The sequence below is a fragment of the Manacus vitellinus genome, unplaced genomic scaffold (assembly GCF_001715985.3).
Source record: "Manacus vitellinus isolate BGI_N305 unplaced genomic scaffold, ASM171598v3 scaffold_8_pilon, whole genome shotgun sequence".
Lineage (NCBI taxonomy): Eukaryota > Metazoa > Chordata > Aves > Passeriformes > Pipridae > Manacus > Manacus vitellinus.
This window is the reverse complement of record NW_021940864.1, coordinates 12,841,014-12,985,192: the sequence shown is the minus strand read 5'-3', so window position 1 is coordinate 12,985,192 and position 144,179 is coordinate 12,841,014. Positions and strand designations below refer to the sequence as shown.

General features: G+C 39.2%; 1 long non-coding RNA gene across 2 annotated transcripts; it reads left to right on the top strand.

Moving 5' to 3' along the window:
* Positions 1-48,608: 48,608 nt before the first annotated feature.
* LOC108641815 lies at positions 48,609-139,795 on the top strand. Of its 2 annotated transcripts, none has more exons than XR_001922295.2 (6): positions 48,609-48,819; positions 80,621-80,704; positions 88,863-88,943; positions 89,049-89,156; positions 89,391-89,450; positions 139,770-139,795. It is a non-coding gene; the product is annotated as an uncharacterized LOC108641815 (long non-coding RNA). The 2 variants fall into 2 exon arrangements; XR_001922296.2 differs by having other exon boundaries at positions 48,799-48,819; positions 80,591-80,704.
* The last annotated feature ends 4,384 nt before the right edge of the window (positions 139,796-144,179 follow it).

Genomic DNA, 144,179 nt, shown 5'->3' with positions numbered 1-144,179 from the left:
AGGTGCAGGGACTACTTTTTCAAGATTACTGGCATACTGCTTAGTGCAGTAGGGGCCCTGGCTTGGGACCGAAGATGTTATGATATCAAAATAGTAAATTCAGTGGTAGTTCTTGGTTGCACTGACCTTTGCAGCATCTGGGTCACTTCAGTTTTGGGACTCTGGGGACCCAGAGCTGATGTTGGGTTTCATTCAGAGAGTGGAAGCCAAGTCTCCAGCCATGTTCATTGTGAAGTTTTCAAAATGGAAAACAATTGTTGATTCAAGTCCAAGACATTTTATGGCTCCGGTAATCTTGTGTTCAGCATGATCACAATTAAATACATTCAGTCTTGGGTTTAGGGGCTTAGTGGGATGTATTGTGTTAGAAGCAAGAGAAAACAATGCATTTGTTACTGGTTTTTGTTTTATTTTAGACATTTACTTACTTGAGGTTCTCTGGTTTTGTGGATAACCCTGAGGATCTTCTTGCAAAGCTAACACTGATTGCTTTACTTTTCAGTAAAAATAAAAATGAGAAAGAAGGCTACACATAGCTTTTTCCTCCTTAAGATATTCCAGAAAGTACTTGCCCTACTAAGCTTCGCCTGGCAAATTAACAAAAATCTCTGTCCCCAGATGATCAGTGATAAGACACTCTGCTGGGAAGTGATGTGATGATGCAATTGCTAAGAAGTGCTTGTTCCAGCACTGACTCTTGGTGACCTACACTGGACTGGATTCAGACAGGGCTGCTACAGTCAACAGCAGCTGCAAAGTCATAGCAGCATACATTTTCCAGAGCATATAAAAGCCTGCCGGAAGAATTAATCCAAAACGAAAGGGAACATGCTTGGAAACATTGCCTCTGGGTTGGGTTGTGTCCTTCTGCATATTGCAGGGAGAGGAAACAAGAACTATTCTGCCTGAAAGCAAGATCTAAAGAAGCAAGGGTCCATATGGAAAGGATTGACTTTTTTCTGTTCTCAGGGTGCTGTTTTAAAGAGGTGTTTATATATTTCAGTGACATCAGTTAAAATAAACCAATTAAACCTTCTGGGTTTTCAAATTCCTGTTGCATGAGACAAGGTAGGGAGCACATTGACAAAGTTGAATGTATCTATCAAAATACTGGACCAACCAGCCAGGCAAAAGCTGACAATATTGTTGCTGACAGGACTTTTTCCTACAGGTTCAATTACTTGCAATCTTTAAAAATCTCTATAGATATCTTACAGCATTAGGTGTTAGACAAAGATCCAAGCTGTACTGAGTTCCCACCACTTTATAAAATCCTTCCTAGAGGAAAGTTTAAGAAAAAATATTCCAATTTAGTCTTGTTTGGCTGCATTCTGTCAAAGAATAAGCATTTGGCGTGATCCATCCTGGTTCTCTGTACTTGGTTTGCAGATAGGTGTTTGCTCCAATAGCAGTTCAGAAGAACCACCATCCAGTGATTAATGAGCGATGCTTTTTCATAAGAAGGCAAAGCTGAGTACGCTTGGTTTTTCACGTACAGGGCAAGTTGCTATAGTTTATAGGTGAAGAGGTAGAAGAATCAATAGTACCAAGCACAAAAATAGATAATATATTGCATAATGAGGAGCATGAAAGTTCCTGAGGCCTGTGGCAAATCAGTCCATCAAACAGGACAAGACTCTCTTTTGGTCCTTCATATAGCTCTGCTTATTTCTTGATCCCATCAGAAAGTGGAAGGACTATAAGGAAGTTGGAGTCATTGAGAGCAAATGCTAAGTACAGTCTTACAAGGGATAAGGCAGAATGTAGCCAGTTTATACACCAAGGGAGAGGACTGGCCATTTGAAAGCCTCTTAAAGGTGTAATTGCAACTCATTACTGAGTTATGCAGTAACCTGTATTATTGAATACTAATGAGTATGGAGGAGAGGTGGAGGCTTAAAAATTGCTGTAGTTTCTTCATTCAAGGGGTGCCTGTCAGAAGTAAGATTGTCTGAAAGCGATGTGACTATTTCTGGCAATAGTTTTGAAATACTTGACATTTTCAGTAGTTTTCGGTTGACTCAAGCAGAGAAGTTTTAATTATGAAAGTCTGTAACGGCAGTAGGGAAAACTTCACACAGAAGTGAAAAACACTCCAGTTTACACTGAATATAAAGTGGGACATTTATAACAGAAGGATAGAAAAACAACACTGGGAAGAGCCCATAACTGCTGAAGTGTTACTTTTGTTATCCTGGGGAGCAGGTGAGTGTGGTCAAAGGCAAGATTGTGACTTGAGAAAGAATGAGAACAAAAGTGTATGAAGTGGAAGATTAATTCTCGCTGGTCAGATTCTGAGGACCTGATGGAGATGTTGAGCAGGGGCTGAATGCTGAGTCTTGCAAGCTCTAGGGTGTCCAGTATCCATAATTTTGCTGCTATTTGTTGGCAGCCCTTCTCAGGGCCAGCATGTCCAAACTAAGGTTATCACAGTTTTATCTGCTCTAGAGAGAGCAGGAGGCATATGAAGAACGGTGGAAAGACAAGCTTTACTTGGGAATATTTGCATAATGGGCAAAGTAATAATAACAATAACAATAATAATGATAATAATAATAATGTAAGAACAGCTCCTGTTGTCCTGCCTTTGACAGTAGTCAGTAGTGAACTAAAAGAGAAGAACAGACTTGATGATGCTTGTATACTGTACTCTCAGTTTTTAGTAGTGTTACGTTCTGGAGCCACAGTTGGTATCCCTGAAGTTAGTAGCCCTTGATAGATCTCTCTTACATGGCTTGTGCTATTGCTTTTGAACTCCTTTCAATGCTGACAATGTGGCAATGTGCTCTAGAGCTGAATAATAACTAGTGCAAGAAACTGGCTTTTTTCTCTTTGTTTCAGAGTATCCTTCTGATGGTTTCATTTAGTGTGTCCTCATTTTTGTGTTATTTCTCTCTTCAGTAAAAAATTGTTTGTTTTCAGATGTATAAATACCCTGATACGTCTTTGCCGTGTGGCCTCACAAACAGATTCTGGTATTTTAAAGTGTCAAACAACATTTCCTGAAGGTCAGTGATGTCCGTCTGTTGAGTTGGTTGTGTGATGGGATGTAGCAAGGATGATGGACCTGCTGCTGATGCTTGCAGGTCCTCATGAGAGAGAAGTTAGTTACTAGGCTCCTCAGAACTATCTTGAAAGTGATTAGGCTGACCGCTTAGGTATCATTATGTGTAGCTAGAAGAGGGAGATGTGGACTTCTGCGAGGCTGTGGTATGACTCAGTTGTTGTTCTGTGCAGTTAGGATCATAAACTAAGTAAAACCACCATCTCTTAGATACCTTGTGTCTGAGTACCTGGTGACAAATGCGGTTTATCTAAAATCTGTATCTGTGTCTCATTCAAGTATTTGTAAGAGGAAACAAGTCAACCTGACTAAGCTTTCAAGATTGAACCCATAGTACTGGTGCTACTAGTATATGATTTAATCTGCGTATGAGACTTTAATTTCTAGAAAACTACACTGGAGTAACTGCTTCAGTGATCTCTGCCTGCCTAATACTGTTGCTTTTTATGACAGACAATGTAGGTCTTCCTGTTTACTTTCCCAACCAACAAGTCAGTCAAGTAACCTTTTAGGAAATACTGCAGGCCACTTCTGAAGCATGCCTCACTGCATGGAAACCTTTACTGCTGGGATGAATGATATTCTTAGATATTCATGGGAAATAAACAGCAATAATCCTGACAGGAGGTGTTGGCAGAATGAAGTGTGAACAGGAAGCGATTAAAGATAAAAGGCAATCTCAGGAGTTACCTGTAGCTCGTTGTGTGATTATAGGTGTGGCTGTAACAGGTCACAACACAACGTAGCACCTGCCAACAACAAGCAAGTCGAGATCCCAAGTTCATTCCTCTCCCAGGCTGGACCCTTGTTATATAACCAGGCTGATGACATCAAATAAAATACTTATTGCTTAAGACATGCTTTTTAGCTTTGACTGAGTTTCTGTGTAGACAGAGACATATGCTATGTGTCTTGTAAGTGAAGCTTAAGTGACTCCTAGATCAAGTTTCCAAGACATTTAGTGTTAAAACCTTTACCTTCCTTTTCATTATAATTATGCAGTGAATGAGACAGGAGTCTAGGCAAAAGCAGTGTGTGATCACGTAATAAGAACTGCCCCATAATGACTAAGGAAGCAAATGATGGTTGCACCATCACCTTTGTTAGTGTATTTCTCAACCACTGTGACTTTTGTGGGTTGCTTTATTTTTTTTTTCTTTTAGTCCAACTGGACACCGTTCTTACAGATTTAGTGTAAATTTTAAATGACACTATACATACTCTACATACAGAAGGTCATGTATGTTATCTATGTGATTGTCAAAGGATCATTTGGTCCTGACTTAAGGATAACAGGATATGTATGACAGATGTAGACCATGTATTTTGTGCATATTATCTTCTTGCATTTTTATGCATACAAAGCCTGACTCCTTGGGCTTTGGCAAAAGAGTAATAAAAAAATGAAATAATTAGTAATACCGAGAGTTTTAATGGAGCTCTCTGAATTTACTCTTCCAGTTTACAGCCTGGAATTGATACCCCTTCACACTAAGCTTGTCCTTCTCAGCCTCCACCACCCTGACCTGTCTTCAGAGAAACCTTCTAAGTCAATGCAGAAGAGAGATGTTTTCCTGTGGGGAGCAGGATGTACAGGTCTTGCATGAGACATGCTCTTCTCTCAAATAGGTAGACTTTATCTGAGACCTGTCATTTACATTTTAAATGATGTGGTCAAGAGATGAGTGGACTACCCAGTATAATTAGAACATGCATATGTAGCAGGTGAGTTCACAGGTCCAGATCTGAGCATCCCTAAAACAATGGTGGTGGTGGTGAGAGGAGGAGATAGACAGAGGAGAATTTGGTGCTTTGTACCAAAACCCCTCCATGCTCAGGTCTGTGTCTGGTCCCCGTTCTCTCAGATGGAGAGAGATTATCACTCTTCCTTATTTATTCCTACCTTTTTCTTTCCTCTTTGTGCTCCTTTGTGCTTGTGTTTGCCTTTGTTGCCAGGTCTCAGCTTGCTCAGGCTTTTCAATAGTTTGCCTAGCTTTAATCTTCTTTGAAAGGTTGGTCACAGGGTAAGTACTGTGTCACCAGTGCAGTTTTGGTCATTCTGCAGCTCTGCAGTTTGGGAATTTCACAGTGTGGTACTCCTCATTAGCTAGAGCAACCAAATTTAACAGGAGCAGAATGCATCACTTATGCAAGTCTTATATAAGATACTCAGCAGAACAATTTAGATAATAATCACTGAGGTAAGAGGGTGGTTCCAGGATGTATCCACTGTTCTTAAAATGTTAGCTCATCAAATCAGCAGGAGGTAAGTATAAGGAGCAGATGAGTTAGTTAAGCAGGTTTTTTTGTTGATGAGTCTCTCCGAGGCACTGCCCTGACTGTGATAAAAAAAGACCAATCTCCCGTCTTCCAAAGTGCTGCAGAGAAATTTGCTTAGACACCACAAACGTTGCTGCGTTCTCTCACCTGGAGAGGGAGTAATTGTTTGGGACACACATGATTTGCAGTTCAAATTCCAGCTCCTCCCTGGGTAGGTCTGTTTACTCTAAACTGTTGGCTGAGTTTGGGTTTAAGGGCACTCACACACAAAGGGCAAACAGGTTTGACTTGACTGAGGACTTCACAGCAGGGAGGTTGGAGGCAAATTGCAAAGCCCCAGCAAATGAAAGACGTGAAAAATGAAGCAGCCTAGTTATGTTTAAAAAGTCTTAAGTATATCCAACCTTTTATTTCCTTTACTCACAGCTTTGAGGGGAAACTGGCTTAAGAGGAAAAGAACAGACTTCTCCCAGCAGATGTGTATCTTTGCCGAGGCTGTCTTGTGCAGTGTTTCCCTGTGTTGTTTCACTCCTGCACTAAACAAGGCTAAGTGACTTTACCTTCGGAGCTGTCAACTCTGGAAAGGATTGGGACCATCAAAACAATGACTGAACTATTTTTCAAATTTTCTAGGATTAAATGCTAGTTCTCAGTCATGCCTCCCTATCATTTCATGATAGATATGCACATACATTTTTCGAAAACAGAGACCAGTAATCACATGAGTTTTTAATTGCTCATAAAGTTAAAATTTTCTTTACTAGCACCTTTCAAAGCAATTTTTCTGTGTTGTTTTTAATGTTTGGGTGGAACAGTCCATACAGATATAACACAAAATGTGAACATATATTGCTTTAGAAGATATCTTTCACGAGCAGGCAGATGGAAATATTTCTGACGTGAAGGGAGGGGAAAGAGTCTGCAGAAAGAGGTGAGCTCTGACTCACGTCTTCGGAGCTCATAAAGGCTGTGTTTGCACTAGCTTTGCCAAGTGTGCGCTGTCGAAGACTTTGCACTGCTTTGGGGGTTCAGTGGAAGCTGTGCCTGAGAAAGGCTCCCATGTAGGCATGAGGTTATGGAAGCTGGTCAAAACACAGCTGTGAATCCTAACAGCATTCAACGAAACAGTGAACTGTTGACTCTGAGCGTCATCTTGCACCTGCTCTAAGAGAGCTCTGCACTGCCGCAGAACCTCCCGGTGCTGCTCCTGACAGCACCTACACCTGCGCCCCACAAATTAGGGCTAGGGCCCACAGTTTTGCTAAGGAAATGATGGTTTGGAAAATTTTCTGTTCTCAGCTGTGATAGAAAACAGAGGCAACTTTGGTTAAAAGTATGCAGTGTGTGAAATAAAATTAAGTATAAGTGAGATAGCAAGGAAGGTGACACTCATGTTATTTGATATTACTTATAAAAAGTAATAAAAAAATTGAAGTACATCACAAATTCAGATAGCTGAAGCTAGTTGACTAGATGATATGTGGGGAAGTGTAAAATTTCAAATTAATTTCCTTCAGGCGTGTTCAGGCTCTGTACCAGAGTTTCAAACTCCGAGTTTGAAATGGGCTATGTAGAAACTCATAACACGTGAATCCCTATAAAAGTTTTGGAAGTGAAGCATAATTTTTCTTTTTACAAGAATTAATATTCAGTGAAAAGAACCGTACTGGGTCCAGCACCGTTGTCATAGTTTGTATGTTGGTATTTGGAAAATAAAAATGGGAGAACATGTGTGGACAGCAGGACAGGAAAGCCAACAGTCAAAGTGCTTTCTGGAGACACTGCTTTGACAAAAGAGTGACACAAAAAGAAAGACACATCCTGGGACATGGTGTTGTAGGGTAACTTGAGCCAAAACAGAATAGTAATGCTACAAAAAGGGAAGGATTATGTACTTTTTACTCACTCTTGTGTATTTGCTGCCTTGGGTTGTCCTCATGTTCATTTGTGAGACATCTACTGAAATTTGGTGACATCACTAGGGCTTTTATTTTAACCCCAGGAAACCTGGGGTGATGTTTTCAGATTTAGAAACTAGTGGCAGAATGAATGTCTGAGACGTCTGTCATTTTCTCTGGGGGAAAAAAGAAGGGAATTATCACCTCTGTGAGTCATAGCTGATATTCAAATCTATGTACTGTAAATATTTCTATTAAAAAAAGAATTGTATCTTTTCCCCAGGAACATTGCAGGCAATCCTGTAAAACCAGTATTTTCCCTGAGGAGACAGAGACCCTTCTCCCCAAGAAGTCTTTCTTTTTCCTCCCTCAGTATGTATAAAAGACATACAAAGCCAGCTGCTCAGATGGATTAGAAAGCACTGGACCACGTCAATGGGCACCCTTGTTTGTGTTGTTGAGAAGAGATTCTTAGTTAAGAAAGAAAGAAAGAAATGCCTTCCCTGTAATCGCCACTAACGAGGAGACCCTAGTGAAGTTTTTGTTTTTTAAAAGGCTTTGGCAAAAGACATTTTGGGCTCTCAGATTAGTTTACGTTCCCTCCCACTCCCCACTTGATCCTTGAGGATTTGCCTGAGTCATGGATTTTTACTGGCCTTGTTAACTCTGTTGTTATTTTTTTTCGGTCAAGGGGATAAAGAAATCTTTTGGCGAGAGCCACTCTCGGGGGATTAGCTGTGAGTGGACCGACCAAGGCGGTGACTCCTCAGAGGGGGTGACCCCTGACTCCCGGGTCAGGCAGTGACTCATCTTTGTCTCCTAGCCAAGGCAAGCTGAAGATTCCCAAGTGTTTTCTCCGTCCTTACTGATCTCCCTCCGTGCAGTGACCGGCAGTGCAGAAGATGGGCTCTGTTATGACAGCTGCTATTCTACAAAACTGGGGTAAATGATAAAGTAGATAGAATATCAAAGGATATAGGAACTGTTATTGGAAGGAAACCATAACCTCTTTTATGACCAAAAAGGACCTGTCTGTTTTCCTCCTCTATAATTTTCAGAGCTGCAGGGGTTTTCCCTGCGCAGCCGTGGTGCTTCGATTCATTGCAGAGCTCAAAGGTAGCAGAAGTGGCTTTTGGAGAAGTTTCTGTTATAGATGTTAGCTCTACTCAATACTGATGGCATCATGGATGATATGGTGGTCACAGAAGAAGGTTTCAAGGAAGCTGCTTGCACTGGCTTTCAGAATTGAACGCACTTATTCTTGCCAGAAAGTTACAAGCAATGCATTTGGGATGCAAAACACAGTAGGAAATAAAGTTAAAATCAAACTGAAAGTTTACATGTAAGGTCACACTGTGTGTGTAAGGCAAATATGTAGATGAGTATCACTGAGAAAATGAGTTATGCAGATTAATTCTGCTTTTGAGAAAATGGGTTAAATACTTAAAATATCCACTCTTTTACAGTCTTTGAAATTCTGACTGTTTTACAAGGCAGTCAACTGTATCCTTTTATCAGGTTACCAAAGGCTGAGATCAATTCATGATGAATAAATGTCCAGCCCACTCTATTGAAAGGTCTGTCAGTCATTGCAGTGTACTACAGGTTTTCAAGAAACAGCTGTGGAGAAGGAGCCTTTCCCTCCCAGACTTTAAGGGAAAGTAACAAAATGTTTTCATTATTGGAAGGGAGTGTCAGCTCACACAGAGTCAGGTTTAGTGATGTGTGTTATTTTTTTTGTGAATAAACTGGATGGAATCACATGAACCTTCAGTGTATTAAAGCGTTGTACCTTAAAAGGTGCATCCAAAAAGTCACAGGAATTAAGCTCCAGTGGAATTTAGATAGCTGTCCTGACATGTAATAAAGAGGGGGGAGACAGGAAAGAGTAATATTAAATGTACTATACATACTTAAGTGTATATGGGTTTGATACATATTCATGTGCAAATACATGCATGTAAGTGTAAGCTTTTTGCTTTCTGACTATTAATTAGTCAGAAATTAGTTGATTTCTTGTAAACATATACAGTAGAGCAATGGTCTTAGAGGCCTTATAAAACGAACAGGCTGTAGGAGCTGTATAAAGGTATTTAGGTAGGATCTCTGTGCATGAGGAGGCAGGCAAATAGGAAGAAGTTGTGTAAAAAGCTGGCGAGGAGCAGGAGTAATCAAGAAGGGACAGGTAATCTGCAATGAGCAGCGAAAGAGGAAGGTCTTTAGGATTAGGAATATGACAAACTTTGTAGTTTTCCAGTATCTCCTTTATCCCTTAATCCCTTATCCCTGTGCAGACTTGTTTTTTTTTCCCCCAGGCTGGTTGCAGGTGCTGAAATGCCTGGACAATACAAGCAGTCTTGAAACTGTTAGCCATTGGCAAGCACAGAAAGCTGTAGAATGCATTTCTCCACCACCGGCAGCTTTAATGAATGCATCAAATGTACTTTTTGCCTTAGCTTTCCATAGGGTATTAGATTAGGTTCAAAGTGTCCCTATTGGTTGTCAGGGTCCTTTCTTACTGGTCTGGGTTGATGGTTCATGGCATACTGCTTGAGAGCTCAAGGAGGCAGTTTCACTCATGGGCTGCAAAGAAACCTCCTTCCATCAGGGTCAGATTGCTGAAGGTTAAGTGACACGTTACAGCTGATCATCTCTCTTTTTGTGCTGGGGACATCCTGTGCCCCATCCTCTTCTTACTCCTCTCCCCTGCTCCTGGCTGGGTACTGCCCCTGGCCGGCAGCATGTCTAACGCTTGTCAGGCCCCGCGTGAAACAGATTCAACCCGCTGGCCTGGAAGAAAACTAACATGACAAAAAATTGAATTGTTTGCTCCTGGGTTAATGAACTGAATCAGCTCGGTGAAGGCTCTAATGAACATTAGTTTGATGCAAGAGAAAGGGTGTGTTAGCACGGATGGAGAGAAGAAAGGGCAGGGCTGAAGCACAGGATATACTACTTTCGGCAACGATGAATTGTGAGAGTGATTCAACTCTGACATGTAACTTCCCCAGGAGGGTCTTAATATGGGACCATGCAACATGAACTCCTTTTAGCAGAAGCTGTGCCATCACCTGTCACTATCATAAACAACCAGTGGCATGTGTGCTAGAGTAAGAGATCACAGTGCACACACAGCACTCCCAAGTTAATTGAGAGGGAGAGAAAAACACACATGATAGATGTTGGCCACACTGGTGAATGTGCTACTGCAAGTCACTCTGCCAATGTAAAAGTGTAGGTTGTATCAGAAATTACTAGTGGGAGATCGTGTGCGTATGTGAAATAAGTAATCAAGATGAAGGGAGATTTATTCCTGGTCTCCCAATAATCATCATGAAACCACTGTCCTTCCAAAGAAGAAACAGTGTGCCTGTAGAATTTGATGAAAAAGTGTTAATCATATATTAATTTTCTTAGACTGGGCTTTCAGAGTACTCCAGGGCTCTCATTTATTATATGGTTTTATTCTCATGAAAACCATTTATCACTGCTTTATTAAGGCTCATGTGACAGGCATTTTGGAAGCTCTGTTTCATATCAGCAAGCCAAGTTCCTTTCAGTTATGTTGTTCTGATTGTCAGAGCTGAGACCTTTGCCTCACAAGGTGACTCAAGAACTTAGGCAGAGTATTATGTTCTAATTTATTGAAAGCATGAAGGAGAAAGTTTGCATTTCCTACTGTGTTCGCAGCTTCAGTGTGTCTGAACAGTCAGGTCTCTAATGAGTATCAGTAGTAAGTAGTATGAGTAATGTTTTTCTTTTAGTAAAGGAAGAGGCTTAGAGATTTTATCCTTAAGATTTTTGCTCTTATGGCTTCTTCTGTTGTCATTTCATCCTCAACATGTATGCTTTTTTTCTTATTGCCCTCTTTAGTTCAAAATGTGCAGCTAAAGCTAGCAGAGAATGAACATATTGCTTTACCTGGAAGGTTTTCTTTTCTCACAATGTAAGGTCAAACCATTTTTTAATTCTGTAGAGAGTAAATTGTGAAAATTCAGATGTGTTTGTGGCTGTGGGACACCCCTTCCCAGCTTCCACTTGGTGTTACTGACATGGTTTCCAACACCTCTGTGCTTCATTTGCAACTCTATGTGGTCTTTGACAGAACAGGTGAAATGCTTCAGCCCTGGGTTAGCTGCACAGATAGGTGCAGGACTCTCTATCTTTCCTTGGAAAGGCTCTGATACAGTGCAGCATTACTATGATGGGCCAGTCTGTGGGCTGGGTTTAGAAGTAGCTGGACAAACCAGACTTATTGACCTGCCATGTAAGGCTGTGAAATGGTACTTGAGGACATCACACGTTGCAGTGTCACCTGTCAATCACCTGTCAACCCATCTGTAATGTGCTTTCAACTTAGTTGTAACTTTTATTGGGATAACTGAAGTGTTTAGGATAGAGACATCAGAAAGAGTCAGATACCTTAGAGCTGTCCTTGATACTGCTGTGGCTTTAGGAAACCTTGGGCTTTGCCACAGTTTAGTCATATTTGAAAAATTTGTCAAGTTTTAGCAAGAGTTCTGCCCTGACCTGAGCTGGCTGTTAGCTTTCACACATACTTGGTGTTAGCATTGCAATTTCTTCTTATCTCAATAGAAGCAACAGCCTTTATTCACAAGAGGACAACTCTGCAGAAATGAAGACTCTTATTTTGTGTTTTTCTTCTTTTACTCATAAATGCCCTTTGAAATAAATCTGTCAATGCAACATATAATTCAGATCAGCTGGAGCAATACATTCAGTGGATCATGCACAGAAAGTTGTAGGTGTTCCTCATATGTCATGCAGGTTTGGAGGTTTTTTTAAATGTTCTTGGCTAAAACATAGTGTTTTTGTGTGGACAGCAGTATTGATTTTCTGTTGACCCACCCAACCCACTGCTAACCACCTGGAATTAAGTTATTTTTATAATTGGCAGATTTTCTATAAGAAAAATGGTTCTGATTTAGCAGCTGGATGGAAATGCCTGGCATGCTTTCATCATTGATTGCTGACATTGCATGGTAAGGCAAATGTGCCACAAACATGTGGTACATTTGCGTCTTTGCAAAAGGATTGATGACTGGTCTAGCTGAGTTATGCAGGCATAGGCCACCTAATCTCCACATTTAAGATATCATAAAAGATTGGTGTGTCTTGAAGCTGGAAATTGAGTAAATATGTGTTGAACTGGAAGTATCCACAAAATCTGAACGCAGAGCCCAATGAGACTCTTGAATCTGGCATATTGGTTTAATCAAACTTTGCTATAAAATGCATGATGTGTGCTGATATTCTTTTCCAAGTATCCTGAAGCTTTTCTTCAACATTGTTAGAGAGAACTTCAGAATGACAGTCTCTATGGGGACCCTTCAGCATTTCCTTACACCTCTTTGCAGATGCCAAAATGATCTGTTCTCCTTTGCTGCTCTTTTGTCTGACCTCAGGCAAATTAAATAAAAAGCACTTTAGAATTACCTTCCTCTGGGCCTGTGTGCTTTCACTGACACTGTCTAGGCTGTGACCCTTGGATTTCTACAGGAGAAAAGCAAATCACGAATGTGTACAAGAAAAAGGAGAAAAACAGATTCCTCACCCATCCAGTCCACACAGATTAAGAGAACTTTCTTCACCTTTCCTGATTCAAGAAATAAATTCTTGAAATGAGCAGGACCATGGTGGGACAATGGTTCAATATGGTCTTTGATTCTGTTGTCTCCAGAGAAGTTGATTGTGAACATTGGGAACTCCCACAGATCCCATTAGGGTGTGAGTCCCCGTGCCTGTGAGCGGATGACAGATTACTCCAACCTGGTGGACTGTAATTCCCAGTGCTTAGCATCACATGATGTTTGACTTTGTACACGAGTTTGACTTTGCTGCAAGGCCATTGGTCTCTGAAATTTCCACACAGTTTTGGCAGTAGAACAGTGTTCAAATTATGTTAAAAGAGAGTGTGAAGCTGACAACTGAGTGTCAACAGGGTCTCAGTTGTTGTCAGCCTTTCCCTGAGTCCCACTGTTTTGGGGAAAGTGCAGGCCAGCTTGTAGACCTGAGTGTCTTAATCCCCTCATATTTTTCTGGATATTATTTGCCCATGGTTTGGGCCAGTGACCAGGAACGTGGGGGCCATAGACTGAAATAATTTCTCTGTTTCTCTGTATACAGCCAAAAATTGTGTTCATGATCCTCTTTTCGTACAAAGCTCCAGTGAGCTTTTGAATATGGGTACTGTTAATGTGACAGGGATGGGTTTTTACCCCAGAGGTTTTTACATCTGCATGTTTAATCTGCTCCAAGCAGCTTCAGACAAAACTGTGAATAAAAATGCCTGAGCAGGTCTCCACAAGCTCTGTCCCTGAGCTGTTTCATAGCACTGTAATGATGTTACACACAGCAGGTAGTGGGGAAAAAAAGGGTGACTTTCAGAGTGAGTATTGGGAAGATAGTCCTCAGGGACATAGAAGCTGGAACCCTCTTCAAATCATTTAAGTAGTAAAACAGGGCGTTACTTACTGGCCCAAACAATGGCCGCTTGCCTGGGGCTCCCAGGACTTGCTCTGAGGCATTGCAATCCTTGTAGAAAGTTTTCCCTCCAGCTCTCAGCATTCACTTGTTCTTTACACTCCTTTCATCTGTGCCCTTCTGGTTGCCTCCAGTCTTAGTGGTCTCTGTTCTGCTTCAATGTGATTCCTGAGAGTGCTGCACTCATTCACCCCCCTGTTAGGTTGGGAAATGCCTTACCCACAGTAGGAATGACATTGGTTTTCAAAAAAAACACATCAGGGAGATCCAGACCTGTTCATTCCTTGCGTTTTAGTTCTGGAGTTCTGCTTTGATCTAGTCTCACAAATGTTAGGTCTGAACTTGTGCCAGTGTCTGATCTGACAGTGTTTTGGTTTGAAGAAACACACCTTATATTTTTATTCTTTCTTTATTATTTTTTTTGAGAAAAATTAAACTTGAGTGGTTTGAGGGGGAATATTTTAACTATTTGGAACAGTTTCTGTGATGTGAAACTGTGTGATCCATAGCTGTTGAAATACGAGTGATGGCCAAACTCTGTGTTTTGTCTGCCTGCACTCAGTAGAGGACCTGAGCCCAAAAGACCTGGGGAATCCTCCCAGGGTTTACAGTCCCCTTTGGGTAGGTTCATTAGCAACTAAAAGAATTGTAAATCAGTTCAAATAGAAACTAGGTTAAAGTTATATGGAGGGATAGTTCAAGAGGTGCCATTGCCACCCTTTACTGTTGACATCAGTTATTTCCCATCTCCAGACCGCACCTGCTGGACTTTGTACTTTCTGCTACACGTTAAGGGAGACTGCTTGGACAGACTACCTGTAGTAAGAAGATGAGCCTTTTGTCCCAAGAGACTTATTAATTCCCTCTTGTTTTGATCATAGACTGCTTTTGCAACATTTTAGGCAAATTTTTCTCACCTCTTGAGGTGTTACTTGGGTACAGCTCTATTTTGAAGGAAGAATTCCTTGTGCTGGAGCCTGTCCTTAAGTAGCTCCAACTATTTTGGTGAATGTAAATCATAGCCTGGTGTTACTTACAGCTTTTCTTTGCTGTCTACTTGACAGCTATTTCTTCTAAGGGGTACATTTTGAGAACCAAATTATTTATGTATTTGTAAAAAATGAAAAGTTTCTCTCAGCAGAGAAGCCTATTGGTAAAATCATATCCAATTTTCTTTTTGATGACTGATGTGCTAAGGCCATGGGAAGGCTTTGCAGGCTAGAGAGTTGTATTTGGAGCCTGGAATACACTTGGCAGTAATATGAATTGCCAAAGATGTCTGGGAGAAATAATTTTCCCTTGGTGTCTTGGTAATCAGTATGGTACACAACATGAACCTTGGAACAGCGCAGCAAGTACTTCCAGCTGGCTTCTGCCCCCAGGCCCCACAGGCATAGTCCCTCATGTGAAGAAGCAGCATTTGAGATGATGGGGTTGTCAGAGAACACTTGACTGCATCTAATTTTTAGGGGCCAAATTTAGTCTCCCCTCTTTGATGTTTGGAAGGACTCCTGTGCATGGCAGTTAATTTCTTGTGGTTGCTGTTGTCTTTGTAAATGCCCGGGGTTGCCATAGTCTGCCAAGTATGTGCCCAGTGGGGCATTCTTGTCTGCCCATTTGTCCACATCTTTATGAAGATTTCGCTGAATCTTTGCGGAAAAGTTCAGAATGGCAGCTGCTGAGGTAAATTGTGCAATTCTGTGGCTTAGAAAACCCCTTAGGTTCATGATGGCCATGGCATTTTCCTTTAGCCAAGATTCAGGATATGGTCCAGGTCAGGTTATGTGTCAGTCTCATCCTTTCCTTACCTCCTATCTGCCATCATACATGATTACCACTTCTTTTGCACCAATGCTCAAGTGATTCTACTGCACTGTTTCAGGAGCTGATCCAGCCAAAAAGTAACTTGAAAAAGAAGGGATAAGCTGTGGGAACTTGCTCCCCAGGAGGTCACATATGTGTTAGTGCTGGTCCATGGAAGGGAGTGGGAACACGTATCCCAGAGAGTGGGAAGAGCTCTAGCTATGTGTTGGAGGAGTTTACACTGCACACAACCTCAGTGATTTTGATAGGGAATTTATAAATGTGAGCTTTATCTAAGTCACTAATTGTTAATATTACCATGTTTGTCCTGCAGCAATATCAGGTGGTTGCAATCGTGACTGTAGCACTGCCATGCCTGGCTCTGTGTACACACCAGAGGACAACTGCACAGTGTTTGCAGTCTCCCTAGATGTGACAAACACAACCAATGACAATATAAACATGCTTCATTTGGAAGAGCCACTCTGTTCCTCATGAAAAGTCTCTCTTACCTCTCTTGCCCTGTGTTCTGTCCAACAGAGGCAGTAGCTTTGAAAAGGATGCAGAAAATATGGCATTTATAACGCTGCTCTATGCAATACACCCTTGCAGCTGCAGGGAAGCTAGACTGCTGCACTGTAGGTTGTCTCCAGTTCATAATAGTTACCAAGGGACTTATGCTACAGAATTTTGCCTGACCTGATAGTCTTGTCTTAAATGCCTCTATAACAAGCCATTGCAGTGAACTGCTGTCTTATCAAATGTAGTTTTAATTGTGTTCTCCTAAAAATTCACTGGATGTTCCTTATTTCTTGTATCCAAGATAATGTGAATAGTTTCTTCTCATTTATCTTCTCTGTGGCATTCATAATATTGTCAGCCAGTGTAAGCTGAGCTATATTACTGTTCTTTTAAGAGAGATGTGACCCAGCCTTTTATGATCTGGACTGTTGCCAAAAAGCTGTAGCTATAGAGATGAGAACTGCATGGTGCCTTATAAAAGGCATGTGGTACTATGATCTGCTCTAAGTACTTCTGGGAGTTGAGGTGTGTTCTTAGTTATACACTGCAAACTGAAGGAAGTATTTCTGTGGGTTTAGCTCTGTGTCTTGATTCAGAGATATGGTGAATTTATTTTTTTTTTGTTGGATTTATCTGTCATTGGGTATTTCTCTCTTGTTGAAACATTGCTCTGCGGTAGAAGTTTCTGTAATGAGTGCATATATCAGCTTTTCCGCCACCACTGCCTAGTGCCTTGTATTTTAACCTAGCCACTGTTTATGTTGTTATTACCCTGGGTTGTGAACTGCATTTGAAGAGCAGAGATATGCAGACCCCACAACTGGGCAGCAGCCCTGGGTAGAGTGGAGGAGACCAGTAGGGACTGGTATCCTTTCCAACCATTTTTGTCAGTCCTATATTGCTGAACCATTTAAAAGCAAAATGAGTGAACTACAAGCTTTAAAGGGGTTTACTGCTGCCCTCTTTTTGTGAGGAGCATGGTCACATCTCAGTGTGTCATCTGGTGAGGGGCACACCGCATCAGCTACTGCTGGTGTCTTGGTGTCCTTTACTGCTGGATGAATGCAGTGTCATTTGGGGAAAAAAATAGGAAGAATTTCAGGAATTGGCAAGTTTGAGGAGATTTCATCAGTTATGATCGGTTGGCTCCCAGCAATCATTTAAGGAACAATTCCTTTAGTTCAATTCAGAACAGAACTCAAAAATGAATGCAGTATGTCCAAGTCTTGGTTTTTGTGTAAGTACAAGCAATATAAAATAATTTACATCAGATCTTGTCTTCAAAACTAGGGATTGTTTCCTTTCCCTATTTAGTAAATCTAAGGATGTAATTAGATGTTACATAAATTGGATTTGACACAAGACAAACTAAGAAATTCCTGCTTCCTACCCCTGCTGCTCATTCCTGTTCCTCCTGCCAGTTTTTCGCTGCTCTGCTTGTGCTCATGCAGCTGTTTGTGGGGCTGTTCTGAAATGACCCAGGTTAAACTTCTCCACGCACAAAAATATCCAGCAGCAACCCCTTTTTTTTTCTTTTCAACTCAGATCTGTAGATCAAATCCGTTTTACTTATACACATCCCTCCACAAAGTCACACTGATGTAAGCAATGTGGCACTGTACTGTGATGTGGCTTTGCACCCAGGGAAAATGGGTAGCAAAACAGGAGACTTTGAACAGAAGTATGTAAACCAGTGATACTGGTAATTCCTGATGTACCCTGTGGTGTGAACCAGCTTCTGCTTTCAGCTTGTATGTACACACAGAGGCTTCAGATGGAAGTGGCCTCAGCTAGTGGACTACCTATCGGTATGGTAATACTCACCAAACATAGTGTTTAAAGGGGTCTGCCTCATTCTGAGATGTTTTTATACCTGTTTTATATTTAGCAAGAAAGCACCTGTAGTCTCTTACTGTTTGAATAGTAGCAACTGTATTATATACAAAAAACAAACTCAACAAACAACTCTTTACAGTGATTGGAAGGAAAATGTGATGTTGAGAAACCAACCTACTGACTCCAGCTCTATCTTGAGTGTTTAGTTCTCCATTTATGGCGTAGTAGAAGATAGATAGAGATAGCTTCTTCTGTAGATCACTTAGCATTTTTCACCTCCTTTGCTTATTGGTGTAAGAAAGATGAAATAACTTTTTAAGGCATAATGCTTTTTCTGTCAAGCTATGCAGTTCCTGCCTCTAGTACAGTAAGGTTTGGGCCAAAGATGCTGCACAGCTGTCCCAACCTCTGTTTGTTTGAGTTCTGTACTGTCCTTTGGTTACCAGAATATCAAGATGGCTTTACTCTTTAAAATACAAGGTTATTAAAACATGTTAAGTGTCTGTGCATTGTTGGATTACATCTTGGTACCTTTGAGCCTGCTTAGGAGAGACTTTTACTTTTCCTCTAACCTCCACAGGAAGAGGTAAATCAGGATAACTCCTGATTTTGCCTTCTCTGAGCATGCCAGATAGAATTAGTATGTAAAGCCTTACCAATTAAGAGAGATAATTACAAACTGGGATGCAGGGAACTCCCATTCACTTGCAGCATTCATCAGTTTAAAGTTTCTTCAGAGGAGATGCAGGGATAACACTCTGGGGTGGGAACACTTCCTTTTTAAATTACTAAGCAACATTATTGTCTTAAATGTAAATTAGACAATTAGTGAGGTCAAGAGACCACACAAAAGATTTTATTGGTTTGAATAAAATGCAGCCTGACATCATCTAGTATAGTAGCAACCAGATTTTCTGAGTAAGTGTGAATCACCATATTAGATGTAATTTCACCTTGTGTCTCACTCACACATCTACTGTGTTCCCAATTTATTATAGGACGGTAATTATTTAAATCCAGCTTTGCTTGCTATAGATACTGTATTTTACCTACTCTATTTCTACATAAGGGCTTGGCTTTAATTTCTATTCAGTCTTTGTTTTATGCTTGACATTTCTTTGACTTTTCTCTATTCAGTACTTTGTTTCTTTGCTTCTGGGAGTATGCTTAAAAGTTATGCAGACTATTTTTTAAAAATCAGAAAGGCATGAGTATAAAAGATTGTAAATTATAAATCTTGAGTTGTCTTTTTTGCTAACACCCATGTGTTTTGGCTTTTACTACTTATTTGGCATGCATTACTTTTTCATCCAGATGTAAGTAGTGCTACCAAAGTGAAAAAGCTCTGGCTGTATTATAGTAATGTTTTTCACAAAGTTCTTCTTGTGTTAAGGGCTATGGATCATCAAAGCAAATGAAATCTGTTATTCTCCAGATTATATTTTGAATAGATAAGACAGACAAATGGTGAGAAAAAAGATGCCATATCGTCTGGATCATGTGCAAAATGAACTGGTGTTCTGGGAAGATGTGGTGAGAACATGTGTGAAGTTTATAGTCAGTTGGAAGCTGAATCCAAGTCATGTTGTTTTAGTGTACTGCAAGTAAGAACTACCACCCTCTCCTCAAGATCCTCCCACCCGAAATTTTAGATTTGAATAGTTATTACAAATTTTAATAATAGCATGTAAAGTTTTACCAGAAGAGAACATGGAAAATTTGTATTATATCCTTATTTTTCTGGGCAATGTGGTTAAAAAACCCATTGTCTTGCCTTTACACATGAGAGACAGGGTTCCTGCCAGCCAGCCAGCCAGCTTCTCCCAAGTGACATGCAGTGCTGGAAGGGAAGGAGGACTGGCCCTGCCAGCTGGGGGGAGACACGGCTAAATAAATTGAGCACTTTATGCAGTGGCAGGAGCTGAATCATGTGTCAGACAAAGCAGACAGCAGGCATAAAGTCCATTTAGCATCCACCAGTTACTAAGAAATATCTGACCACAGACATAAGGGTGACAGGATTGGATTATATGTAATTAATTCTTCAGAGGTCTGTGAGGTTGCAATCCCATGCTTTTACTACTAGAAGTGCAGCATGAGGCTGATAAGAAGCCTAGTATTTGTTTTTGTGCTTCTTTGAAGCAGTACAGCACATGGCCTTAGCAGGTATGCTAGGTGTCCCTCTTACAGTGTGTATTCAATGTACTTGGTGAGACAGGTCAACGTTATTACCTTTCATTGTACAGACAGTTATTGCAGCACAAAGGAAACGAGGCCCAAACCTTCAGAACTTCTTTGCCTGACTCTGTGTGATTTCAAGGGCATTCAGGCCATGCATATTTCCGGGGCTTGAGGCCAATGTGATTTTCTGTGGTGCCACCAGCAGCACAGGCTCTGTCACAGGCAATGCTTGCAGAGCTGTGATTTCTAGGTCCCAGGCTAGTGGCTTAACTGCTGGACCACACTGCCTTTCCTAATCTTTTGTTCAGATCTGTGCCTTAAACCTGTCTGTTCTGCATGATGAAAACCACTGTGGTTTTTATGCTGAAGTTGTGCCTCTGAGCTTGAAAAGACTATGTGCTTCTTGGATATGGGAAGTCTGTTTTGTTGAACTTGTGCACTGTGGGAATAAAAAGCCCAGGTTACAGTGCTGGGTGAGCAGTACCCAGCACCTACTCAGCCAAGACCTCTTCACTGATTAAGTCCGACACTGTGAGATCATAGCAAAATAATAGCACGAATCACCAGAAAATCTGGAGTGTTTAGCTTGGTTTTGGTGGGAAAATCTTCAGGAAAAAGTCCACACAGCAAAGAAACAGTAGAGAAAAGAATGTTTCTACATACTCTTTGATCATGAATACATGTTATACATCTGTGTGTGCATAAAAACAGAGTTTAATAAAAACACAGATGAATTCCAGGTAAATAACTGGAATAGAATTTTACTGTGGTTAGAGAGTTCTGCTGAAGTGGGCTTTAAAAAAAAAAAAAATTCTGCTTGATGCCATGCAATGGCATTAAAAAGCAGGGAAAGATACCCTTCACTTTCTTTGAGTCTGCCCATGAGTTAGAGAAGGCAACTAGTAGATAATTTTGATCAGGATTTAGGGAAAGGGGCGGGGGGGGGGACCAAACAAAAAAGAAAAAGCCAACTGGGCACAGAGTATCTCTGTTCCCTCCCACTGCAAGGTTTATTGATGCTGTCTGCAGATTTGTGTTTGCTTTACTGCTGGTAGTTAGAACTGGTGATCAAAGGCTAGTATAGCTGTACTCATGAAGGGACATAATTGGTTGGACTCTTTGAGTCCTCTGTAACAATACTCGGTTTTGTTGTGTTAGGCAGCGCTCCACAAAGTATAAAACATCGTATGATTGCTGGGGCAGTCGGTCAAATGTTTTCTTCTCGTCTCAATTCCTTTTATACAGGAAACCAATATAGCTCAGAGCCCAGGGATGAAAGCTTTAAACCTGGAGGGTGCCTGGTGTTTCCTGAGAATCTCACGGGGGAAGCATTCAGTCCTGGAACAGCTTTGCTGACAGATATATTTTTATAGCTTATTATTTTGTCTCCTCATTCTTTGTTTCATTTGAATATAATAGGCTCTTTATTTTTAAATACTCTTCTGTTCCTGCTGTTTAAATCCTCACCCAAAAATCATAATTTTCTGGGTTATTTTCTTTTTTGACATCACATTTGGTTGCTGTTGAACATATGTGCTACAATGCCTGTATAGAAGGGACATTGTTTATTTTTCAGTAATAAATTTTCCATTTTCCTTTCTGTCTTTTGAAAATAATCCCATATTCCAATTTGAAGCAAAAGGTTATAGACCTATTTATAGTTTTTGAATTTTGGCAGTGGTGTAAACATGTTGTGTGGTTTTGTGACTTCATGAGAGAAAAAGCTGAAGTTGCAGATGAATGTGTACAAGTGTTATTTTCTTGTTATTTTTCTTTACTACATGAAGTGGAAAAAAGCCTTCTGATACAACTCCACCTGGGTATACCTGGGTATATTCTAAGGACCACTCCAGGGTCCAAGCAGATAAACTGCGTCTTTAAGTTACCAAGGGAAGTTTCCCAGTAGACTCAAACATGATAAAATTCAATGGAATAAGATGTACAGAATGGCTTCCTTGCTGGCAATGTTTAAATGTGGAATATAAGCCCCATGCTACTAGTAGAGTTATTTTTCTTTTCCATACTTTTCAAAATTATCTGTTTTGTTTAGTCATTTAAAAGAATACATGGTGTGATAGTTTCTAATGCAGACAAATAAGCAATATGGGGTAAAAACACAAGTTTTTAGGAAACATAACACTGTATGCATCCCATCAGTTAGAGAACTGGAGGCATTACAGAAGGGTGGGCCTCTGAAAAGCAGCAGGCCCGGGAGCTTAAAGGCTGTGGCATGCAGAAGACTATCAAAAAACTGACGCAGCTACCTAGGCCACATTAGTAAGGACATTCCACTAGGCAAAATTGTTCCAAAGAGGCTTAAAATCTGTGTAAGAGGCAGGCAGCATGCCTTCATCATATAAGATCTGTTTTAGGGTGCTGTCTGTGAGAACCAACCTCCTTCTGCTCCTGCCCCCATGCACTCTCCAGCCCTGGGGGACAGAGCAGCAATGTTTGCCCAACTGCCCCTTGTGTGCCAGTGGCTCTGCACAATGCCAGGTTAGCATGACATAAACACATCACTTCTGGCACGTTGCAGCAGGTTTCATTGTGATTTCCTGCACCTTGAAAGCAAAGCAAGCTGGAGAGCCAGAGGTAGGGTTTGCTCTGTGCTTCCACTGGCTCTGATTGACTTTTGGACAAGGTTTTAAATCTGATTCTTAGTTACCCATCTTTAACTGGCAACTGCAGTGTTTGCCTCTGAGAATATTTGAGAATAGAACTGGTGGGAAAAAAAGACTTTTCTGTCCCAGAAAAACTCTAGAGTTTAAAATGTTATATATATATGTGTTTTTCTGTACAGAATATTTCCTTTTCTCCAGATTTGTTAAGGTTCACTCTTACTTATTGAGTCAGTTGAATCTCTTTCTGTTACATAACTTGATGTAGCACCTGGAAATTATTTTAAGCTCCTTGTAAAAGAATAGCCAGAGATTTATTACATTATAATTAATAATCATAATGTAATTAATAATTACTACTATGATTACTTAACCCTTTTAAGTACTCATGTTCCTTTTATGTGCTTTCCTTCTTGCAGATTGATCATCTTAATTATTTCTGTTTGCATGCGCTTAGCACCTATTAAAATGAAACAAAATACATTCTCAAGCAGTTTAGAAACTGCTTTGTATGTTTGGAGGCCATCTACACGGGAATGGACTAGCTTTTTCATTTCCTTGTGCTGATGAGCATGGACTTTGTGTTATGTCTTTTTCCCAGACCTCTGACAGAAAATTACCTCTCTCTGTTTTCAGTATTTTGAGCCTTATTGGTAACAGCCTAATGATTAACTCTGAGTGAGGGGGAACCAATGCAGTCATCCCAACATAGTGAATTTTGCCAGCTCTTAAAAGAAGGAAACTTGTGGAAGTTTATAGATTTGACACATTTTATAAGTGGATAATGAATTGGCTTTTCATGTTTCAGTCAGTGTTAAAGGTTATAGATTCTTTGTCGCTGTTCACGAGCCCCTTGTCAATGAGGATATTTTGAAATCCGCAGTGGATGGCGTTCAGTATGCAAGTCTGCACAGGAGCTGCCTGCAAGACTTAGACAAGTTTCAGATACAATTTTAAAGAGATCTAGAAAACCATTTTTTTTCACCTTCAAAATAAATAATGACATGAAAGGATAAAAACATCTGCATTAAGTGGTCTCTCAAATCTGGTGAGATTAGGCTCAAATTTGAACCTCACTATGCTGCGGCACTGCACTCTTTGCGAAGTCTTGTATACACAAGAAATATGAGTTGAGCTTTGTGTTGTTTGTTTCTTTTCCTGGCTGGGATGTGTTCATCTGATACAGTTACTACCCACAGAAGTGATACAGTACTGTCCTGTCTCTCACTACATCAGCATTTTGAGATGAGGTGGTGTGCTCACACCTGCAGAGCTGCTGAACTGTCCTGAATGTGCTGGGAGACTCAAGGGTCCATAGAGCTCTGCAGCTCTCTCCCCCTCAGATAAGCCCTTGCTAGCTGTATTTATACTGGTATGTCCTGGACAGCTTTCCTGTTCTGTTTTAGCTGCTTCCCTCAACACAGCTTATTATGGGTAGGTCTCAAAACTTTTCCTTTTGCTCTAAGATCCAGATCTCTACAACGCTGGTGAAGAACCACTGAGGCATTGGGATTCAGGAGATCTGAATGTTGGGGTTTTTTTCTAGCCTTACTTCTGAGATGGTCTTTCATCCTCCCTGAAATAAAGAGCAACAATAACATTTGCCTGCCTTACTGTTTCATCCAATGGTGTCTGTAAAAGTTTTTGAGATGCTTGCAGGAGAAAGTATTGGTGGTGGTAATGTCATACTATAATCATGTCTGAATCTTCCATAATTTAAACACAAGTCTTTAAGTTTCCTGTACCTCAGCTCAGAAGCAGTTATATCATCATCACTGGAATCCAGGGCACTCTGTACATCAGTAACATACCAGTTATGTGTGCTTTTCATAGACTAAAGGACAAGGAAAGAAAAGCAATGGATGAAGACTTCTGTCATTGATTGGAGCTGATGTTGACCAGGAGTTGCTCTCCTCCCTTCAGTTCAATAAGTTTTTTCAGTTCCTCAGCCTGATTGCTTTTATGCTGTCGTATTTATTGTTATATGGTGGTTGTCTTTTTTACTGCAGATAATAGCTTATTGCGACTCAAGGAACTTTATTTGTTTAACCTTGGATCTCTGGAAAAGAAGCTGGTTACTTTGAACCTTTCAGCCTTCTTCTCTTAAACGTGTTGAAAGACATAACTCAAATTTAGTGCTTTTATTGCAATTTTAAACACACAAATACATGCCTTCATCCTTACAATCAACATCAAAAGGCCAGAAAGTCTGGAGTGTATCAATCATAACGTTGGTCGTTCACCATTAATCAACATGCACACGCCTGTATCTTTATCAGGATCTCTTTTCCTTCCAGTATGTTCTGTCTACCCTGCTGCTGGAGAAATACAAAGTCAAGAGGAAAACCAATAGGCCCCAGTTGCCATGTGCTGTAAGTAAGGACAATTTGACTTCCTGACATACTTTGATATGAATGTAGTGTTTGTTACACGAATGAGTCTATGCTTGTTTATATGCAATGCCATGACATTTCAGCCATGGAGTTTGGATTTTCTGTTTGCAGTTCTCATGAAGATTGTTTAAAATAACAGATCCTTAACTGTTACAGACTGATTAGTTAATTTTATAACTGATAAAAACAATAAAGTAATAAACATCAAAGTGCTTAAGTCCAAAGTCCAAAAATGTAAAGTAAGAACAAATATATGAATGTTTGACAGTTAATTCTGAGTCCCTGTGTACATGTGTATTTGTGTATTATGACCTGTCCCATTTATGTGTTGTACAGTCTGTGCGTCATCACTGCTTAACTCCACTCTCTGTGTTGTGCAATTTGTTTGGGCTTGCATGTTACAAGTCAATATATTGGTTTTCGGTAGTGGTCTGGTTTCATAAACGGAATTATCTCTTTGGATGGAAAATAGAGCAAAAGAACACATATGTTGCTTTAGAAAGACAGTGTCTTGTTTGCTTGCATAGGTATTACTTAACAAAGGTTGTGTATAATAGACTGTGTGCCTTTTTTTGTTAGCTAAAATAAGATTTAATTGCGTGTGTAATACACTGAGTAAAATTTTAAAAACATGTTTCTACCAAAAGCAATGGAGTTAAAACATACTTGCTTATTTTTCCCATTCTGATGTTTTCTCTCAACCCTGTTATTACTACTTTTATGCACCAAAGATAAACTCACTTGCTCTAGAAATCTAAGAACAGAAAAACTCTGCCCTGAAAAGTTTATTTTAACATATAGTTAATATACAGTTCATAGTGTTGCTAGATAAGCAAATTATGCAGAAAAAAGGAAAAGTTATTAGATCACATGTGATGTGCAGCCCTGTAGGAAGTATGGAAGAAATACAGAAATTAGCCCCAATGTCCCAAATTCCAGATGGTATGTCAATGAAAGAGCATCTGTCCTCTGTTGAATCCCTTTCTCCTGGTTTTCGACACCTCAGGTACATGCTTTGACATGATAGCCCCAATAAGCACAACAGAAATATACAGAATATCTAGTGGGGAAATATAAACTATTTCTTCTTTTTTTTTTTTTATTTTGGTTTGGTTTTGGGTTTTTTTGTTGGTTGCTTGGGGTTTTTTTGTTCTGCCAGCAGTCTGTATTGTGGCACAGAAGGCAGGAACTGCTGGGTGCTGTGGCTCAGGATTGTAGCTGAGCAGATCTACTGACTTACCTTGGAAAAAAGGGACCCATCCCTCCCTTTCCCTGCTGCTAGCTCTGGTGGATGTAGGACAGCATGCTACACTCATTCAGTTCACTGATGTGGCACAAGATGGATCCTGGGTAGTTTTTGGTGGGTTACTGAGCCAAAGTGTTGAGTGAGGGGGTCTACAAGTGCCAAGACCAGTTCAGAAAATGCCTAGAGAATTTATCTTCTGCAAACATTTCCAATTTTCTGATTCACTACCTAAATATCTCTCTGCAAACCACTAGGAACTCTTTGAGACAAATTATTCCATAGTGATAAATGTGACACAACTATTCCATAATTTTGCTTTTATTCATTAGATACAGATCAGTGTTTTTCTTTTCTCTTAAAATCTCCTTTATGTTGTGGGATTTTTTAGTGACAAGCTCTTCAAAGGACAGAAACAATATTCTTACGCACATGGAAGCCTTCTTTGTTTCCCCTGCTGCTCCTTTGGCTTACAAGGAGTAATTGTGGGAAGTCAGTGCTCCTCTTCCTAAACATAAACTAGGTTGAACTGCACTCTTCCTGTCTGCTATTGTTAGCAAGAACATTAGAAAATTGCAGTGTACCAAGTCAGTCATGGAGAAGAAAAAGCAGGACAATCAGCATCTTCTTCACAGAACTGAATGCAATGCCCACCTTTTTACTTGCCCTACATAGGATTGTTTGCACTGGGAACTATGTCAAACAATCTTAATGAGAGGGATGATTTAATTCTCTTTAATGAAATTATATGGGGAAATAAAGCAAGCAGATGTAGATTCTGGTTTTTTTTTCTCAGCAATGACATTGGCTTTCAGACAAGTATTAGCCCACGAAGGGAGCAGTTGTATATTTGTTCAGCAAGCATGGCAAGAGCTTTTTCAAACTTTTACACTCTCTTTAGCTGAGATCATTATGAAATAATTTGTCCTTAACTTTCTCTGTGTTGCCACAAGAGAAGCCAGAGAAATACAGTTGAACTTAGAACCAGACAAGCAACTAGCTTCTATATGTCTTAGCACTCTCCTACTTCAGACTGAGATTGTTTGGTGGGAAAATACCTACAAAAAGCACCCAACCCAAAGGTCGTATTTCTGGATTTATTTATTTGCAGCAAGAAAATGGTATAAAATAAGTGTCAGACGCACCATTGCATACCACAAAGGAAGATCTTGCTATAAATTTATACTTTTAAAACCTGGAGAATTGTAATGAAACTCTTTCTGCTGCTAAAATTTTCTCTATTGACATGTCCTAGGGATTTTATTATTCACAGTCTTATTTCAAGGAATTCTTACTGAGGTAAAAAAAAAAAGTTGGTTTAGGGCAAGTGAAATATATGAAAATTCCTAGTATGGAGGAAAAAAATCTAATTCTGTGTTCAGAATTATGTTCAAGCTTTTGTTTCTGTTGTTTAAAAGATATTGCAATTTTCTGAGCAACACATCAAGTTGCCAGCTGTTTTGAAGACTGTGTTTTTTAAACTATTTATCTTGTGACATAATGGTATATTTCCAAGTATATTGAATGTGGCTGATTTGGGCCCAAGAGATTAGTCAACTTAATCTAATTTAACATTTTTATTCATTTTGTTCCTGCTTTGTATAAGTGAGGATATTTATAAGGCATCCTTACAAGGTGGAGGCATGTATCATTTAATAACATGATTCAGAAAAGCATTTAATCCTCTTGGTTAGGGCAAGGAAATTTTCTAAATCACAAAGACAGTGAATGATGATAAGAATGCTGGAAGGTTTTCTAAGTTAATGAGGCATGAATAAGTGTTGTCTTTCCACCAAGAAATGAATAAAGTGATTGTATTTACCATGGCTGAACAATGTATTTAAGAATATCTAGACTGCTATTCAAAATACTCTTTTAATAATCTTTTTGTGCAGATAACTGTAGGCCCATGTGTTTGTCACAGTCAAAAGTAAGGAGTCCTTTCTGCATAGACTTGCCTATTTTTAGAGCTGAGTTTGAAACTGCAAGTCTTCTCCAACAGAAATGGAAAGATAATGGTTCTTTTGCCAGGAAGAGTGAAAATTGTAGGCCTTGAAACGTGAAATGAGATCTAGCGGCTTGTGGTACAAAAATTTTACTGACCTACATGGCCAGTTGAAAAGACTAAATGGATTTTGGGATAGATGCCTATCTTAAAAATGTACATTTTAATAGTTGTGTTCCAGATTCTAAGTCCTTATTCTGGGCTAAAAAATGTTTTAAAAAGTTGAAACCTGTTACAATTTTCTATCAAAGCTAAACGTTGGCAGGTTTCAGTCTAGGGAAATCGAAGCCTGTTGAAACTGAAACATTTGAGTTTAGTAAAAGTTGTTGAAGCAGAGTCTATCTTAAACCTCATACATGGCCTCATATATGATGGCCAGAAATGGTGGTATAATTGTGCTCCAGAGTCTGCTTTTCAAGAAATTATTTGAAGTATTCTCATAGCAAAACAATGCTGTCTTCCTGATTGGTTGTGCTCTGGGGCATCATTTGTTCTTTTTATCTTAGGGACTAAAATGAATATTCAGCAGTTCTGTAGGGATAAGGAGTAAAACCCAGATGAGGAGTAAAACCCTGACCCAGCTGAAGTCAGTGGTTTCAAGCTGAGGTCATATATACAGTCTAGAATTTTTTGGTTGATTTTTTGTTTGTTTGGTTTGGGTTTTTTGGTGTCATAAAGACTTATTATTGTCCTTCCCAGGTGGTTATGTTGTGCTGAGCTGGAAGAGAATTTCTTGGCATAGGATGAATGTTTTTGAAGATGTTTCTCCAATCTAAACTTCCTGGCCAAACTGTAAGGACCTGGCAGGGCAGGGAGAGGGTTGAGGAATGCCACGAGCCACTGTAAGCTGTTGGAGGCCAACACTGTGCTTCCTGTGGTGCTCAAGTACTGTGAGTTTTGTAGCTATGGGACATACGGAATGACTTGTGAAATCTTCCTGACATTGGAAGAGTTCAACATTATGTAGGTCAGATTTGCATGAGACCATGGTTTATGCATAGGGCCTGTTGTTTTAAAGAGGGGTGTAATGACTTACCCATTGCCTGCCTGAGCACTCCTTTTTAATGTTAAACACCCATGGAACTACTGTGGAAGCAGCCTCAGTCGGCCACATTTCTGAGAAAAGTGCATCACAATAGCACATTAGTCATCCCTGCTTGATAAAAACAAGAAGGATGAATGAAAAGGGTAGCACAATGTAGAGCTCTCAAGAGCAGCTTGTATAGAAAGAACTAGGGGTTTTTGTTGTTTTTGAAGTGTATGTGAAGACACTGCTGCTCCTTGAAAGCCTCTCAGTTTTTGGTTTGAAAAACTACAGAATCCTTGGGATTGCAGGACCTGTACCAATGGTTGATTCAGCCCTTTTACCCTTTGGAAGAAGAGAAAGAAAATTCTGGCTTCTGCCGTGGCATGAGGCCATCTGACGTGTCCTTGGAAACAACCAAGTAGAAACGGTCTGCCTGCTCTGTGTAAACATTCACAGCGTTTTCTGGGTGAGCTGGGGTTTTGTCCTGAGTCACTACATTCTTTCTCCACAACTGTGCAGTTAGCTGCTGCCTTCCAGCATGTTGCACAGCGCAGTTGCATTGCATGTGAACACTGTTTAGGACACATGAAAGACTCTTTAAATAAGTAATAGTGACCAATTGCACGACACTGAATAAACACTGATAGCCTTTCCCCATTCCAGCGTGCAGTAGAGGGCAGTTTTCCAGGACTGATTAAATGTTGCAGTGCCAGATGTGAGGATCTGTTGAGCTGTATGTAGATCTCAGGGGGAAAAAAAGCAGTTTTGATGACTTATGGAAAGACTTTTGCTTGTAGAAGAGAAACATAAAAATGGTCTCTTAGTTGCTGGCAGAAAATGGTAGAAGGAACTCTAGATGCAAAAGAAAAATTTGAGCATGGGGTATGTTAGCATTCTCTCAGGATGAGAATTATTTCTATATCTCCTTGTAAAATAACATATCAGTCAGATATTAGTCATCATTGCTGGAGAGTGGCAAAAATGCAGCAAAGAGATCCCAATATACCTACCAGGTGATGCCGATACTGCTGAAGGCACCAAGCACATATCTGTAAGTTCAAAGACTTAACACTTGATCCTTTCTTCCCACATTTGTTCATCCAGCTGCTTTGGTTCTGTAAGCAAAATTTCATCGCCACTTAAAACTGGCCTATGAATTCACTGGCATATGAGGAATACTTTAAAAATATGAAGCATTTCGACATGTAAAGTGATTTATAAGTTTGGTTTTTTCTGTATGACTGATTTCATTGTAATTTCAAGCTGTGATGTTACACAACGGAGAGAATCACCCTCTGCTGTTATAGTCCCTTTTATTCTTTGCCTCTTATTTGGTTTGCCATTGAAACACTGGGACAAATGCCTCAAGAAATGGTGCAACAGTCTCTCTAAGGCTTTGAAGGCCTGGACAAAGCAATGGAAGGAACATGCAACATGCAAGTTATGCACTAGGGAATCATGAAGACATTCAGTTATTGTTTTTTGTTTTCTGAGTAAAATTACATTTGTAATTTAATTAAAATACAGAACACTTGCAAGGTGCTCAGCGCCCTCTGCTCCTTCTGATGACAATGGATCTGAAGAGTGACAGATTTTATTTTTTTTCTCTCCCTTCCTGTGGCTCTATACCCACAGTGGCATTTGTTCCAATCCTGAGATTAATCATTAGATTAAACATTTGGAATCTAAGTCTTTGACTTTGCTTAAAAAACTAACTCCAAGGCAGATAATAAGACTATGAGGATAAGCTGCTACTTCAGATGACTGGAAATATTGTTTTAAATATGTTTAAATGTGTGTGTGTTATAAGAATTGAGGACTAGATTTGAGGATATTTTAAACTTCCTTTTAATAATGTTGGGTTATTATTGGACATAGTCTGTGTTTGTGTTAAACTAAAATATAATTGACTATAAACCAGTCTTGATATGTTGTGCTTTTTAGAAGGTCACTACTCATTGAATCAAGATTTTCTTTAAAAAATTACAAGTGATGTGTCCTAAAATATAAATTTCCAAATATGGATTAGACCTTTCAATATAAAATAACTTTGTTTATGCCCAAGCAAATAATAAGCTCACTTGTCTGGTATTAGGCCTTTAAGTAGGATTAACTGAAGGTTTCTTAAAAAATAAGAAAAAAAGCAAGTAAGAGTCCTTGAATACAATTTCAGAAGGGCAAATCTTTCTACTTCTTGTCCATGTCCCATAGATATGACTTTGGACAAAATAACGGCGCAAAATTGGATTTTGAGAATGTAAAGAGGAAAACACCAAAATTCCATTAATTTAAGATTGAGGAGATATGAATCTTAGCTGCAGGTCTTCAGTATGTCAAAGTTAAAATGCAGTTGCCTCTGGAATGAAGTTGACAACAAAGAAAGCCATTAGGTAGTGTAAGTGACCGATTATTTATGCATCTCACCTTAAAAGTCTACAAGTTCCAAGACTGTCTTCACCAAGAGTCTGGGCTGAGCCACCGCTTACAAGGAATGCCATCAATGCAATTTCTCTTTCAGAGGAGTGGAAGGTGACATGTTGGTAACCAGACAGGTTCCATAGGTGTGTAAATCATAGATTGCTTTCAGTGTCACTGGTCAAATCTTATTGCTGCTTTTTATGACTCTATCATTGAAAGCAAAAAAGGAGAGAGTGGATCAGGGAGAAAATAAAGGTTTGTCTTCACTGTTTGCACTGCTCTTTTAATTCTGATGCCCAGGGAGTTTCAGAATAACAATATTTCTCAAAACTATAACAACTATTTCTTCTCCTAAAAAATAGTAGAATGGAGTTAATTGTGGATGTAGGCAAAACTACAGAAATACTTAATGGAATGCATCTGAGTTTCCACATCCTATGCCAAAATGAGAAACTAAGAAAAAAAAGTAGATGTCGAGTTATAGTGATCTGAAGTCTGGAAATTCATTTCAGAGAATAACTGGCATTTTTGGGAAGAGAAGATTTTATCCTTTTTTTTCTTTAAATCTGAATTAAAATATGAGTACACTCACAAAGTGAACTTAAATGTAAGGAAACAAAATGTGGGACCAAAATGTGATAGTCAGCAATGAAAATAAAAATAACTTCTGACACAAACACTTTCCATTAAAAAAAACCTCAGGGTAGTAGATGGATCTTCTCATGTTTGAAAATGTAAGGTCTTGTATGTCTCTGCAAAATGCACAAACTTTGGCTTCTAGAATTTCAGTACTTTGACAAAGCCTTAAAAAGAGCTGAAAATGAGGGAGTCCTCACTCTAAACGTCAGCAACTTGGCAAGGCTATTGACAGTTGGCATTAACATCAATGCTAGTATTCAGCTGACATCCTTGTTCAATGTATCTTTCTTACTGCAACTGGCAGGGGACAAGAGCTATTGTGACTGCAACTTTGAAAGCAATATTTAATTAAGTAAATTGATGCGCTCATTGGGAAACTGCAAATCATTTTTATGTGGCCTCTTTCCCTTTATTAAAGGCTTTTGAAGGGATGCTCTTTGCATTCAATAAAGCTTTATCTTTACAATAAGTACTTAGCGGTTTGCATTCTTCAGCTCGCTTCTCAGTGAGTATCAGAGGTGGAGTTTTTCCTTTAAATATCTGCATTTAGGAAAAAATACAACATTTGTTGGTGTTTGACTTGTGCTGAAAGTAAAAATCATCCTTTTTTTTTAAAGTATGAAATGTTGTTCAGTTCTGCTAAAGGACCTGGATAAAGAAAAAACTAATATTTCAGTGAGCTACTTCCCCCTGCTTCCAAAAATAATTTTACATGCACTGTGCTCATGGAAGTGAAAAGGAGAAATATGCTAATGTTTTGGAGGGGAAAGCAGGCTGTGCAGGAGATGTAATCATTATCCTCTGCTTGGGCCTCCCGAAGAAGAGGGAGAAACCAAAATGTGAACACTAAAGGGTTAACCACAACATTCAGAGCTATTTGTCTATTGTTTCTCTATTAATGTCTTTCACCAACTTACCACTCATCACCTTTTCCAAGTAGTCTCCCTATAGCAACAAATGGCGCCATAGACAAACCAGATGCAATCTTGTCTCTGTTTTCTTTTCATAAGCATTTGTAAATTTGTTAAAAGGAAAAGTAAGGGAAGTGGGAGAAAAATGTTTATTTTGTAGAAGTTGGACCAAGAAGTGTTGAGAACAGGGGACTCTTTTTGCTGTAACACCCTGTGCTACCTGATGGGCCTCCACAGTTCTGTGGTGTGATTTGATTTCCTTAAAGGAGTAGTTATGTGTCATTGAAATGAAACTAGGTTCCCTTCACAGCAGTCTTGATGATCCCGAGCTTGTATTTTGAATATTTAGAACTTGTTGTCAGAACCCTCGGTCCAAAATTAGATTCTGTTATGCCCCACCTTTTGTTTGCTGCTAATTTTCATCTCTCTGCTTAACTCCATGACGCAGTTTTCCTCAATGACATATCTGCACGTAATTGCTACATGCACGTTTTTTTTGTCTGCAGCATGATGGCCTGAATGCACAGACTGAGGCTTTTTTCCAGCAATGTTGCTCAAAGTCCTTAAATTTAAAACTTTCCTTTACTAGGTAAGTCCATCGCTTTTCCTTAAAAAGAAATCTCTCGCTTTTCTTCTTTTTTTCTTTGTCTCTTAGCTTCTTTCAGTTGCAGCTGACTTTAATAGAGGGAAAACATTTATCTTTCTTTGTATGGAAAACAACCATATGCCTTATTAGAGTATAGGTTATTTCAGTTTAAAAAAACCCCCAAACACCAAGCAAAAAAACCCATCCCAAAGCCCAAACTCATGAAAACAAAAAGTCTCTGCAAAAGTAGATAGTTTGTATCTCTTTTCTTGCAGTTGAATGTAAGATAAACATAAAATTCCAACTGTCATTATAATAGCAGATTTCTATGTTTTTACAAGTATAAACAGTTGTTATATGAGTTACTTTCCTTTAATGCATGTCTTTTATAATTTTTCAATGAGATGCACAGAGTTGGCTCTCATATTGTGGTTGAGCGCTTGTCAGCAGCCCAGGTAGAACTTTTGGAGACTGGTTACATGAAGAGGTCATCTTCCACCATTCAGCCTCTGAACAGTAGCAAGGCCAGCCAAAATGGATTTATAACAACTGTTATTTTGCAGCAGAAATTACTGCAGTTGTTACAAGGAAGTTAGATGAGCCCAAATGGGAGGAAGATCAGCTCAAAAATTGTAAATCCTTGCTGCCACTCATTTCTGAGTATGATGCCTTGAATGAATGGAATAAACTTCTACTTCTTTAGAAAATAAAATTGATGTAAAGTTTTACATTTGCCACCATGATGTAGAAGATCTTGCTAGTAACAAGAAAATCAACATTAATTCCTTCCTGTCAATTGCACAGTTATATTCCAAGTTTTTCCCGTTTCATTTGATAATTTGCATATATGTACAGGCTGGTTGGCCTATTTAAATAGTAATGGCAAGACCTGGAAAGTTTATTGCCTCATAAGTAAGATTTTTTGAGAAATTCTGTCACCTCTTTGGTCAGCAGTGAGCTTTGCCATGTGATGTTAGTGGTCCAAGACTTTGCCCAGTGTTGCTAGCCCCTGACACTGGAAATTTGCCAAAAAAAGCCAGCCTGAATTTCTGGCTGAAGTTACAGGGTATCTGTGGCTCTTGGTGTTGAACAGGAGAAAAAAACTTGCACTCAGATAGATTTTCCTGCCTTTTGAAAAGCATCTTGTCTCCTTATCTTTTGCAGCCTGTGCTGTAAACACTTCTTTAACTACTTCCAGAGCTCATTTCCACAAGCACAACATTTGGCTATGCCATTCGATTACCACCAGAACAGAGGGAAGCAGTCTTATAGGGTCACTTTGTTGCCTGTGTTATACTCTATCATCGTCCAGCCAGTGTTTACAGAATGCCACAGTTAACGTTGCCCAGATGCTCTATCTGTGGGAAACCTAGAAACCAGGCAGCACGGACCGCCAGTGTTTTCCAAATTCGACCGTCTTATCCGAGGTCTGGGCTGTTTGTGTGAGGGGGGTCAGCCCGTGGCCTGGGTGTGCTGTCAGTTAGCCCTGACAGGAGATAGCACCGCTGAAGATGTTGAAGTTTTTGTTGTTTAGGCCACTTATGGCTTTTCAGCAGACATTTTAGAACAAAGTGATGTGGTTTCTCTGGCAGCCTGTGGACCTAAGAACATTTTTTAACATAAGACTATAGAAGAAATACTGCCTCTGACTACAAGAACATTTTGTGTAGTTGCTAGCAAAGCACATGGACATCGCAGGAGTTGCATGGTTTCCAGAAGCTGGACTATAAATGCTGTTTAGCCTGTATTTTGCTTTGGTCATCACTTTTTATGTTTGAGTGTACATTTTTTTCATTCTTTCACTTCCCACACGTGCTGATGATTACTTAAGTCAGTTATTTCAGCCTTTAGAAAATCAGCTTTCTTAGAGTAGGCTTGGTCTTAATGGAACACATAAGATTTTTTTTGGTGGCAGATTTTTGAGTGTGTGTATTACACGTATATACCAACTAATGCTAAGAACTGAAGAAGTAAAACTATTTTCAGCCATGCTGAGGGGATATTTGAAGTAAAATATACAGTCTAACCCCATAGTGTCATTATAGAATCATGCCAATAATATTTTACTGAAAAGAGTTAATATTTTTTGTAAAATAAACACTTCAGAATTGGTCACATTCCACCATGTGCATACCTGGAATGTAAAAAAAATACTAATAGTTTGTAGCAACTCTGTTTTCTACAAACCATGTAAAAGGCAGAGAATTGTCTGGCCTACACAACCTCTTAAAATTGTGTACCTCTTTTTATAGGGTTTAAAAACGTATTTAAATTTCATAATCTCTTTCTTGAAACTTTTCCTTTAAATGGGAAGTGGGTTCTTTGATGTGTAATTCTATTTAAGAATATTTTTTGTTAGCTGTTTGTTTCTTGAGAAATTAATATTTTTTTCCTGTATATTTTGACCTTCTTATACAAAATTTTTCTTGTACAACACACAAATAACCCTGTTATTAACCCGACGTTCTATGCTTTTAAATTTTTTTAAGTTTCTTCCTTTAAGGGCTGGAGGTAGGGTTCTTTTAACTGCTTCATATCCACATTCCAAAACCTATTTAAAAACCTGAGTCTAAAGTCCAGCTGACAATGAACTCTATTTTCAGCTAAAACTCCCTCCTCCCCCACTTAGCCACACACTGTTTCTGCTACTGGTCCACTTGTGATAAAGACCAAAACTGTTGTTTGGCTGACATGCAGAAGGAGTTGTTTATCAAAAGGAGGCTATTCTAGGAGGATACGCTCTTTAAACAGAACAATGGGGATTTTGAAGATAACCAAATCAGTACTACATAGGTGTTAGATCTGTTTTAAATTGTTTCTGTGTTGGAAAGTAGGAGGGGGCCCTGGTATTTGGCTTTGAATCCCTGACTTGCAAGTGTGAAATGGCTAAATCCAAATTAGCTGCAACTGTGTTTTGTACTGCAGTTTATGCTTATCTGTCGAGACTGAGCACAGCACCTGAGGACCACAGGCTGGAGGTGCGGGGAACGGGGCCCCAGAAAATCCAGTTTCATTTTGTGACTCAGATGTACTTTGCACTTTACCCAGGATATCATTTTTTTTTGTTTGTTTTTAAATTCATCCTTGGTGCTGCCTGATCGAAGCAGTAGTACCTAAAAGCAAATGTACAGGCAGAGTCGTCTTTGGTTAGTTAGGTCAGGTTATAGACACGTCCCCATTCTGCTGATATAAATTAACTGGTTTCCGGACATGCAGAGAAGTATAAACGAGATAAATGAGAGGAGAAACCAAGGAACCTCATGGGAAACTTAGAAGATCAGCAGATGCATGTGAGGTGTTTTTGTTTGTTAATGCCTTCTACAGAGAGAGAATCTCATAAGAATAAAGGTGACCTTCAAAGGCAAGGGAGTTCTGTCAAGCTCTTAGACGACTGTTTCTGTTCTTTCTGAGCTATGACAATAGCTAATTTTCTTTAATGAAAGCTTTTCATCAAATATTTTCTCAGATATTTGTGTTACTTTGCAATATACCTATACACCTGTCACCACGTTCAGCTGAAAATTCCTCTTTCTCCGTTGCTTGCAGTGGTCTTTTGTGGTGCATTTAAAAATCTCTTTTCAAAACTAAGAAAGTGAAGATTCCCTATAAATAAAGCAGCATCAACTCACCTCCCCCCCACACACTTCCCCCTGCAAGGCTAACAGCCAATAATGCCTCTATACATGAAAAGGAGCAGAAAACTTTCTTCTTCTCTAGTGCTGATCATATGCAAGTGATTTATTTAAGGCCACATGGTGAATTGTTTGCAAGAGTGGGATGATTATTTCTTCTGGCCATTTGATTAAAGCTTAGCCTAAAAATGTTTGGAAAATTGCAAGTGGTTCAGAAGAACATCTGGAGGTGCTCACTTTTTCTGAAATGTCTGTTTTGATTGATTATGGAAGGGGAGAAGTGTTTTTTATTGACCTGGTAGACATCTCCTGGCCCCAAAATTCAGGAATAAACTCTTTTTTTCATTTGTAAGCTTCCTGTCTTCTCCCTCCTTCAATACAAATGCAAGCTTAAATTCTTCTAAGTGTGGAAAGGGTACTTCAGTGATCCCTGCCTAACATCACTGACAGTGTTCTGCATCCTCACCTGAAGCCTGGATTTATTTTCTTAAAGATTCCCACTAGGCAAACCCCATGGAAAAACTAACCCTTGACAGCTCTTGCTGTTTTAACCATCACCTTTTAGAGACAAGTGTGATGATGTGGAGATGACGAAGGGCAGTTTGTTTATGCAAAGGACGGCCTTGCTGTTTGTTTTTTATTCTGTCCTGAAGTGATGCATTTTCAGAAGCTGTATCACAGGAAGAAAAAGTGACTCTGTGGTTGTTCAGGCAGATGTAGGGACGCGCTTTATGCAGCAAGGTAAGTGGTAGCCTCATTATTGCCATAAGTTTTGCCAGAGAGAGAGCTGTCAAGAGTGGCAAATAATGGAGTTTCTTCTGTACTAAGTGTTCAGAGTAACTGCATGTAAAGGGGACACAAGGATATCTCGGCCATCAGTGACAACTCAGTAGTTTCCTCTGTTGGACAGCCCTTGTGGAATTATGTGCTGTAATATACTGTTAAGTTTGCAGACTGCTTTATAGGAATGTTACCTGGGATTTAACCAAAACAGAGCTTATTAAACTAAAATGGTCCTCTTTAACTGAAATAGATTCCTAAAGAGGCTTGGGGTTTTAATTAGTGTGTCCCACTACAGATTTAGGGGCTTATCATTTACCTTTATGTTTGAAAATGCTGCCCTTGACTTTTTTTTTTATTTTAATCTTATCTAAGTCAAGGAACCATACTTCCATTTGGCTATGTGTTTTTTTGGCTTTGTTCTAATAACTAAACCTACCCATGTAGATTTGACTGACTGGGAATAAGGGTTGTCCCTAGTTATTTCAATAGCTCATATATGTTAACAGAGCTGTCAGAAATCAGGTTTTATGACAATGTAAAGGCTAGAAACCCTACTTAAGAGGAAATACATTCCCATACTTCAATTACCAAACAATTTAGTGGGGGAAACGATTATAACTTGCAGTGCTTCTGGAGTCCAGTGAACAATTCTCTGTTTTGCATGTACTCACATCTGAAAGTTTGTGTTGAGCTCGGCAGGCACATTGATTGCTGCTGCTTGAACTCTGGACTTGCTGTTCTTTCCTCTCACGGCTGTGCTGGATGGAGCCTTTGGGAACTGTCACAATGTAAATAAATACAGTCTGTTTGTTTCTGTATGTTTAAGTAAGTTGTATGTGTCAAAGAAGGGATACAAGCTGTGAAGAATTCATTTGCATGCCTTTGAGATGCAGGAAGTACAGGAAGCAATGGTTTTGGGGGAGGGCTAGCAAAGTCATTCCACAGGGGTATAACAATAGGGAAACATGGAGAGTGGTTAGATGCTGTTAGATTAGATTAGTGCAGATTTATTTGGCAAGTGATGTTTATTTTGCTATTAATCATATAGAGATACTTAAAGCTTGAAGAAAAAGTCTTATTCCATGAATCATCATGAAGAATGGTTAGTTTCATGGATGGGTGGTGTGTTTTTATTTTTGTTGCTGTTGGGCTTTTTTTAATGCTTCATAGAAAGAAGTTAAAAATTAATATTCTTTTTTTTCTATAGAAATGCTGGACTAGAACTAGAAAATGAAAGATGACAGTAAGATAGTTCAGGTATACTGAATTTCTCTGCTGCCATGATTGCCCCTAGGCTGGATTTTTGTTCCTCTTTTGCATTAGTGATATTATTTTCATGCCTTTGCCCTTGTTGTTTTAATTTTAAATGTGGGGAAATATGCTGACTTGTACCAAGTTTTATGTTCCAGTAAAGCAGAGACTGCAAATAGAAAGAATAAATGAATTCACAGTTGGCTAGAGCTAATTTTGTGTAGTTACCAGCTTACATCATGGATTTCTCTGCCAGTTAGCCGTTTGAAAGTAAAATAGGAGGCATAGCATTGCCTGAAACTGAGGGAAAGGTTGGAGATTCAAAGGAACAGCCTCTTCACACCATTGCCAAATCACCTCTCATTTACTTTGCATTTGCAGGTATAAAATAGGACACAGGTCTGATGGCTGCTGACAACCTTCCTCAATATTTGTGGTTTCCCTTCAAAGGTTTTATTTGCTGTGAACATTTTCTCCTTGAAATCTGCCGTGAGGGAGAAAGTTGGTGTAAGACGTGGCTGTGGAGCATCTCGGAGTTGGACGAAAGGGCCTGTGATGAGGCTCCCCACCTCTCCAGTGCACCTACTGCTGCTCGCAGGGCACCCCAGAAAAGCCTGCCTCAAAGCAGCCACCCTGCCTGTATATAGATGGCAATGCTCGAAGCCAGTGAGAACCTTTCCCAGAGGCACGTTCCTGGACTAGGTAACCCCTGCTCCACATCCTTGACCCTCTTCCCCTACTCCCTTCTGGTACCGCTCTCTTACCCATCTTTTCTTCTGGTTTAGCTGCTTTTTTCTCTCTGAAGACTATGCAGATGCACAATTCCCTCTTGTTTACAATCTCTCTTAATCCTGCTGTGAAGAGGGGCTTCTTCCATTGCTTTGCTCCCTTGTAATGCAACTAAGCCACCACCAGCCTTATCTAAAGGAGGGAGATGGTTTATCGCTGGAACTTCTCCTGACCTCCAACCCCCTCCTGCTCTTACGCTCTGTCAGCTACAATTCTTTAACATGAACCTTTAGTGGATAAACAGTTAACATGTTCCTACATTTCTCAAAATGCATGGAAAGGGACTTGAATGATTTGTGGCAAATACGTGTGTTTGCCACTGTATTATTAGCATAGCCTTTTCCTGAGTCCCAAATGCTGGCCTATTTGCCCTTATTGGGCTACTGTTCTACTTTCTCTTTATTAATTTCTAAAGCAAATTTGAACTATATATTAAGTGCTACAATAACTCTGTGTAGACTAGTGCTTTCTGACTTCAGTTAACCTGTAGAATGGATTTGTATTTTTCAGCATTTCCTTTGACCCACTTTGCTGAATTAGTTTCCAGTTTCCCTGAAAAAGACTGTCTTGCCTCCCTTCTGGTTTTGCTATTTCCTTTTGTTTGCTGAAATATTTAATAAAAAGTTGCATCAAGTCAAAACCATAGACAAAAGTGCATTTGGAGGAAATTTCATTGGCTGAACAATACAGAAGATCAGATTTGGTGACCTTCATTTTTAGACATATTTTCCTTAATTCTTAACTGAAGTCAATTGTCAAGATTTTTTTTGTTTGCTTGATTGAACTATTTACTTTAGGCTAGCTGAAGATAAATCCTTCTCTTGTTCAGTTTTTACTTTCTTGATGCTTGTGATTGATGTCATCATATTTCTTTTTTTGGTCATTCACAGAGTGTTTCATAGTAGAAGCATTGCCTGGTAATAAACTAGTGAACTGCCTCCTTCTGTATTGATTTTTTGAGAGCAGAAATGGCATCTTTCATATCTTCATGGTGTTATTTTAAACAAAGTTATTTTAAACAAAGAAGAAAGGAAAATGAGATTAATACTCTCCCTATCCCTTTGTATCATCTCTTAAACATGTGGTACAGTGTTGGAAACAGTGAGTAATCCTCACCTTCACAGCTCCGCCAGCCAGAGCATTTCATGTGAGAAATGTTGTTTTGCTGACGCAGGGCCCTGCTTACTCCAGTGGGTTTCTCTTTGTGCCTTTTGAGATGCCAAAAATCTAGTGCATAGGTCATGCAGAGGGAAATTAATTCGGTGCCATCTCGTTTCAGCTCCTGCTTATCCTTATCATGTGCCTGTGCCCTCCTCCACGGGCTGGCAGGGCCTCTGCGGAGTGGTCTGTGACAGGAATAGCCTGGAAAGTTGCTTCAGGCGCGAGCAGGGCTGCCTCCCCTGCCCTTAAGAGCTGGCTGGCTCCACGCCTGCCCTTGCCACATGTGCCCAAGCCAGCCGTGTCACACTCCCTCCTCTTCTACTCACGGTGTTCCTGGATCATTCGAATAATGTTGCCTTGAAAATGCAGCATGGAAGTTTTAGAGGATGACTTCAGGCAGGGTTTACATGTTAGACACCAGAACCTGCTTGCCTCTGTACCTGCTCTGAATTTACCTTAGCTTCAGGGAAGTGCCTATGAGTACAAACGTGACCAAGAGGAATAGAGCTGGCCTGTATTGTTTGGAAGAGTGGCATGAAAAGGGTGCAGAGGATGGTTGTGTCAGGGTTGGAAGTCTTGGAGTAGCTGGAGCTGTGTCAGCGCAAACCATATGTAAGAGGCTGGGACAAGTGTGGTGAAAGCCACAACAGAAGATCCTCTCATCTCAGCACAATGCACCTATACCAGGACTTTGTGGTATTGCAGCTACGTAAGTGTGGTTCAAGAATTGTAAAAGAAACCCCTTCCAGATATCACAAATCATTCTCCTTTTGAAAGTTCTTCATTGTTTCAGTCTTCCCACACCTCCCAGCCTCAAATGCTTTGCTTCACGCTCTAGTCTAAACACAATAAATCTTGACCTCATTTTTTCAATCTCCTGTTGCACTCAATCCCTATGGAGACCATGGCCTGCCTTTTGTATTATTTTCCTGCTTTCAAGGTATGCCTACGGTTTAGCAGTCTCCTCATTCACACCATTACTCAAAACCAACATCTTTCTTTGTTTCGTGTATATTTGACGGTGTGAAGTCTGTGCACCAGAAACTGAACTGTAACCAGCAGTTGTTTTCTCTATAGTTACCAGTAAGCAAGTCCTCTCTAAGTATGCATGTCTCCATTTTGAATGCCAAAAAGATGCTGATAGCTTCTAAGCCAATCATCTATATGCATGTCTCCATTTTGAATGCCAAAAAGATGTTGAGACTTCTAAACCAATCATCTGTTGGTCTGACAATCATCTGTTGGTGTTTAAAAAAACAACACCTTCACTTGAGTAGGAACCTTGTCCTTCTCTTCTCTGTCTACTGTTTGAGATTTCACGTGGTATCTGTGGTAGTTAGGATATTGCAACATTGTTGGGGCCATACGGAGATACCCAAATTTGTCCTAGTCCTAAATTTAAAAGCAGCTTAATTTCATAGAGTTAGCTAGTTTTGAAAATATTTAAAGTCTACACATACCTGGATAAACTTTAGAGGACCTCTCTTAGCTCTTATTTTAGGTATGTTTCAATGGTTATGCTAGTGACCTTTTTCAGCATGAGAATTCATGTTAATTCATGGCAAGCCAGAGCATTATTATAAACCTCTTGACTGTTCCGTTTTTTAGGGCTTTGAAATGTAATCAAAGTGGATTTATCTGATACTGAGAGATGAAACAGTTACCAGCCTTAGGTCTCCTCCCTTTAATTTTTCTAGGAGGTTACTGCCAGAGTAAACTGAAATTGGAGGTGGTTTATAGTCATGCTGCAGCCTGTACACTGCACTTGCTCAGGAGTTTATCCAGGAGGATCAGCTGATCCTACTGCAGGATGGTGACCTCTGGCAGAGACACAGGACAGAAACAGCTGCTTCAGCTCTCCCAGCTAAACCTGCTTACGGCGATGGGTGGGAGTTGTTAGTACCATTATTTGTTTAATTGTAGGGCTAATAGATTTGTGTGTGTGTGCTTTATTACAATAGAATACATTAAATAGAAGCGGAGGGAAAATTGAGTGTGCTACTTGGGAGCTGGTTCCCAATTATTATTCCTTTCTATTAAAGAGACTAAAATGAAAAGTAACGAGAATCATACTCTGCTTTAAACTTTCCAGTAAAAAGGCAGCCCCCCTTGAAATGTCTGGTGCTAGGGGGGTGCGCAGTGCTTTTAGGAATACAGGGCAAGAGTGAATTTTAATTAGCCTAGTCCTCTTATTTTCCTCCAAATATAGATAGGCTTAGCTTTCTCAGCTTTAGTACTTGAGAATAGGCAGCCAAGTGTGCTCTGGGAACTATTTACTAGGAGTCTGTTAGAAAAATGGGAATATAAAAGTTATTTCTATTTTAATAAAGTCAGGATAAAGTTTTTAATGCAACCCCACTCCCTTCCATAATACCCTTTATAAACAAAATAGAGATAAAACAAATACTTGCTTTGCAAGCTACTGCAGGGATCACAGTGGTATTTTGTACTGGTTTGTGAAGTGCTGTGGGAGCTACCTCCTATCCTTGGGTCTGCTGTGGATCTGCAAGGGATGGTCCTCTCAGGAAAGAAGCTGAGGGCACTTGGCACTGGAAAGTATCTTACCCATACTGGAGATGGTGAGAGAATTGGCAATGAGGAGGTGACTAGTCATTCTGCAAGGCCTGGTCTGGGGCCAGTTTTCATTTTCATCTTGTTCTCTTTCTGTTTTTCTTTCTCTCTCGCTTTCGTTATTTATACCAATGAGCAAATGTTGCTTATTTTTAGCAGCCTTTCCATTTTGACCAGGCACTGATCCTAAGTAATGGAATACTTGTGGCCCTCCCTCAGGCACCATTCTACCTCTAGTAAGAGCAGACAAATGCAAGCTTTGGTGTAGGGAGTTATTGATTTGCTTCCAGGCAAGTAGGTGTGTGTGATACATATAAAAGGTGCCCATGCATACCATCTATTAGCACTCCAACATCTTATCAAATGGCCTTGCATGATCTGCCTTGGACTCTTTGCGAGAAAAATATTATGTTGTGTACCTCCATAAAGTAAGCAGCCTTGCAACTTCCTTATTTTAGAGGATATAAACCCAACCCTAAAAGCCCAAACCCAACCAAATATGCACACCCATTTCCACAAACAGAGCTAGAGCAAAGTCCTCCCTTGAGTGCAGACAGTTTCAGTTCTGGGAAGCAGATGGATCAGTTAACAGAAGGAGAAGTAAGAGTTACATAGGTAGCGCAAAATGCTGTAAGCCCCATTTTTATCCTTTTCTAATTTAGATCTTATATCACCAGGTTATTGCAGAGACGCTGTAGTGATAATAGAGTCCTGAGGGAAGCAGTTAGGGGAGGGCATCCACTGAGGTGTGGATGTCTGGGGAGTCCCTGCCTCACAGATTAGCAACTGGCAAGCCACATCTTCCACTGAGTGTCCTAGCAGCTTTATGTCTACTTTCCAATTTCCTCTTCTAAACTCCTTTAGGCTGGAAAAAAAAAAGTAAGGGAGAATGTATCCAACTTGGCACAGCAAAGTTTATCCTTTCCTATCTTTACTCAAAGCATATCCAAAAGAACTTCAGAACCAAGAAGGAGTAGGTACATACTTAAACTGCAAGGAAAGAGATGCAGACTTTATGGTCTTGCCCATCCATGCTAGTCCTGCATCGCCCTCAAGTACAAGGGATTTTCTGGGATAGCAAGTGCCCTTGGACACTGTTGTCTGCTTTGCATCAACAGCGCTTCTTTCCTAGACACATTTGTATTGCTGGTGGTGAGGTGCTTTCTGGCTCATGCCTATTTCAGTTCCAGCTTGAAGGAAAGCAGGTGAGGAGATTGTCCCACACTGACAGTGTCACTGAGACCCCACCCAACCTACAGGTATAGCTGCATAACTGCTTGGTCCTCTCAGTAGGATCTAGCTTAGTTTTAACACATTCTATAGGTTTCTGTCTTCCTTGTTTTCGGGCCTGACTCATTTTGATAGGGTTAAGAACCTACTTGCATGCATGCTTATGCAAGCAGAGGAAACTAATTTTCTGCTAATGGAAGGACAAGAGGGGCTAGGGGGACATTAGTCCGGCACAGCCAGAGCAACCAATGGCCCTGTGCTTAATTTGCTAATGCCGTGTCCACCCACTTTTACTACTGCTGTGAAATTACCATTGATTGCAATTGAAATATATTTGAGATGGGGAGGAGAAGAAACCTTGTTTAGGAAACAAAATTATGCTGCCTTTGAGAGGGACCTAGGTACCTTTTCTACTATAGATCTTTGTAATCTTTCCACCTTTTCCCCTGTTCCAGTTGCTGATGATTTTTTCTGTACTCTGGTGGATATCTTAGTTGAACCGAGTCTCCTCTTTGCCAAGTCCCTGTTTTGGTACTGTCATTCAAGATCCAGTTCTTATTAACTATCCTGAACTGGTGGAAGGGGGGAAGGTATCTATTCTGAAGCTACTCTCTTAAGTTTAGCCATATTTGTATACTATGATCGGCATGCCTCTTCCCCCAAATTACTAAAATTGCAGCACAGTTGTCCAGGGTTTACTTTCCAGTAAATGACTCTTATAGTTGGTATTCCCATTAATGACTATCTTAGTCTGAAATGCAGCAAGACATCTAACATGAGTGGGATACGATACCCACCACAAATAAATACAACACTGCATGTTTTCATATTTTCAGGTAAGCAGGCTGGTGTTAGGGAAAAAGGTTAGTCTATTAACACCTCTGCTCAAAAGCAAGCTGACTTCCTTTCTACATGGAATAATTATTTTTTCACATAAGTCCTTAGTGCCTCTGCTTTGCTTGCACTTGTAAGTCTCAAACATTGCAATACAGATAGCCCTTTATGAGTGGAATCTGAGGTCATGTGTCTGCATTTAAAATTTAAAATCACTGTGCATGGGCTATCGTGCACTGGCTTGTGAATGCTGTAAGTGTAGGGGCTGTGGGTCCATATTTCAGGTGTGAAGAAAGTAGGGCCTTTTTTAGCACTTAAAGCTCATGTGTGCAACTCACACTTATGAGTACCTTTGGCAGAGCTTTATAAATTCTGTCAATTCATAGCTGGCATCTCACCATACCTATGGTCAGGACTACATATAAATATGTATCTGTTCTATACATAACAGAACCATTTAGAGCATCCCTACAGCATAAAGGTGAAGTGAACTTGGGCACAAAATTTATTATACCTTTGTGGAAGACCTGCTGGGGAGAATACTGAAATGCCTTTTATCTGCCACAGTCCAGGGTTCACCAGTCATGTTAGGTGTCTGGCAATCCATGTGTCTGTTTATACAGTTCCAGCAAGGATTAAGGATCTTTGACCAAAGACTGTTCAGATACAGGTGATGGTGGGAACAGTGATTGTAACCAGCATGACAAGGAAATACCAGAGATAGGAAGGCTTGTATCCTGGATCTTGAATCCTGGGACTTTCATGGATAAAAGGTTGCAGCTGGAGTTGGAGAGGTTGTAATGACACACAAATCTTTGGTTTAATCATCTTCTAAAGTCGTGCCCAGGGTTGGCTTACAGAAGATGAAAAAAGCTAATGAACCCTGAGGAGGACTGATCTGCAGCTGTCCTCAATAGCTTCCTTGAAGGAGATCTTTTTTCATTGCATATATAACCACTCCATGTTGCTGTTTTGAGCAGCTGTGTCTTGGCTGCTCTGATATGCTCATTGCTGGAACTGTGTCTTAAAACTCTAGCCAACACCTGAAAAAATATTATTTAAGGTGGCATTAACATCTAGGTTCCAGCCACAGTTTTGAGCTGAGCACACTGCAGTTGAAATAGGAGAGCCTGTCCGTGCCTTAGAAAGCTTATTTTTCTATCTGCAGACACTTAACTTTGAAAGAGGAAATGGGTAAAGGCGATCTAGCTTGTTTCATCCAATGTGAGCTGGCTAGATGAGTCAGGGAGATTCTTAATAGGTGTGAGATTGCAGTAAGATTGGAGCAATCTGGCAGAACTGTAAGAAATCTGATTTAAAACCCCCAAATGTCAATCCACACTCCGTAGCAGGGCTAGGAGAAGGACCTCAGGAATGGAGCATAAGACTGGATTTCAACTTCTCTTGCTGCCCTTGCCACAAATTTTTGTGTACTTATATATGCTGTATACCCATATTTCACTGCTCTGCTAGACTAAGAATTTCTATGTTGTGTTGCTGTATGACAGAAACTGTTAGTCTTGCACCAATAGCACAATTTACAAAGGACATACCCAAGTGATCTAGGGTGACTGTAACTATGCTGGTGGAAAAATTTGAATTCAGAAATTGAAAGGGCACATTCACAAAGAAAAAAGTTGCATTACCAACATTTGTTAACCAAAATACCATAACTAGCTTGGGGTAAGAGTTTAAGTCTGTCTTTTGTGGTAACAGGCCTGTGTAGAGAAACTGGGAGAGTACTGGGGTGAAAACTGCAAGCTGTTTGAAAACAATGTTCGATACTACGGCTATGTTTTTAAATTAGTTCAAGTAAGGAGCCTTTTTGTCCTAGCAAGTATAAAGTATTAAATGAGATGTTTTGCAAATATTAAATATATGCTTGTGTTAATATGTTATTGGCTAGTTAGTATTTTGAATAAAGTTGATAATCGTGAAAGCTTTAAAAATTAACTCTTTGCAACTGATCATTTAATTACGATTGAAGGCAGTGAAGGAAATCTGAAACATTCAGTAATTTCAGCAGTACAACTGAGGAGGCTATCTTCTGTAATTCTCTAATATTTCTGATGCAAGAACAGAGACAAGGAATTTATCTTAAGCAATTGCTTTTGGAAAAACACCCTTGCTGGTAATTTCTTTTTTATTCACAGAATACCTAAAAGAAGGGAGAAATTAGTGAAGAAAAAAAAATAAATATTGCAACACACCGCTTAAAGGTGTTAATATGACACTAATGAACCATAGCCTTTCCAACTCATAGCTGGCAACATTATCACCCATCTGTTCCGAGCGGGATGTGCAAGCAGAAGTCAGGGCTGAAAACCCTCCACCTGTTTTCAGAAAGTGAGTGAGCACACACTGAAGTTACTCAGCGTATTCGTTCTGTCTTCAGCAGTCTGGGTGATGTTGTTACTACTACTTTTCTGCTGTCTCATATCTCCCACCGCCATGTGCCAGCTGATAGGGGAGCTGTGACATACCACACCCCCGCGGCTGGGAAGGGGGTCACATGGACTGGTCTCATCCAGAGCACTTTAAAGAAACTGATAAGCTCTATCTCATTTAACTTGGCCTTTGGAAGACGCTTGTGGAAATTTCTGCAAAGGAGGTGACATCAGTTGTTGTCACAGCTGCTGTGTAAGTCTGCAAGGCTGTGTCTGTTCAGTATCTGCCTGGGGTGTGTATGTGTGTGAAAATAGATATTGTTAATAGATTGCATTTAAATCAAACCCAGTTCATATGAAGCTGGCAAGGAAGTTTGATCGCTCAGAATAGGTGCATTATCATTGAGACTTGAGGCAATGATGGAGTATGCAAACTTAATAAAGCACGAAGACGTCCAGCTTTGGAGGGCCAGTGTTACATTTGAAACAAACCTTCTCTCCGGGGAATTCCAAGTGTTAGCATGTGGGACATACTCCAGCTGCTAGCTGCTCAGACTTAAAATAAACCAGGCAAAATCCCGTATTCAGGCTCTACCAACTGAGGCAAGCTACTATTGCAAACATTTCATCTTCCTTTTTCTTCCAGTTGTATCTAAATGACAACAGATATTTTTGAAAGGGCATTTGAACCTTAGTATTTCACAGAGATTTCCTTGTGCTTCTCTGTAGTGATGTGTTTCTCAACACAGTTATAAATTTAGCAAAGAATCTGATTTGTACAGGTTGAAACACTGTTCCAGGAAGGCTGAAATTAAAAAAAGAGTTAGAAGGAGTATTTCTAGCTTGTGTGACAATGACATTGCTGCCAATACTACTGCTTTCCTAATCCTAGATACTTTAAAAATCTCAGCATGACTTCATTTACACAGAACTGTTTGCCTCATTGAACTGTGGAGACCCTTTTCCTTAAAGAGAAACACATGTGACTTAAGGGTGATTTGTTTTTTTCTTCTTTCTTAACATATTGAAGAGGAAATAATTTAATGTGGAAGACACCATAGCAGGATTCCGGGGAAAAAAAGATGTCTGGGAGATGTACGATTGTTTGACAACTAGGATATGAATAACTTTGAGGAGGTCTGAAAATAGACTACAGTACTGTTTTCTTTGTCTTGTGGTTTGAAATTTGCTTCAGTTTTTTTTTTTTTTAATTTTATGTTAATAACCCTCTGACTATAATTTATTTCTAAGGTACTGAGATGCTTGGGAGGGGTGGGAAACAATCACTTTAATGCAATCTATGCAAATATTATCTAATTTTTTTCAACATTGTCCTATGTGAAACTTCATTCATCAAGACTACTCAGTTTTTCTGTGATAAAACCTGTTGAGCAACATAATACACAACATTTAGGAATTCAGTCCTCTTATTACTGTCAAAGCACAGATATTATGCTCTACCAGTCAGCTTGAAAAGTGTGCAAGTGACTGATGTGACTAACCTTCCTGTTTCTTTTCTTCTTCCTTTAGACACAGACACACAAATTCTTGTTCAAACCAACAAGATTATCCAGGATATATTTATAAGGGTTAACTCTGACAAGCTTTGGTTAATCATATACAGTGCTTGGGATATCTTTTGAAGGTATCCTGAACACTGTGACAGAAGTATTTGTCACTCAAACTATTTATAATTCTAGGAGTTTGGAGGGCAGATAGATGCTTATGCTTTTTCATATGGAATGACAGCTCTTCCTTTATACAAAAGGAATTGGCTATGCCTGTATGGATATGTCAGGCAGATCTGGACCATGCTGTTTTTTTGAAATGCCATATTTACATCCTGGATGCACTTCTTGTCACTTGATTAACCTTTCTGTCTCACAGATGACATTGTAGCTCTGTGAATGTCAGCTTGTTGTCTGCTGGACCTCTTGTTTCTGTGGATGGTTGGAAGAGGTCGGTGCAGGGTAACTCAAGAAACATGAAACTATTGTCCATATAGTACCTCCACTAGGAAATCTTCAAGGGCTCTCAAACTGAATAAAACTATGAGCTCTACTGTTAACCTTTTTTTTTTTGATGACGTGCAAAACTATACTAAGGCCAGTCAGCCTTTGAGAAGTACACTGATAAGCATCACAGATTTTTTTCTTTATTTTCCTAACCACCTCAAGCAATTAGTTTTGAAGATTTCTTGGCAAAGTTTACATGTAGGTTATCTTTCCCTCCTATTCCTTCTTATGTCTCTTGAATTATTCTTAACTCTATGTTTCTGGGAATCGCGGGCAATGTATAGGCACAACGCCTGCAGCAGGCATGCAAGGAATGTTATGAGGGTAGCAAGCTTCCCATTTCCCTGGTCACTCAGAAGATTTATGTGCCAGTATAATGAGAATGAATGATGAGCTGTTTTTCATTGACAGAGACTTTATCGGTCTGTCTACGCACAAGAGGTTTTGAAAGTTGATAACCTTTGTGCTTCAGGTTTTGTTTTGAACAGATGGAACAGGAGAAAATAGTTATTGGTAGATATAAAACTGGACAAACAAACTGAAGGGTATTAGCCAAGCTCTGGCAGTAAATCTGAAAATCTGAGCTATTTATACAGTTGGAAACAGAGTTGGGATATTTTCATTATTTGGGGACACAGCATGGACTTTTATAGAGTTACAGGATGCTCCTGCCTAGAATTTCAGTCTATTCTATTTTTTAGGTTTCTGTGAGACAATGTGATATATTGCAGCTTTGGTCTGAGCACTGAGTATAAATGAAGGGGCTGATTTTGAACTCTGAAACTGAGAAGTCTCTAGGTCACTCTAAAGTTGCCCAGACACAAGGCATGTTAAAGTATTTTTTTTGCCATTCAAGAGCAAGATAAAATGTCCATAGACAGAACCACTATTACTACTATATAAATTATTCACTTCAACACCTTTCTCATATCATATCAAGTTAATGACCATTTTGTGTGTCTGGTATACATCCAGAACCCCTGTTGTAAAGTCAAGGTTGTGTGAGATATCCCAGTTTGCATTAGTAAATGCTATAGGACACTATATTATTTTGACAAGTATCATAAAGCTACATAAATAGAAACCATACTTTTAGGATTTTTTTTCCTAAAGGATACAAAGTAAAGATTAAATACCGAACTGTGATTTTTATATATATTACATAACCACCACCCCTTTATGTCATAGTCATAAATTCTTGGGGACCTGAAAGATAAGAGCCTGAAATTTTTTGCTTTTATATACCTAAAATGTAGCAAGCTTTAGAAAAAAAACTAAGTATTATGTCTACTGGAACCACATTAATTCCAGAAGAAACCTCTGTCTTCTCTGGTATTTGATCTCCTGATATCCACTCCTTAAAAGTTTTGGTATTCTCGAATGTTCTAGCAGCTCCATGTTATAAGCTTTTGAGGCTGATTTAAAATTTCACCATGCATTTTTGCAGTTTGATAAAGAACTTAACCTGGGACTTAAGGGCTTAGGTCCTATTCAGAAGTTGCCCATGTGCAAAAACATTTTTCTGAAACATATGGGAAAGAACTGGGTGCTCTTACACACATGCCTGGAAGATAATTGGAAATCACTGTGCTCCATTTTTCAAAAATAGGATCCATAAAACCCCCTCCTGGAATGACACAAAGCACACACATTTTCTCTTTGGAAGGCATTAACTTGGCGTTTTCATGCGTACCTACAATATGGTGGTTGGAAAGGTATTTGGAAGTGTTCCCTCAATAATAGTCTCATCACCATCCTCATATCTGTGTTGGCTGTATTGGATACAGACTATTTACCTCTGTGCCGTTGTATAGCAACCCGTGAAAGTTAGAGACAGAACTGTGTACGGTGCTTAGTGATGGCAGCCAGGCCAGACAGTGGCAGCCATGTGGAGATTCTTGTGTCTGCTGTGCACAGTCATGGACAGTGGCACTTGGCTGGGGGTCTTGTGGGGAGAGGAGGCAAGAGGTCCAGCCAGAACAACCCTGTTCTAATGCACGGTGCAACCAGGGGAGAAGAAAAAGGAACAAAACTGCTTTCTTGGGAGCTCCATCTTTCCTAGGTGTGTGCCTGTGCCTAAATTATTTCATTCCCTGAACTTGTAATGGAAAATCTTGCATGATTACAGCTTAATATACCATAGTCTGTATTTATGACTGAGTTGGCTTGAGTTAACAGTACCTTTGGAGATACACTGCTAGCAAAACATGCACCCCTAGCCAAAATATGCCTTTTATCAAGATGGGTTAGGAATATCCAGTGCTTCCCTACAGGCATGCTGCTACCTGTAGGTGAATTTAATAACACTAGATCATTGTAGTGTGGTTTTTACTGGCTTTTTTTCTTCATTCTTTTGAATCTATTTACTTAATCTTCCTACTATCAAGAGAGAAACACAACTACGAATGCAAAAGCAGGGTCAGATGGTGAGACTGGGTTGAAAGAAGGTATTTAGATTCTTAGGATGGTGCTCAAAAGAGCTGTGGGCTCAGCTATGCTACACAGCCAAGTACACTATAGAGATCCCTGAGCTAATGCCATGATCGGAAGCTCTGTTAGTGTTGTTCTGTTCTCCCTGGGCTAATTAACAAAGGTGCCTCTCAGCATACCTAATTAGCTCCGTTCCTGCAGCATCCTCGGGGGCAGGGCTAATTAGCGTGGGTGCTTTGCTATAGAGACAGGGCTATATTGCCTCTGGGATCTAAGCTAGCATCCGTGCACGGCATTGCAATGTACCGTGTAGACAAGCCAGTTTCCTCAAAGCTACCTCAGGATCTCTAACAGCCCTTTGCTGTGTAGACTTGCCCGGTGCATTAATGAGACCCCAAAAGCTTATGCAGGGAGAAGGATAGCAGCTTGGGATGTGGGCTAGAGGGTAACATTCTGGGAGACAGATGTTTCGGGATGAGTCCCAGATTCATTTGCATTTACTTTACCTCTGCATCTACTTCTTACCTTTGGATTAAAAGTGTTGTTGAAAGTCTTCATCAGCTGTAGTAAAGGCAAAAAATAGGCCTATATTGAGGCACATGAAGTCTGAACCTGCTACCTTGCAGCTTGCTTGTTTTTTGCTTTTAGGTTCTCAGCTAAACTTGTAGCTACTAAAATATAGTTACAAACTAATGAACTGAAGCATTTTTAAAGCATATTTCCCTATTGCTGTGGTCAAATAATAATGACAACAAAGTATTCTTTATGGTTTACAGACACTGCTTTCTCTGATCTTTGCAAGCTTGAGTAAGCATAGCTTCACATGAGCCCCTTGATGAGGCAATACAACAATTTTCCTAGTACAAATACTAAATCTGAGATGTGAAGACCAGCCAAAAGTAACCTGCATTTATTAGAAGGAACATGTACTCCCTCGTTTAACTTATTCTTGCACTGTGCTCCTCAGAATTTTCTTGTACCAACATTTTTTTTATCAGCACTATTTTAACTTGCTGATATCGGGTGATTGCAGGTTCAGTTTAGCTGAGCTGACTTGAAAATGTAGCACTGCACTGTACAAGAGCAGCAGAAAGGTGGCTTATTATTCACAAAGGGGCTGTACACTGTAGAGGGCTGATAAACAAATGATCCACTGTTTCTGTCCTCTGCTTACAGTATCAGTAGCAACAGGCTGCACTGATACCTTCCCTGATAGCTCAGCCTTGCACAGAAAAACAGCGTCATTTGTGGCTGCAAATTCTACCCTCTGCATGGAGTCCTTGGGGGCTCAGCACCTCCCAGAAGCTCAGTGGGAAACTTCCTGACGAGTAGGAAAGATCTGTCAGAGACAGCCTAATATGCCTCTTAATCTTACTTCACTTTATTCTCATCATTCTAACAACCTCAAAGATACATAACATGCAGCTATCCAATTTTCTCTCCTTCCCACAGGGAAAGCCTGTGGCTACACCTGCATCATATCTGAACTGATCTTGGGAGTGGTCTGAAGCCTGCAGTGCTCATTGTGTCTTGCTGCGCAGAGTTCATGTTGTCTGTGAGCTTTACCTCTTCTGGCAAATGATGGTGCTGCCCATTTGTGAAAGACCCATTTTTTTACTGGGAGAACACAGTGGAAGACATGGAAGGTACCTGGTCAGACAAAGGGAGGTGACTGCTGGAGTTCCATTGCAGCCATGTATGCTTGACATGCACAGATCAACCAAGAATGCATATCAGCAGGTAAAAAAAATCTAGACTTCCTAGCCATGTTCTTAAATTCAGCCTCAAGGATGAACACTGCCTGAGAGAGCAGAGGTGGCCTCTGCTTCTCTCACTTCCAGTAGGGAGAAGTCCTGTGAGAGATGCTGAGCCTTTGTAGCATTTCTCTAGAAATGCAGGCAGGAGAGGGGTCTCTTGCAGCCAAATCACCTTGTAGCTGTTTCCATATCCACCTACCAAACTCTGCTGTTGTGCAAGAGGGGCCATTCTTCCTGATGTTCCTTCTTGGATCAGTTGTAGTTAGGTGCAACATAGGAGTTTTCAAACAAGAGGTCACCAAGACCTCCTAGTTAGAGCTATTCACAACATCCTCTTCATAGAAATGACTTCTGGCTTTAATGGGTGATTGTGTGCCATCAAAGAACAGCATTATTTACATGTATGGATCCTCCTTTGTGGATATTGCAGAAATATTCCTGTTTGAGCTATGTGCAAAAGAAATCTGGGATTAAAAAAAAAGCCCCTCATGAGCAGAGAGGAACAAAAGACAAAGAGATGTGTGTCTCAGCAAGACTTCCACAGAGAAGCCTCAACATGTGTGCCAGGTGAAAAAGAATAACAGGATGACTTCAGTGTTGGCTTGCGATGGGCAAGGGTGGGCCCTTTTCATCACAGTCTGGCAGAGAAACGTATAGCTTCAGCAGAGGGAGGAAGTATAGATCCTTACTTCAGGAATATAAATCCTTTTTTAATAAGTGACTGAAACCACATGAATAAAGAAGTCTTTTCTAAAGAAAGATGTCTTTCGTAAAGAAAAACTTCTTTCCTGATCCTCATATCTTTAACTCTTTCCCTGCCTGATGGAATGTTGCTATTGCTTTCACTTTCCTGCTTTGTTCGATCTCCTGTGCGTTTTGTGGAAAGAGTGAGCAAGCTGTGTTGCTTAACACAAAGAGGTCTCCAAAAGGTCAACAATCACACCTAGACCTACACCAGAAATAACTGCAAGACAGGGAAGTTGCAGAATGCCCAGTGGCCACGTGATCCTACAGGAGCCTCAGAGGAGGGCTTTTAAAGGAAAAGGCATCCATGTTCTTATTGAAGGTGATTTTTTTCTTTCTTGTTTTTTTTCCCCCCCCGAGGCTTAGGTTCCAGTAACAGATTCATCTTGCCTATTTTGAGCAACGCATCTAGTCACCTAAGCCCTGGCTGTAGTCAATGAGGCTAAATAAGCACGTCTAGAGGACAATTCATCCCATGTGTGTTAATTTGGAGAGGTGGGTGTGGTGGAAATGAGTGCCCTTGGGAAGGGTCTGCCTGCTCCTGATGACCACACTAGGGGACTAGGCAACTTTCTGGGACTGTTTTTTGTTTCTGGCAAAAATTTGAGTAATGCAGTGCTGCCTATAGTTTTGGCTGAAGTAAGGAAGTACTGGAAAATACAAGAAAGAGGCTGAAGCCCTGAACATTAACCAGGTATCACAAAGGTGTATGTAAGGGTCCATGCCTCTGAATAAAGGGTGGAGATAAGAAAAACATTTTTAAGTTTAATATGCTTGTACTTGAACAGTTGCTAGCAGGATTTGAACACAAGATAGGAAGTCAGTATTTGCGTACTGGTTTTGGTCTGTTGCTGTTGAAGTTGTGATTGGGTTTAGATGCTGTTACAATTTACAGAGAATACGACACCCTTGAGAGTGATTCTGTAGCACAGATAAAACATAATGAATCACCTAGTGCCATAGTGCAAAATTTTCCACTCCCCTACTTATGTTTTATTTTGATATCTGCAATTCACCACTTTAAACAAAACAAATGGTTTTTGATTTGCTTTGTGCAATGAAAGTCAAGGCTAATTTTCATAGGAATATTTAATTTAAGTACTGAGATAAGAGCGACCAACCGAGATTCTGACAATTTTATCAGTGCAGTCTAGTGTATAAATCTTGTTACAACAACACTTGCCCTGAATAAAAAGCAGGTATGCTAGCAAAGACAAGAGATTTCCCAGTCTAATGCATCCCAGATGATTCCAGTCTGGGCATATTTGTGCAATCTGAGTGAGACTGGCCTTGCTCTCTACTGCTTTTGTTGGACCTGGCGGCCAGACGACGCTCAGCACCAGGCAAGGCTGAGTCTGCTGAGCTTTCAGATGCTGGGGAACGTTGCTGAAAAGGGAAAGACTCATGAGAACAACTCGATTCTCTGCTTTTCCACCAGTGGCTAATTTTAGCAAAACTGTCCTTAGCACATGTGTGTGGGAGGGCAGACATTTCCTTTTTACATGACCTTACTTTGTATAAAACCAAATCCAGACCAGTGATTTCTCTCTCCCTTCCTTCTTTTCAAATTCACCTCACTGAAGGCAAAAAAAGAAAAAACCTTAGAGAAATCTGGGGTTTGTGTGAAGGAGCAAATTTAAGTAGGAAGCAAGTTAGCAGAAAGTTTCTTGCTGAAACTTGAAACTATACCAAAACATTTGGTCTAATGTCCCAGAGCTGTTTTCCTGCTGTTCTCTTCATTATTTGATTTATGAGTTTATATGTGCCTAACAGGTAGAACTCTGGGCTGGAGCATATATTTTTGTTCGGGTTGCAAATCCTTCCTGTGCCCCCACTCTGCTTTTCCTGCTCCCCATGGTAGCAGAAAAATTAGGGCATGTTTATAAAGGTACTGTTTTCTTCCTTGGCCAATCGTGCTGGCTGAATGACTCATAAACCAAACACTGATAATATCAGCTGACAGTTATTTAAACCTGAGGTTTCAGGTTAAGGAGTAACAATGAATGCAAATATAGCTGGTGAGAGGCTGTTTGTAATGCACACGTGTGTGTTAGATCTTCAGAATTTTTAAGGATTGTTACCACAAAGCTCTCTAAAACAAAATTAGAAGATACAGGGAGTTCATTCTAGGGTATATGTCTGTTTTGACGATATGGAGGTGTACTTGCTTCTCAGGTAACTCCCAAAAAACCTGCAGCTGATTCCTGAGCTCAGTAGAGTGAACACCTCTAGTTTTCCTTGCAAACACCTCTTGTTAGTAACAGGATTGCTGGTCACTTGTGACTGTCTCCTGAAAGAGGAAGGTATAGTATGGTAGTTTAAAAAGACCGTAGTGTTGTGTAAGTGCCAGTAATTAGTTAAGCTGTGCCTGGAAATGCCTCCATTTGGGGCATGGTCTTCTCTGCTCCAACCCACTAGTGCATTCCAAGGAGCTAGGTCATTGCAGAGACCACTCCAACAGGCAGGTTGCACACAGCCACCCACTGCCACCATCTGAAAGAGGGAGCTAGCATAGGCATGGGCAGGAGGGTTCTCAGAAATGGCAACAGGCAGATTTCATGGTCTCATTCTTTCAATGCAGCAATATCAACTATGGCACTGTCAGAAGGGTTTCAATTTAGAAAATCTCCTGCTTATTCTGTTAGGGTAAAAAATGTCCACTTGCCCCTCGCACAGATTTTCTCACTCTGGATGTACAGGTGGCTTGAAATTATTATTTTTTTTTTTTTGAAACCTCATTGTATTCCTCATCTTCTCTCCCTTAGAGAGAAGAGAGCTGCCTTGCTGCTGCTGAGCTACCTCTTCCTAGTCTTACTGCTAATAAATGATACAAGAGCTTGGGTGAGAAGACTCTTGCTGAGCCTGAGACTGAAGCAGTGAAACACCAGGGAATATACAAAGCCAACCAACAGCAGACAGGAATCATCTCAGTTCTTGTCCTTTCCTATAGTGGTGACAGGAAATAGAGGAGCCTCTGGGATATATCCTCACTTTTCCTCTTACCTCTAGGTCAGTGTATCTGTTTCTAACATTCATTTCCCCCTAAGTGCTTCTTTGCCCCCAGAAGTTTAAGTGTGCACATTTTTTCTAGGGAAACCTGAGAGATTATGGTCTAGATTTAAATAATATAGGAAGCAAGACTGCTTAGTTTAAATATGGATATACTTTTCTTTGGCATTTACTTTCTGCTTTATGGGTTTTTCTTCCCCTAGAAAATCAATGCATAATAGTTTCGCTAAAAATGCTACTCTGGACAACAGAAAGGAGTGAGATTCTGCTTAGACAATCTGGTAGGTGTGTTAATGATAGATGGATTACTGCATTCATGTCATCCTCTCATAGTGATATTTTATTAAATTTTGTTGTTTTGGGTGAAATGGGGATTGGGGATTTTTTTTTTGGAAACACTAGTCAGAAGCGTGGGATGGCATTGAAAGGAATGGTTGGGTTTGGGCCTTCTACCTTTAGACCTTCTCCCTAGTTTGTGATTTGTTGGCCTATATCACTTGACAGAACTGATTACATTGTGTTAGCTACATTACACTGAATTGTATGTTCATTAAGGAACAGAGAGACCGATCACATCAACATGTATTACCTTTAGGCTTAGTCTTGACTGGGGTTATTAAATTAAACTACTTTGTCAACAGGGCATATAAACACACTGAAATGTCCTAGAAGAATTTACAAATTGTATAATTAGTGTTTGGAGTAGCATACTTTTAGTACATTTAATGGCTAACTCAGTGTTTGAAACCAAGCTAATTAAGTTCTAATCTGGACAAAGGAATTAATTTCAATCACCCAATCTTCCATTATGTGTTCATGAAAGATTCATAATTTCCAGGAAGAGGAAATTCTTAGAAAAAGCTGCAGATGAATATTGTAAATTCTAGGACAAAACTTAAACTTTATCAGGTCTTGTTTATACAAGTCCAGTTCAGCTGACTCAAATTGTTCATCCTTGTAGTGTGAGCGTGACCCAACTGAGATATGAAACTGGAGTTATTTTTCTGAAGCTCCATCCAACTGTACTTCACAGCTGTATCTTTTTATCTTCTAGTGTAATTTTGGACAACAATATAGTAGAAACCAATACAGACCTCTATGTCTGGTTGCTGGTTGTAACATACGTGTCTATAAAGTGGTGCAGAATCCTGTGGGCAGCTCAATTGTCCGACTTCCTCCATGTTACCTACTTTATATTATGCATTCACAGCATTTTTAGCTGTTTTTCCAGAAGCTGATCATGCTAGTATCACCTTGCAGAAAAAAAGCCACAACACTTGAAAGCAGACAAAGTCTTGATGAAAGTTCACTGTACCTTCTTTGAAAAATCAAATACTTAGGCTTTTTTTAAAACTTGTAAGGAAAACCCCTTCCCAGGGACTTCATAAAATTTTATAATCCTCAGTCTGCATAATGACTGATAGAAGGTGGAAACACTTTAGTGACCTGGAGGTCATCAAAGTTACTTATCCAAATAAAGATCAAATAGATGAGGTTTGTTACATGGAATAAGTGATAAGAATGAGGTGTTCAATACAAGTGCTTTGAACAAGTTAAGTTATGCCTTCTTCCCCCTGCAGCATCAAAGAGTTATGCTGTAACTGTTGCTTCCTCCTCCAAAATGTTTTGTTCTGGTTTTGTGCAGTGTGAGTTTTGTAGGGCATTCTCTCTCAGTGGTGGGAAGGGAATTCTTTGTGTAACTTATGTTTACTTCATAGGAGTCAAAATTTGTATAAAATTAGTTTCAGTTTGCTTTGTGAGGCAGTGGCAGCAGCTTAAAGTGTAAGTACCATATTCGTGCTGGATTGTAGCGGTGATCTGTAAATGTGTTCAGATAAAAGGATTTCTCCAAATTGGGAAACACTTTTTCCCAAGACTTGTAAAAACATAGTAATAGTTTTCTATTCATGTACAACCTAGCATTCAAATACAGAAAAAGAGGAGAAGGAATCAAGATGCAGTGAGAGCATTCGGTGGTTATATCTGGCTTGACAGATACTACATGTTCTTGTAAGCCTAAATTCTGAACCAAAGGAAACTGCAGACATACAGATAAACAAGTGATTATATCTAAATTTTCTTTAATCTTGTTCATTAATCTCTATTCTTGTGCCTCTGTTGCAACTACCTTTGCATGCTCTTCTAAAACTCTTCTAAACTGTCTCCTTTTCAAGAGTTCCTTCTAATAGAAATGCCCTTAAGTGAGTCAGTGAAATATTTACCAAAAATTCCCTAAATACCCATCATCTCATGGTGGGTAAATACTATTGCTCAGGGTACATGCAGTGTGATTGATGATAACTTGCTTTATTTCATTATTTAAAACCTTTGGAACCAGATTATAAAACATTCCTAGCATGTGAGTTTCCTGTGCAATCAGTAGTTAATGATGATGATATCTGAAGCAAATCTTTCAAATTCTTTGGTGTTTTCTAATCATATTTAATACGAAATTTTTCATTTGATATTTCCTGCAAGGAAGATGCTGACATTTCTTGTCTTTACTACTACACTTTGCGAGTCACACAGAGCTTGGATCCATTCACTAGCAAATAATATCATCACAAGGACTTTTTCATCATTCCAGTTCTTGGATGGGAAGAGTCTTTCTATGTGGCTTTAAGCCTCTGAAGTCAGTTTTGGGTTTTTGTTGAAGGCCACTCCTGGAAAGCCTTCTGTTTGTTCTTCTACCTTGGTTAGCAGGGACGCTAAAACAGGAGTGCAGCTGTTCATATGTATAAATGGGCAAAAATATCGCATTTTGAAGACAGCTAAATCCTTTCAAAGACTGCTACTTCTCTCCTGAGCCAATGTGTTTTGTGAGCAGTAGGCTTTCCCCAGAAATGGTTAGGACTTCTAAGTTAATGCTAGGGCTATTGTGGTAGTGTGGGACTGGATTTGGAGCATACTGTGGAGAGGTTCTGGCTGTCCCCAGCTCCTTTTTCTGCTCTGGGAGGTGGGGTGGGTGAGGAGAAGGAGGAAAGAGCATGTGATCAAGAAGAAAACAGGAGGACGTGAGTAATGGATGACAGAACTGAACTTGGCACAGTAACAGAAATGTGAACCAGAAGAATCTCCTAAACACTCTATCAATGTTTACATGGATGGGAGCTCAGGTGGAGGTGCAGTGTCCATTCTCTACAAAGGGCTGATATACAATTGACTATAATAGTTAAAACAGAAAGGGAAATGTAGCTTGCTCAAGTGCCAAAAGGACTCTGCAAGTGAGGAGTCAGGTGGGCAAAGATGACCAGGGCGGAAAATAGGCTTTTACTGATGGGGACATACATATTGGGACACTAGTAAAGCAGCACGTTACATGGAAAATGAATGCCATGAAAAACATTGGGAAAAGTGCAGTTTTAATAACAGAATATAACTGCATTATGTTTAGCAGATGTCTGCTAAGGTATTTATCTTACCACCTGCAAGATTTGCCACCAACATAAAACCTGAGAAGAGATGAAGGGATGGTGCCAGTAAGTGCTCTTTTAAGGAAAGTAAGACTAATATTAATTTATTTATCTCTGCTTAATGTAGTGTCCAATATGTATTTGGTGTCTTGCAAGAAGATCTGAGACAAAATAATAAATCCAGCCGTTGACCCTAAGAGAATAAAATTCTGTTGTTTCTGACCTTTTCTCTCTCCATTTTATACCACTGAGCATCAGGCTTTGACCAAATCCTATTCACATCAGTGGGATGACTTCTGTTGGTTTGAGTCAGGTTTTTGTAGGAACAAACCTTGTCATAGTCTCTTACAACATTTAATGTTAGCTTTTAAGGTCAGCTTCAGTAACATTTACTGACAAATGTTGGGAATCAAGTCCTTACCCACCAATTTTTAAATATTCAGATAGCAACACTGAATTTTGACCATTGTTCCTATCCTCTTGTATGACCTAAAAGAATGCCAAGTGACTTTATACTATGTCTGAAAATGCTGTAGTTTGCTCCTAATGGTTCTTCTAGGCTGTGAAATGATTTATTGAGACATGATCTCTATCAGAGAGATTACAGATCAGAAGTAGTCTGATTAAAATATTTGGCAGTTCATGTTTGCTTTAAGATATGTTAAGAGACTAAAAGAATGATCTAGAAAAAAAAGTTACTGTAATGAGTAAAATATTTTTCTTCTTAAATGTTTCTAAGAACTTTTTCTAAATTATCCATTTCACCTCTTCAAAGAACTGAGGAATTGCATAAACTCCTTGATATTTTCCCTTGCAGAAAATCCTGCAGTACTGCCAAATGAATTCCAAATAAATCCTTTCTGTTTTTCTGACTCATTGTGTATCAAGGTGATAGCTAGCATGCTATCCAGATCATTGCTTCGACTGGATAGTTTGCTCTCTGGCTAGCTTACCTCTAAGAGACGTGCTGGCATGAAATTAAAACTGTAGCAAAAATATATAACCTAGATATAAATCACTGGTCTTTAAAAAATTATTAAATTCGTCCCTGACTTAGTATACATCATTTTTTCAGGTCTCACAAACCCACCTACATTTAGGTGTCATGGAGGCCACCTAAATTTATAAAGTGCTCTGAGTTATTTCAAGGTATTTACACAACTGTAGCTAAATTTGTGTTGCCTAGATTCAATGCAACAAACTTTGGAGCGTGTGGTCACACTTTAAGACTTCTGCAGTTCATCAAGAAGCCAAGGCTTTGGCCACGTGTCCTCAGGTGACTGGTTGGGTAACATTTCTATACCTCTACAGAAAAATAATAGGTTTGTATAGAGAAGTGTGTAAATAATAGGTGTTACGGTTATCTTTTTGCATTGACATAATCTGTTAAACTGTTAAACTGGCTGTTGAACATATTAGTAGGCATTAAATCTATACTTGCATGGTCTTCTCTTCTGCAGTGGAGGACCTGACATTTCTTTAAAAGATCCTGTGAAGCAGGAACTCTATAGCGTCCTCATGTAACGGGAAGGACTCAGACTTGATGATGTCCTGGGACTTCTCACCCCTCACGAGCAAGTGTGCTGACCCTTTCTATAGAGTGCCATGATGTGCTACAGCCTGCAGGATGGGTGCCTGGAGTCATCCTGGGGTCCCCAAACTGTTCCCCCCTATGTAGCACGGTTGGGTGGTGGACAAATTGCCCGTGGTCTCATGGGGGACACTGGGTTTTCTAATGCTTGTGGGAAAGCTTTGGCCCATCCATCTGCTCTCCTAAAGTGCTGCATGGAGCGAACTCAGAATTAATCTGGGCATCTACCATACCTGGGGAAGAGTCTCCCATGTCATGCAAGACTTAAAAAAAATTGGGTTTTGTTCAGGTTACAGCAAGGTTGGGACAGTGCAGGGCTTTTCAGGCTGCCTGCTCCTGTGGGCTGAGAAGGGCAAGGGTATTTGCTGGCCAGCATGCCTCTTCCACAGCTGCTGGTGGCTTTCCAGGGAGTGACAGTCCAGCCAGTGCCCTTCACACCCTCACCTTGTCCTGGGCTGGCTTCCTCTGGAAGGCAGGACTGGGCAGACTGCAGCCACTGGACTGCCTTCTGAAATGAGGCATTTTTCCTCCATCTCAGCAGACCTTGGTTTAATTTGGGTGGCGATTGTTTACAGATTATACCCTCTATTTAATAATCCTTCTGTGACAGCTGCTTTATCCAGCTATCATCATGATGTAAATGTTTTCAACCAAAGATCCTTGGATACCTACTAATATGGTACACTTTCTCATGTGTTTGCCAATTTGCTCTTTATTTGCCCAAGAAACTAGCTGAATTCATAATGTATATTTTTTTCCACTCTACTTCTGTTTCAGGGTAAAGTTTAATCCACTACTTGAAACAGCTTTTTCATTCTCTTCTCTATAATAAATTACTAAACTGAAAGAAATGGAACCAAGATCCTTTAGCTTAAATTCACTGAGCTTTTGTTTTCAGATTGAACAGTGAATCTTAGAAAGCTTGTTTTTCATTTGTCCTGAAACCTTGCCCCTCCTGCCTCCCTCTTTTCATGCCAATGAAAGGTAACCAGAGACAGCTGGGGGCTCTCTTTCTGCCTCCCTTGAATGGGAGTGTCTTCTGAATGCCTCTTTCACGTACCTGCAAAGACCCTGCTCTGCTAACCGCTACGGCCGAGATTCTCAAAGGCTGAATAGGTTTTCATTGCCTGCATTTCTGGTCTGAAGCAGACTGAGAGAAATGAGTGTTAAGTAAACGCAGTGGCAGCCCTGCCAGCGTCAGCATTCCAGCCGGCAGTGTTGCTCTGGACCCGGACACCGCCGGCACAGACTTCTGTACATCCAGCTGTCAGGGGGTTGTTTTACTTGTTAGCAGTTGAAAAGAAGAGGGATGAGAGGCAAAGCAAAGAGTGGCAAGTCTAGTTTTTATTAGGCTGTTTATTTTTTCTATAACAAGTGTGTGGTGCCTTATAGATATTGAATGGGAATTAAATACAGTGATAAAGTAAAACTATAAACTTACCAAGTCTGTTTTCAGCTGCCTTTGTTCTACACCTCTAAGCATCTGCAGAAAACATGTTCAACAGCATTCAGACACTTCTGTGAATTTATATTTGATTTTACTCAGGACCTTCTGCAGAGAACTGCTCACCTTGCTGCAGCTGATTGAAGTTAATAGAAAATGAAGGTGTTTGTCTGTCTTTCCATGCCAGGCCTTTTGTGTGTGAAGTCAGTGCTTGCAAGCTTTTAAGTGAAAGCAGAGGTTTACTTCCAGCTTTCTGTCATGAGCATTTTACAAATCCTATGTTGCAGTTTAAAGATCAGGATTTAGGAAACACTGACATTTGATAACACAGAGGTGTGGATCTGGTGATTTTATTAGTAAGGGCAAATTCCAAACACCCTAATGCCCAGCTAAGAGTGGAAGTTACACATGGAAGGATTGTGCATTCATAACTTACTAATAACAACATAAGAGTATTGTCTGTTGCAGGAGGCGAAAGAACCTGAACTGTGTGAATTAGGGCTTTGTTTGTACAAACACCTTTTTGTATAGACAGGAAAATTTCCCCCTCCTACCAAAATAACCCTATTTCTTTACCACACATAGGCACTGTTATGCCAGTTCAAGACTTCTCTTTTATTCAGGAGTGTGAATGTGTGCTCAAGGACTTATCTTGCAGTAGATATAGGATGGGTTATGCACATTCTTCTACCTTGCTTTCTTCCAGTTGCTGCTCCATGACCTAGGGAGGTTACTCTTGTCCCAGTTGTTTGTTCAAGATATTTTCCTGGGAAATGCCATTCCCATAGCTCTGTCATGTAGCTGACTTGGATGGTATTGCCCTTCCTGTTTCACTTCTACTGTGCTGGTGGTTATAGCTGCAATGAGGGCATCTTGAGACATGTCAGGATTATCTAGTTAAGGCACCTAACATGGATATGCTAATGATGGCTAGAGTAGTGTAGTAGTGATGTTGGTTTTGACTTCTCAGCCTAATATGTGTATTAGGAAGAAATGAGAAGTAAAAGGACTTGGCTGTATCATCAGAGCAGGAGTAACCATAGAAGTGGAAGCTGGGAAAAAGTACCAATGCAGCACATACATTGTTCAGCAGCAGTCTTGTGTCAGCCATGACCTGTGGCAGACACAATGGCAGGCACTACAGAGAGGTCCTGCAGTGAAGGTGGGCAGAAGGGCTGTTTGGGCAGAGAGACAGTAGGTGCGTGGCAAACAGCCTCACCAAACCCAGCCAGGCATCTCCATCATGCCCTGCAGCACCATGACTTCTGTGACTCAAACTCCTGCATGTTGGTGGGATTCTGGATGATCAGAAAGATAAGCTAGAGTAGCTCACCCTAATAATTTTCAGTGAGTACTCACAGCATCTGAAGTCATATTTACAAAACTGTGCGTGTAGAGCTGCTAGTCTTCAACTGTGTGGTCCCAGAGGAAAATTCACATGCAGACTTCAGACTTCACTGATAAAGCATCAGCTTCTTGGAAATGGGATGGAAAAAAACTTTAGAAGGACAATTTGTCTGTAGGCTTAGAATCAGACCCAATATACCTTGGATTTAAGGTAATGGCTGTCATAAGTTCCTGAAAATGACGATCCTTTTCCCCTCTCTCGCCCCCTTTTTTTTTCTTGCAAATTTATTTTACCACATTATTAGGATTTCTTTTTTTTACGCCTGATTGATTGTGCCGTGTTATTTGAATAGTCATTATTTTCAGTTTTGTATGTAGCTGTTTGTCACTTTATTGAAATGAACTGCCATCCCAGCACCCTGATCAAAGCAAAAAGCATGAAATTCCACGTGTTGCACTTTTGAGAGCAACAACAATGAAGCTAACCTTTCACCCTTGACTTTCTTTTAACCCTAATTTTGAAAGACAGTAGCCAACAATTCAGCTAACTTCTTAAGTAAAAGAATATTCAAACTAGCTCGATTGTAATGCAGTGTCCTTTTCAAGTGAATAGAAGGTCTCAGAGTAATGCATAGAAATACAGAGGCTGGGTAAGTTCATTACTTTGGAGTTTCTGGTGTGGTAATAGCACTGAAATGGTTAAAAGGCTGACTTTAAAGTGGTCACAATTAGGCTTCAAAGTTAACACCCCACCCCACTGAGATGAATGGAAGCAGTTGACATTTCTTAGTGCTATTGTTTCAGTCTGGCTTGCTATAGCTTCTAAAATAAGACAACAGTACATCTGTTTACATTCTGCTTCCGCAAACCCAGATGGGCTAGAAACTTCATTGTTTTTTAAGTGGAAGCTTAGGTTCTGGAGAATACAGCAATATCCACGGGGTATCTGTAGGAAGAAGAGCTGAAAGAAGCCTTAATCACAGACATGTCCCCCTTCTCTGTAAACTACTATTGTCCCAGGACAAATCCGTGAACCACTCGGGAAAAATAAAGTAATATATGTTTGAAGTACTTTTTACTTACTACATGACATGCACACAATAGCTTCTCAACAAGTTCCTAGCATGTAAATTTTCATAAATGGATGAGGTGTTTTGAACTTTTTCTCTTTTACTAAGCAGTGTGTAGAAGGTAAAGGTCTTGCTTTTACTGAGAGTGGTAGCTTCTCTTAAACTCTTCTTACAGAAAAACCTCCTGCCTCTAGAGAAGCCAGGGTTTCACCCCGGAGAGTTTGAGACCAGGTGTTACTTTCTCTGTTCACATGGGTAGAATCCTTTAATTTACCTCTGAGAGCGATGTAAAAAGAAATAAGATCCTTGAGAGGTGTATCTTGCGTTCTTCTGATACTTTCATAGGACAGCCACATTAGCTGCAGTAAGACTTTAGGAGCTGGACTGGATTAATAAAGGTGCAAGTAGGGCCAGAATTTGTAGCAGATGGTCTCTATTACCCCATGCCTCAGTTCGTGTAGGGAGTACACAGTGTCCTCTCTGACTCTTGTTGAGGGGTCTGCACAGTGGCAAACTGCCCTCAGTAGCAGCCAGAACCCTATGAGAGCTTCTCTGATAAAAGCGTCCCATTAGATATGCTTAGGCTGTAGATCGAAACCAGCTGTGAATCTGTCGGAAAGATTTTCCTCATTGTGCTTTCATCAGGGTGGAAAGTCTGTGTCTCGTTCTGCATATATATGTATTTTGGGCTTCGTTGCTCTGACTTTGCAAGTCCTAGAGCCTGCCAGTGATGAGAGCTCTCATGCATACAGACTCCTTTTGTACCCTGGCACTGAGACCCTGCTTTCCTTTCGCCTGTGGACAACACAGCTTGTGCTTTGGAAGTGACACTGTGGCCTCTCCCAAATGGTGTCTCCCAGATTTCAACCCGGGGTGTATTGTATGGTAAAGGCAAGCATGCAATCTGTGGTTTGGGCTTGTGAAACTTGTTTCTTGCCCAGATTCAAGTAGCATTTTGTCTGAGTATAAAAGACAGTGGCCCTGAGCCTAGACAGGCCTCCAGGTTGTGTGAGACAACTGTGGACATTTGGGAGTGTAAGCTGTCTCCTCTCGTTCTCCTCAGTTCCTCTGTTATGTTGAGAAGTACAGCATCTGGTCTGTATGAAGAAAATACCTGAGAAAACCCAACAGAAATATTTTTTTGGAAGACTTCTCCCATGAGATTGTTTTATGTTTCTATTGAAAAAAAAGTTTAAAAACAAAATAATGTTTAGTCATGCTGGAGAAAAGTAATTCCAGTGTGATAAAACTCCTACAACATGGAGCAAGAACCATTCAATTCAGCTGCAAGAGGAAGGGCATGTTATTTAATCAAACAGAGGGTTAGAGAAAAGCATCAAATTTGTTTCCATTCTCAATTTTCCTAGTCCATTTCTGACTGTGGATTTCTATAGTACTACATAGACTTGAGTTATATCTTAACGCATCTCATGGAAGAAAATACATATCCTATTAGACCTTTCAAATTTAGTCAAAATGGGTTCTCCAAGACTACAGCAGGTCAGTGGCAGAGCTTGGAGAAGAAGTTAGCGGATATTTTGGCCGGTTCTGTTTGTTTTAACTAACAAACTGACCTGCCTCACTGTATTGCAATAGCATTGTGATACCTAAATTTTCAGAAACCTAAGCTTTGCATATTAACCCTAACACAGATAGTTTCCTGAAGAGACCTGAAGAAAATATTGCTATAGCTTCTTTACCATTTGTGCCCTAACCTGCTTTTTGCCTTATAGTTGAAGGTAATTTTGATGACAGAATTATCTTTTAGGGAATATCAAATTGTAGGAATTGAAAAGGACAAATCTGGACAGGGCAGAAATCTGCCATCACGATGACATTATAAAGCAACTTCTGAAAAATTAACATGTTATCAGAAGAAAAGGATTTTTTTTTTAATATTGTGCTCTTTAATTTTTCTTTTAGAAAGGAAAATGAAACCTTCCATTTTAAGACTATTTAGTTTTGAATAAATTGTGTATTTCCCTTTTGTGGTGCATTTCTTTAGTCAATTTATAGTTATCATGCCTACTGTTTCTCGTCTCTTTGCTGATCTGAGATTGCTTGCCAACTGGTATTTGCCACTAAGCAGCAGAATCATAGTTCTCTTTGAACAGCTTGGTACATTATGGCAGTCATTAGCCCATAGAAGAGGATGAAGGATGCAGACGGTCACTCCTGTAGGCCTGATGAGAAATGCAATAGGAAAAGAGCCCAGCAAATTGAAACAACATTTTTCAGTTCATGAATACTGAAAACTGGAATGTCTTCCCAAAATAACCCCAGAGGTTTATTTCTTATTGGAAATTCTTTTAAAATATCCCAAAAAACCAAAATAGTTGATATTTATTAATCATCCCAGATCAGGAAAAAAAAAAGTTGAATACCAAAGTATTTTATAGGAGTAAATACCTATATTTTTTCAGTTCTAATTATGATAATGTTTTACAAGGATTAGTTTTTTTTTTTCTTTCTTTCTTTCTTTCCTTCTTTCATCCTTTTTCCACCCTAGACAATGAAAATAGTTTAATCTAACAGCTTTTCCATTGTGGTCTGTTCACCAGAGCTGGCTTGTAAAACTTTTTCTTTCAGTGGTTTTATTGTTCAAGAACTGATGCTTCCTGTTACTTCTGGCCGTGCATTTTGATTTTGTGAATGAGTATACTTAGACAAAAGAATATAACTAATCAAGTATATACCTTTTGAACAGCTTTATGTTCTCTCGAAATAAAAAATGACACCAGAACTGCAGAGGTAACAACACCTCTGAAAGACTGAGTTGAAAATGGCAGCAGAGAATAAGCGAAATCTGGGACTCCTTCACTCTAGGCATTCAGTAAGGTAAAACATAACACAGAGTTTTGCTCTGACTGCACATATTTTAAACTTCATGGTATAAGAGATGTGGTTTGGGTTGCTTTTCAAGGAACAGAAAGTCAATGGGGTTCTGGTCATGGCAGGGACTAACAAACCAAGTAGGGATCAATTACAATTTAAACAGATAAGTGAAAACTACATGATCTTAGCTGCTGCATCATACTGAGTTTTTTGTGTCTATATTGCCTGTTGCAGTTTTATTGTTCTAATGCTTCATATTTGTGTAGTTTGAAGGTTGTTGTGCATGTGACTAGATTCATTCCCTTCTGGAACATAGGCCAAGATATGCAAAGTGATTGTTTATTTTGAGCACCTCCATTTTTTAAGGGTCAAAACGTGAGCAGTTTTGGAATAGGGTGCCTTGAAAGGAGTGCAGAACGTGTGTCCTCTAAAACTAAGTTGTCTGTGTGGTGTGTCAACATGACACAGAAAAACAAAAGAAGAAAAAATAGATGCAATCAAAATTCTTGTTCACTCTTCATCATCTCAGTGTCTGATCTTTGGTTTGTTGGATCAAGGTGAGCAGATTTGGGTACTGCTGTGCTGGAACTTGGAATGTGTACCTGGCTGTGGTCCAGGCTAAAGGAAGCAAAGTTGAATGGTGACATCTCCCTGCCTCTCTACCTCTCTTTCTTAACCTCCTAATTACTGTAGAGCTTTACCTAAGGTTTAGATGTGGTCTTCTGGTAAGATGGTGGTGAGATCAGTGCTGACTGTACCATACGTGGAAGAGGTGTAATAACTGCAGAATATATATTATAAAGCATGCATAACCTATGTATTCCATTTGTGTCTATTGTGTGGGTGAATCCACCCAATGCAAGAGTAGCAAGAGGACACACTTTCTAAAAGGACAGCATGAGCATGGGTGTTGTCAGGATAGTTGGCTTAGAGTTAACTTTCCCCTCAATTTTTTCACACTAATACAAAGAAGTACAGTTTATGTTGCTGAAGAAACTTAATGTAAAATAAATACTTGTGTTGAATTAAAAAGAAATACTTGTGTTGAATTAAAAAAAAGTCCTGGAATCATTTGTATAGGTTCTGGCTTTTTGATTGCCTATTTTTAGAACAAGATGTCAGCTGATACAGCTCTTTTAAAAATGCGCTTTGGATTCAAGGAAAAGAAAGAGTAAGCTGTGAAGTCTTAATTGTTAGAAGTAAGACAATAGCTTAAAAACAGACTGAAAAGCTTGGTCTGACAGCTGGAGGGAGGGATACTTTATTAATAGTTGCAAGGAATGGGTGTATAGGGCCTGGAAAAGGCAGTAGAGGATATAAAAAGAAGCCTTGTAAGACGAAACCATTGCCAAAACCCCTCACTGAACAATTTATGAAAGAGCCTGCATCGTATAAACATCAAGATAATACATGGTGGACTGATAAACAGTCTCTGACCAATTTGCCTCACTTAAAGCAAAGGGGCACCAGTGCTGCAGCCCAGCTCTGCTGTGGCATACAGTTTGACTGGCTGGAGATGAGCACACGTGGCTCACTGGTCAGCAGTCTGATTTCATGACTCGAAGTTTCTGTCTGGCAAGCCACAGATGATGGTTGTGGAGACTGGAGAGGGCACTTGCTGAATAATCAGCACACATCTGTATTTTATAATCTGATAAGTCCCCCAAACGTCCTTGCAACCAATAGCCAAGCTGTTCTGTTATTATGACTTGGGACATATAACTTCAAACGCTCATTTCCTGGAGGAGGTGGCAGAGAAGATCCCTCTCTACAGAGATTTCACATAACTGCAATCTCCCCAAAGCAAATCCCTACTTAAAGCATAACTGCATGTTTTTTGTGACCAGGAGCTGACTGCATGGGAAATAATGGGACTGCAAAATCCCCCTTGTTGCTCCAGCCCCAGCTGCAGAATCAGTCTGCTCTGAGACTGCCTGGATGCCAAACAGTGCAGTGTCCCATTTTAGACTATGACCGGCTGTTTATGACAGATCCAGAACACTGCAGTTTTCCAGTTATTTTGTAAAATAAGTCCTTAATTGTCAATAACCCCCAGAAGTTGGGAAAGCCTTGGGAACAGAACGGCTGCAGTACTAGGGAAGTTTTTATTTCATTTGGAAGCATATATCTATAAAATTTTAGCACAGACTCCCTGTCTCATGCCATGGTGACTCTGTGTGAGATATGACATTGTTCTTCTCTCTTTAATCGCAAGAGCTCAGGAGTTTGGGGGGAGCAGAAATAAAAGCAAAACTCTAAGCTTGATTTTTAGCATTATACAAATTTAACCCAAGTTGCATGTGCAAATTATAATCCCTCTTTTCAGGTTTGTCCTTTCCATGTGGGTCAATGGCAACTTAATGCCTGGTACATCAAATCCAGAAACTTACTGAGACTGTCAGTATACCTGGCAGCATCACATGGTGCAGATGATGCTTATTTTGAGCATAGTACATGGCAAATGTATTCTCAGGATCAATCCTTTCTGTGAGCATGATATTGGAGTGGCTTCCCTTCTCTACAGCTTCCCTCAATTGCAAGTGTGTTGCACTGATAGGAAGTGTTATTTGTCTTCACCTTAGTTTTAACCATGTTATTAGGTTTGTTTATGTGTTGTTTTGGTTTTTCTAAAAGATTGTTTTCCTTTTTCAGCGGTGGTTTTAGCTAGCTTCACTGAGGTTGATGGGAATCTTTTCTCCTGCTACTCTGCAGCAGATGTCCTTTCTAAAGTGTTTCTTTTCTTCCTGTATACTGTACAAAGCGGGTTTTGCCTTTAATAGCTATTGTTTGCTTGCAGGGGGAACTGGCAAGGTAGGTATTTTCTTGCAGCTTTTCCTGCACAACCTTTTTTCTTCACCTTCTTGCCTTCTCTGGGTGGCACCCGTAACATGAGCAGCAGAGCTGCCAGTTATGTTGTTCAGCTTTACTTTGGGTGGCATAAGCAATTAGCTAGTTAGAAGGCCAGCTCTGCATTCATGTGGTATTTCTATGGTTATAAGTGAAGTAAAAATGCAAAGGTTGCTTGTGGCACTGATAAGCAGAATTGGTATTGCTAAGATGGGAGAGAAATTGCATTTCCATGAGATGGCTGGGATTTAGTCTGCTGGATTCTTTCCTTTCCCATGCAAGAGAAATGTCTATAGGGCTATATATTTTATACACGGTGTAGGAATTTGTTCAGCCTAATCATAAAAGAAAGTTGATTGCATCTGCATTCATCGGTAACTTCCAGGTTGAAAATCCATTATGGTAGACGTTGTAGAATATGATCAGAAGGAAAGGAAAAGACAAATTCTCTTTGTTGCAACCCCTGATAAGATATATACCCACAGTTTTCTTATCAAAGCCATGCTGGCACATGACAGAAGGAGAGAGAACACCCCTCCTAATTGTGTACAATTATTTCTGTTGGCACAGCCTGAAATCTGGTTGGATTGGCTCCCTCTGCTCAGGTATGCTTTTAGTGATAAAGGACTTGCATTCATACATCCTACCCATGAAGGCTAATTCATAATTTGAATCCATGTTTCAACTGCTCCACACTGAAATATGCCCATCGGAATTTCCAGTTTGATCCCAGGGAGGCCTTCCTTACACTTTTCTAAATGATGAAAAGTTGATGTTAGAAATGTTGCTTGCCGTGCATCAGATTCAGAGAAAATATCAGGTAACATTAACAGAAACAATTCAACCTTCTTTGTTCTTTTTACTCAGTTTAGGTTTAAAGTGTGTTGAGCATCCTGGCTATATGAGAACATGTTATTGCTGCTGTACATTATTACTGTTATAATCCAGGAGGAACACATCCTTTCAGGACCCACTCCTTATTTAGTAGATTATCCTTATTTAGTAGATTAGAAAAAAAAATTAAAATATGAGAGGTCACATGAGGCTGAAACTGTAGTCCATCTGTAGGGAGGCTTCTTGCTGCTGTAGGAGAGGCATGGTGATGCTGTGCTTTGTGAAACAGCAGGACTATTGCTTCCAGTGACTGAGAATGTTCCCACTATGTGAGGGCCCACACCCTGATTTTTTTGAGGTAGGCAACTCTTAAAATAAAGTTATCTCCCTGTTTTCCTTTCCTGGCCTTTTTACAACTTTTAGACATCAGTTGCCTTTGTGAGTCTCATTTATGGTTATAGTTAGTAAAAAATGCGACTGGTTTGGGTACCCTACCTAATTAGCTTAACTGAGAACCTACAATACTTGCTGTTCTCCCTCTTCTTCAAAGCTAGACTATGATTAACAAAAACTTGTGAGTGGTTTGTTTAATACATTATTATTTTTTGTTTGTTTTTTTAACTCTTTTCTCTTACAGTATTGCAACCTGTGCAACTTCCTTGGACTTTGTTTCTTTAAACACTATGCAGAATAAAAAATAATTTTACTCCTTACTTGGACTTTGAACCCTTTGAAATGAAATCAAGTGAGTTTGCCTGTACTGAGCTGGTTAGAATCTTTAGAGCTTCTACTGTTTTCTTGTGTAGGGAGTGCCACAGCTGATTAAAATAGATTTGAACTTTTGATCTAGTTCTCTAGATCAGCAGGTTAATTTGTGATTTTGGACCCACATCAGTATCACAAAGTTGTAAGGTATCACTGCACACTTCCATAGGAAAAAAATGTAATTACACTGGATTTAGGCAGGGTTTGTAAATCCTAGTGATTAATTTAGAATATTGTGAAGTGAGAGTCCATGAGTGCAGCTAGGCTATTAACCCTCCTCAAATCTACAGAAACAGAGAAAATAGAAAAATACAAAGTACCAACAATTGTCTTCAAAACCAGGGCTAAATACGATGACATAAATGCAAATATGTATAAATATATATGTATATATGCAATTCTGTACATGTTCTCCATCAGCTCTGACCTCAGTCTTTTGTTACTAATATGCATGCCCTATCCTACATACTTACACATGTGATAAACATATGATAAAAATTAGATACAGACCAAAATGTCTTACAGAATTTGTCATCCGAATGACAAGATTTATCCCATATGAATGCCTACAGTGTGGTAACTTAAGTTCATTCTCATCGGATAAATTAAGTTCATTCATGTCCTAATAAGTGGTAGCTGCCTAGGAAGCCCTCTAAGCTTTCCATAACCAGACGTGCCACTAGTAATCTTTCCAAAATGTGATGTCAATGGAGCTGCAGCTGGTTAAAGGGCTATGCAGGGCAAAAAGTGGTATTAGTGGCTAATAAAGGCTAATTCTTTTGCAAGCAAAATTAGCTCGCTTCACTGGCTTGTTATGACTTGAAGTGTCTGGCCGTTGAACTATGCATCTGACTCATTTGTTGCTCTCAAAGAGATCACACCCTGACTGACAGCTGTACTGGACTGGAAAAAAGTAGCCCAAATGAGTGAGAACAAGAGGACTTCAGTTTGTGTGACTTTAGGACAGTAGCAATCCATGGAAACAACCTTAATAAGAAAAAGAGATGAACCCAACAAAGAATGTGTGTGGCTCAGGGCACTAATTTTCCTTAAATAACTGGTTCCTAATGCAGAACTTTGTTGCTCACAGATGCTGCCTTCCACTCACGTTACATATGACTACTTAAAAGACACAAATGTCCAGTAACTGGTTACAGCAACCCTAAATAATCACTAGAAACTTAACTTCCCGCACATCCCAGATGCTGGGATACTCTAAAGTGATTTTAACAGCACCAGAATAGCCTAAACTCTGTGGATGTGTATTTATTTTTACTCACTGATGTTTTGGGGTAAATGCCACATCAGAGTGTTTTTATTATCAAGTTCCTGTTCCTGCACAATGCAGCTGTACCTATTCTAAACTCCTTCATCAAAGGCGACCATTTCCTTTTTTTCTTAATCTCAGATCAGTTTACTGAGAGCAGTTGTCCCTGACTTCCTTAAGCTTGCCCTGCATAAAAGCTTTCTTAAAATCTTCCCTACATACTTTCTTTCCTTAGCACATACTTAGAAATATGTGTGTACATATAAACTTGGACACATGCACGTGCCCATGCATGTTTTCATCAGTTTCTGCTTCAGTCCTGCAGCCTTGTGCATGGTCAGACTGGGAAAGAACTCATGGAAAATGTTACTGCCAAAGAGTAGTGAAACTCTCACTTCCTTCTGTACTTCAAAATTATTTTGATGCCTTCTTTATTTATGAGATGTTTCAAATTTCTTAACTCTGTGATAATACTACACAGACAAATGTGCACTAAGGTTAAGGCTGATTATTTTTTCACTATGGTATTGTTTTTGGAGGTGATTTGAGACTTACTGTTAATACAGGTCACCCAGAGTGAGAGGCTGGTGATGTTGCCTTTTGTGCAATTAAATGCTTGAATGTCGTTCCTGGATTGAGAGTTCATAGAAACCACATGGAAATATTAGTTTATGCTGTTAAGTAAATTCTGGGTCCTAAACTTTTTTTTCATTATGAAACAGTATTTGAGTTAAAGGAAGACTTTGGACTAATGAATGAGTGAGTTTGGCTTCTGTAGCATGCCTGTAACATTGCTTTCATTGCACCAGAGACCCCTGTGAAGTTTTACCTTCAGTGTTCTGGTAGAGGGTGGAACTGGAAAGGGAAATCTCTCAAGACCCATAGGTCCAACTCATCACTGCAAAAATGACAAACGAGGACTTACATAGAAATATGATACTTGAAATTGGACTTTTGCATCTGTATTGTTTTTTTCCTTGTGGAGGTTTTTTAGGATTAGCCGTAGTTAGATATAGCCTGGATGCCCAGCCCTGTGAAAGGCTGAGACGTGGTGAGAGACAGTAATATAAATGATCTTTGCTTACTGAGGATCTCAGGAAATCGTGCAAGATGAAACTCCCCATATTTTCTTTTCACACCAAAAGGGGTTTTTCTCATGCAGAAAAAAAATGATAAAGTAAAGGCTCTTTGATCCAGGCATAAAGATATACTCAAGAGTTGTGTAGAGGGGAGTCTAACTTATAGGAACTTTTCTTTTATTGAAAAAGATAATGAGAAATTATAGAAGAGAGGTCTGGTAACAACCAAGATGGTAGAGAGGGGAACTGGAGCTCATATTGGACCCAGAACAAAACTACCAAGTCAGGAATGCATTTGCAGAGATAAGTTGCTTGCCAGGGTACGTGAGAGATTGGTGCCGAAGAGTTCCCCTCTGCTTAGGTGCCACCACAGTTGAAATGGAAGGAATATGTCAACGTTGCTGACCATCCTCCGACTGCAGTGACAGCCACGTTTCCTCCGAATCTCAGTTATAGAAATGTTAGTATCATATATTACCAACAAAGACCTGTAGAAAAGCTCTAAAGCTATCTTGACCTGAATGGAAAGTCAGAATAGCCTGTTTCTTGCTGGATCAGACAGTTCCTCTGTAAGGAAACAAAGAAATAGCGAAATAATGTAGGACACGCTGACTTCTTGCTCCCATTAGCTTTTACCAGTGTTCTTCAGTGTTCTCTCAATTTGTAGCCTCTAGTAGAATAAATCTCAATACTGAGTCCAATACAAGGAGTGGTAGGCTGAGATGCTTTTCATCTTTTTCACATTATGGTCTACACTGTGACCAGAGTTGTCACTTGTCCCTTTCCTTTGCCTGCTGAGGAAATTCAGCTCTATATGAATGTTCTTGATTATGTTCTACTGTTATCACTCTACCTCCATGGTTGCAGTTCTTTTTGGTACCCTCTCATCAAAAGCAAAAGGCTGCTCAAACATTTTTTTGCTTCTTCAATCTTCCTAGTTTCTTCTATTGTAAATGAACTGCGCATCTGAAATTTATGTTTATGCTTTTCTGTCTTTAGGGTCTGTGAAACTGGTTTTGTGCAAAAAATAATACCATGCTACAGCAACAGCCAGCAGTGGTGTGGTTGCTGCAGTTCTAAATTAGTAACACAGGCAGAGCTGAAGCATTTCTGCTTCTGTACTTTCAGATCTTTCTCAGAGCTCGTTTCCCGATTTGTCTTGTTAGCGGTGATTTGCTTTGTACTCTGAGTGCAATTGCTCTGTTGGTAAGAGTTAGAGCAACTAGATCTCCATTTTTCCCTAGCATGGGCAAACCAGTAGTAATGGCCTCCTGTCCCCGGTGTTTCCTTGGCAAACTTCCCAGAAAAATGTGTACTTAATTGTAATTTGCTTTCTGTGGTCAGCAGCAATAGCCCATCTTTTAGTAGCTCAACAGCATCTCTATATTTAACTCTGTGTGTGTCTAAGGCCTCACCTGATCTCATACAGACTAACTCTGTATTTCAATTAAGTTGAATGTATGCAACAGAGATAATCACATTTATTGTATATACAGTTAATTCCTCTTTCATTTGCTACTTCATCTGCTTGTTAGGACTTCAAAAGAAACAAGCAAAAAAACCTCTTGCCCCTGCACTTTCTTTTGCAAAAGTAATATAATTTTCTGGGAAAGGCTTCCTCTGTGCACCTAGTATATCTTACTAAAGCTGGTTTTCAATTTTAGGCAGACAAGAAATTGTCTGTCAAAATGCTTCAAAAGAAACCACAAAATGAGCAGACCATGAATCTAGGAGCGTCACAAGAGTGGGAATATGAGACCTGCAAATATGTAATATGAGTCTTTTAGTCTAACCTCCTCTATTTCCACCCTGGTGCTAAATATACTGCTGACGTCCTTGCAAGAAAACAAATGCACTGAGTATGGAAGGGCAATGGGCACCATTAGTTTTGGGTTAGTTTCATTTCTGTGAATTTCCTGGATAATACATGAAAAAGAAACACCAAATTCTTGTAATTGTATTTTTGACTATGGTGGGGAAGTTTGGCAATTAGCAGATCATCTTAATAAAAGGTTTAATATTAAATCTAACATTTCAATAACAAATATATTTTTAATATAAGTGAAACTGATAGCTTTCAATCCAGGTACATATCATGCTCTCCAGGAACTCCTGTTCTGGCTTAAGAAAAGTCAAATTTGCATCTGAAGTGCATTAATAACTGCTGTCAAGTAAGAAGGTTGTATTAAAATATCTAACTTGCCTGTAGCATTTGCATCAGATAAATCAGCAATACTTTGTTAGCCATTGTTGTACTGTATTTCATGCAGGAGACAGATAACCAACCCTGTGTGTCCTGGAATGAGCCTTTCCTTACTGTTGATCAGGTGGGTTTTTTTCCTACCTCTAGCCTCAGGGAATGTAAGGAAAAGCGATATTGTTGAAAAAAGCCAAGAAAGTTGACTTCAAATTAAATTAAAACTCAAGTCAGCTAGTTTTTTTTTTTTTTGTGTGTGTGTGTGTGTAAAAGTAGGATGTTGATATTGAAATATTATTATCCAGTTTTTCCAGATTTTATGTCTTTCACCTATCACCATCTTTACTGTCCAGTTTTATAATCATGTTTAGTCATCCCCAAACTGAATTTTTGGGGAAGTATGTAATTTGCCACTTGGTACTCTTAGCACTGTCAATGGAGAACAGAAAACCCATCCAGTTTTGTGAATGACACCTCTTAAGGAATTTGCAGCTTCTTCTGAAATATTCTGTATTAATGACAGGAATTCTGGTTTTGAAGTTTTATATGTAGCTATGCTTTGTTTTGTAATAGCTAACTAGGAATGGTTTCTGATAAAAACATTGATTTAGCTTTGCAGCAAGCTTTTCAGGATCTCTTTCAGAATCTCTTTCTGTTACCATTCAATGAATAGTTCAGGTCTCTTTTTCTGGCTTTTATTTCAATGTTCTAGTTACTCCACTGTTAAATGAAGTGTTTAATGAGTTTTAAAATATTAAATATTGGACACAAGTTGCTTATGAAACCGTGTAGGTTTTTTTAATATGATTTATTTTAAAGTGTTTTGTATAAACAGTAAGTTCCATTAAATAACTATTAATGTCTCACAAATGAGTAATACCTTTTTTTAGTTTCTTTTTATAAGAGTTAACATGCTGCCCCAATGCGTGTGGATTCCTAATATCTGAATCTGATGCAAAGCACAGGGCTGTGGACTGGCATGTTCCACATATCAGCCATGGTGGGCCATGGCTTGTGCATAGGAGCATCCACATCAGATTTAGCATTGCTGTGCCCCTTTCTCTCCAGAGGCACAGTCTCCAGTGACAGCGAAAGGACCACAGCATCAGCTTTCCAGGGGAGCATCCTTCTCCCTGGCCTCTGTGGGGGACAGTTGCCCCTCTTCAGAATCCCCCCAGGATACTGTCACCTCTAAGGGGATTACAGAGCTATGTACTCACTATCTGTTGAGTTGGGATCCCAGCTACAGGGTGAGGAAGTAATGGTGCCCCAGAGATGCACGTGAGCAGCACCACTGTGAAATCATGGGGAGGTGATGGTGACTTAAAATTCTAAGTCTTCCGTGTGTTACACCAGGTGGGCTCTATAAAGTTTGTGAAGTGCTACTTTCTGGTGATTTTTCCATTCTAGGCCCTACAGTGACCTTATTGGTGGCTGACTCCAGAGAGACATCTCATGATTCTGAATTGAGTTTCTCCATCTCCAAAATCAGGGGTAAGGATCAAAGTATTTTGAGATACTGGGATGAAAAATACCATGGTTATTATGATTATACTGCTTGCTGTAAACATCAGAAAGGGAGATACTCTTTTCTTACATTCAGAAAGAATCAAATGCCATGAAGCTAATGGAATTGTAACAATAGCATGAGGAATGCTGTTAAAATACCAGCATGACATGGCTTGAGTTAGAAGTATTATATTTTTTGCCACATGTTAGGAACCACTAACCCTGGTGGCTACTGTAACTGATTAAAAATTGTATGAGAATCTGTTTTCAATATCTGTGATTTAAAAATATCGTGGAATGTAACACTGGAAAAGAAAATATATTTCCTGAAGTCTGCCTCAATGCCATTTCTTCACTGTCTAATTTCTGTTGTTCTGTTTTTTTTTTCTTTGTTTTTCTCTTTTTTTTTTTTTGTTTTTTAATTATTATTTTATACACCGTTTCATCATTTCCCCAAGAACTGACATTTATCAGATGTCACATGCTGAAAATCACCCCTGTAGTTATAAAAGTTTTTTTTATTTTCAGAGAGAATATTAAGCATTTCAAGGAGAAGAATCTGTTCATCTTTCTGATTTCTGTAGTATAAAATAGTAAGGAAACTTGAAGTGTTTTCTCTGTGATTCTATTGTGTCTATTGATCTTTTTTCCTTCAATATTTGAACATTACAGCTGAAAGGTTTGGTTAAACAAGTTAGATTTTTTACAGTTTCTATGATCTATACTTGAAGTGCATTAAACACTTAAAGTTCAGCCTAACTAAGGTGGAATGGACACTTCAAAATAAGAATTATCTTCCATTTTGTAATAAGGAAAACTGTAGAGCTACAAGTATCATCATGGTCACTTCTTCATAAACAAGTCAAACAGCTTTAACTCATAGATAGTAACATTTCTGTCCTGTGGTCTTGAAAACTCAGTGAGAAGATTTTCCCATGCCACAGAGAAGAATAGGATATCAGTTCTGAGTCCAATTTTTAGCTCAGACACAGATTTCTTCTGTGGCTTAGAACAAGTTATTTCTTCGTCATATGTTTTATCTTTACCAGATATATAAAACCTCTGAGGTGGATATGCTTGCAAAATGCTTTAAAGCAGTGAGGTGAAAGTTTAAAAGTTCTTTAAAAGAAGTTTCTGTGAAATCTCAGCCTGCTTCTGCAGGTGTCAGTGAAAGTTTTACCATAAACTTAAATGGTCAGAGTTAGGTTCTCTTAAAATCACATCTATGAAGTTCTTTGTGAATTGAAAGTATTGTCAGCAATTTATTTCATTTACATTAGTGACTTTATGTAGGTATTTGTATTAACAAGGCTTCTAGTCTCCCTGACACTTCATTCAAATTAGAGTTTGATTCTCCTGAGCTGTACTAGGCAGCATTCAGGAAATTAATTAATTGGCTTAATTGTTTTTCTTTCACCTACCTAAAAACATACATCCTCAAATCATATCAAAAAAGCTACTCATGCCTGAAATGTCACCATATTTAACTGGCTTGGTCTAAAGGTGGCAAGGTCCTGTCTTCCTGAACCTCAAAAAGCACTGAGAGTATTCCCTTTGCTTAATAAGGGATTCTGGCCTTAGAACTGTCATTGCCCTTAAATGTGATATCGAAGTAGGAGCGAGTCTGTAGGCTGTGACTCAGTAGGACTTGAAGTTTGGCTATCCCATCGCAAGAGCACTTTAAGCCTCCCAGTAAGGTGTCCTGCTCAGAAAGTGAGGAACAGCATGGTGTACTTGCACCCATGTCTACTGCTGCAATGGATGCTGACAGATTGTCCCAGGACCTGACAGGTTCAGCATTTACATATCTATGTACTGGTGGTGAGCTGATTATCTTCTCCTGCTATTTGATCCTGGATCTCCCATATGTCTGTTGGCTTTCTAAGGCATGTAGTGAATACACTGTTGCTTTGCAAGGTTCAGGGGGATAGCTGGTACTGCCAGAGGTTTGGCCACCTCAATGCAGATAGTCCTTAGTTGCTTCTTTAAGGTCACTGTGATTAACTTTTGTTTTCATCGAAGCCTGTGCTTCAGCGTTCTGGTACTGGCTGAACCTGATACTACCTGAATGGTAACAGGCAGCAGCAGCAGCCCAGAAGCGTGAGGTCTCCTGCTGCAGTGCTAGCTGTTGTAATGGCCATGCAAGTATTTTGTGTAGGAATGATTTCAAAGTGGCATTCCTCTAGACTGCACATTAATGCAGTTATGCCTGAGAGGATGGTTCAATCAGAGAGCAGGCTTTTCCGTCTGCTTCTTTCAAGGACTGCAGTTACATGTTCCAGGTAGCAAACATAGGTATGTGGTATCCTACAGTTATGATCCACTGGGAGGTGCAAATCTAAATGCAAAAATAGGTAGGAACATTGCCAAGTGGTTTGTGGTAATGCTTAGCAGCAAATTATTGAGTAGACAGATGGAGGCACAACAAATTGTTGTTTTCTCAAGAAAACTTGCAAGTGCAGTATTCTGATTTGGGAAATTTTGTCCTCAGTGTCAGGAAAGCAATTCTCCTAGATGGACTTGGTATCTTAAAATTGCTATCATTTTAGTAATGTTATTTTGGACATCAGAACTTCAAAACCTGAAATGATGTAAGGTGTTGGAATAAGTGTGTATACAGAGTTTGGTCTTTGTGGCTTCACAGAATTACTCAGACTTCCTTTATTTAAAAAAGGAACCACATTTCTCATGTTCTAAAAGTGACAGTCCTACAATGAAAAGAAGAACTAAATGTTCCTTGAACACGCTGATCCAGATGCATATGCAGCAGTTAAAGGGCTCACAGCTCAGAGGAAATGGCATAGTGGCTAAAAGGCAAACAAGGTCAGCTCTGAGGTAGTTGTGAGTTTTCTGCTTAGTGGCCATAACACTCCTACTCTAAAACAACTTATTTAATTGTCACTACAAGGGATGAATGGCCAGATGAAGCAGTTCTTTTATAATTGGATTTGGCTGAGTTACTTTACGTGGTTGGAACTGAACTAGAGAAATGGTCAAAAATGTTTGAATGGTCTTGGCACATTTGGTAGTGTGTAACTACTGACAAAATGTAAATGATTACATGGTAACTAGAAAGATTCTTGCCAGGTTAGTAGTGTGAGAATGCCTTGGCAAATTAGATTAATGTTTGCATGGAACAGACTCTGGTACAGCTCCCAGTAGTCATATGAGAATGTGATGTGTCCGAAAGCTTGAGCAAACACAGTCGGAACTAAGTGCTGATCCTGTTAATAGAAAAGACTCCCAGAGTCATACTATCCTGATCCATCTTTCCTTGTGTGTTTGTGCATCCTGCATGAAACTGCAATGACCAGTCACTTACAGTGAGTTGTTCAAAGACAGGATAAACAGGTGTTTAGAGGAATTGCCAAAAGCTATCAGATACTTACTACTTTTGATTTAATGATGATTTTGTGAAAATCCAACCCACAGCTAGGTCTACCAAAAGGCTTCTGTGTTCTAATGCACCTAATGGAATTTATCCAGAAAAGATGTACTTTACTGCGCCAAGGACCATGACTAGGCACCTTGGGAGGGAATGTACAAAACTCTGCACGTACTGTGGAAGAAACCGTTAGCAGGTGAAAATTGTTTGGAGGAAAGACAGGACTTAGATCACTTCACTTTTCTCTACATTCAGGATGCAGTTCAGCCTCCTTTATCCCAGGGTCCTCAGCCATGAACTGTTAATGAGTGATGCAGCTTGAAGCTACTTGGCTAACAATCTGCTGTAGTTTTCTAATGCAGAAAAGCTTCCCAAAACATTTAAGCCAGTTTTGGGCCCCCCATCAGCTCCAAAAAGTATCTCCTTTTCAAAAGTAGTAATTCACAGCCTGATGTCCTTTTCTTACTTTGTCTTTACTCTCTAAAATAAATCTCTCCTTCCTTGACTTTACTTTAGTGGTTACAGAGACACCAGCCTCTCAGTTCAGTGGGATTAACACTGATGCTGATCTACTATTTAATTTCTTTGTTGATTAGAATTAGTCTCTCCAACTGTTGTCTCAAAAATCAATGTAATTCTCTTCACAGCAATGATATTTTTCAGCTCTGCAAACTCTTAAATTTTCTAGCATGATGAAAGGTCCACACAATCAGCTAGTGTAACAATTTATACAACATAATCCTTGGAAATATACATAATGAGAAGTGAAAACTTTAGTCTTTTTTATGGTCATTTATGGTCATGTCCTGAAGTACTGTAATTGGTTTTAGATATTTGTTTTTAAAAAGTTGTCTAAATCTTGAGCTCTGTAAGAAAAGTGATGGTAGGCTTGCAAAATAAGGCCCACAGTATGATGCTGAATTGAGATTACTTCAATTGTGTTAATTCCAGGAAGTGGCCTCTTATTTTCTGCGATAAGAAGTAAAAGAAAAAGAGAAAATATTGGATTATTCTCATTACTTAAGAATGCAAGCAAGCAAGTAAACAAGAAAGAAGCAGCTTTAAGCATTGTGAGGGAAAAATTAGAATTATATATCAGGGGAAAGTTTATAAACATAAGAACTCATAGCCAAGGAAACCAGCTGCCAAATGAAGCTTTGGAATCAGCACCACTGAAGATATTCAGGGCTCGGCTAGACATCCATCTATCAGAAAAGGATAAAGAAATCAGTCCAGCTACAATGTAGAGATAATATAACAGAGTTACCTGCCAAATTTCTACCCCAAATAATGTATGATTCAGTTGGAATGGAAAAGAAAAACATTTTTGCTTACTAGGTCTTTCACTGATATAATCTTAAAAGCACAAATTCTTCTGCCTTTTAAAAAATATTGCTAGCAAATTTTTTTAAATTTTATTTATTGTAACCACATTGTGTAGGTTTTGCTGTAGTTTCAGACACATTGATCCTAGCTCAGATGTTGTATTTTTTTTAAAACTAAAAAATATATATTTACAATTAAAAAAAATCTTTGAATGAAAAATTCTTGCACAACATCTTTTTTCCTAGGAATATTCTGGATGTTGTCAGATCACTCATACCAAGCCTGAGGAAAGACTGTCAGTAAGATATTTATTTTTCGCATGCTTAATTAGAGGTATGAAGGATGGTAAGACTGGAGGGCTAGGGTAATAAGGTTATAAAGGTATGGTTAGCTTTTTACCTCTATGTCACAACAACAACAAATATAGGCCAAGAGAGGTATTTCCCATTCATTACTTCCGAGTTACTGTTCAGATCAGTGGTAATGACCTACTTCTAGTGGGTAGCCAGGCTACACTCATACAGTAGAGTTCAAGACTGAATTGAGCTGGCAGGCTAAGACTACTGGTTATCAAGGCCTGGGGCTCAGATTTTTAAGGGTATATTAACATTCGAGTAGTTGCCTATTGCAGTTTTGAGGAGTCTGAAAGCAGTCACCTTGAGCTGAAGTAAGTGGAGTTAAGGTATCTAAGCTCTTTACAGAAAGCTAAGTATACATTTATCTGCAACACTGAACACCTTTAAAATTGCAGCCTAGCAACCTCAAAAAGTTTTCAGTGAAACTCTGATTCACCTCTTTTCCATGAAGCCTCCATAAGCCTCTGATTTCCCCATTGTTTATCCCAGCACATGCTGTAAAAGAGAAGATGGATGACCATTAGCTTTTAAGTACACTGCTGCAAACATAGTGTCCTTTCAGGGCAATGCCTTCCAAAGCATCAGTCATATCAGAGAGACCAGGCTAGCACAGAGATGAAGCAGATACAATTTTAAAGAGGCTATTTCAGAAATGGAATTACCCTTAAATAACAAATGAATTTTCAGATCGAGCACTGAATTTTTAAGGAAATTTAACACATAGAATTTAGTATTTTCAAGCCATCCACACCTTGAATTCCCTAATTTGTACTGTAAAAATTAGTGCTAGTTTCTAAGACATGGTAGAGAGTAGATCAAGGCTAATTCTTTGCAAAAATAAGTCTGCCACATTATCGCTCTGCATTATGAAAATGTATCACATGATGGAAGGGAAGTATGAATATCTTCTATCTGATGTATACAATTGAAAAGGGAAAACACAGAGTGAAATCATCAAGCCACATTAGCCAAAGAGAACAGATAAGTAAGGGTATAGCACTGGAATGGTAAACAATCAAGCAGAGATTACACCTCTGTGTGGAACTGTGCGTGCTTTTTAGATGTGAAAACTAAAATGTTGACAGTAGAAAATTTAAAAAATCTAACACTCTTTATCACAGAAAATGTTCAAAATACCATAAGGATAGAGTAGTAAACATTAACGTGTATAAAAAAAAATGCTGCTCTGCAAATGACACAACTTAGTAGCAAGGACAGTAACTGCCACTGGACTCCGATTGGGCTCATGTACATGTGTGCATTTTGTGCCCTTACGCCCAGCTTCTTGCCACAGCTCTGATAGCGTCACCAACTGTGTGCCACAGCTCTCACTGCTGCCCTACCAGCCTGGCCTGGCATCCAGCACACCTTTCTCAACAAACACAGGAAGCAGGTCATGCATGTGCTGCTTATCGCCTCTATCTTCCCTTTTGAACATTTCTGTGAAACCACATGTGCTCAACTTTGTAAATATGGACATCAGATAAAACGCGAGAAAGTCTTACCATCGAAAGATCTTTACTTTGAATGTGGCAGAGTCTTTTTTCCTTGTTCCTTCCTCCTCCACCATGATGACAGGAAGAGTGCACTGTTTCCTCTGAAGAGGCTCATTACTGCTCTCAGTATCCAACATTTACCCAGATTTTCAGTGTATATGCACTTTCAGCTGCACAAAATATGGGACTTACCCGTACATTTTAAGTCACTGAAATAGGACATTTTGGTAGAGGAAACAGTCAAATCAGGTTACCACAAAGTGGGAACTTTTATAGTTGACTGTTCAGGCAGTGCTGCTGATTGCTGAGCTAGCTCTTAGTAAGAATGTGCAAGTTGTGCTATTTTTACTTGCTATTCGTCTAGTACTGGACTTGTTTGAAATAATTTCTTTATTCTTGCATATACAGGTATATATCTAGCAACAAGAATTTAGAGGAATTTTCTGTAGCTAATAGAATTCTTATAAGGCTTCCATTGAGGAGGAAGAGAGAAAAACTTGCTGAAGGAAGCTTTGAATGGACTCTAGAAGAAAGATCCAAATCCATTTGACATTCCCCTCATAATGCTCACATCTTTGCCTGTGAAAAGCAACCTTTGTTACCTTTGTCATGCCACTTCATGACTTCTTGTTAACTTTTTGTACTTTGCCCACTCATCTAATTCAATGGGTTTTATTCCCTGTTTTTCAGCCACTATCCTTCCCCAGTTTTCAATCTTTGCAGTTTGCACACAGACACCATCTGGCTTCACCCCCTGCATTTCCTAGACAAGGGTAATCTAGTTAGCCTTGTGAAATCCAAATCCCAGGCAAAAAAAAAAAAAAAACAAACCTGTACAAAACTTCTACAAGACAGGCTTTGTCACTTCTCTGTGAGGGGCAAGTACATTACCCATGGCAACTGTTAGAACAGAAATCACATCTAAAGCAGTAAGGTATCTTCTCAACCAACCTACTCTATTCCCCAAACTTTTCCTTTCGATTTACTAGAATTACAGCAAGTAATTTCTGGTCAAGAGAAAGTTTGACCAGAGTGTGTGTAATTACAGAACTTCAGAACATCATGTAAGAAACTGTCTATAAAATGCTTGGAATAAAGTAGATTAAGAACAGATTTGCTAAAGAAATTAGGAAGTCATTCCAGTGTTCTGTTCTAAATAACATAGTGAAAATAAATCTCTGAGGCAAGATTCTGGACAAAGACATTCCTTTGAAAAGAGACCACAAGATTCCTGGTCTTCTTAATGGAGAAAACAGAAAATTGGTCTTGGTTTGGGACTCTCAAAATGCTGATCCTTTTGAACAATGTGGACGAGTACAGAGTATTGTCCAATGTATTCATCCTTGAGCAGAAATAAACCAATTTTCTGTGTGCTCTGACTGTCTCATAGATGCTGGGAAAAAAAGGAAAAAAAAAGAAAAAAAAGAACTCCCTTTCCTTTTTATGTTTGCTGTCTTACAAAGTTTCTAAAGGAATTTATTTGGATGAGGAATTTTGATCTGTATATCTATTTTCCCCTGAGAAATTATGATCTAGTTGCACAGTTCAGTGGTTTCGAACTAGATATTCTTTTATTTCAGACTTTGCGACTCTAAAGCCAAGAGGGAACTACACATATATAGGTGCAATTCCCTAATATTGGCCACAGAGTGAGGATTGAGGTGAGTTTACTGCAACAACACACCCACCCTAATTTCTAAACTATAAAGACTTGATTTCTATGTTTCATTTTTTGTTCTATTCTGTTGTCTCTCCTGATTTAACAGTTACTCCTGTGTGTCTTCAGAGGAAGAATGCATATCACAGTCCTGCTCTGACAGCATAGGCTCAGTGAAATGAAGAACAAGTATTCTATTGTCGTGCACCATGGAAAGGTAAAAATATAATCAACACCTTTCTGTACTTGGCAGTCAGAGGATTGGAAGGGTGTGTGTATGTGATGATGGTTGGGTACCAGTGATATAAGATACTTTCAGTCTTGTTAAATGCCCCGAGAAAAGCAGCACTGTCTGCTCTCAGTATGACTGAGGTTGTATGACACTTAAATGATACAAGACTGTCATGTAAGAACTAAGTAGCATATTAGGTGTCCTATTTTTGTTTTACAGTGTTCCCCAGTGAAAACCACAATTTCACTTTGGTTTGATGATCACATCCTGGTGGCATTGGTACGTTTACATTTTGATATATCAGAAGAGTAGAAGTAGACTGGCTACTGTTAGGGAGCAGTGTCTGATATTAATTATTTAGAATTTTGCAGTCTAGAACTGGATTTTGCTTTCTTCTAAAATGGCAACTTTTTCACTCCACACTGTGCAGAGAAAAGTCTTGCCAGTGGAAATTCTTATATTGGTTATTTATAAACATTCTTAGAAGGGTGGCTTTTAAAGGATGTGAGATGTAAATTAGCAACCTCTTTTTAACCGCAGTGGATGCACAGGTTCCTTTTGAGTTCTAATGAAGCAGTTTGGAGCTGGAGTCTACAACATGTTTGAAGTAATTTTGATGTTACTTTTGCACGTTTCCAAGATACCTAAGATGTGGCTAATAATAATAGCAGGCTTTGTCTGTTTCTCTCAGCATGTGGCATGAAAGTATGTGGTCACAGAGCTATGCATTATTTACATGGTGTCTACATGTCATCAAGTGGTATGGCAGAGAGCCAGCTTAAATCACTTCTGATTTTAAATACAGGACACTGAATAATAATGCTGTGTCACACTTGAGGACACTGGAATCTGGCAAATCAGCAGTAGCTCAACATGTCAAGCTCATTTGAGTTGCTTTCTCCCTCCCTGAATGATCATAGAATCAAAATCAAGATACAAGGATACTGTTTAAAGTTGGCATTTTTTTATTTCCCCCCTGAAGCAGAAGACTGTGCCCAGAAAGGAGACACACTCTGATTGCTTACTACAAAGATGTGTCATGAGGTCACTGCCCTCATGCAGGAATGTCTGCTCCTGAGAATGGGCAACCACTGTATGGTGCATATTTGCCAATAATCTTGTTGTCTCTGTAAGTGATAAATCTGTTTGGTATGACTACTTTCATTCATTAGTTTTTTGAAGAATCTATTGTAACAGGTCCACCACCTCAAATAGTAAGTGTATTTTTTAAGAGGCAATCCCATTATTTAGAATGGGTGCTTTAAGGGTTTGAGGTCTCCCAAGGAAATCTAGGAGTGCTGTTCTCAGCCATTGTTCTGCACCAGCTCTAACTTCCGTATCACCCATAGAGATGGCTCATCTTGCCAGCTGGTAGAAAACCAATTCAGTGAAATAAAAACATGAATAGTTTTCTCTTGGTTTAGTAATCCAATTGGGTTTACCAAGGAGCCATGTGAAAATCAGAGAAAGTAGAAGGGAAGGAATATGCCTGTATGTCAAGGCAAAAAGGATGCAGAGAGAAGTGAAGGGAGTAGAACTGTTAGATGAATTTAACCATACTGTGAAAGCTCACCTTAGAATGGTTAATGGACAGGGAAGGAGCTGTTAGAAGATTAAAAGGAGCACCCAAAATACTGGGATTCATTTTGCCTCATCACCATAATACTCTTTTTATGAAACTAGAGCTATATATACTCATAAAAACATTTTGCTTTTTTTCTTTTAAAGAATAATGCAACCATTGGAGTCAGTGCTATGAGTTCTTTCAAGTTAAATGCTTAGTTCAACATTCCACTTCCATTTCCTGGCAGAAAATGTTTTATATGAAAGCAACTTCAACCTTTGAGAAGGGTTCATTTACTGTTATGTTTGGTATCAGCTTTCCAAAAAATGCAGTCTGCATTTGCTGTGTTATAGGTTCTGGTTTTAATATTGTTTTAGGAAAAAAAGTTTTATGGCATAATTCCGAAATAAAATATTGCAACAGAATTTTCTCTATATGTGAATTCACCTCATGTGCGAGTGGTTTAAAGTCAGTTTGATCACTTAAAGCCCAAGCTATCCTTGAACCAGCTGGTAACAAATAACACATTTAACTCTCAGTCACATGAAACTGTTAAGTTGCCTTTTTATAGACAACTACAACCCTACTGCTTCTGAAGCACAAGGGAATATCATACGGACTTGGAAAGAATTGAACACCTACCATATGCACATAAAGAAGGGTAATAAAGATGAAAGGCAAGAACTGAGCTTTAATTTCTATTTTTCTGCTTTTGATTTATCAGTTGCTTCTGCATTGCTGCAATTTTCTTTGGCCTAAAATTAGGGAGAAGATGCTTGAATTGCTTAGTTTGATCAAATCAATCAAACTTAGGCTTCCCACTCACTCAGTGTAACAGACACGAAATGGAAAAGTGCATTCTTGGTTTCTTTACAGCTTTATTGTACATTAATTTCTGAAGTGTTGACTGCCGTAACAGTCCGCTGCAGTGGGCAGTTCCTGGCCACGGGTCACTGTTATGGAGTTGCTGTAGCGATGGTGATATGGACACTGAATAGGTAGAGTTGTATCAAGTTGACTCTGTACTAGAGCTAGGGCTCACTGGTTGGGTGCAGGGCCATAAAAACATAGTTGAGCCTCTTTTGGGACCTTAGTAGCTTCTCTGCATAGTGCTGCAGGACTATCTCAGCTGTCAGGTTTTCTCAGGAGTCACTGCACTGTGGTCCATTGCCATGTATGGATGTATTCTGGGAATTATCCTCCACGGGGCTTCTGCGTTAATAACCACCTCTAACAGAAGAAAAAGGACCTTCAGACAGGTCTGGCCATGAGTGAGACAATAAGGTTAATCCTCTGTGCTGCTGAGCCTCAGCTTCTAATAAAGGACTCGGAACTTGTACGGGTAAAGCTTCAAAGTAAGTACAGATTTACAGAGGGAGGGCAGATAAGAGCGTTGTAGCCCACCCATTAAGACCACCTGGTTTTAATATATGGTAGCAGTCAGCCTTTGTGCGATGCACTCTTTCCATACCCTAACCCTTTTCCAGGGAGTAAGATCTCCAAGAATGCTGCTGGCAATGTACTTGTCAAAGTTGGGTGCACTGCAGGGTCTGTCTGTCAGTCATATGTAACAGTTTTTATCACCCCTTGAACTGCAGTAGCTAAATCTGATGATCAAGCAGAACCTTAGTAAAATAACTTTTATAATATTTAATATCTGATGATGAATGCATGTCCAATGCTTTGAAAATGGAAAGGTCTGCAAAAATGCAGACTATTATTTTATCTGGAAATGTGTTCCTTTTTTGTGCATGTGCAGGAGTTCTCATGCCTTTTCTGCTATGAGTCCGTATGGGAATAATTTCATTGTGAGAAGAAGGCTTCCATTCTATCCTGAAAAAGAGCTGCATGGAAATCACAGAAAGCTGCAGAAGAAAGTATCAGTCATTGTTTGAAAGCATTGTGGCCTATGGAGATGGAAACCAGAACATGGATTTGCCTCCAAATTTTATAAGCTTCTAGAAATACAAATGATGAGAAACAAATGCAAAAAGTTCACAAAAGTAGTGGTTGCTTAAAAAAAGAATAAAATCTTAAAACCTTGTTGCTTTTATGATGAACAGACCTGGTGAGAAGGATATCAATTGTCTCAAATATCATCGTTTAAACAGGCAGTGTTATTGCCAGTATTTTTTGGTTGCCACCTAGATTAGTGTAACACTCCTCAGTGGCTAACAAAGAAATTATCAACCACTGGAACAAATTATGAAGAGGGACAGTGAGCTTACCATTTCTTGAAGTCTGCAAACTGAGAGTGGATGGTATGCTTCAGCAAACAGTGGAAACACAGCTGGGTGAAATTATATGGTTGTACTACAGAGAAGATAATATGAAATATTCTATGTCATCTTTTCTATCTTTAAGAGCTATAGTCTATAGTTTCACAAATACCATTACAAAGAACTCCTGAGAAGTAGTGATAACCATAGCACCAATCTGAATCCATCTCCTGATTTGGGATATATTATGTCAAAGTATTGAAAAAATTACACTCTAATGTTTCTACATTTTTCTGTCATTACAAGTCATATTACTAGTATAATTTTACAATATTAGAAATCCATTTTTGAGGACCAAAGAGACACTTCCTCTTCCCCAGAGAGCTCGATGTACTTCAGTTCATGATAGAGTGTATAGACAAGTAAGCACATATACTGCTGCTTCCCTACTTGATCTATTTCTGTAAAATCTGAACTCAGTAAGCTAGATTCACTCACTGGAATAAAAGGCAATCCATGGAGGAAATTCTAGGATACTTCTCATTATTGTAGGCCATTTCTAAGCTAAACTTCAATATTCTTCTCCTTGCAGTTGATCTAGCACACTGCTTAAAATTTTTTTTCCCCCAGTTGAGAACAGCTAATCCATTTTCCCCCCTCCAGATTTCAAGTGTTTTGGGATGTTGGGCACTGTAGAAACTTAAATCTAGTGGGACAGTTGAAAGCTTGGTAAAGCTGTACTTGACTGAACAGCTGGACATGAGAAGAAATAGTCCTTCAGTGTCAGGTGGGTTTGGCAGCATGGCCAGGACAGCATAATTGGGATGTCCTAACTAATCCTAGAAGATCTGAAAAAACATCATGGTATAACTTTTCAACTATTGCAGGGAAAACTGACGATTTTGTGTCCAGAATGGATATGCATAATTGCAGAGGGAGCTTTTTTAAGGTTTAGGTTGTAGCCAATGGCTAGTTACCCTTGTTTCTGTGAGTGTCTAAAGTCCTTTAGTGGCTAATTTCTTCTACATACATATGTTGTGCCTCAATAAATATCTCAACTGTCCCTCAGCTGGAGGGCTGCCTGGGAGACATAATTTAGCCAAACAGTGTGTCAACCAGATACAATGATGGGAGCAAAGTGTAAGTGAATCCAGAGGAAATTTGATAGGTTATCATATGGAGGCATTCAGATTGCTTTATCAAGCAGTCTTTCCTGGTCTTAAGTTTCACAAATTTATTACCTGCAGTGATTCAAATAAGTTCAAATTTCTCTTGTTACTGTATTTTGTGCTTTTTTGAAAAGATGATTGGAAAAGATGGATGCTGAAAAAGAAGAGTGGCCTCTGATTGCTCTTAGGCTTTTCAAATATATTATCCTTTAAAAAACCTCCACAACCTAGTTTGCTGTAATAGTTTCAGCCTCAACAGTCATTAATCTATTTACCATGCAATGACCATAGTAAAATATAGGTGTGTATGTTTAATACTTTGATTTCATGAACCTACAAGAACAATTTGGGGTTGTTTTGGTTGAAGGAACTCCTCCATTTTAGTTCCCTAGAGTCTAGCTATGTGGCTCTCTTCTAAAAAGTGTAATAATATAAATAAAATTATGAAGTCTCTAAACATTTGAAAGGTTGGAGAACTAGACTGTGTTTCCATTCATCAGGGAGGTTCTCAAAAGTAATTTTTGAGCCACACAACAAGGAAACTGGGAAGAGCTTGAACTGTTCTCTTTGCTATGTGGATATAGAGAAAATAGCTTTCTTGTCCCACGAGGATTCTGTTGATTTTGAAATTTTAGGCCTGGCAAGGGACTCAGTGAATATATGAGTGACTTAAGAAACAAACAAACGTATTTCATTTTAATGCTGACCTCTTTTTTTCTTTTTTTAACCTTTTAATATAAACTAAATTAAGTTTCGACAGGAGGAGATGCTTTTAGCCGCAAAGCCAAGACTTTTTGTTTTAAAAATGTTGAAATAGCATATTTCTAGAGTTTCAAAACCTATTTTTTCCCTTTTTTTTTTTTTTGAGGACAGGAAACTGTTCTGGGAATAATTTCAATTTTGATGAATTGTCAGTTATGACCATATCTCCTCTAGGAAAGCCCTGTCCTCACTACCAACTCTAAAACCAGGCTTCCAATACTTTCCAGAAGTCTAAGCTATGATTGCCTTAGTTACCTCACTGATGCATTTGAATGAGACATAGATTTTGGGCAACTGTCTTTATCCACTGGCGTAATAAGTTATAACAAATAATCTAGGGCCCATCTGGAGACTGATTAACATTGTCTCTGGAATAAAGATGTCTTCATTGCTAGACAGCTGAAGAGAAATACATGGTCTCCATTGCAGTGTGTCTGGATATCCTGAGAAGGATATCTTATGAGGATCACTCTTCTGAACTGGAGGAATTAACAGTGATCTCTACAAAGCATCAGCTCTTCTCTGTAGTCCCAGAGAGGAACGGTGCTTCACGATGAATCTTTTTTCAAGTAATAGTTTTGAAAGTTGCATTCCATTATTCTTCCAGCCTCAGAAACCAGAGATCTTTTCTGTGTTCTGTGCCAAGACCCTCCTTCCACCCATATTGCAAACTGGCAATGCACAAAGTGCAGCTAGTGGAATAGCCCATTAGCCAAATATATTACCAAAATTAAATGCCCTACTCCTGTACTAATCTTCATTTTAGTAAAGCATTCTGAATTTCATCCCTTACTGTCTGTGCTAGTCAGTAGCAGTCTTTTTCTAACCAGTTCATTTTGCATTGTTTCGAATCTCAAATTTGAAGCATAACACCAGTGTTATTTTTGGATTCACTGAGCACCAGTGCATTGTAGAAGATCAATGGAGAGATTTTGGCAGAGGTGTAGAGAGCAACAGGGGCTTATGGTGCTGCCCTTTGCACTTGGAGTTGAGGCAGAAGTGGAGGCTTGTGGTAGGGGGCAGGTCTGTGCTCCATTTTCTGTTTGGTACAAGGAGCTTGCATTTGAAGGCACAGGAGATTTTTTTTTTCCCTGCAGCTCTTGAGCACTGTGAAAATTACTAACTGCCCTTTCATTTTGAAACTGAAAAGGAAGGACTTCAACTTTTGGTTCTGCTGCTAAAATTTGTTTAAGGCACATCTTGTTTCTGAATCCTGATGATAATTTGATTTTTCTGATTGTGTGTTTGGAGCATCTGCAGATTCAGGAAAATTTCAGCAGCTACTAGCTGACATCAGTTTTACTGTCTTTCTTCATGACTATGGAATAAGTATTTCTCTATAAAAAGAAGAATGCTTCTTGTGCACACTTATTTGGCAATTAAAAAAAGGCAATTATTTGAAGACTAATGGTAATGGCATTTAACTGCATTGTCTGCTTGGCCTGACTACAGCTAACTCCTGGCAGTGTCTTGAATCTACAGCTACATAAATGAGTAATAAGTGTCATAGAAACCTTGTAGAAAATAATATTGTCTCTGAACATCAAATAAACCGTCATAAGCCTAGTCTTGGTACTAAACTTTTATTCTGATCATATATATGTCTTGTATTCTCACTGTTGGTTCAGAAGTAGGTTTGATTTGTTGCAACCTTATCCTGTCATTGCCTTACTTAAATAGTATATTAAATGTTGTATAAATACTTATGCATGAATGTTGTCAATAGATAACATGCATCCTAAAAATTGAAATAAAATCTTCTAATGGCTTGGATTAGAAAAGACCTTAAAGATCATCTAGTTGTATTGTAGAATACAATTAAATGACGTTATAAATTCAGAAGTCATATAATGTTTTGCAATGTTGATTTAAATACCAGCCAGAAGAAGGGGAAGTGTTGAAAAATAGTGTGACTAGTTAGATTTAATTCTTTATTAGGATAAAACAGAAGCATTGGATTCCAAATAACTTTGTATTGGCTACATTCACTAAGAAATTATGCTCCTGACTGTTTCAGATATTTGAGCAATCTTATATATATAGGACAAGCTGAATACAAGACCCTTCTGTTGTTAAGGAATTACATACTTAATACTTGAAGACAGACCCCTTTGGCAGCACGTCTTCTGTACTTCCACACTCAGCTCTGTAGTTACCCAAACAAAGATACCTACTAGTGTCTTAGATTGGTCCTAACCTGACTTCATCATACCTCAGATCCTACCTTCATCTTAAATTCTTGCAGGGCAGCTTAGCAGTTTGAGTGAAGAAACCTGTTGTTAGTAATGCAGCTATGAAGGGCAGCATTTCACACTGACTCACAAGAGAAGATTTATTACGTACTTAGGAGATGTCACTTTTATGCATATTTTGGAAAACTGAGGGGAAATAAGTAACCTTCCCCCTGAAGTAAAGAAATTTGACAGCTGCAAATGGAACAGGCTGAAGCCATTTTGGAGATGGATGTTAAGGTTGTACAGCATTGATGGGATTGTTTAATAAGTATTCTCTCTTTTTCTTTCATTACATGAGGTTTTGCTTTTCTTGGATCACACAGATTATTGTAAAAATGTAACAAGCTACTATTCTGAACATGCCAAATAAGAAACAGATGGACCTCTTTAAAGAATAGTCTATCAGTAATATTAATGGGATCTCATGTTGAGGAACCAGGCATCTCCCTTTCCTTACGCCAGTCTTCTTGGCCCAGACAAAGAGGCTCTTCTAGCAATGACTTGCACATGGCAAAGAAGAGGAAGGAAGTTTTGGTAGCTACAGAATAAAGCATGGCATCTCTTTTCTCTTCTCTTCTCTTCTCTTCTCTTCTCTTCTCTTCTCTTCTCTTCTCTTCTCTTCTCTTCTCTTCTCTTCTCTTCTCTTCTCTTCTCTTCTCTCCTCTTCTCTTCTCTTCTCTTCTCTTCTCTTCTCTTCTCTTCTCTTCTCTTCTCTTCTCTTCTCTTCTCTTCTCTTCTCTTCTCTTCTCTTCTTCTCTTCTCTTCTCTTCTCTTCTCTTCTCTTCTCTTCTCTTCTCTTCTCTTCTCTTCTCTTCTCTTCTCTTCTCTTCTCTTCTCTTCTCTTCTCTTCTCTTCTCTTCTCTTCTCTTCTCTTCTCTTCTCTTCTCTTTCTCTTCTTTCTCTTCTTCTCTTCTCTATTTTTAATGTGCTATACCCTTAGCTGTTGTGCACAAGGTTTTCTGTGGTGGACTGATTTGAGCACAAGGCTTGACCCTGTTGTCAGTGTCCCTTTTATACCACAATTCAACTGGTGTAACTCCACTGCCTCAGTGGAGATCCTCCCACTTAAGCGTGATCCTCCCCAATTAATACTATGTAGAGCTATATTCATGTAACTAAGCAAGAACCTTCTGAATAAAGAAAATTCCAGTTGGTGTAGCATAGAATAGTATGTGCATAATACTCCTTAGACACCAACTTATGCATTTTGGATTAGAGCTTTACTTCAGGTTTTGTATTGTCTTTTTTCTTTAGCAAAAAGTACTCTCCTGTTCTCTTGCCTTGTCTTTCTCAATAAAGAAAGCTTAGTGGTATTAATGACTGGGCACCTCTTGATCTTCATGAACAACAGCTTCTTATAACACATAACATATATATTTCTGTGCTATGCACAATCAAAACCTGACTTACCTGCTGTGCTTAAAGCCAGAATAGCAGCTTCACAAACAAGTATGCCCTTTTGAGCTTATTAGTATGATGAGTACTCTTGGTGTGCCAAACCTTGGGTTGCCTGTGAGACAGCCAAGTGGTTAAAGACAAGTGTGAGACAGATTCAGTGGTTTTTGTAGCCACCCTGAATGTTCACAAGGGTGGCATGGGCAAAGCATACGAGTCACACAAAAGATGCACTTCAGGACAAATAATAAAGCTGAGATGTTTCTTTACTGCTTTTATTTTCTTTAATTTGGGATATTTCCAAAGTTGGGCGGATGGGTTGTACAGTACATGTTTGTTGATGAAATGATAACTTAACCTAGATAAAGCACATACATACTGTTATTTTAATAAAAGAAACAAGGCTCACGTTTAAAAGGGAAATATAATACAGTAAACATCCTTTTGTACTGGCCTAGTTATTTTTCTAAGCTTGTGCCAGGCTGAGATATTTGCCTTGCAAAGTAGAATTTTTGCAGGAGTCTGCAAGTTCTATAATACCTTTTCCAGCATCTGTTGAGGGAGCCAAAATCCTGTGGTCAAGTGGGCATCTCAGTTACAGCTCTTTATTGAACTTCTAATGCATTAGATTTTAAGTCTCCCAGACCTTTCTCTCCCTGAGCAAAGTTATCGAGCTTTTTCAGCTTCATTCTTGTTCCAAGGAAAACACCAGAAAGTGAACACACAGTCTTCAGCTGGTGATGTCCATGAGTCTTGGATGTCCATGATGGTTTTTGGCTTAAACTATTCAAAGCATCAGGAATTTTTTTCTTATTTGATTTTAAAACAACCTGTAAACACAGGGGAAAGCATTTTCAAAATTTAACCCTGTTTTCCTCAGAGCACTGATTTTTTTCATTAGCTATTGATGTCTTGTTAGGATTTCCTATTCAGATTTTATCACCTTTGTGTGCATCTCATCTTTAACGTATTTTAGAATAATTTTTAAGTAAATATTTGATCCAGTCTGATTCTGTAGATGTTATTGACACTGTAGGAAGGTTACCTGTTGCAAACACAGTAGAGGTCAGAATAGAGGTAGATGTGAGTGCCACTACCAGTACTGAGAGCAATTATGTCGAGTTACTGGTCTGGGATGCCACACTCAGTGATAGCTCTCATCAGTGGTGTGGTTTGTTGTAGAATTTCAATGTTAAAATGAATATATTCCTTTGCTACCTTGTGACCTGGTAGAGGAATGCAGACACAAGCACCCCTCTTAGAGAGGAGAGATTAGATTAAGTAGTGAGAACTGGTGTGAAAATAAATCACGTTTTCTTCATAAAGAGGTCTGTACTCAGAATCAGTCTGATGTGAAGCTACAGAAATCTAATGCCACCATCTATGCTTAGACCTGCCACAACAACAACCATTACAACCTACTCCAGGCCTTCTGCACTTTTGTAACCAGTACTCCTTGGATCCTCCCAGGTGTCTTAGATGATGTTCATTAGGGACATTAAGATGGGCTTTCTGTAGGAGAAATAATGCTTCCTTCCTTTATACCTGGAGTGAATAAAGGAAGCTCAGCAGCTTCTTTGATGCTCAGCTATGATAATGGTGGGCTGAACAGGCCCCAGAATGAAGGTATGGTGTCAGCATGGTGGAGAGAGCAGAAGTTTTTGCCATATCTTGAAGGTAAGAAAAGGGCATATATGGAAAATTGCCTGAGTGTTTTGTATTCGATATTGTCTTTTCATAACACCAAGTGTCCTGGTAGCACAAGCTAATTTACATTTAGAAATCTTCCTAGAAACATTCAAAATGGTTTGTCTTTACAGAAGATGAAGGTTACTTAAAAAACTGAGCTCCTGCCTGGTGGGATGTTTTAGGTTTCAGAATATATGGAGTTTACTTTTGTCTTGAATTAGAACACAGTCAGAAATGTTTGTAGAAAAAAAAATTGAAATGTTTCTCTTTGATACTATCAAATCAAATATAAGAAAACAAAAATCCTCTCCTTTCAAAGAAAAATGCTGAATATTTGATGATGACAATATTAATGACCTTTGAAAATGCATTATAAATCCAGGGCAATATCAACATTGGTATTAGTGGTGGATAAGTTTGTTTAAATAGCATTTAAATCAGCTTATTCATGAAACACAATCTTTTAGATGTTTAGAAATGTCTTATTATACTATTATGCTTAGAGCTTATAGTTATTATACTTAGAGCTGACCTGTTGCTCATTTAGCTGAAACTGAAAAGTTGTTCTTGCAGCCTAGTATATTTGCTTTGAAGGAAGAAAGCCTCGCAAAAAACAGCCTTGCTGATAACTTAGTTTTCAGTGAGGAGCTATGAATAATGTTCAGGTAAACATCCAAAGCACTAGGCCTGCTTCATCAGAATGGTGTTCTGATGACATGTTGCACTGTCAGTTATAGCCAAAAGAATCCTTATTAGTGTTTCTGAACAATGCTGGTACATATTTTTGCAAAGAACAATGCTGGCCATGCTTGTTCATGGGATAGTCATTAGTAGTTTGATTAGCATTGTTCTGAGCTATGATTTTCCAGCCAAAACCTAACAACCTTCCCCTCAATCCCCCTTTGTGAAAACTATTCTAAAACTCTGTAAGGCACGATGAAGTTTTACAACCATTTAGTGAGCACCCTTTTGTTCTTCAAATGTGTCTGTACAATAAGGGGAAATCTTCAAAGTGGTGACCCTGCTAAGTTCAAGAAGCAGCACCAGAGTTTTAATAGTTTTTAATATCTCTTTCTAAGAACTTTCAATTCAGAATTATCAATATAACCTCTTCAAAATGCTCTCTTTCAGCAAAGAAGGAGTGTGTATATTTCAAACAAAATATACAGTGCCATACTGGTTGGCAAAGCCCAGGTGATTCCTTGGGTCCTGCTCCCAAACAGAAGCTTGGTACTGCAGCAAGAGCTTGGTACTGTAATATGTTTGAATCTATGCTTCAGCAGTGCCTGATGGAAGAAGTGTTCTTTTGGTTTGTGAATTCGGGGTCAACTAGTGTCAGTGATTGCCTCTGCAGCCAAATTTTTTGTGTCCAAGGACAGCAGAAGAGGTAAACCATAAAGTGAACAGACTTAAGCCTTCTGTGGATTATGCAGTACATTAGGATTGAGACTTTCCTGCTTTCAGTCTGTTGCAGAGGTACTAATCATCATCAACAGGAGCTGACCTGAGAATTATAGGATAGTTCTTACCACTTCTGTAACACTTGCGTGTTTCTCCAGGTTTGCAGAAAATGAATCTTTCTGCAATGGATTGTAAAAATATAGGTATGGCTCTATTATACTCTGAATTTTTAATCATGTCAGGTGAAGATGAATAGGGAAGCTATAAAAAAAATTTAACTTTGCTTCTGGGTTTCAAGACTGGAATAATTACTGAGAATACTGAAAGATGTGAATGGCATGTGAATCATAGTGGAGTGTGCATTTTGCTGGCAATTGCTGCAGTATTTCATCCCTGGGATTTTTGTCATGTGTTGCTACTGCCTGGTATTGGATGAAGACAGAATGGTACACATCAAAGATCACCTCTGTGATCTCACTAAGCCGTTTTTTCTGCCTTTTCTGGCACAGCCTTGTGACGTTTCCTGCCGGCATCCCTGGCATCACTTCTTGCCTTTAAACCCATAGTCCAGCTAAAGTCTGTGCCATAGTGTATGCCTTATAATGATATATTTCAGCAGACGAAGAATACAGTTATCCTAGCGTATCTCAGAGATTCAAGTCCCAATCCTTTTCTGACATGCAGTCCTCAAAAGTATTTTTAAGAATTAGGAAGATCTACTAGTGAGAACAATATTTTTCTCTTATTTGAAAACTTCAACATAAGGATCAGGATTTGGACTGTTATCCCATAATCACAGCAATGCCACATGTCTAAGACTGAGGGCTGCAAGGAGATCCTAGGATTTTGGTGTAGACTGAATGATGGTGTTGGACATGAGTTTCTTAGAATCAGTTTCAAAGGTAATCAAAAGGGAGGAGAAAGTGCAGCTATGACTAGCTAAAGTTGTGGATAACTAGAGGATGGGAAATGAAGAAGTGAAAGACAGAGGCATTGGGCACTTACCTCTGCATTTATTTGATTATATCCAGGCAGCACTGCTATAGTGCTGTATGTGACCTCCTGTGTAAGCTGAAAAGTTCTCTGTTCCTCATGAAGTTGAAGAGGCTTGTTTCTGCTGAAATCCTGCACAGAAAGAAAATGAAGGCTGCCTTTCCTGTTGCTGAGAAAAGCTTGCAAACCCTGATAACTGATCTTTCAGTATTCGGTTCAGTGCCAATATCTTACTCATGTGTCCTGTGTTGGCAGACACGAGACAATTATTTGAGCTGGAAAGCTGGAGCAGCACGCATGAGGTGTCTGTTTTTCTGGATAGAACCTGGGTTTGGCTTGTTGCAATGTTAAATTATGAGCATTAGTAATGTTTTGAAACTCCTAAACTGAAAACTTAACTAGCTAAGGTCTGTGAGAGAAAGACCACGCGCTGTTGAGGTTTCACTGTGGTGCTGCATGGAGCAGGTGAAACAGGGAGTTTGCAAAGTGTTGTTAGACTGGTTACAGCGTGGCAGGGGGAAGTCACAACTATTTATGGAGCATGACTAGGCTTGAGTAGCTTCCATAACTAAAAGACAACATTAAATAAGAGTGATATACACACTCACCATCCTGTAAATATGTCACCTTTCTTGTTTCTGCCTGAACAAATTGCTATGAGGCATCTAGATTGTAATGAATGTTCATCTGCTGATGTATATGAGGTGCACTTGATCTCTCTAGAGATACATAGGTCTTAGATGTCAGGACCTGTGGTCCTCCATGTCCTGGACATCTATCCTTTTCCTGTCTGAAAGCTATGTCTGGATATCTGCCATGCCAACCTGCTTCCTTCAGGTGCCCATAAATTGAGAGATTTATATGACCATGTTCCTGCATTACACATGACCAAGTTCCAAATCCTCTAAGTCATTGAATTGTTTTGGCTTGCTACCTTGCATGTAATCATCAGTGTTTGTGGTTTGGTCTGACAATAGCTTGGGATCCTGATGGTCTGCATGGCATATACTGTATGTAAATGGCCCATATAGCCATGCTTCTCTCAAATCCTGGATCCAAAGGATAAGGAGATTCCTCTGGGACCACTCTCACAGTGAGACAGATCAAACTTCATACACTACAGATGTGACCTTATCACAGAGATGAAGGCATAAATATGACCATAAATAGGTTAAAGCTAGAAGAGTACTGTGGAATTAGTTGTTATCTGTCTTGCAGGAGAGTTGCACTCTGTAGGTAGGTGAAGGGCATAGCAGCAGTATCCAGTGAAACACAGCATTTCTTTCTCCACATGGAATAGTAGGAAAGGGAACTTAAATTTACTTACAAAGGAAGTGGAGCAACAAGAAACATAATTTCCAAATCTTTCATGACTGGAAAAGGGGAAGGAAGGCCTCTGGCTCAGTGCAGAGGCAATTCAGGTCATAGTGAAGTACACAGATGATCACAAGTTTTTCCAAAAGAAATGGATGTTCTGACTTCATCTGAGATTTAGACTAAGTCCCAGCTGCCAGAGCCAATCTTTGGTCTGTTATGGATCAGTGACCACTTTTAGGTCATTTTACTAGGGTTTCTATCACTTTATGAATCAGACAGTATGATGTTATCTACACATGAACATTTCCCTCACACAAATCTTTTCAGCAGCCCATAAGCTTGTCGATCTGGGCAAAGGTAACTGTTGTGATGTCAAAAAGGCACAGCTTTATTAGTCTCTGTTAAAATTGAAAGTTTTTTTTTTTCAGTCAGTTAGTACTGAAGAAAGAAAAGCAAAACCCATGTCTTCCTCAAACACAACACACCATGTACTTCTTATTAAGGACAACATGTGCGCTGAGCGTCACATTTCAAACTTCAGCTGTTTTTGCTGTTGCCCTATTCAAAAACAAGTATGGTTAGAGTTTCATTACAATGGGAAAAGTGTGTGCGTATGTTTGTTTCCCGCTATTCCATAGCACAAAAGCTGTTGGGAATTTGCTCCCATTTTAGCAAGATGTATTGGTGTTGTGTTTTGTTTTTACCTTAAAACATGGAAAAAATCAGCTTCAAAAGGGGATAAATGTGTGAAACCAAGAGGCTAAGGAAGCAATTATTTTCCAGCTTTAACTAGTGTCGGTGCTATTACTGTGATAGCTGGCCAAATTCTTCAGCTAAGGATCTCAAAGTACATAAAATTAAAATTTTGTTTAAGCTATGTATTTCTGGAGGCTCAACTGAGATCAGGCTGTTACGTAATGTAGTGTGTTACTTCAGTAAGTAGCTTAGTGGCTTCTGTGTTTCACTGCAGGGATCTTTTTGTGGCTGAATATGAGGCTTTTAGGGCTCTCTCACATTATTTCAACCACATTATGTAGGGCGAAAGGGTGCATGTACATGTCTAATTTGACAAGACAGATGAAGTGAAGGAACCAGTCTTTATTGCTGAGATAGGGAAATGAGGTGAAGGAGACATATGCCAAAGTTCAATCAGATAGATGCAGGCTAAGAACTGAGCCCATGTCTTACAATTCCCTTAATGATAAGGGAAAGTATTTCTGTTTGGTTATGGCAAACTAACACAGGTAGTGTGCTGCACTTAAGTCATGTCTGTTAAAGTCTTTTGGAATTTCCCTCTCTCCTTCCCTGCATATACACAGTAAAATATATTTGCATTAACAATGATTTTGCAGTGCTTCTGTACTATATGTACAGGAAGCCGAATGAGTGTCTGGGGAACTTTTAACTGGATCTATAAAAAGTCTGTGTCAATAAAATCCTGTCAGATCTATCCTTCAATACTGTGATTACAGAGGAGGAAAAAGAAAGGTATTGCTCAATGTGACTGCAATATTCCACTGTGTAATCTTCTCCCATGTGGTCATGTTTCCTCAGATAAGAAAAATTGCCGCTCTGGTGTCAGTGAGGATGGGGTCACTGAATGGGAACAGGAGCGTTTTCATTTTTTTCACAATGGACAGTTGTTTTGTGTGTTTTCCTGACTGGATAAACTATGTCCATGGTTACTGAGCAAAGTTTATTTCTGTAGGAAATAGGTAACCATGTTTGTGCAGTGGGGGTATCAGAACACAGAGGATTTGAAAGAAAGGGTCCAGAGGTCATCAACAGAGGGGATAGGATGAGGAAATGCAGTGAGATATATTGTGTGGATTCTGGCATATACTTCATGGGATGCTTCCTTTCAAGCACTGGTGGGCAAAACGGGTGAATAGAAGCTCTTTGATAACACAGCAGCAGGGTGAATTCATTTCAGGACCAGCTCTTCATCTTGTACAAAATAGTGCAACTGATTTATGCCCACAGAGGATTTGGCTTGAAGCTTTAATTGCTTTCTTGGCTAAGTTCTGTTTTCCTTACAAGTGCTTGGACTACCAAAAGAGTGTTAAATGTTGTATTTCACCAAAACCTCTTGCTCCTGCCATCCTGCTTGTTTATTATGTTCTCTTGAAGAATCACTGCAGAGTAACTTTATTTCTTAGCTCCAATAAAATATGTGTCCAGAAGTACAAATAGCTAAATTGTCCTTCCTTGTTAAGTGACCAGTGGAATGCTGACAGGTTATAAATGTAGAGTTAATCTTACTAGGTAATTTACACCATTGCCACACTGTTTGTGTCCTGTTTCCACATTCATCTTCAGGTTTCCATATTGCTTCAGGTATAAATTGTGCTATGACCTCATGTAACATTATTGCCTAGAGCACCAACTGAACTGTAACTGCAGCTCATGTAGGTATGAACATAAAGCTGAGTGCTGTGGAGATTGCTCTGGGCTCTGGTGTCCAGAGTAGACCTAAGCCCCTGCCCAAAATCCAGGATGGAAACTCAGGCAGTTGGTTTCTGCTGCGTGCTATGCACTTATCCTGCCCAAGTTTAGGATGTAAGGCCCTTCCAAATTAACATCTACTTGAACCATATTTACTCTTCAATACTGTGTAGCTCTTGCAAGGAGAAAGAGATGGTACTTTCCTCAAAGGGCTGGCAGTATAAAAGAACAGCAAACAAATAGTGAGAATCAAAAGGGATATTTTTAAAATTATTTTTGCAGGTAAAAATCCAATGCATGGAGAGACAGAATGGTTCATGTAGGATCATGATAAAAAATCTGAAATGTGTTGTTAAATTGAAATTTCAGTCCAGTTTCTTAAGGGCAGGATGTGAACTACTTTTGTTTCAATGTTGCTTTCTGCCTCTCATGTGCCGAAGTGAATCCACATTTTGGTTACACTTCAATCACAAATATTCATGGTAGAAAAAATGGCTGTGGCAATTTCAAATGTGACTGTATTCCTGGCTGCTTGTTATAATAGTTTTGAGCCAGGTGGTGGAATGGGATGCAAGAAATTTCCTCATCTGCCTCCATGCAGAAGCCATCTGTGTCTGGTTTAGTGTGGAGATGATTACCTAAGGGTGGCTGGCTGATGTCATGGTGGAGGAAGCAAAAAAGCATACACCAAAACCATTTCCATTATAATATATACTAGGATACTGCAGAATGGGCTAGAAAACTCACCATTACATTCTTCATATCCTCACAAAAATCCTCAAGCTTTTAGATCTTTGAAATCTCTTTAGAGGTCACTAGAAAGGTATGAAATGGTGCATCAGACTACAGTCATAGTAAAATATCATTTTTGCATAGGTAATGTACCTGTCTGATCTGTAGCAGACTTTCTGTGTTACCTTTTTTCTCATCGGGTGCATATTCTTGGCATTGGAAAGCTGTAATGCAGTCTGATACTCAACAATTTGTGTTGTGCAATCAACTCACTACTCTTATAGTCATAATAATTCCTCATATTTGCAGGAGGTTTAAATAGAGCACAAAAAATTCATCGGTTCTCACAGCATGCCTGAGAGAGACATTGCAGCTGGAGACTGCAATGAAAGAAAGTGAAATTAGGAATTAGAATAATTTTTTGTTCGTGCAGTACATCTCCTGGAAGCAGACAGATTGGAGCTTCCATGTTACTTGTCAGTCTTTTCTTTGGTTGATACTCCTAGAAGCGATGTCAGCTGAAGTGTTGCCTGAGTGCAGGAGGATTTATGATTGGTGTTACTGATCATGGATTTGCTACAGATAAATCATGGGTATTCAGCCTGGGGTGGAGGCAGTTTCAAGGGTAGACCAAGAGCAGCCCCCCAGTGCCTGTAGGAAGGTTACTGAGAAAGTGCTGCCAGACTGTGCACAACAGTGCGTGGTGAGATATTAGACCCAACAGATATGAATTGAAACAAGAGAGAAACAAACTGTACACTTGAAGAAACCTGTTCTCCATAAGGGCAGTCAGGCAGTGAAGCAAGTGCCCAGAGGGGCTGTGGAGTCTCTGAAGGTTTTTAAGACCCAGTTGGTCACAGCCCTGAGTGTTCTGGTCTGACTGTATGGCTGACCCTGCCTTGCGCAGGAGGTTTGTCTAGAGACACCCTGAGATGATTGCTTCCAATCTGAAGGATTCTCTGATCCCGTGGTATCTTACACTAGAGAACTTTGTAATGTCATTTCTTGAGAAAGCCAATACATTTTGTTTTAGCGGAATCATACATCTCTTAGAAACTATTACAGCTTTGATTAAAGAACTCTATCCATTTTGTTAATTATTCTTATGATTTAAAAATAAAAAGATGACAGCTGATCTCAAAGTTCTCCATGCCAAAACTAATAATAAAATTAAACACCTCCTACCCCTCCTCTGTTTTCTTTTTTCTTCCTCCTTCCTCTCCAGAAAAAGTCCCCAAATAGAATTAAAAAATCCCTGATTGCTAAGTGAAACATCAAAATAGAGGACAATATTGATGGCTCCAGTATTTGGTTCCATTTCAGTGTTATTAGTTTGTGCCCTTAAATTAAATGTAATGTCTTTTATTCTTATTCAAAGAAGGTTCTGTGAAGTCATTGGGGAGCATCTTCTAGAACATGGGTTAACTATGGGCCACATGAGGCACATTATTTTCCAGATGTATATTGGGCTGGCATCTGGATGTTTCCATCATCTCATTTCAGGGATTAATACTAAAATATAACCAATTTTTTGTATTCTTAGAAATGTTATATTGTAGAAATGAAGTTACCAAAACTACAAGAGCAGAATAAATAGCATTATATTGTTCCTGGATATCTATTGGGAATTCAGTGAGTTAAATCCATGCTAGAGATTCAAGCATGCTTTTTATTTTGGTCTTGAAATTATCTAATGCACATGGCTTACTTTTTATTCACTGTTTATAAGATTGGGTATTTATCAAGTCACGAGAGAGAGGATAAGATTTTGAAATCTTTGGCTTGTTTTTGGCATTTGACTGGAAGAAGAACATGAAAGGAATCACATTCACATGGTATTTGAAAAAAGAAGAGTGTTATATCATGCCGTCACCTCTGCCAGCTCTATTTACCTAACCCTTTAGCTAATACCACTGATACCTCAATAGGGCTATTCTTCTGGTATTTCTTTTGGAGGATTTAGGCAAGTAATGGCAGCAGAAATAACATATTTAACCTGTTTGTCCCTACACTATGAAATAAATTCCTCTTTAACAAATGCACATCTTCTACCTCTTTTTCTCATTTTCAATGGTATTTTTCTTCAACTATAGCAAGGTGAACCAAAAACATCAGTAAGGAATTAATTAATCTCATATATTTTAACCACTTAAAAGTTGTACCTATCTGAAGCAGTTCCTCTGTCTCCTAAAACTGAGGTAAAGTAGTAGGTCTTCTATCAAAGCTGTTCATTTGATCATAAGAATATCCAGTTGACTAAGCTTGTTCACCTTTTAGTTAGTTAAGGCTTAATAAGATGAGCCTTCCTATAAGCATGATAGAATTTTTTTAAATTTTTTTTAGTGGAAGTGGTCATATTTTTTGTATATTGACCTGTCTACATGAATCTGAAGTAAATTAAGATGGTATTCTAGTATTCAAAAATAGCTTGTGAGTCATTGCAGTATCTTATGTAGTCTAAGAAGCATACGTTCCCCCAGCTATTAAAAATAACAAGATTTTTATTGTCTAAAGTAGCAATCATCTGTTGCAATTTGTGTATTATGTAGCAGGTTCTTTCCTGCTCAACAGCTTTCTGAGCAGTCATTTACTGTGCCACAAAGTGGGATGCAAGCCAGTAAAATGAATAACATATGATAACCATAGTGCATACAAATCTATCAGTAGCACACCTTCAGCTCAAATCTTTACTGTATGTAATGCTTTTGGTCCTGTAGTGCACAAAGAACCTTTTGTCCAGACAGCCAATAGAAATCATGGAGAATCACTTATATTTTTTGCAGAAGGCACTGAGGTTAGCCAGAGCAGAAGAATACCAAAGTGTCAGTCCTGATTATGCAAACATTGTTCAGAACAAGGATTTTGCTTTTATAGCTATATTTTTTTAACAAATACACTGTTTCTCAGAAAACCTAGTTGCAGTCCTAAACACACTTGTGCACCAGTTGCCCCAGTCTCCTGACCATGTATTTAAGGTGAACCTGTTAGTAGGGTTAGCAGACAAAGTGATGATAAGGGTGGTAGAACTATGCAGTCAGAATTGCAGCTGCAGAATTAATACACCTGATGTGTTCACTGTCTAAGATTTGAAAGACTTATAAAATGCGTTAGTGGTTAGTTATAAAATGGGTTAGAAAGGGTTAGTTATAAAAACTGGCAGTGCTATGATGAATGTGCTGCTTCAGCAACACTAGCAGTGAGGGAAGTATTTTTTTCATCAGTTTTCTATTCTCAGTGGGAACTATCTGGACCTTGCTCATGGTCAAGTGGCTGAGAGGCACAAATAACTTGCCATATATAAAATAGACTAGTTTTATTATGTTACCTTTTAAAACATCTCTCCAGCCAATTTTGTGCTTGACACAAGACAAGGTCCCCTCTTCTGTAGGCCCCCTGTGTCTGACAGATGAGGCAATTCCAGGGTTCCTCAGCACTGCATTACTCGTGTTTGGCTTATTTGCAGAACCTTAGCCCTCTGCTTTATGTTGCCAGTAAGTCCAGCTTTCAGCAGACTGTGCTGGCTCTTCAGATGTTTTAAATAGAACAATGCATTATTCATATGCCATAATATGAATTCATGGCCTTTCCGAAAAGGAAATTACTTCTACCTACTTCTAAGACTTCTTCCATTGAAGAAAATTAAACGAAGCACTCAGAGATGGTTTTAATTGCTTGCGACTCAGTTGAGAAACTTCTAAGAATGAGTTTCTTTTTGTAATGTAACTTGAGAGCTCATTCATTGAATGTAACTATGCTGTATGATGGATTGGGAAGTATACATGGAGATTTAAATAAGATGGAGATGACAAAATAATGGTAATAAAAATAATAGTTCTTGGGTTATGCGATACTTCCTCACAGTACATCACCACACTGTGACTGTCTTTTATACAGACTAATGTAACCTTGTGGCTTCTTGCAGCATATATTTAGCAGACAGCATGCGTTGCCTCTCCTCTGGACTTTAGTGCACATATGGTTTGGCTGCATGCTTTGGAGCGATTTGGAGCTCTTTGGCTCCTCTGTAGAGTGACTGCAGACCTGCATTCTTGGGAGTCAATGTGCCACCCCTCTCATCTGTGAGACCGAGTGGTAATTTTCACAGTTACGGAGACTAGCTGTGCCCCTGCTCTTTCCCTGCCTGGGGGCTCAGCTGGAGTTCAAGATGAAGCCTCCAAAGAGCTGTAAAGGCCGCTGGGCACAGACCCATGTGTGTAACACCATAGTGACCCAGATAAGGCACTGAAGTTGTTTACCACTAATGAAACCTCCATGACTTTTTCAATACAGTGTTAGAAAAGGCTTTTATAGATTCTTTAACACAAAGCAAACACATTTTATCAGTCACATGAATGAATGTGTTTGCCTGTCTAAATTACTGTATGGTACCAGGGCAGTTCCTGTTAATCTGTAACTAGGAGGCTGGCTGGAGAAGAATCACTTTGACGCCTCACTTCAGTGTTCCTTGGGGCCTGCCAAGGAGCAGAATGGGTCACATATTCATAGGAGGTAACTAATAGAGGTGGCTGAGGTGTAGCTTCAAAGAGAGACAGGAGCCTTCTGAACTGGCTTATGTGGGGAGGAAGGGCTTATTGCTGAACATTTTCTTTTCTGAGTGCTAAGTTTCACTGTAACTTAAGAAACCAGATGACATGTGCTTTCCAGACTCCCTGGTTTTGTCTAGTGAGAAGAATCCCACTCTTCTGTTTCTCTTTTCCCACCCTATTCCAGATGTGCAGGCCTGCATAAACCAGCAGGATTCCAATTATAATGATACTTTCCCATTCACTATTCATCCAGTTTTTTCTTGATGTGAAAATGAAATGTGACCCAAAATAACCCAGCTGAGGGGGTGGGGGCATGGGACACGGTCTATCATTACGTACATGTGATTTATTTTTCCAGAATGTTTATTTATTTATTTATTTATTTTAAGTACTAAAGCAAAACAAAACCTCACAAATAGGAAGAACAAAAACTTGGATGTATGCAGGAGATTGCTATTCAAACCAATGGCATCTGAGGACAGGAATTATCTCCTAGATGGAACAAATGAGCAAGACTGATACATAGTGATTACTCATTAATAAAAACAATATCAAGACTCACAGTGGTGAGACTCAGAAAAATTACTTCTGCAGACAATACCAGCATTCTTGCTCGGAAGATACGGATGAATAACAAGAAATATAAACACCAAAACCTCTGACACTAAGTCCACTGAGATAAATTTTAATTTAATTCTATATCAGCTTTTCCAGAATCACAGAAATATGTATAGTGTAGAATAATTGAAAAGGAAATATTTTGGTATTTACCCCACTTTAACACTGACTACTGTTCTGTTTTTCCTTTCCAGGTAAGTTGTCAGGCAAAATGATTGCCTTGCTTTTTGTTGTGCAGTTTGTACATCAGAATTGGTATGTGTGGAATTTTACAGGCTAACCAAACAATATCCAGAGGAAAGCTGAGGGTCTAACTTGGGAGTGTAAGCTTATTTCACCTCCTGTGCACTTTCCAGAAAAAAAAAAAGGAGTGGTTTTGAAAGAGTGAGACACTGTTTTTGAATCCAAGAGGAGGTTGAATAAAGATATGAAGTCTCTGAAAAAAAAGACAAGAAAAGGTCTGAGGCAAGAGAGTTAAGAGCCTGATAAAGCCGGTGGTCATCTAGCTCCAGAAAAATGGATCATTTAACATCAATTTGAAGAAAGTTTGAAGAAAGTATGGCTGGCTTTCTTTGGCTTTCTTTTGCTTTTTTCTAAAAACCTCTCAACAGTGCTTTCCTACAGCAGTCTTTTGGGTCTTGCTGAAAACCAAATCTTTAGAAATTTATAAAGAAGTCAACAGAAAAGCTGATTTGATTTTTGTTGCTAAACAATCGTTAGAGGAGTTTTGTTAACTGAGTTACTTCTCTGACAATTAAACTCCCCAGGATAAATAAGAATGGGCTGAACTATTCTGAGGAAACTGTTTTCAAAATCAGCTGTTTCAAATTACTTTGGCTCTCAGGTGTGGATAGCATCTGTCCTGTGCCAGACCTAATTCCTAGTCTTGCAGTCAATGCAGAGCTCTTAGGAAATCTAGAGGAGAAAGTTGTGTCCTGATGTAAAGCCCAATGGCTTTGGTCTCATTCTTCTTTCTATCCCCTTAAGCTGCTGAGGTTTGTAACAGCTGCAGCATATCTTACTAAGGGATATTTAGTACTTCTGAAAAATTCAGTCTCTAAGTACTGTATCCTTCCAGGAACATGCAGCATGTAACTCTGCAATAGTGGTGGAGGTGAGGATGCATTTTTTTACTTTGTTTTTTCTTTCTTGGTGTTTACTTAGTTACATGCTTATTACTTTCAAATCCTACTTGTCATGCATTTGGAATAAAGGACAGTACAATCTTATGATGGGGAAGTCCATGTAGTTGGCTGCATATCTACAGACCTGCTCACAAGTAACCAAATGTTTTAATAGGAGTGTTCTGCTTTGTCATAATTCTGAATACAGACTGTAGGTTCCAAATAACTTCTTATTTTAAAAGTTTTAATTGTATAATTAGCATTTCTTTCCCAGCATATTTTCTTTGTAAAACACTGGGGTGTAATTGGAAATTTTTTTTTGCTTCTCTGCAGGGCTAGTATCGTTGCCTTAATGATAATTTCTGCCTTTAGCAGTTTAAATGATTGGATTTATTGCAGAACCTGATGCTCTGACCTCAGCAAAAACATACCCAATCATATACATTCTCATGGGCATATGTATATGATTTTAACAGATTGGTTTGAAATCTAGCTCTTTGACACAAAAACTGGACTAAGAAGGTGTTATTCATATGAAAATTCATGTTTACACTAAAGGAGATTTCCTGGCACAGGGCTCATCTATAAACCTAGAAATAACAGATTTACCTCACAGTGCTTATTCAAGGAACTGTATAGCAAAATACACCTTCTGAATTTCCAGCAGCCATAAGAGTTGCCTGTTGATATTTCTTCTCAATGGAACCTGATATTCCAATTTTTTTTTAATTTTTTATATTAAGAAATTAATATAAAGGTGGCATAGGTGAGAACAGAAATTCACAAAGGAAGTCTATTGGATCATTGTGACTGCAGTTTCCACCTCCTGATACATAATGTGCTGGCTGACAGTACCAGCCCAAGAATTACCAGTGGTAATGAGATACCTTGTGGAATAAAAATAATATATTTCCTCTCTTTCATTCATCCCACTGAAAACTTTCTTCTGTAATTAAATGATGGATTCTTCCATACTGGTTTCAAACTGGTGAAACTCAGTGAGTTCATGAGTATTTGATGGCTGGCAACTGGTGGGATACGAGAAAAATCAGGCTCCCAAATTGTGCTTTAGAAGCTTGATTGAAAACAAAAAGTCACATTTAAAAAGGTTGAGTACTTGCCTGTGCACTTGACAAGATTTTAAACAATTAGGCAACCAGCAATGGCTTCTGATCCCATGGAAACGGCTGTAGAAAAAAAAAGGCCTTCCTCCATTGCAAAGTGATTAGTTTAAAGCATTCTGTCCCATTTTTGGCAGTTTGATGGCAGTTTCCATGGGGATGGGAGTAGAGGATTGCTGAAGTGTTGTCATAACTCCTGCAAATGACACAGATGAAGGTTAGAAGATGTAAATTATATTTCAACAGCACCTGTAAATGTATTAATTTTTGGAGAGGGAAAAGAGAAAAGCCACAAAATGTGTTTCCTCTTTCTCCCTCTTCAATACATCTCTGATGAGAGATGCAACTAGCCAGAATAAAATAAAACATTTTTTTGGCCTTTCATTCATAGTTCTGAAATGTAATAATATTTACTGCTTTGAAAACATGATGATCAGTGGTGTCAAGTTTCTTCAAAAGTAGATATATATGTTATGCTCACTTTATAAATTGGAGAGCTGAGACAGAAAAAAAGGTTAAGTCACCAAAAGACCAGGAATCAGGAATATTGCTGGAAAAAAGATGTCTGCTTGTTTCTAAAGGCTTGTCTAGGTGACTCCACCGCACAAATAATGACATTTTTTCCTGGACTCCTATCTCAGGGCCTTGAGGGCACCAAGAGGTCCCAGTGTTCCTGCCCAGGCTCCCTGGGTCTCCCCCAGCCTGCGTACAGTCCAATGCCCCATGTCAGCCCCAGGGCTGTCAGACACCCCCCCCCCCCAGACACGGATGCTGCAGCAGGGCTGGTCTCCGGCTTCCTATGGTCCTGCTGGCAATGGGTGCTGCTGAGTCATGCCCACCCACAGGCCTACATCTTTAAGATGTGCCAGAGGAGGTTTAGGTTGGACATTAGGAAGAATTTCCTCACAGAAAGGGTGATTAGACTTTGGAATGGACTGCCCAGGGAGGTGGTGGAGTCACTGTCCCTGGAGGTGCTTAAAGAAAGACTGGACATGGCACTTAGTGCCATGGTCTAGTTGACATGTTGGTGTTAGGTGTTAGGTTGGTGTTGGGTTGGTGTTGGACTTGGTGATCTCCAAGGTCTTTTCTAACCTAACTGATTCTGTGATTCTGGCCTGGCCTAGGCTGTCCCCCAGGGAGGTGCCTCATTCCCAGGACTGGGGCTGCCCCAGTGCTCCCTGGCTGCCTGTTCTGGGTAGGCAGCAGGTGTCTCCAGGGCCTGGACCTCCAGTGACAGCCAGTGACAAGAACAGGGGTTTTCTTGGGAGTTGATTTTTGTAGCTTTTCAGCTCTGGAGTCCCAACATGGCAAGCTAAATTTTGTAGCTTTTGAAAATTACTTCAAATGAAGTGCTGTGCCATCATAGCTTTCTAACATCTCGTCTTTCTGCAATGTGGGGAAATAATAACACTCAAACCTGGTGCTCTCTCTGTTTCACCTGGTGGTTGAGCCTGAAACTGAAGAGTTTGACTTACCTGTGCTTTGATAATTTTTGCAGTCAGTCAAACAGATACCTAAAAGGATTTTTTTGAGAGGAGAGGAGGAAGAGCCTGCATGATTCTGACAGATCCAAGTTGAGAGAAGGTCTTCTTGTCACCCTTCTTTGTTTCTTAAGTTGGTAACAATAAGAACCTAGTTTGTGACTGTGAATTGTGAAAAGTATCTGCATGAGATTAAAATCTCTTCAGTAGAATCATGACATGAAAAAAATTGCTATGTAGATTACTCATGGAAAATCTAATTTTAAACAGTGTTGGTTAGTTGTGATTTGTTGAAGAGCTGTGTGGCATCGTTCCTCTGGTGTGATGTAATGAACATTGAGGTGCTATTACATATTCCATACTTGCTTGTAATTTCCTATGAAGGACATAAGATATATCGAAGAGTATACTGGCCTTTATTTAATATTGTCTCAGTACTGCATTGTGCAAACACAGTGGTTTTTTGCCTTTAGGTGTGACAAATACACAATTCAGCTATTATTAGTTCCAGTTTATTTTAAAAAATGTATTTGTCAATCTTAATACATTTTAGTTTATCTTTACTCTTTTAAGTTATTCTGTGGAACTCTGCAGTTACAGCTGAATTTCATTCTAATTTCAAGCTGACTCCTAATCTAATCAATATTCAGGACATTTCTATGGTCTGCTTGAATCTGTTCAAATGAGGAAAATATTCTTTCCACTGTCCTATTTGGATAGGAAAAGACATCAATCATTTCACAAATGGTACAAAACTGAGAGAACAAAGATTTAAAGGTGAGTGCTACGTAATTACTTAGTGAATGGCTCTTGACAGGAGTGATTTGTGTATATTCATTTTCAAACTTCCATGTGTAGTTTTATGACTTCATGAAGAGTCAGCTTTGTTAGAATTGCTGAATCCTACAGGGAACGTGTCATTTGCTAAAGTTCAAATCTGAGTTTTAAGTTTTCTGATTTGTTTTTTGGATAGGTGTTTAAATAATAGCAACCTTTTTTTAATCAAGTAATTTTTGTAAATTGTGGAGCTTTGGTTGGCAGTAAGTAACAGAAATTATGATTAAAGAAATGCCTGACCTTACAAAGTAATCCAGGAACTCCAGAAAATCTGTGAAAACCATAATCACAAATTTAAGTGCATGGATTATATTATTAGGAAAAACATGAAGACCAGTTGTGATTGGAATAGTTACAGGAAGCAAATAAAGCCATTGATGTTTCAGTGGCCAAGAATGTATAAAATTAAATGAAGGATGGGTGTCGCCTATCTCTCCTTCAAGAATTATTTTCTGTAATTATCTGTAAGTGTGAGGACAAAAAAAATATCCAAGTTCAGACTGAATTATAAAAATTCTTTTGCACATTTTAAAAACCACTGAAACACTCTCCATCATCTTCAGCTCTCTTCATGTAGAATTTAACTCTTGCAATTGTGTATTGTCTTGTAATAGTCAGAAGCTGGAAAATATTCCAGTATTCTTTCAGTAACTATGGGGATGTCCTTTAACAGTTCTACATGCTCAAAAAAAGAAATAATATATGTAAATAATTTTTATATAATATAATATATTTTCTATAAATATAGTATAAAATTATACTTCAATAATTTTAACAATTTTTTGCTACACACTGTTCAGGGTTGAACGATGACTTAGTGATAATGGACTTTGGTGGCTATTTAACTGAAAACAAATATTTCTGCTTGTTTTTGGTTAATTTACTTGTGGAGTGGAGTTGCTAGTGGTAACACCATTACCTGTAAATGGTGCTACATAGTCAAGTTGAAATAAGTGGAATTTTAGTTTATGCCATATTTTCAAATATTTTCAGATATGTTCACTGTTAACTGAAAAAGTTCAAACTGCAAATTATTTACAAACCTTTCACATGCATACCAATAAACAACTTTCAAAACGACACTGAGATTGTCATGACTGGACACCTCAGTCACAACAGAAAGTTAAGCTGTGTGACACTAAGTTTTTAGCTATATACTGCTGAAGGAACAGCTAATGCAATGCTCAGAATAGTGAACTTTCTTATAATAGGATATATAATTTAAAAACTGGTGAAACTTGAATTTTATTAATTTACTGTTGCAATCAAGTGCTTTGTATGAACGATGTAGGATTAAACTGTGGTACATTGCTTTTGTAGCAATTAACTTTTGTATGATTTAACATTTTTGAAAAAAGAAGAAATTTTGTCCTGACCAACTTTTTATCCTTTTTTTTCTGGTACGTTAACCAGAGAGTTCACTATTGTGAACAACTAGGAAACTTCTGCATAAACTGCAGCCCTGTGGCAAATATGTGGCTTTGTTGAACTATGGGAAATGATCTTTCAACTCACTCTGGAAAGAAGAAGTTGTCTTTTTAGGCATTGGATGTTGGTGGAATGTAATTGTTAAAGTCACTAGCATGTCTATGATATGTGAAAGGAATGCAACAAGCTAAAAATTCCTAATTAACACCAACCTTTGGGCCTTATCGCTTTGCTCTGTATTTTCAGTAGACTCTAGACAGTACGAAGAATCTTTCCCACAGAAAGTTTTCAGGCTAAATCTTCAAATAAATGAAAAAGCACACAGGAAAATCCTATCTAAACTTATTTTAAGGCAGACTAGAAATTCTATTCTAAATACTTATTTCACACTTCCTTTGATTTTCAGTGACATTTCTAAAATTAGTTCATAAAGTAATTTAGAATATTGGATTTAAGCTACTGCAAAAGTGTTAACTGTTGGAGAACAAGTACATATGAATGAATTTCAGACAACAGTTCTTTGGAAGGAGAGGAAATGAAACTTTTACAGAAGTTTTCTCTCTCTTTATATGCTATTTCTCTACCTACATGTACAAAAAGAGAAGTCTGGGGTAACAACAAGAGATGAAAAGTAAATTTTGAATTAAGAGAACAGATAATTTGGCTTTATTTCAGTTGCGCAAGTTACTGTATTAATGTAGATAGTTTATTTAAAATATTTTTTATTTCCCTGTTTTTAGTGTTTGCTAATAAGATCCTGCAGTGAAATTCTATACTAAAAATAAGGTTGCTTAATTCTTATATTCTGTTTTCATCTTTGAAGACAGAAATTAATAAAATAAGGGAACGTACCTTATTCTGTCTGATTTTGTTGTAAGCACTTTTGGACTTTTGAAAACTTGGCTCACTTTATTTTGCCCACTGTAATTCTGTTTCTTGTGCCTTGATCTTACATCTATGATTGTCCTCTTTCCAACTGAAAAAGAATTTTTTCTGTAATTATTACATTTACACAGACAGGTCTCAGGAGTGGAAGCTGCTTGCAGACCTCCTGAATTATCTTTTGTATGTAAAGATTTTGTTTGCAAACAGCAAGTTACTCTTCAGTATCATTATAATTAAAACAAGCTGAAAGTTCCAGTGTTTAGAAATGTAGAAAGTACATCATCTGTGTATACATCTAGTCTGCATATGTACTAATTTCTTCTTCCCAAAATATCAGAAGTATCTTGGGTTTTGAGGCTTGCTTATTAAGGGCAATGAGAAGCACAATGAAAAGTTTCATTGGTGACTTTGTTTGATGAATCCTAGCAGTTAGTGCAACCCATCACTTCTGGAAACAATGTATGAATAGCTGAGTGTGATTCCTGGTGCAGTAAACTGTGTGTACAGAAATTTCTAAATATAGATGTAGTCACTCCGAGTCAATTACTGTCAGCCAGATCAATACAGATCTTAAAAATATCTAAATCTATTTTTGATGATGAAGAGTAGTTACTGAGTGATATGCTTTTAAGAAATTGTGTGACTTTTTATCCATATCTTAGTAGTCTGTGACAGAATTGATGTGACTGTCCTGATATTTGCATTTCTATATTTAATGTATACCCATACACACGACAATTTTTTGGGTTTAAATAAGGAAGGCCTGTAGTGGAAAGTGCTATCCATTGCCATGTCCAAAGCTGGCAGCGCATTTTGAGCAGCTGGCATTTGACTTCACATCTAGGAAATTCCTTCTTTACTGTACAAAGCAACATGGATCTCATGTGCATTAATATATATTTTATCCCTTTTACTTACACCTTTTTTTGTTCCACAACAGCAGGCTGAATTGGATCTATGACTGTATTTTACGAAAAATGTGATTTTTTTTTTTTTTGGGCTGAAGATCGGGTAATTATGATAAAGTTTAATCATAATGTAACCCAAATCTGCACATAAAAACTCTACAGATATTTCATATTAAGATAGAGAATAGAGAAGAAAGTCACAGAAGGCAGAGCAATGTATAACTACGTTTCACTCCTGAATATTTTTGCCTTACTTCTTAAACATTGGTTGTGTGCTATGTACTTTTCTCTCAGATCAGATTAACATATGGGATGAGGTAAAAGTCAGGAGAAAGGTTATTCTACAAGCTGTAAAACAATTCTGCTATTGCTGGGAAAAAGAAACAAAATAAGTGTTAGCATATTTAGAGGAAACTTTCATCCTTGGGAAATGCCCCAGTGTGATTTCAGTGCAGTGTAGATTAATTTACCTTACATCTGTTTCAATATTTTCTGTGACATGGCTATTAATTATAAAATCTATTTGTTGCACTAGCAGCTTTCGACCTCTAATGTCCACCATATCCCATCTGCTCTGCCCACAAAACCAGAGTCCAGAATAGTGAATTGTCTGTCATAGTTTCTTCCCCAGCAGCCAGATGTCACCTGAAATCAAAACGTTTGGCTTTGAGTGGTCTTTTTAACAAGAGAGGCTACAGTCCTTCAGAGAGATTAAGCTGAACTGCCCATTCTCCCTATGGAGATGATACAGCTATTGACTTCAGACTAGGAGCATTCATTTAGTTAAACCACTACAGTTGAGAGACACATACTCGAAGAACTGGAATGACATTTCAAACCAGACCAAACAAAAAAACCCCATCCACAAACAAACAGGAAAAGGGTTTTAAGTGGGACCAAACCCAAGTAGTTTATCATGGATATTGTGCTGCATTTTGGGCCTTATATTAACAAGAGGTTTAGGCAACCTCAAGGGAAACCTTACAGGAATAACACAAGTATTACCAGTATCATGATAGGGTTAAAGAGAAACACGAGCTGAGACACAGTGTAGGTGCACAACACCCCATATTTAAAGGCTAAAAAATCCAAGCAGAAAGAAGCATTACTCTGTGTAGTATATGAAAGGTGTAAGGAGTACAGACTTTTCCGTCCCTTTCTCAACTTAGCAAATTTTGAATGTAATCTGGTGTTCTCCTCTGATTCTTTTCTTACTAGGCCTGGCATTATCGATTATTACATGAGCTGGTCAAGCTTCTAAAGTCAAGCCTGTTCAGAATGGAAAGAAGAAGGTCTCATAAAAGCATAAGAGTAAAAAGCAGAGGAGTTCTGTTTACAGAGTTGTGAGAATTTTTCTACTGTGTTGTACTCACATTAGGATCACAGAATCATTTAGGTTGGAAAAGAACTTCAAGATGATAGAATCCAATTGTTAACCCAGCACTGCCACATCTGCCGCTAAACATGTCCCTAAGTGCCACATCTACACATCTTTTAAATACTGTCAAGGTTTGTGACTCAACTGCTTCCCTGAACAGCCTGTTCCAGTGCTTGACAACCTTTTTGGTGACGAAATTTTCCTAATATCCAAACTAAACCTCTCCTAGCTCAGCTTGAGACCACTTCCTCTCATTGCTTGCTATTTGAGATAAAAGACCAACCCCCACTCACTACAACCTCCTTTCAGGTAGATGTAGAGCATAGTAAGGTCTCCCACGAGTCTCATTTTCTCTGGGCTAAACAGCCCAAGCTCTCTCAGCTGTTCTGCAAAAGGCTTGCTCTCCAGATCCTTCACCAGCTTTGTTGCCCTTCTCTGGACATATTCCAGCACCTCAATGTCTTTCTTGTAGTAAGGGGCCCAAAGCTGAACATAGGACTTGATCTCACCAGTGCTGAGTACAGGGGGATGGTCACTGACCTAGTCCTGATGAGCCACACTATTCTTGATACAAGCCAGGATGCCATTGGCCTTTTGGCCATGTGGGCACTCTGATGGCTCATGTTCAGCCGGCTGTCAACCAGCACGCCCAGGTCATTTTCCGCTGGGCAGCTTTCCAGCCACTCCTCCCCAGCTTGTAATACTGCATGGGGCTGCTGTGACCCAAAGGCACGGCCCGGAACTTTTCTTGAATGTTGTACAGTTGGCCTTGGCCCATCAATCCAGAGCCAACTGTAGAATCTTCTTCTTCTCAACCATCCCTCTCTACCACCTCAAGGGGCTGGGTACCCAGAGAACAACTGGACTTTGTATTAAAGACTGAGGCAAAGAAGATATCAAGTACTTCAATCTTTTCCTCATCCTTTGTCACTGTGCTTTCCCCTACATCCAATATAAGATGCAGATTCTCCTTAGCCATCCTTTTGTAGACAATGTATTCACAGAAACCTTTTTCATGGCAGTAGGCAGGTTAAATTCTAGCTGGGCTTTTGGCCATTGTAATTTTCTCCTTGCATAGCCTCACAACATCCTTATCTTCTACTCTAGGAATCCCTTAGACTGTTTCGTCTCTGTTGTAATGTATTGCCACCAGACATCTGGTCAGTTGAAGTCTCCCACAAGAAAAAGGGCTACCAACTGTCAGACCTCTCCTAGCCGCTTATAGAATATTCTTTCTACATCTTCATCCCGGCTGGGTGCTCTGTATCAAACTCCCACCAGGATATCCGACTTGTTGGCCTCCCTTCTGATTCTTACCCATAAACACTCAACCCTATCATCATCATTATTATTAAGCTCTAGACAATCAAACACTCCCTATCTCACAAGACTACCCATACCCTCTCTTTCCTTGCCTATCCCTTTTGAAGAGTTTATAGCCACCCATCACAGCTTTCCAGTTGATTGGGTCATCCCACCATGTTTCCTCAATTACAACTATGTCATAGCTTTCCTGGTGCTCAATGGCTTCCAGCTCCTCCAGTCTGTTGCCTGTGCTGTGTGTGTTGGTGTAGATGCACTTCAGCTGGGCTGTTGATCTTGCCACCTTTTTGGCAGGGGAGAAGCCGTAGTTTCTATGTGACCATTCTCAGGTACTTTCATGGCTTATATCAACAATCATTGTGTCTTTGTTGCTGCTGTGGAAAATTACCAATATTTCTTTTGAGGATGCACTTTTATGAGCAGAAAGCAAGTATGATTTTTAGTGGAAAACAGAGATACAAGGAAAAGTTTCTTAGTAAATAGAGAGTCCAAAGAAATACAATCACACAATAGGGATTAATTTCTTAAAATATATCCATGTTCTAGCTGCAGACACTCTTTTGCTGTTTCTTCACATATAGAGGTATAGAGATGTGCACTTTAAGTGGCTTTGTACAATTAATCATAAAAAAAGAGGCTCAGATAATTTGTCTTGCGAATACATTTTATTCTGCAAGGACTCATCAGAGCTCCATAGCAGTAGCATTAGTTGTAATTCCGTAAAATGAAATTTGTAATTGTGTAAAATGAAAATGTGAATTTATCTGTGTGCTAAGCAAATTCTCCGAAGAATGACTATTGAGAATTAAGAAGTTTAAAATCTCAAAGGTGTTTGGCAGCTTGGGGTATATCTGAACCATCACTTTCCTCCCCTTCACATAGTGTGCTTGTTTTGTACCTCTGCGTTCTTGAAAGACAGAGGGAAATACAACTGTGTAGGAGATGATGTCAGCCTCTCTGTTATCAAAAGATACAGTGAGTATATGTGTGTGTGTGTGTGTGTGTGTGTGTTTGGAAAAAAAAGGAAAAGATACTGGCTTTGAACCCAAGTAAGACAGCTGTGTCTGCCATGCCATTACTGTTGCTGGATCAGTACTGACAGAAGGTAAAAAAAAATTATTTGGACCCTCTGCTTCTGCAGCTGTCAGACAAAGGTCTGAGCTTTCTGCAAACACTGTGAAGATATTGTCTCTCAAAGGAGCTAGGGAAGCTTTGTAAAAGCAGAGATAGAGGGGAAACCTCTCTCCCTTCCTCCCTCCCATCTACAGGGCACTCATCCACTGATGTGCTAGAAATGAAGTGGTTTTCTGTCTGCTCTGCCTATACAGCCTCATTTCCTGTGCATGCTTGGGCCCAAGTTCTCATCTAGTTTGGCATCTAGTTCTTCCCAAGTCAATGGAGTTTTCCTGCTCCAGGGGCTAGCAGCTGAGGACGCAGCCATCACTGTTATTCTTAGGCTCCCTGGCATGCTGAATGCAGAGAGGAGCATCGTGCTGGTCTATACACAGTTTGATTAGGTGAGACGATCTTGCAGTTATGAAGCTGAGTAGAAGTGAGTTTTAAAGAGGGGATGCACCGTTTTCTGGGAACTAGTCCTAGCTGTTGTTTTGTGTTTACTTCAGGGGTGAAAATATAGATTGCTGGGTCAGAGTTAAATCCTTTGGGAAAGTGTAGTTTTCATGAGTGTGATAGTCTGAATTTATGCACTTTGATTTTGTTTTAACCAATTTTTTTCTCTTCTGACAGAAGCTAATCCCAAATCTGGATTTTTGCTTTCATTTTTATGTTTTGTGCCTGAATTTCTACCAGATTACACCCACAGGGGACTTGAACTGTTAGCCACATAATGGGTGAGAGAGCTTAAGAAAGTATATATTTTCTGCACCTTAATCATTCTAAGTACCACAAAACTGCATCTAATGCATTTGTAAACCAGTCACATGGGAAAGAAAGTTTGAAAGTATTGAGCAAACTGAAATCACTGGCTGAGTGTTTTGAGAAATTCTTCCACTTTTTAGGTGGAATGTGGCAACTGTTAAACAGTACATGGTGACCACAGAGACAGTCTGGGACAGGATGAGAGACAGGAATACAGGAATCTTGTGGGAACTGTGGGGGAAATATACAGAGACAGACTGCCATGCAACAAACTTTGGGATCTGTTTGTGCAGAAGAATGCATAATTGGACGGGAATTGGAATAGGAAAAATAGACTTCCCCTCTGCAAAATGGATGTTATTTAAAACAATAGTTGAGAATTTCTCAAATTATCAAAGAAAAAAGAAAAAAAAGATACAGAAGAATACAGAGACAAATACATAACTGAAGAGGGGGAAACAGAGAGCAAGTGAAATCTGAAAATTAGCTGGATAATGCTGGTAATTTCAAGACTACAGGAGGTATACTTGTTCTAATCTGTAAAATCTCTTGATTCTAATTTAAAAAGTACATGAAAGAGAATTTTACTAAAATCCTTATCATAGAACAGAAAACCATGGGGATTTCCAAGTGGTGACTTCCTAAATTTAAAGGATTTTTAAAAAAGTTATTTCTCTTTCTAAGGCTGTTGCTTTGTACTTGCAGCTATTTTCAAGGGAAAATGCTAATTCTGAACATACAACCATATAACTAAAAGGCTAGTTTCAAAAGACTATTATTCCTTCTTTTGTCCTAGGATATGTGACAAGATTTCAAAATCTTTTAGTGTACCTTTTACAAAAGACAGAACCCTCAGTGTCTGGCTGTAAGCTTTTGGGTACTGAACACTTTCAAAAATCTAGGCCTTCTTTAGCTGCCTAATTGGGCCCCACTTGTGAGTGGTGAAGCATGTGAAAAATTGCTCTTTGCCCCAAATGTCAAAAAAGATGCCACTCAACCTCTCTTACGCTATCTAGGTTCCACTTTGTCTGAGACTGTACCTCATAGATGTGGTTCATTGCTGCTTAATCTTCAGGTTTGCTGTGTTCCCAAGGCCTTGACCTGTGAGTTTCTGAGTACTGCCGCTGAAATTCTTTTAGTTTAGCTGGAGAGTACTCCACAACTCAACAGCCCAAGTCTGCCAGTGTTATCCTGCCATATGCTTGTCCTTCTTCTGGAAGTGCCATAGTATTTTTTCTTTCTCCTGGCGTAAATTTAAAATGCAATTTGACTCAAGATTTTTGCAACTGCTGCTCTTATGATACTAGAAATTGGGGTACATAGCACAAGTAAACCTGTTGTGTTTAAGGAATCTCGATCTGTACGGCTGAACTTCTGAGCCTCTGTCAACTTCAGTGAGCACAGAAATCTGCTTGTACAGCTCAGGCCCCAATTTCGCAACTGGGTCTCTGTTTCATTTTTCCATAATACAACATGTCAGCAGAAACATGAAGAGTAGAGCCAAGGGATCTTGGCTCCCAGGCTCCTACGCTGTCTCTGGACAATAGTTTTCCCTTAGAAACCAATAAGTTATGGACTAAGGACTGCTCCTTTTAAAACTGTCTTGGGCTTTATGGCTAAAAAGATTTTATTAAATAAGAGTGATTACTAAAGTATGTTACTGTTGAGGGGGGGTGAGGGTAGTTAAAACTTATGAAAAGGCTTTGCTTGCAGCAGAAAAGCACTGTAACCACTTAAAAATATCTTTGCTAATGTTTTTATTTTAAAAATGGAAAAAGTGAGTCAGCAGTGAAGGCTCTGTATTCATTGCTAAGTCCAAACTCAGCTGCTCTGGAGAGTCTCCCCATTCCCTGCCCCCATCTATGCTGTTGGTACAAGTGAATATAGCTACTCCTAATTTAGCAACATGCAGTTGCTACCTTTGCATGGGCTGTAACAATCATCCTGGGAGATCTGCTGCTGTAAGAATTTATTTTCCAAGGCTGTAACCAATGGTGGCCTGTGTGCAAAAATACAAGGAAAATAATATGCAGGTATAATTTTCAGATGACAATTGTGTTCTGTCCCTGGACTGCTGGAACAAGAAAATGATGCTGGTGGAGCATAACTCCAGTAGCAAAATAACCAAATGGATTTTCATATACACTTAACCTTATTTATACTTGGTCTAGAGGGTAATTCACTGTGGTGATAGCTTGGGGCAAACCCACAGGAATCAATCTTTCTAAATTCTAGGAGATTTTGTGTCTGCATTCTGGGCTTGATCAGCTCTGATTCTATGCTGCATTTTACACTGTCATAAAAGGCAGAATAGCTGTATTAGAGGGTCCATAAGGACCCTCTAATTTACTGGGTCCATAGGAAATAGATAAAAGCGAACTATTTGCTGTTCTATGAAGTAGATACTGTGGTGTTGTTACAGAGGTGTGTATGAAAAATATGGAATATATGATCTATTGTCTCCTCATACAGGAAGTCTTCTTGCCTAGCGTGCAGTTTTCCTAAAGAAAAGCTAAATTCTATATTTTTTTGATTCAGTATCTCCTGTGGGTCCCAGTCTGACAGGGTTTTCAATACACACTGCAAGCCTAAGCGAAATACACACCGTGCTGTGAAAGAGATACATTACATAAGAGGTCTCTGAGGCTTACACAGTGCTGGACTGCAGTATAAACTGTCTCCGGGACGGATAAAAACCATCTCGCAAACTAGGATTAACACTGATTCTTGTCAGGGGCTCTTGATTAGAGAGAAGAGAAGGAAATTTGTGTATGCTGTTTTAGTGAGTTTTAGCAGCTATATAAACCACAGTATGAAATTCTGATGTGTATCTAACCATCAGCATGCCTGAACTGTGTTTGATAAAAGGGGCAATGAGCTCCAGTTATGCAGCCCTTACTCCTGTTGGTTCTCCTCTGCAACCAGAGAACAACCAGGACTATTTGCATATAAATCCTGAGAATTTGGCAACTTTTGCTACAGCATGAGAGAAAGGGAAAGAAAGGTAAATTCCCCATAAGTTAGTGTTTCAGTCACACTGCAGATTATTTAGTTTATTCACTGTTTGGGAAGCGATCCCAGCAAGGCAGCTGCATGTCTGTCTGACTGTCTGTAGCTTTTCTACAGTGTCCAGAGCCCAATATCTAGAGGATTGCCTGAAGTTCTGGGGTGGCAACACCATGACCCCTCAGATACTGTGAGTTTCATTTTGTGGAGGAAGAGACAGAACTTTCCTGGAGGTCACTCCAAAGCTCCTGATCAGACCTCCACTGAGACTGTTTGCTGTGACAGAGCTCACTTCCAGTCTCAGTGGAAGGCCGGCTGGTTCCACTTTGACTTTACTAAAAGCCTAACAAGCTGACTTCTATCAGCATATACAGGCTGGGAGATCTCCCAGACCTCCAGGCATGGCATACTAACACATGCACCTTTTTAGTTCAGGGAAGAGAACAAAAGCTGTATGTTACTGAGATTTCCTAATGAATTACTGGCAGGCCTTTGGATTGCACAGTAGAAGACAAATACTGTAAATACTTGTGTTAAAAAAGATGCAAAAAAGTAGGTATGTACTAGAAGCAAATCCCTGTAGTTAGTGACCATTATCCTAAATATGGATCTGCACGGGAGAGAGGTGGGAGAAGTTGGATCATGTTAATTACTGAACACCTCAAGCCATGCCCACAACAATACCACACATTTCACTGGAAATACTCAGCACCTCACAGAGTTATAGGAATGCTACAAGTTTAGTTTCAAAGCACGAAGGTGAATTAGGGAATGGATTTACAAAGAGGATGATGTAGTATCAAACTACTGAACATATTAGTCCTCAACACCATTATATTTTTTTCTTCAAATTTCTTACCAAATTGCTGCAGAAGGCTGTTATATGAAGCTGTTAGGTAGGGATATATAAAGGTATCCTCCTGATACATAGTGCTTTCACAAAGCCTAGAAGCAAACTAGAGTGCTGCAAGGTGTTGCCTACCACACATCACAGCCTTACCTTTCAAGGCTTTTGAATACTTTTAGACTTGGTTTTTATACATATTTATGTTTTGGGTAAAAAAGATTTTTTAAATTGTGTCTGCTTTTTGTTCCTCAGTTATCAATGGGAATTTTTGGTATCTTCCAAAGGAATGTCACCTTGGTTTTCTGTAGGTTTAGCAAACCAGTGGTTTGCTTAGGGTTTCAGATAAAGTTGCCAAACTTTTGTCGGCCAAACCATCTTCAGAACATATTTTCTTTCCAGGAGAAAGGCCTACACACAAGCCTTTTATGGCATTGTGTATTTATAGCTCTAGTCTGTACTGTGAATGAATGGATCACTCTGCAAAACACAATGCAGAGTCATTCGATGAGCATGCTCAGCAGTTACAGAATCACAGAGTGGATCAGGTTGGAAGAGATCACAGTGGGTCACCTGTTCCAACCTCCCTGCTCAGCTAGGGTCATCCTAGAGCACATGGCACAGGATTGCACACAGATGGTCTTGAATATCTCCAGCGAGGGAGACTCCACACCCTTTCTGGGCAATCTGTTCCAGTGCTCAGTCACTAACACAGTAAAGAAGTTCTTCCTCATGTTCAGGTGGAACTTCCTGTGCATCAGTTTCTGCCTGTTGCCTCTTGTCCTATTGCTTGGCATCACCAAGAAGAGCCTGGCTCCATCCTTTGACACCCTCCCTTCAGATAGTTAGAGACATGGATGAGGTCCCCTCTCAGTTGTCTCTTCTTGGGGTTAGAACAGGCCCAGCTCCCTCAACCTTTCCCTGTAAGAGAGATGCTCCAGTCCCCTAGTCATCTTTGTTGCTCTCTGCTGCACCCACTCAGTACAGCAGAGGCCACTGGGCTGGGTGCAAGGAACTGGCTTGGTTTTCCGTTCTTGCACAAAGGGAAGAACGGAAAGGCTTATCTGAGTTTGGGAATGACTGTCACCACAGGACTGGCTTTCTCTGAACTGCTGCGAAGCCGAAGCTCTGCCCTCCACTCCTGGGTCTTGCACAGCTCTCCACGGAGAAGTGAGGAACAATGGCAGGATGAAGGCTGAGCCATGACTGTGGCAGCTGGTCATTGAAAAGTCTCCAGAAGGTGTGTGGGGGGCTGTGATCTGCTGGTGCTCTGAGGCAAAACATGCACAAGCCTCGCTGGTGCTCCACCAACCACCAAGCTCACTAATTGCAGTTCCTGCTAGTATTGGAAATAGCTTACATCCAATAGTGGTTTGGGTGTCAGTTGTCAGGGCTTACATCCTGCCTATCCTGTCACTGTCATCCAGTGATATAGTACCATATTTTGCAGCTTTGAATGCCTAACCTGCCCAGTGCTCAGAACAGTGCCTTTCTAACATTGCAAACTTATCATGGCCTTTGTCAGCAGTTATATTATCTGAATCCATCTACTTTATGGAATTCCACAGCCTAGAGGAACATCTTGAGCCTTAGAAATAAGGCTGTTATCTTACAAAACTGAAGGATTAGGAAAGATAGCATATTTTGCCAGTAAAGAGGGAGATTAAAATAATTGCTAGTGGGAATAACACAAAATATTTCAGTAAATTAAGCATACTCAAAATAAAGTTTTGTATGTAAAGCTGTTATAAGAGAAACATTTAAGTTTTTGAAACATGTTATATTGCATTCCATTGGAAATAAATTTTGTCAGTACTTGAATCTGTGATAGTAATTGGTTCTCTACAGCTTAGATATTCTATTTTTTAGAACTCAAAACATTTCTAATACTGCATGATTCTTATTTATTTGATGTGTGCAGAGCACATGGAAAGATTCTATACAAAAAGTTATTAGCAAGTGAATGACATACCTGAGCTATTTGTGAAAAACTGATTCAGCTTAAAACTCTACCCTACCATTAGGTATCTGCTTTTATCTCCCCTGAAAGTAAGGGTAACAAAAAGAATTTAGGAATGTATTTTAGGTAATTAGCTCCTGATATTATAGGCAATTTTTAAAAGACTCTGGATTTCAGTAGTAAATGTAAAATTTTCTTTAGTAACTTCCCATGTAACTGCAAAAATCTGGTTTGTAGAGACAATATCACCATGTATCTCCACTTCTCAGAAGCATTCTCCCCAGTAAATGCTATGCAAAATGGCCCTGAAACTATTTTTGGAGGTGATTTCTGTATGCTGCCTCTACCACTTTATTTATCTGGCAACTTCCTCTTAATTAATATTGTGTAACAGTAGGGATAAGCAAGATCTGGGTCCCAGTCCCTGCCACAGTAAACAGAAATCCTATCAACATAGAAACTAGAGCACAGGTTCCCTCTCTAGCAGGTGAGTTTGGAGGCATCAGGTTATGGAAGACTTACCTAATTAAAGTTGTTTCTGTAAAGCCAGGCTTTACACATTACACTTGTAATTTGTAAATTGTAAATTACACTTGTAAAGTGCAACTTTTCCTAGAAAGGAAGAATTCCAGCTCCTCTCAGCTGGAAGAAAGTTCTGAACTTTTATCTCTTGGGAATGCAAATGAGAGCAAAAAGGCAAAAGCTCTGGAAGTAAATGTGCAGAATAAACTGTGCAACATAGGGCCTTAAGCTGTCTAGACTTGGAATGAAATTATAGAATTCTGTTTTATTTTTTGAGTATTTTAACAGTTATTGCCAAAATGAAGCAGAATTTTATGAACAAAATATCTCTCAAAAGAATATTAAAATAGTTGTGAAATCAACCCTTTTAAAAAAAAAAAAAAACAAAGACACCAGAATAAAGATTTTCTTAAAAGAGCCACAAGAAAGGATGCACTTCTAGATAAGGCAGTTGGGTTACTTTGCAAATGCAGGCAGATTTGCAGGCTCTTGTTATTAGGGGGCAAAAATGACGCAAACTGCAAGTCATAAATGTCTGTTGCTGTGAAAGATTGGGTGCAGTTTTGGGTGAGCTGTGGTGTGATATTTCCATCTGATACCTAGAGTCAGCCAATAGCAGCAGGTGCTGAGGCGCTGAAGAGCACAATATGTTCCAGTAGCACCTGAGGTTTGATCTCTGTGGCACACTTGCTGCACGCTGTAAAGTGAGCCTCTGTCAGTGCTTCATTGTCTCTGAATTTGGTGCATACAAACCAAAAGTACATTTATTTTGTTCAGATCTTCTGTAACTAGTGACTATTTCCTTAGAAGTGTATGTCATTGAATGAAGAAATAGTTCTCAGACATTCTGGTGCAGGCATTGATGGTTCTGTAGCAGATATGTATTTACTCTTTTCTCTCTGTTTGCATCCAGGAGTTGTGCATTCCACAAGATTTCAGTCCCTACCATCTGCAATAATTACAAATGATGAAGGTTTAAGAACTTTGGTTTTTCTCTGCACAATTTAGAAAATCACCACCTCCACGATCAGACAATATGTCTTGTATTATGTGGAATCAGAAGAGAGATGGATGCTTTTATTTCCTATGTTTCATTGTGTAAAAAGAGTAAGTGTGAGCAGTGTTATCTCAGGGACTGTAGATGTGTCTACCCATGCTACTTTACTGCTTATAACAGATGTTCTCTGGAGTGAAGGCATCACTCTCGGAATGTGTTTTGTTTTAGAAGGGGGCTCAGCTGCCACAAATGAATGGATGGTACCTAAAGGTTGAGTTTTGCTTTGGATTCTTCATCTGTGAAATGTAAATCTTTGACAAATTGGAATGAACAGTTTTAACAAAGGTGATGTTATAGTTTAACCTCAGGGTGTGTGGGACTCTGCTGTAGTGCTCACTTCCCAGTGTAGTGCTCACTTCCCCAAGGCAGAAGATCACAGACTCATTTTGCACATCTAGCTGTAAATCCAGTGGGAGCCTTTTGTGACAGCTTTCTGTACATGAAGCAGTCTGGAAAAGGGTCATCTGCCTGTGAGTCCTAGCAGAGCTAGTTTAGGGTGTTTAGGTGGTGACAACTTAATTTTAAATAAGAGTTTTGACCAGAACTGTCCTGCTTACCTACTCCTTCACTTGTCTTTTGACCTCTCTCTCTCTGTTTTTTTTTTTTTAATATAAGTACGTGGGCAGTTTTTGTCTCTCTTTTCTGATTTCATTTTTTTTCTCTTCCTCTCAAAAAATGCAAGTGTGTTTTTATGTTCCCAAGAAATCTGAGAGCCTGTAAATAGGACAACCACAAAAGTGGTCTACAGGATTATATTTCAGTTTTGTAGAACCAAGAAAAGAAATAAGAATCTGTTTGGGATGTGTACTTTCACTCATTTCCGGGTGGTACCCAGGACTTGTTGCTGCCATACAGTTATTGCTGCCTATTGAATCTGCTGATGAACTGTGCAGGCAGAAGTCCTTCTCAGCTGCATGAGGTTGTATTAGTCTAGATAGCAGTTGTAGAGAGGGGGCCCTGTTTCTTCACTATTTTCTTCTGATGTCTTATAATGATGACTTTAACATCCTCTGGATGTTGTGGGTTTCAATCTCCTTTCAGTTTTAGTGGTTATATTGGTTTGTTAAAATGCTCTTTTTCTAATGAGGCTGAATGAATTTGTAAACTGTGATAGGAGAATCTAATATATATGTTTAATTTGTATCCCCTAAATCTCTGTGGTTATATGTGCCATTTAATTTTCACTTGTGTAATAGAACAAATGAGTGAAAAAAACTAACTGCAACTTTTTGGTCTTCTGAAACACTGGAAAAAAAGTTTGGTTTTATCTGACACAAAAGGAATCTAGCCACATTTTTGCAGAATCCCCAGTTTTAGAGTCTGAGTTAAATCTGGTTTATACCCCAAATACCCAGATGTAAGTCTTACTAAAATTAAGATATCACTTGTTAATTTTTCTTTACAGCGAAAGTTCTTTTTTTTCCATTTCATCATGTACCAGCAGAATTCAGATCTACACTTTGTTTGCACAGTGCAAACAAACAATATATAATTAAAGACAGTCTTTTAAGATTAATATAGAGAAGCGAAGTATATATAAGTATATAAGGCAGATTAAGTAGATTTTTAAAGTGTTTTCTCCAAGTGAAATTTTGTGACTGTCAAAGAAAAATGAAAATTGATTATATGTGAAAAAGTATCATGATATACTTCTAATGTATGAAATCTTTCAGCTTGTGCCAGGAGAAATGAGTGCAACTGGGTTATACTTGTGGGTGCAAATCTAAAGTAAGACTAATGTCTTAATTTACACATATATCTGTGCCATTCTCAGTTGTTTTCTCTACCATATTTGTCTCTTTTGGGTTTTTTTGGCATATACATGTACAGAGAACTCTAACTAAAGAAAACATGTAACATTTTAAGTCAGGCTGAGACTAGACTTTGCCTTACATGATGGACATAATGGAGTTGTGTTTTATGGTTGCTATATTCCTATGTTCTACGTGTATCTTTTCCATAGGGTGTCCAGACTGCTCTGTGAGGCAATGGCAGTGACAGCATGCCCTTTGGGAGAAGATCTGTTCCTTTAGGCCCAGAAAGTCCCAGTGCCTGTACATAAGAGGCACCAGGCAGTGAAAATATCTGTAATTCCTGCTAATCTAGTAATGCTGTGAAACCACACGAAAGCCAGTCACTGCCCTGTCCTGGGACTGCTGTGACAGTGGGTATGACCAGTTGCAAAGAGGATCAGCTTACACCAAACTCCAAACCTTCTCACCCCACCTTTTAACTCTTAGCACAGAGGTAGATGTGAAAGCACTTTTGCTTAGACTAGAGAAGCACCTTGCCAAAGGCAGTTTTCTACAGCACATATACTTTGTGTTTATGATAATAAACAATGGTAATCTGTTTATGAGTTATGCGTGTTCACATATCTTCATTGGTTTTAGAAAAGATATTTTTCCCTCTTCCTCCTTATGGTGGAATTCAGGTGGAAATTAAGAGTTGTATGGTTTAATTGTTAATAGATAGCACTTGTTTACCTGAACAAAACCACTCTGGCAGCCCTCAGCTAAACAGAGAATAAGAAAGCTGCTGATATATTGGTTATGTCTAAGGTAAAACTACCCCAACTGTCAAAAAAACCCACTCTTGCCTCCTGAGTTACAACTTATCATGTTGCTTTGTAGACTTGCTGTTGGCAAGCCTAGATGAAATTACCTCATATAGCGATATATAATCCTAGAGCAGTGTATTTAAGTGCCTATGCATGTTCTTCATTTCCTACAAGGTGATGAGAACTCCCATTACACAATACTTTCAGTGGAAATTCAGGGCCCTTGCCACTTTGCTACACTACGACAATAAAGAGCTTTGGAGGCTACTCTGCTTTATAGTTTTTGCAGTGCTCTACACATTTATAACACTGTGTAAAAAGTAATCCTTAGTCTAGTAATATTACCCTGTAATTAAAATAAAAACATAATGGAAAACTAGCCTCAATAGAGAAGAATATGTTTAAAAGAGTTTTCCCACACTACTGGAAAGACCCAAGTTCATTCTCAATCAAAACGAAGAGGCTGCCTTTGAACTTCTAAGTAGGTTCCCCAAGTTTAAAATGTAATTAAAGCTTGTAATTGCTTTTTGGGCTAACGGACTATTTCCATAGTTAAAATAGAAAGCTGTTCATTAATAATTGTAGTCAATGTAGATGACATTATCCAGCCATGGATACAGACATCCATCCAGATGGTTATATTGTCAAAACCCAGTTCTGTACCCCATGTCCCAGCATTAAGACTGTGGCAGTGAAAGAGGCTGTAGAGAAGCACACTGGCTGCAGCTCAGCTGGTCCCAGTTCCCCATGTTCAGTGACAGCAGTACAGCTCTCACCACACACCTCCCTCCCGAGGAGGCCAGGGAGGGTGAGGATTTGGTGTGATGGTGAGGAAAGCTGTGCTCAGGATGGTCCTACTGGAGGATGCAGTAAGGGTGTGGTGAAAGGGCATGCCTTCTGCTGGGAATTCCAGTGCCTTCACATGTCCTCCTGCCTAGAAAAAACCTTTGAATTTCCTTCTCTGAGTACTGGGGAATATGAAATCTAAAGGACCGAAATAGCAGAAGGTAAATTAAATATTAAACAATTTTGGTTTAGTTACTGCCAAAATCAAAAGAAATTGTGCATTTACATTGTGCAACATATCTACTAGTGCCTTAAGAACTGGGGTGATAATTATTCTGCCTTCGTGAGATACAATGTGTATTCTACTCTTAAAATCATTTGAGTGAATGATTCGTTACATAGTTTTACTTCTACGTGGTGGAGTATATCACAGAGAAGATGTATTAGCTCAAGTCTCAGAAAGATAACCATGATTTAGTGTGGTTCTGCAGCAGAAGTACAAAATCTGAGCTTTGGCAAACCTTACTGTGAATATTTAGGAAGATACAACATAGTGACTCCAAACTTTGTGCTGAAATTGCAGTGCAAATTCCCGTCTAGCAATAAGTTCATGTTGAAGTGGTAGCACTAGAGCTAAGGAGAGCTGACTTTGGTGCAGAACTGTGCAGATACTGCAGCTTGTCCCTCAGCTATTGTTCGGAGCCAAATAAGGCATGTCCCTGGCATACCTCATAGCATGGTGGTCATACAAACACTTTCTGCCTCATAGTCATGACTAGTCCTTCCCTGACATGGAAGGTTTTTGTCCCCTTTCACCACTAGCTTGTTAAGGCTCCAAGTAAATCATACAGCTTGCTGCAGAGTTTGTGGCTGAGCCTGGAACTGAACCAACATCTTTGTGTCCCAGCCTATTGTCCTAGTCACTCTCTGTTCTTCAGAGTCTGACTCAGCTCTCCTCAAACATCTCAATTTCCATTTTTCCATTTTTTTCTCATTTTGTGTTTTTCCCTCTAAGCAAACTTCTGCCTCCACTTCTATTTTCCCTTCTTGCCACTTGATCTTTAAATATTCAGAAAACTCAATGAATGGCAATATACCATTGTGGAAAAAAACTGTTACAGTTGGATGATGCTACATAATCTCATTGCTTATTGTGTTAAGAATGATTTATTCTTTTTTATCAGTTTGTGAATAGGTTACACTTTTCCAAATACTAGGATGTCTTTTTTTTTAGCTCACAATTGATTCTGTAAGTTCAATGCTATTTATTTTCTTTTCTTCAAATTAGGCTTCTTTCAGGGGGAAAAAGAGGATACTGAGTTCTTTCTGGGTAAATTTACAGAATTTGCCAGTGTGCAGGCTCTCCAAGTTTGGACTGGAAAAAAATGTGGAAATGATAAAATGTCATCCAAGATAGAAAAGAAATTGAGGGATTCCTTTTAAGTACAGTCATAAGAAACAAAATTAATCTCTAAAGAAGTTCTACACCCTACAGTTTTTGAGAAGGTTGTAAATGCAGTTTACAACAGTATACGCAGTTGTAAACTATTGATGAGACCAACATTAAAAAGAAAGAGTTTGTTTTGGAGGATGATTTCACACTGAGAGGGATTACTCTCAAAAGCACACAATGTTACTAGTAAGAGAAAATATTATACCTCACTCGCCATCATTGCATTGTTTCATGAACCATGCTTTTGTTTTATCTCCGTGCTAGTCTGGGAACGCCTCTTCTTTGCAGATTAAATTACGACATGTTGGCACTTAGCTGGCATCTTTTTGTTTTCTTCATTTAAAAACCTGGTCAGAGCAACTTGCTTTGGAGCAACAATTTGATTTAATGATACTGGCACTAATATTCTTCATAAATGTATTAGCAATTTTTAAGCTGTGTAGTTACATTTCATTTTGGTGAGAATTGGCTCAGCTAATTTTTTCCATTCAATCCCATTCAAATATACCTACAGAGTCATATATGCTGCTGTACATAAATTACGGATGGGAGAGGGAAGGATAATCTTAACCTGTGCTTTCTGTAGTCTGGTTTATGGACAACATACTGGGTTTATTACAGTGATATCAGTGTTCTATTTTTAGCTTGTCTTTCACCCCCTTTTTCTCTTCATGCAAGTTGGATGCCAGAAACAGACTTTTTTTGTTTGTCATTTCTCTTGTAATTTTTTCCTGTCTATCTTTGATGGAAAACTGCAATGTAATTGCTTGCCAGCAACAGGCAAACCTTAATGAGGTATTTGAGAAGTCCCAATGGAGAACCTGACACATGTAAAGAAAATATAGAATAACTGCAGGAAATACGCAGGCCAGTGCTTTGTTTTATGGATTGTCCTGTCACACATAACACAGAACTGTTCATTTAGTTACTTGTATGACTGTTCTTGATGAATATTTTTCAATAGCAGATTTCTCACAGGAAACGATGTAGTTAGTTTCACCCAGGCATTTGATCAGAGAAGCCCTATCTTCTGAGAAAATTCACGTCCATTTTTGAGATTCATTATGCCCAGTTCTAACCTTAACTCATCATGGGTTAACTTCTGTTTCCACAGTTTTGCAGAAACCTTTTCTTTCTGAAGACTCTACTTTTGGAGTCTCTTGCTGAAGGTGAGGGCAGTGAAGGAGCAGAGGCTGAAGCTCCCCCCTCTCCTCATCTTTTTGTCAGGGTGCCTTTCCTACTGTTAATTTCTGGACTTTGAAAATGACCAAACTTTCAGCAAATCACTGCATGTTAGCACCCTCAAAACACTGAAACTAAAGGTAACTTGTGCAGCTGTAGTGCTTTAGACAGAAATGTGACTTACTTTCTATATCAGGGTTATGCTCACACTGCTGTCTGGCAAACTGCAAAGGTAAACGCCCAACGAGGGGAAGGCAGTGGCTGTGGGGTGAGCTGTAAATACAGCAGTCTGTGAATCAAACCACTCTCTCTCTCCCACCCTTTCTAGAAATCTATCAAGTTGGCAGGCTGCCCTGCTCGAAATAAATGTGGAAAATATTATGTAACTTTGCCCTGTGTGCTGCGCTGACAGCGTAGGCACTAGTTAGGTTTTAGTTACACTATCTGCTGTGGCTATTTTTGGTGACCAAAGGCTTCTCTCTTTAAATTTATGCCTGTATTTCCTTTGCCCCCACCCTCTCACTTATGTTTTTTTTTTTTTCATTGACAACAGAATGCAACTCAAGATCTGCAAATAGGAAAACAACATCAGCAAAGCTGTTTAAGGGCTATTCCGTTTTAAAAATAATAATACTTCTGCCCCCAACAACAAAAAGCAAACAAAACCCCCTTAACAAAGTGCCGGAGGAGGAATATATTGTCTCTAACTGTAGCCAAGCGCTGAAACCGCCAGTCTCAGATGCCCTCCCCTAGAGTTATATGCTGTGTCAATACCTCCCTCTGCTGAAAGCTTCACATTCTTCCTCTCTTTCTCGACTACATTTTGCTGTGGCAGGACTTGCATAGATCAGGAGGAATCTGTGATACATACTAGAGCAGCCTGCTTATGGCAACACAGCTGCCCTACGAAGATTATACGCTCTGGGGAGTGCATAAAGCTATTCGTCCTTCCCCATTGGGACTGTTTGCAGGCTAAAATCTGAGATTAGGAGAAGATGATGATTTGGAGTCAAATGACTTTTGAAAATACGCTTTAAGGAACTCCTGTGTTGGGATTCAGTCATTGTCGGGGCACATTCTGTTTAAAGACAATTCTATGTGCATGTGCCTTACAAATTTAATTTATTTCCTCCAGTTTTAGTTGCTTAATTAGTTTTTGTTCTAGAAATAGTAAAATTACTGTGTGGTTTGTAATCCATTGTGCTGCATAAACTACCATGTAAGACTTTGTGTTGTGTTACTCAAATAGATTGAATTATCTTAATGATTGGAAAATCTATGAATCATCTCAGCTACAACTGGTGTGATTATTAGTGAGCTCAGAGTTGTGACCTAAGTTTTTTAGAGGCTGTGGGATTAGGGACCCAAGCCAGTCATTCTCGTCTCACATCATTATAGTATAAAGGTTTTAAAGCGACCAGCACATTTTATTTTTCTCTGTTTCAGATGCCCCAAACTGACATACCAGAAAGGGCAGTGAATGTGTTAGAGGTGAATGACTGAACTTAGTGGAGAATTGGGCAACTTCCAGATGTCTCAAGTTAGGCCCCTAATCTTAGTAGAAGATTAGGAGCAAAAGGCCCTAATTCAAAACCAGTATTTTTCTTTATGTTTATCACCCCTTTGGAATTTTGAAATGTCTGCCTGGGTTGCAGGGATGGCTAATGCACTGCAATAGATGAGCTACAGCAGTTCACAGTTTTTTAAAATTAATAACCTTTAATATTTCCTTATTATGTTCAGCTGCTTCATTCAATTGAATTTTCCCTCTATTTGACAGCTGATGGCAACAACCACTTTCCATCAACTTTTTTTCAGAAGAAGTACAAATCAGGTCAGTCCTTTTAATTTTTTCAACTGCATTTTTTGATGTCTTCATGGACGATTGGTAATGTTGGAGGTGAGAGGAGGAATAAAGAAACAGCAAAATTCTGGGTACAGACAAACTGTTCTGATTGGATGGGGTTTAAAAAAACCAACACACAAGGCAGGGCAAGGTAGAAGGCAGACAACAGGGTGCAGAAAGGAGCACAGCTGTAGGGAATAAAAACACATCAGGTTTTGTATGGATGTTGCTCATTCTTAACTATGGTGCAGAATAGTGTATCTTTTTTGCCTCATATCTTGGATGTTTATAATTGGTAGAAAAATGCTAGCAAAATTATTTGGTTTATGAAAGGAAAATCTTGGAAGGAAAATCTTCTTACCTGACATTTCTTAAAAATGATATGATGTTTAGAGTTTATTTGGATGTCAAGCCCCCCCATACACAGCCTTTATAAGATGCTGGCTGTGACTTGCTGAGACAAACCTGAGAAGTAGAGATGCAAAATTACTTAAATGAATATGGAAAAAGGGATCCTAACTGGTTTTTCTGGACTTCAGTGGGGTATTGGATATGCCAGGATTTCAAGCATTGAGCTGAATGTTACTACTACTAAAGAAAAAGTCATATTTTTTGCCTCCAAATTTTTTTTGCCCTGGGCTGTGGTGTACAAGAGTGATTTAGACACAGAGATATAACTTTGACTTAATGTCAGTAATTAATATATAAGCATTGCTGAACTTTGTGTTAGCTTATTTTTTTGTGAGAGTTTTAGATGGATGTGGTTGAGAGACAGGGTACCATTCTATGCTTTTGAGTTTCCTTAGAAACTGAATGTCTCCTCTAAACAGAGCTAGATTTAGATGGGGGGAGACAGGCCACAAAATGTGCATCCTGGCTGTAACAGGGCAGTCAGAAATGAATCTGTAATCTTGTGGGTGTGTAGTTATTTAGGGTCAACAGAGTGACAAAGTCTAAAGCAGTGGGAATCTGCTGCTGGCTTTGTGTCTCCAGAGCTAGGCTCAATTCTGTGAGCTCTCCCCACACTCCATAAGGCTCTAAAGGGATCAAAGTCCTTTATGGAAGACAGGTGAAATGAGAATGTGAAAGGCTCTGTACTCACAGCATAACTGAACTCGATTCACTTTTATCACTCTTTCAGACAACAAGGTATATATATTTATAGAGGGTTTTTTTGCTCAGTAAAGTACTGTACTCTAAGATGCCTTCTAATGAAACTACATTTTTGGTATCAAAAATGTCTGAACTAGCTGGGCTTACAATGCATGAAACACAGGAATCTGTTGGATACCTAGAGTAACCTGCTAGGAGCCCACTTCTCTTGCAAAAGCAGTGTCACATGTTTATGCTGCTTAGTCACTGGAAAGTAAACCAAAAGAACTCAAAGAGATGAAGCATGTATGAAAAGGGATCATTATCAGTTATGCTAAATGCCCAGTGAAACCTGAGACCACGCAAATCTCAACTGGTTTCGAGTTTTCTTACAGTTGAAACTCAGATCAGGTTCCTTGAGAGTTCAAGAATTTCTAAGCAAACCTAGACCTGCTGGATACATAGGACTTGAATAGCAGCTTTACAGTACATGTTGAAAGCACTTGCTATAAATTTATAAATTTTCACAGCATCCACATGATTTAGAGGAGCTTGATTAGCCTCCTCTTACAATTCAGTCCACAGACAAACAAAAAAGCAGATTTATTAAGGATTTTAGTGTGTAATGACACAGTTAAACCTTTGATTGATTGACTAACCTCTATAGGTATTGTACTGAAAAGATTATCTTTAGCGAAATCTGGTTATGATGAGAGTGATATGAATTGTCTGCAACAAAAGCTTCATGACAACAATATAGGTCCTGATTTTGGTTTGTAAATTGTTTTTTATTTTAGTATGCTTGATCATTATACAGATAGTTAGGTGAGCTATTAAATGGAGCATTTGCATATGAATCAAGATTTGCTCTGTAAATAATACAATTTGAATCGTGGTGCTATTCTCACCGTCTCTCAATGCAATGGCTGCAAAGCCTGATGATATGTGCAGTGTTTAAGTGTAAATATTTGGGTAAACGCATAGTAATATACATTTTTGGCGGGAGTCCTATACAAAAATGGTCTGCCTTATCACAGAGTGGTTCATTTGGATGTATATGGGTATGTGTATGCACGCACACCTCTTCTCCCCTTGATCCCCAAAGGAGTCATACAATATACACATGCAAAAATGACAGGATGACCTCTTCATTAAGTCACTGAACAGGAAACCAGGAGAGTTGACTCCTGTTCCTGACTCTTAAAAACGTTCTGTCTGCAAATCTGGGAAATCCACTTAGGAAAACTGAGGTACATGAAATCTATCAGTAAAACAGGAGACTAGAGTAATTTGTAGTTATATTTGAATACTTTAAAGTAGCATGGAAAAAAATGTGGAGGTGTCTTAAAAATACTGTCAAAACTGACTTTGATCTGTGAAACACACATGTCCAAGTACAGAAAATACTTTAAAGATATACTTCAAGATTATAAAAAAATGTTGCTTTGATCACTTTTCAGTAAAAAAGCAAATTTGGCAATATCAAAAGACATATTTGTGTTTATTCTGTCAATTTCTCCTGAAATATTTGTAGAACTCTCTATCAAAACTTAACATTTTTTTGCTTGAAATGCCCCTTTTTGATATGGGGCGAATGAAAAATGTTACTTCTACTCTGATTTTTTTAATGATGTCTCAATTTGCATACAGTCTTAGTATTCTGCTAAAGTAAAAAATGATTTTCTTTCCAAAAACACTAGAGAGCTGAAACTCCTCTTATCTTTTATTCCAGTTAGTTATATGGACATGTTTTTTTCATCTCTAAATGCTTTGGATGCTCTATTTTGGTTTTAGTGTCGGTAGTCTACCATGTCTTTGCTTCATGGAGGGGGATTACATTCAATCATGAAATCCTAGGAGCGCTAGAACCATTGAAGCCTGATGTCCTATGGTTTTGTCTTGTAAATACAACTTGGAAAATATTTGTGCACTGTTTCTTTATAAACTTCCTCTTTCCTTTTTGTGCAGATTCCTGGGTGTTTTACAATGTGTGAGATCTTTATTGCTTTTTCATTATAATGTGAACCAGGAAGTGTCCCTGTTTCCTTAAGGGAAAGTTCCGTGTATGCAAGAAAAAAACTATGGCTAAGTCACTTCTCCAGGTTAATTGCCTTAAAAAAAATACATGGGACATTTAATGTCTTTGCTTTACCTAACTGCCTACCTTAAATATAAAATTTGGAATCACCTAGGCCAATTTAGACCATGGGAAACATATCTTAAGACAGAAGTGGTCAATACAGAACTGTGAGATCTTCGAAATTTTTTTCCACTTCCTGAGTCACAGACACAACATACCTTGAAATTTCAGTATAATTTTTAGAGCAATATTCAAGAATCCAATTTCTTCTTCTAAAGGAGAAATTAAGACAAATGCTTAATGGATGACATTGCTTACTAGTTAAGGCATTTAAATTCTAATTGCAACATGATCTGCTTCTCTCCTCCAGATCTTCCTCTAGCTGAACGATCTGTCATTTTGCCAATCCTTTAGCAACTAGGACTTCAGGCACCTATTTTGTGCACCTGTTCCTCTGTCAGGCCAGACTTCCAGCTCTGGACTGACCAGCAGTGGGTGCTAGGAGGTGAAGCAATCAGCACCCTCCTATCCAAACACCAGGGTGTCTGCTCTGTCTGTCCAGGATGAAGACGCTGGGCTGGCTTTGTGCTTATAAGCTTTGATTGATAACTGCACCTGTGCAGCTGCCAAGGTCAGGCTGTCTTTGGAAGAATGTTTTATCACCACGGGCACCTGGCTTGGCATAAGATTTAGAGACATGACCTGTCTTTGATGACATGGTTCTGGGAGTTTGTTGCAAGACACCGACCTGCAAAGTCTAACCAGGTGACTGCTTTGCTTTTTGATAGCTGTCAGAAACTTTAAATGAGGAAGACGGTCTAAACCCCATCTACTGCGTCAGTGACTGATATTCATACTTAATAAAATATACTGACTTTTTTCCAGTGATTAATACACTGCTTCTGAGGGCCTGGGGTTAAAGAGGTCAGAAATTCCTTGCACTATTTATATTTTGTAAAGCAAGTACAGGTACAGTTTTCACAGATCAGTATATTTTGTCTTGGGGGAAAAGGGATGGCTGGGAATACAGACCAGGTTGCTCAGAGCTTTATCCAGAAAAATAATCAAAACCTCTACGGATAGAGACTGCACAGACACTTTGGGCAACCCGCTTCACTGTCATCATGAGGTGAAGAGTTTCTTCTCACATCTGGTCTGAATTTACCATTTCA